Source organism: Suncus etruscus, chromosome 5, assembly GCF_024139225.1.
Source record: "Suncus etruscus isolate mSunEtr1 chromosome 5, mSunEtr1.pri.cur, whole genome shotgun sequence".
NCBI lineage: Eukaryota > Metazoa > Chordata > Mammalia > Eulipotyphla > Soricidae > Suncus > Suncus etruscus.
Genome location: NC_064852.1, coordinates 20,366,516 through 20,488,411, shown reverse-complemented (window position 1 = coordinate 20,488,411; position 121,896 = coordinate 20,366,516). Strand labels below are relative to the sequence as shown.

The 121,896-nt window shown below is 55.8% G+C and overlaps 4 protein-coding genes, 1 long non-coding RNA gene and 1 other non-coding gene across 7 annotated transcripts; 3 read left to right on the top strand and 3 right to left on the bottom strand.

The window, feature by feature from the left end:
• Nucleotides 1-3,299: 3,299 nt before the first annotated feature.
• On the bottom strand, nucleotides 3,300-55,485 carry VAV2 (vav guanine nucleotide exchange factor 2). 2 transcript variants are annotated; one of them, XM_049773751.1, is made up of 30 exons: nucleotides 55,171-55,484; nucleotides 42,224-42,340; nucleotides 30,152-30,210; nucleotides 25,219-25,287; nucleotides 24,722-24,824; nucleotides 23,563-23,577; nucleotides 22,999-23,097; nucleotides 21,183-21,251; nucleotides 20,734-20,834; nucleotides 20,024-20,123; nucleotides 19,540-19,635; nucleotides 18,852-18,920; nucleotides 18,698-18,784; nucleotides 17,629-17,714; nucleotides 17,243-17,375; nucleotides 16,472-16,486; nucleotides 15,656-15,765; nucleotides 15,260-15,361; nucleotides 15,088-15,176; nucleotides 13,500-13,516; nucleotides 13,097-13,118; nucleotides 12,429-12,556; nucleotides 11,828-11,902; nucleotides 11,303-11,355; nucleotides 10,558-10,674; nucleotides 9,066-9,153; nucleotides 8,517-8,640; nucleotides 7,751-7,837; nucleotides 7,132-7,286; nucleotides 3,300-4,522 (listed from the first exon to the last, which is right to left on the bottom strand). In XM_049773751.1, the coding sequence occupies exons 1-30, from the start codon at nucleotides 55,372-55,374 to the stop codon at nucleotides 4,475-4,477; spliced, it is 2,637 nt and encodes an 878-aa protein (XP_049629708.1). In that variant the 5' UTR covers nucleotides 55,375-55,484; the 3' UTR covers nucleotides 3,300-4,474. The 2 variants fall into 2 exon arrangements, with proteins under 2 accessions (XP_049629708.1, XP_049629710.1); XM_049773753.1 differs by lacking the exons at nucleotides 7,751-7,837; nucleotides 16,472-16,486; nucleotides 23,563-23,577 and having other exon boundaries at nucleotides 55,171-55,485.
• A 731-nt stretch (nucleotides 55,486-56,216) lies between these two features.
• LOC126009338 (uncharacterized) lies at nucleotides 56,217-58,286 on the top strand. Its single transcript, XR_007495893.1, has 2 exons — nucleotides 56,217-56,469; nucleotides 57,758-58,286. It is a non-coding gene; the product is annotated as an uncharacterized LOC126009338 (long non-coding RNA).
• Nucleotides 58,287-63,144: 4,858 nt separating this feature from the next.
• Nucleotides 63,145-63,864, top strand: BRD3OS (BRD3 opposite strand). Its single transcript, XM_049773743.1, has one exon. It carries the CDS (start codon nucleotides 63,605-63,607, stop codon nucleotides 63,854-63,856), a length of 252 nt encoding a protein of 83 aa, XP_049629700.1. The 5' UTR covers nucleotides 63,145-63,604; the 3' UTR covers nucleotides 63,857-63,864.
• Nucleotides 63,865-68,237: 4,373 nt separating this feature from the next.
• BRD3 (bromodomain containing 3) lies at nucleotides 68,238-85,656 on the bottom strand. The gene is made up of 12 exons (XM_049773636.1): nucleotides 85,618-85,656; nucleotides 78,597-78,930; nucleotides 77,895-78,032; nucleotides 77,407-77,581; nucleotides 76,580-76,794; nucleotides 74,961-75,332; nucleotides 74,204-74,332; nucleotides 73,006-73,197; nucleotides 72,294-72,529; nucleotides 70,488-70,780; nucleotides 70,125-70,247; nucleotides 68,238-69,326 (listed from the first exon to the last, which is right to left on the bottom strand). Exons 2-12 carry the CDS (start codon nucleotides 78,810-78,812, stop codon nucleotides 69,211-69,213), a joined length of 2,205 nt encoding a protein of 734 aa, XP_049629593.1. The 5' UTR covers nucleotides 78,813-78,930; nucleotides 85,618-85,656; the 3' UTR covers nucleotides 68,238-69,210.
• A 14,002-nt stretch (nucleotides 85,657-99,658) lies between these two features.
• Nucleotides 99,659-107,308, top strand: WDR5 (WD repeat domain 5). Its single transcript, XM_049774065.1, has 14 exons — nucleotides 99,659-99,737; nucleotides 101,060-101,200; nucleotides 101,656-101,764; nucleotides 101,872-101,945; nucleotides 102,374-102,463; nucleotides 102,564-102,653; nucleotides 102,998-103,081; nucleotides 104,236-104,291; nucleotides 104,830-104,876; nucleotides 105,918-105,993; nucleotides 106,137-106,170; nucleotides 106,276-106,350; nucleotides 106,655-106,742; nucleotides 107,045-107,308. The coding sequence occupies exons 2-14, from the start codon at nucleotides 101,120-101,122 to the stop codon at nucleotides 107,143-107,145; spliced, it is 1,005 nt and encodes a 334-aa protein (XP_049630022.1). The 5' UTR covers nucleotides 99,659-99,737; nucleotides 101,060-101,119; the 3' UTR covers nucleotides 107,146-107,308.
• Nucleotides 107,309-111,225: 3,917 nt separating this feature from the next.
• Nucleotides 111,226-111,348, bottom strand: LOC126010253 (U6atac minor spliceosomal RNA). Its single transcript, XR_007496355.1, has one exon. It is a non-coding gene; the product is annotated as a U6atac minor spliceosomal RNA (small nuclear RNA).
• Nucleotides 111,349-121,896: the final 10,548 nt, after the last annotated feature.

The following is a 121,896-nucleotide window of genomic DNA, read 5'->3' as shown; positions in this document are numbered from 1 at the left end:
TGAAACGGGGTTGGGAGCTGGAACTGAAGCCTCATTGAGGAAGTGCAGTAAATTTGGGGGTCAGTCAGGGACCAGAGGGGCCAGGCACCTGGCTCTGAGCTTAACGGGCCGTAGACCAGACAGCCCAGGGGGAATAGAGTGAGGGAACAGAGCTAGGTTTGCTTTGTTGAAGACTGCAGACATGAGTGTGATCTCATGCACCTTGTCCACTTCCTTCTCATCCTTCTGAGAGGCTGCAGCACTGAAAGCTGCTGGGCTGTCCACTCCCTGGCTCAACAGGATCCAGAGGTCTAGCCATCGCTGTTACAGAAACCTCCCCTCAGCACTGGACCCGGGCATCAATGGGCAGTGGACCCTGGCACACCAACCCAGCCAGTACTAAGACTCCTGCTGTGAAATGGCGGTGCCTGATGTGGGTGAGGACCACCCACTCACCAGGCCCCAGTCCAGCCAGGCCAGTGTCCCCTTCCGACTCCCCATAGGCCACAGGTGTGTGGAACTGTGAATGAGCCTCTGCCTAGTCAGCGGGTTCTTCCTGAAAATTTTTGTTTTGTTTTTGTGCCACACCAGGTGGTGTTCAGAGTTTACTACTGGCTCTGCACTCAGGGGTTATTCCTAGAGGTGCTTGGGGGATCCTATAGGATACTCAAGTAGCCACATGGAAGACAATTGCCCTTCCCGTTGTGCTATGGCCTCAGCTCTCTTCTGGAATCATTTCTTCCACTGGTATTCCCTGCCTCAGTGGGTAAAAAAGGGCACCCTTCATTGCCCCCCACCTATTCTGTGACCCTGCTTTTTGCTCCTGGGGTCTGTGCTGGTGGGCAGGAGTGTGTGTGGTCCTGAGATGATCTGCCTTTCTTTTTCTGGCAGGCAGCGTTAGCATGTGCCTGAGTGGACCTGCTCAGCACCAGCTTGCTGCTCCCCAGTCTCCTGTAAACTCCCCTCACTGTAAGAAATGTCAGGAGAAAGTCCTAGGGTCCCCTAGGAGCAAACCTCACACAATGGCCAAGTCTGTTCCAGGATGGGGATACAAGTGGGAACACAACTGCGTGGGGGGCAGCTGCAGGCAGCTCATCCAGGGCTCACAGAGGTGGAGGGCAGTGGTGCAGGCCAGCTTTGCTCCGTGGCCCCGTGGCATGCCCCATTCCAGGAGGGGAGCTTATACATTTCCCAGTTTCTGGGGTGTTTAGGTCTGGGCCAGTCTCTCCCTCACAGGGCAGATGCTACTCCTGTGTGGGGCCCTCCGAGGCCCTCTGCGGGGACAGGCTGGGGCACCCAGGAGGGACATTCCCCTGGCTTCTGCTCCATCTTGCACCTTAGGCCATTACCAGCTGGGCCTGGGGGTGAGCTGTGGCTGGGACCAGGCAGCTGGATCTTCTGGAAGAAGCTTCTGGAACAGGCTGGGAATCGCCAGCACAGCCCCTCTGGCACCCACCCCAAGCCTGTGCTGAAGTGGCAGCCCTTGGCCATTGCTCTCTCCAGAGAGGGCCACACTCTGGGCAGGGCTGTGGATGCTATGGACAGACGAAAGTAGCTGGGAGGGATCTCTTCATAAACTCATTAGCTCAGTGCCTCACTGTGCTTGAGGGTGCAAAAGTGACATCTTGGGTTCAGAACCTGGTTCCTGGTTTGGAACCTGAAGAAACTTGGGCCATACCCTCCCCAATGCCCTTTCCCCAGCTATCTGCTAACCCCCTGGCTGGGAAATGCAAATCTGGTCCCGCATGGTCCCTGGGACTCAGCTAACCAGAGACAACATGCACCCACACCCTTTGTGAGGGTCTCCTCAGGTTTGTAATGCCAGTTGGGTTCTGGGTTCTATTTATAAGGAGATGCAGGTCCAAGTGCTCCCATAAGGTTACACCTGTGTTCCCATAAATCCAGCCCGAGTGCTCCTATGGAACCAGGCCCGAGTAGTCTCAAAAGATTATACTTGAGTACTTCCATGGATCCCAGATCTGAGCACTCCCGTAAGATATCTGAAGATCTAGAGTGATAATAGTGGGAGGGCACTTGCCCTGAACATGGCCATCCGAAGTTTGATCCCTGGCATTCCATATGGCTCCTCGGTCTCACCAGGAGTGATTCCTGAGTGGAGTTAGGAGCCCTGAGCATTACTAGGTGTGACCCCAAAACATAGTATACTCGAAAGCTCTCATGGATCTGACCCTGAGTGCTCCCAAGGATTCAGGCCTGTGAGTGCTCACATGAGATTATACCCAAGTGGTCCCAGGCCGGAGTGCTCTCTGGGACCCTGGCCTATGATTGCCTCACAGCCCAGGCCTGTGAATGCTCCCTAGGACTGGGTTTCCCCATAATCCAGGGGCCCATGAACGATCCCCACAGCCCAGGGCCCATGAGTCCTCCCCACAACCCAAACCTGTGCTTATTGTTCTCCTGATGTCTTTTTTCGTTTGTTTGGGTTTTTTTGGCCACACCCATTTGATGCTCAGGGGTTACTCCTGGCTAAGCGCTCAGAAATCGCACCTGGCTTGGGGGGAATCATATGGGACGCTGGGGGATAGAACCACAGTCCTTCCTTGGCTAGCGCTTGCAAGGCAGACACCTTACCTCTAGTGCCACCTCACCGGCCCCTCCTGATGTCTTTTTTATTTGGAGTGGGGTAGTGGTTTGGGTCACACCTGGCAGCCCTCAGGGGTTACTCCTGGCTCTATGCTCAGAAATCGCCCCCGGCAGGCTCAGGGGACCATATGGGATGCCGGGACTTGAACCACTGTCCTTCTGCATGCAAGGCATGCCTTACCGCTGTGCTGTCTCTCAGGCCCTCTCCTGCTGTCTTAAATCTGGGATAGTGCTTCCCAGAGTGGGCAGGGCCACTACCAAAAGGGCATGCAGTGTCTTGGGTGCTTGGGGGGGGGGCTTCCTGTTTACCTCCAGAATAATATTCCAGGGCACTAGGGGCTTTTTGCCCCCCAAAAAATGTAACAAGCATGGGGCCCTCTGGTTGGGTGACTAAACATAAACCCTCGGCATCCACTTTCCATGTGGACTGGAGCAGATATTCTGACCTATTCAGTGTGACAGGCAACTTAAAAGCCCCAGTGCTCTGTAGGCCTCCACTTCAGCACACGTCTTGATGGCAGGAGCTCCAGCACCCACCTTGGGCCAGGAGATCCTTGACGAAGGCAGCGTATTGAAGGACGAGGGTAGAGCGGGGAGAGAGGGTTTGGAGGTTGCCTTAGATGGAGACCGGCCTAGACCATGACCCTCGCCAGAACCCAGCACCATCCAACCCCGCACCCAAGCTGGCCGTGACAGATACACACAGGACTATGCTCTCCCGGGCGGGCCGGCAGCGACTCCCGCGGTGCAGAACGCAGGTTTATTGGCAGTAAAAACCGGGGTCTGAAAAATCCCATTGGCAAAAGTACAGTTTTGTTCCTTTTGGGCTTGTGGGCCCCCGGATCCCTGACTCGCATGCATCAGGCTCCTGTGTTCACAGCGAATGTCCAGCCCAGGGCCCCCAACCCCCTTCCTAGGGCAGGGCAGGTCCCTCACTGCTCCCCCCACAGGCTTCCAGACAGCAGACATGGAACAGGCGTGCGTGATGTGGGTCCAGGCCCCGCAGACTCCCGGTCTGTTCTGAGAAAAATCTCATCCTTCGTACCCACAGACACATGAAGGGAGCTTTGGAGAGAATGATTCCAAACTTCCTTACCTTACAAAATGAACACGCCAAAGCCCCAGCAACAACAGAAACACAAAACAAAACTTGGCAGACACAGTGACATAGACAGGCTGGTTAGTGCTCAGCGTGTCCCCAACAGCAATGGAGCCTGCTTTCTCAAGGCCCCGAAAGCCCCGCATCATCTTCACAAGCCTCCTCCCACCTGTTCTGGGAGCTTGTGCCCGCCACCTCCCCACACAGGGGACCTCAGCATCTCATAGATGCTCTTGGCTGGGCCACAGACAGCATCACCAGACCCCCATGACACAGACCGAGGAGCAGCAGGATCTGGCTGAGTCAGTGGTCAGGAGGAGTCTGTTGGGAACACGGGTGTGCAGGGGGAGAGGCGCCCCAAGAGCACTTGTTTCCGGGGAGCCCTGAGCCAGCTCATGGTGCAGAAGCCGGCAAGGCCGGGAATGATGCCTCTGGCAGCAGGACAAGGACAGGCACAGGCATGTCCTGGGACTCAGGACAGAGAACAGTACCGTGGGGGGCGCAGTGCCCCAGAGTCTCTATAAGTGCTGGGCACCAAGGTCCCGGGAAGCTGAGGGATCCTGGAGCCGCAGGAAGTGGAGCCCGAGGGCCTGGGGATGGGCCCCACCACACACGAATGGCAGCGCTGGCTCAGGGTTCCAGTAGGGACAGTCCCCTACTATGTACATGTGGGCCCTGGGCAGGCGCTGGGCGAGTGTTCAGAGGCCGGGAAGACACGCAGCTGGTGGCCACCACCCTGAGTCCTGGTGCCAAGCGACACTGGAGAAGAGGCAGGAACTGTCCAGGCTCCCCTCACTGGACAGCGTCCTCTTCCACATATGTAGAAGGGAACCAGCCGATCTGAAACGACAGTGGAGCGAGGAAGATGTGTGTGGATGAGCATGCCTGCCTGTGTATGTCAACACAAGAGTGTGTGAGTGAGCATGCTTCCAGGTATATGTAAGTTGAGCATGCCTCTGTTTTCAGGCCACATCTGGTACTCACAAGTTATTCCCAGCTCTGTGCTCAGAAATTACTCCTGGCAAGCTCAGGGGACCCTATGGGATGCTGGAGATGGAACCTAGGTCAGCCACATGCAAGACAAACACCCTCCCTGCGGTATTCTTGCTCCAGTCCCATACCTCTCCATATGTGTATAGAGAGCAGACCTCCACATTTATGAGTATGCCTCTGTTGTGAATGTAAACATTTCCATGGGATTAATATGTTACTGGTCCTACCCTGATCGGTAATTCTGCCCTACCCTAGGGTGTGACCTGACATTCTGTTCTCACCTTAAGGTGGTACCTGATTCTGCTCCCACCCTAGGATGGTACCTGATTCTCATGTATAAAAGCAAGGGTCTGTGGAAGGTAGGGGCTTTTTCTCTGGCGCTGATTCTGGGGCTTTTGGCTTCAGCCTTATTGATGGAATAAAGCTGATATCTTCTGAAGCCTGACTGCCTGTTAGCTTTATTCCCGCCGCATTCACTTCAGAACCACCGGCTGAACAGGGTGACAGACTGGTTCGAGCTAGAGGAGAAAGACCTCATCCTCCATCCCTCCATCAGTCAACCCCATCAAAGGTTGTTCTGCAACATGCCTCCACATATGTGCGCAAAGATGAGCTCACTTCCAGGTGCACAAAAACATGTGTATATCGGTGAGCACATCTCCAAGAGCATCTTGACTCATATGCAAGTGCACATCCATATGTGCCCTTATGCCCTTATGCCTGCTTCAATATTCAGGGGTGTGGGGGCTGTATGCATCTCTACATCTTTGTACACATCAGCATGAGTTTGCATGTGTTTGTTCACATCTGTGTTCTCAGCGCACACATATAGGTGTAAGCACCGTACCTGTATGTGTGAGCACACGTGACTATAGGTGATCATGTCTGCATATTTAACATGTATATCGGTGTGTGCGCATCTATGTGAGTAGATGCATGTGGAGGCAATGGGAGGCATGGAAGGGAGAAATAAGGAGAGCTTCAGAAGTCTGGAGTTCAATACTTAGCCTCCCCATGGAGGCCAGGAACCATTTGCAAGGCCCTGAGTTACAGCAGCCCTGACAACTTTATGGGTAGGGAGCATACAAAACCCTCTCCGAGGAAGTCCCCCTTCTGCTTCATCAGCAAGTTGAGGCCACCCTCAGAACCAAGCAACAGCATCAGGTTCAACTGGGGCTTCCACAGAAAATGTGACTCAGTCTGTAGGCCTCAAAACAGATGTTCCAGTTAGAGAACAAAGGCAGGACCAGACACTCAACAAGTGGAAATAGGCCAGAGAGATAGCATGGAGGTAGGGTGTTTGTCATGCAAGCAGAAGGACAGTAGTTTGAATCCTGCCATCCCATATGGTCCCCCTGAGCCTGCCAGGAGCAATTTCTGTGTGTAGAACCAGGAATAACCCCTGAGCACAGCCAGGTGTGACCCAAAAAAACAAAAAATAAAAGTGGAAACAATAGTTAACTGCAATGAGGAGTCCAATAGAAGGGCTGACCACTGGGCTGGACACAGAAGGCAGGACAGATACACAGGAAATCAGGACACACAGAAAGATAGGAAATACAGGAGGACAGAACAGACACATAGAAAATCAGGACTTACACTCAGGAAGTCATGCAGGAAGACCGGACACACAAAGAAAGTCAGGGCTGATATACAGGAAGTCAGGGTTGACACACAGGATGTTGGGAATGATACATCGGAAGTCAACTGATAAATAGAAAATCAGGATTGACATGCAGGGAGACAAGATGAATATACAGGAAGTCAGGCTTGAAACACAGGGGCTGACAAAGAGGGCTGACAAAGTCGGGGCTGACAAAGAAGAAGTCAGGGCTGAAATACAGAAAATCGGATCCAAAACGCAGGAAGTCAGGCTGATACACAGGAAGTCAGGACTGATACACAGGAAGTTAGAGCTGATACATAGGAGTCAAGGCTGATAAATACACAGAAATTGGGAATGGGGGGCCAGGAGATAGCACAATCTAGGGCATTTGCCTTGTACACAGCTGATTCGAACAGACAGTGGTTCGAATCCCGGCATCTCATATGGTCCCCCATGACGCCAGGAGTAACCGAGTGCTGCCGAGTGTGACCCCACCCACACACACACAAAAAAAAAAGAAGTTGGGAATGATATACAGGAAGTTGGGACTTCTTGTCCTACATTACTGTATTATCCTAGCAGCAGTCCAGTAGCAGTCATAAAAGGGGTCCGCTCCTTTAGGAAATACCTTAATCAAATATTATTGGCTGGCTAGAGCTAGGAACACATACCCCCAACCCCGACCCCCACCAGTGAGGTTCAACCCTAGGAATGGGACGTGGACAGAACAGATGAGAAATGAGGAGAGAAGGGCCCAAGGAATAAAGGCCGAGAGAAACAAAGTGGGGCGACCAAGCTGGGATATTCACCAAACTCCAACACCACTTCCACCACCGCAGGACTCACTCACCCGTCCATTGGTCTCGCCCTTCCACCAGCCCTGGTCACCACCAACGCGGCTGTAGATCCTCACCAAGTCCCCCTCCCGCAGCGAGAGCTCTCGCATGTCCCGGGCAGCGAAGTTGTACCTGGCCACGGCGGTGCCAACGACGCGGGGCGTGAAAACTGTGGAAGATGGCAGCATTACTTGGAGCCATGCAGGGTGGGTCCCACCCGAGTCCTAAGACCAGGAGCCAGCATTGGGACACCCTGGATTGCTCTGACCCACTCTGCTCCGGGCTCACCTCTTATGAATGCATCTAGTGCCCTATCCCCACCCCATGTCCCCTTATTCTGGAGTTGGAAACCAGTGCAGGACTCCAGCTGGACCTAGACCCCGAGCACAACTGGACAGATGACAATGGCAGTGATAGATGAGGGCAGGGCTGCCGGGAGGGAACTCTGCAGTGGTGGGTGCTGTGCCCCTGTGGGCCGCAACAGGGCAGGGCTAGGGGGCTGGGAGTGCACGAGGGATGCAGGGGTGATTCAGGAGCCAAGACCCAGTGCTGAGTCCACCCCTCCTCCCCCAGGCTGTAGGCTGTGAAAAGGGGCAGGGCCAGCGCCCCCAGGCCGGACGACAGCATTGGTACCTGACCAGAAGGGAGCAGAGGAGCCCTGAGAAGCGAGGCCGAGGCCCTGAGGACTGAGAAAAGAAAAGTTGGAGGAGGCACAGGAAGCTGCAAAGAGGCGAGAGAGACCATGAAAGGGGGCGAGGGAGGGGCCCACAAGGCACAGCACAGCCAGGCCCTGCCCTGCTCCCGCATAGCCCTGTGCCTGTTTTCGCAACCAGAGCCAAGCCCTGTACCCACAACCGCACAAGTCCAGCCACCTGTACCTGCAACCGCACAACCAGGCCCTACTGGGCTCCCCACCTGCTTGCGTACAGCCCAGCCGCTTGTACCCACAAACCAGACAGGCCAGCCACCTATACCAACTCTCTCCTGCACAACCCAGCCACCTGTACCCAAAACTGCAAGACAGGCCTGGTACCCACAATTATACAGTCAAGGCTTCTTGTACCCACACCCTTCTATGCAGCCAGGGCACCTGTAACCCGCTCCCTTTTGCACAACCTGGCTGCCTGTACCGCCCCCCCTCCCACACAGCCAGGCACCCCGGAGTCTAGCCCTGTCCCTCTCCACCTGGCTCTTGGGGATGTTGGTCTCACAGGCCCCATGGATGGGTCACGGGTGCAGCTTGGAGAACAGGGTCACTGGGCTGGGAGCAGGGAACTGAGGAGTGTGTCCCAGGAACACAGAGGGCCAGGGAAAAGGGGGTTTCTGGGTGCTCACGTGGCCCCCACCAGCCTCCAAGCACTCAGCCACCTGTCCAGGCCTGGCATGGTGCAGAACTCACCTGGGGAGCGGCTGGAGGCCCTGGGGGCCGCACGCTCACAGGACTTGTAGGGGTGCTTGAGTGCTGTGTCCAGCTGCTTGAAACTCTCCTTGAGCGAGTGGCACTGGTAGTACTCCACCAGCTCCTACAAAGACGCATGCTGCCACCACTGCTAGGCAGCCCTCCGTTCCCCACCTGCCTTTTCCTGCCCCCCAATATCCGGTCCCAGGCAGCAGGTCAGAAAACCCTTCAAACTAGCTATTTCTCTTCAATCTCTCTATTTCTCAAGGAATCTTTCTGGCTGTGTTCATGAGAGGGTTTTGGGCCTGGATGGGTTCAGTGAGTTTGGCCAATGGCTGGACTTCAAACCCAGAGGAGGAAGCTTACCCTGGGTGACATGAAGAACTGTGGGTGTGGGAGAGACTCACCCCAAAAATTGAGCATTGATTTTAGGGGAGGGAGTCCCATGGCTCTCCTGAGCTCCAGGAGCACATGCCTGACCTGGGGCCCAGATGTGAGGGAGGATGGGGGAGCTGGCCTTCACAGGCAGGGGAGCCCATGGTCACCCACCAGGAGACTCTCAAACTTCTTAGCTTCGGTGATGTGGATCCAGCCGTCCTTCTCCACCACCTTGATGTGCTTCACCTCATCGTTGAACCTGTACATGCACTGCAGTCAGATACCTGCTGTGCACCTGGCATGAGGCCGCAGGCACCCCCAGTCCAGACCCAGGATCTGCTCCCAGACTACTTTTTTTTTTGGTTTGGGTGACACCCGGCGGCACTCAGGTGTTACTCCTGACTCTGTACTCAAAAATAGCTCCTGGCAGGGTTAGGGGACCATATGGGATGCCAGGATTCGAACCACCATCCATCCTGTATTGGCTGCATGCAAGGCAAATGCCCTACCACTATGCTATCTCTCCAGTCCCAACTCCCGGACCATTGATCACAGACCACCCACCTATCTCAGATTTGCCCACCACCTGGACCACCAACCCTACCCAGATCATCTAGCCACCCCCTGGACCATCCACCCACTGACCAGTCCCAAGACCATAATCCCAGACGACCCAGTCACTGACCCCCAGACCACCCTCTGGACCAACCCTGCAGACATCCAGCACTTTTTGAACCATCTACCTTCCCCCTCCTAAACCTCTCCACCCCCCCCCCATCATGCCCTTTTCCTACAGTGCCCCAGGAAAGATGCCAGGAAGTCTGGAGGGCCTAGAGGCCATCAGCCTCAGCTACTATCAGCAGCCTTTATATAGACCTGGCAACACCGCCCTGAAGGCCTAATACTGATTAAACCTCAAGCCCAGAGCAGCCAGACCCCTGGGGGATCCTGCCCAGCAACACCCCAATCACCACCATTAGAACCAGGAGCTCAGACCCAGCCTGTGGTGTGTGCCCGAGGCGGTCTCCTAGCTCTCCAGATCCCTTTCCACTCCCCCCCACCTCAGGTGCCATCAGCAACTACTCTACAGCCGGTGGGCCTGGGGATGTTCCTCTGCAGCATCCAAGCCTTAGCATGAAAAAAATGCACACTCACAAGCACACATGCTAGTACATGTGACACATTTCATACACAGAACACATTAGTGCATACATTCATGCATTCATTTGGGCACACACTGGTGTGCAGTTGTTACACACATTTATACACACACAGGCACACTTTTCCACAATTCCGGGTGCTGTGCCATCGGCCCCTCACTGGGAAAGGCACAGAGAGCTGGGACTAACCTGTCCTGTCCCCCACAGCCACCCTATTCTCCTCCATGAATTCTTGCCTCACACCCCTAATATGTAGGACCCCAGCTCAGGCCTGCCTTTCATGGCTCCAGTCATCTGCCCAGGTCACAGCACACCAGGTCCTCATATTTGGGTCTTGCAGGGGACAGCCCAGGAAAGGCCAGAAGTGGGCAAGCCAGGGCAGGCCAGTGTCTTTTCCAAGGCCACTTGGAGGGCTGTCTGACCCCAGGCATTCTCATCCTCTCACCCAGGGTCCCCTCTTGTGAACCCAGGATCAGGGGCTCCTGACTCCCAGGGGCACATACTTGACGCTGATGGCGAAGCGCTCGGCCTCGGCAGGCCGCTCACGGATGAGGTAGGTGCCGCTGGCCTGGGCCTTGAGTAGGTTGTCTGTCTGCTGCCGCTCCATGCTGCCTGCGAACCTGGGGGTAAAGGGACGTCAGGGCAACCAGCCTCCACCACACACCCTGCTGTGCGCGAACAGTGAGCAAGCCTCCAGGAAGGGGAGAATGGAAGCAAAGATTCCAGATTCGAGGAATTGTGGCACCGGCTTCCCCAGCTCGGCATGCAGATGGGAGGCCTTACTGCTGAAGGAAATTTCTGGCCACCACAGGGGAAACCCCACCTCAGGTGGAGGCGTGGGGCTGTCACTGCAGATCTGCAGCAAGGGGCCTATAACAGCCCCCCAATACTCCTTCAACCCCCTAACATTCCTACAGCTCCCAAAATCCTGCAGCCCCCTAAATTCCTACACCCCAACATTCCTGCAGCCCCCCAATGTTCCTCTAGACCATTGACATCCCTGCAGCCCCCAACATTCTTGCAGCCCTGATTCCCTGAGGTGCTAGCAGCACTTGCACCCTGAGTCTCACCATCCCTGGTGGCCCTCTCAATTCTACTCCCAAGTCAGACACTGATCTAAAGCCCCCCACACCCTGTACTGACTAGGGAAGTGGGGAGCCCCATTACAGGTCACAAACTAAAGGGTTTGACCCCCTGCATGATAGGCAATCTCGGAGAAGGGCACTACAGAGGGGCAGCTGCACTTACCAGGGGTACACAGTGTAGTCTAGCTCTCGAGACGGTGGCCGGTTGACTGGAGGCTGCAGAGACAATGGTGAGAGGGCTCATCACCCTAACTGGGATCCCACTCTGTCTCCTCCTCCCCTGACCCTCTCCATCAGCAAATGGGGGAACCAAGGCCCACACCCCCTTCTCTGCTGTGGGGTCTCTGTGATAGGGTAAAGCTGAGGGCCCCTTGGCTAAGATGGTCCCTGAACAGAAGCAACCCACTTCCTGCTGTGTCTATGGGGAGAACCAGGCTGGGCTTCCAATGCCCTGGAGGTGCCAGCCACCCTGCTAGAGTGCCATAGGGAGACACCACATAGGGACCCCAGACCTGTCTGGGGACAGATCAGAGATGGGAGTCCCCAGTGTAGAGAAAGGTACTGGATGGCCAAACATGTCCAGCAGGAGGCATTCACCTGGGGGACACCCCTGTCCCTACAACTTCACCCGCAGGATGTGGCTCGCCTGAGGGGCTGCTGTTTGAGAAGCTTCCTTGGAGGGACTTACCCGGCCGTCCACAGGGCATGGCTTCACAGATGCGCTGGGGAACCAGCCAGACTTTCGAGTCAGCACCAGGCGCCCCTGGGGGCAGAAAAGGGTCAGTGTGGGATCAGAGCAGGGGTCAGCATCGGGGTCAGGTCACCACAAGGGTCAGTGCAGGGACCAGTGCAGGATGGGGCTGTACTGCTATAGTGGTTACCTCATGGCTGGTGCCCACTGTCACCCCCCCCATGGCCAAGTGACCTTTAGGCAGGTGTTGGCTGTCATTAAGCAGAGGGTCCATGGACCTCATCCCTTGGCAGCTGCCACACCTGGAGATCATAGCAGGGCTACCCTAAACCTGCCAGCTCTGGTCCTGGGTCAGGCCTGATATCTGGGAACTCCAGAAACCATAGAATAAGGGTCCTGGGTAGAGCTGGTGAGCAGAGGGCCCCTCCCAGCAGATCCTGAATGTCAGGGTAGACACAAGTCCCCATAAGGTTGGGATGGGACAGGGTTTGGGGGACAAGAGAATGGGAGGTCTGCTGGACCCAACTGGGCCAGATGTTTGGGTGCTAGGACATCCCTGGCCCATCTCCACCCATGCACTTGGGATCCCTGAACCTACCTCCCACCATGAAGACTCAGGGTCACCCCGCAGTAGCTCGATGACGTCACCCGCCTGGAAGGTAAGCACTGGTTTCCCAGGGGGAGCGGGGCTACCATGGTAATTCTGCACAGCCACCATCCTTGGACCTGCAAAACATGCAGCTGCCTGGGGACCACCGCGGTAACACAACACAGGGGATGGCCAGGACCTGCCCAATAGAAGGATGGGGGAATTCCAGACCCACAGGGAGAGACCATCCACTATGGGAGCAGCAGATGTCCAAGGGTACATCTGGGTGGGGTCAGGACAGAGATGGGTCAGACAGAAATGGGATCCTAGCCAGCTCCCATGGCTACAGGCTTTTGGGGTCAGAGGCAGAGCCTCTGAGGGATCACTCCTCTGACCAGGAAGGCTAGTGTGTCCCAGGAGGACTCAGCACGGCCCAGTAGGGCCCAGGCCTGCCCAACAGAGAAGATCTGAGTGCCCTGTGCCAGCAGCTCTGCTTGCGGCTGTTAGGGCTGTGTCCATCCCAGGCTGTGGGCAGTGGGTCCTGCAGGAGGGAACCAGCCCAGCCTGTTCATGTCATCAGGAGCAGCAGAGGGGTCACAGGGCCTGAGTGGGCCAATCAGAAGGGCCCTGAGATGATTGGCTGGTGGTGACCAGGGCAGGCACCAGTGGAGGCTCACCTGGGCTGGCTCCCATGGCATCCTGTAGATGAGAATGGAGATGAGGGGAGAAGCAGGCACTTGGGACCCCTCAGCTCCGGGTAAGGGACCTGCTGAGGTTCCCCTAGGCTGCAGAACCCCAAAACTCAACACACCTTCCACCACAGGCTGCCATAAAACATGCATCCCCTCTCCCAGCCCCACCTCCAGGAAGCCTGCCCTGAAAAGTTCAGATCTGGCATGGCCTCCTCACTCTGGACTGGGTCTTGCCACCTGGCAACTAGGGGCTGTGCTCCCCACAGGCTTGGGGACCGGCCATTCAAAAGACGGACTCAAGTGCCACCTCAGTCAATTCTCAAAGCAGCAGCTGGAGCCCAGGGCCAGCAGAAGGGGCACCCTACGGGGATGACACCCAGGGACTCACCAGGTCTGCAGGGGAACCTGCAAAAGAAGGGTAGGAACTCAGGAAGGCAGAGCAGGTACACCCACCCTCCCCAACACTGCTGGCTAGGAGTGCTGATCACTGGAGACTGAGAAACTCGTGCAGTCTGCGGACCAAGCTGGCTGCCCTCTCACTTTCGTCCCTTCTCTGTCCTTTTCTCTCCCAGGATTCTTCCCCTGAGCCTCAGAGTCCAGGAACGCTCTTGCTCCTTATCTGTGTGAGGCCATACAAGTCCACCAGGGGGCAGTGTGGGCAAGCAAAGTGGATGAGGAGCCAGGAAGGCGGGGCTCTAGGGAATTGGGGAGGGTGGGGCCCAATGCTTCCATGGCTGCCTCAGGGTTGGGCCAGAGACCACAAAGCTGGGCAGGAAACAATAGACAGAAACACTGCAGCAGGAAGTGCAGAATGCCCAGAGCACTAAGCATTTACTGCAGACAGGCAGGTCTTTGGGGACAGGATCCCAGGACCACAGATTTCTGAATGAGGCCTGGGTCGGGCACCCCACCCCTACTGCAGCCCCTGCCTTTAGCAGCTCTGAAAACTTCCAGAACCAGGGCCAGAGACATAACATAGTGGGAGGGCACCTCCCATGCATACAGCCGGCACCCCATAGGATTCCCGTGCCCACCAAAAGTTACTACTGAGTGCAGAATCAGGAGTGAGCCCTTAGCACCACTGGCTGTGGCCAAAAAACTTTAATAAAATAAAATAGAATAACACCAGGGCCTGAGTGTTTGCCTTGCACCCGGTTGACTCAGGTTCAATCCCCAGCTTCCCATAGGGTCTCCCAAATCTGCTGGGATTGATTCCTGTGCAAAGAGTCAGGAGTAATCTGAGTGCCGCCGAGTGTGATGCAAAACCAAAAAATAATAATAAAATATGGGGCTGGTGAGGTGGCGCTAGAGGTAAGGTGTCTCTGCCTTGCAAGTGCTAGCCAAGGAAAGATCACAACCGCGGTTCGATCCCCGACATCCCATATAGCCCCCCCAAGCCAGGGGCAATTTCTGAGCGCTTAGTCAGGAATAACCCCTGAGCATCAAACGGGTGTGGCCCGAAAAACCAAAATAATAAAATAAAATAAAATAACCTTCTAGAACCTTCCTTAACTGTTCTATGCCTCTCTTTCACTTATCTGGGCAGGGTCCTGCCCATTTCCCCAACCCAGGCCCTGAATACAGGCCAGTCCTGCCTGGTTGGGACTTCCCACTTGCCAAATGAGCCCAAGAAAGGGGCCATCGAGTGCACACATTTGCATGTGCACGTATGTACATACAGGCATGCACCGATCTCTTCCTGACACACTAGAGCGGGGGGACCAGACATCTCAGGTGTTCCGGTCAAGAGTACCAGGGCCCTCCCAGGACAGGAATTCTAGGAGGAGCACCCAAGAGGCAGAAGAGGTGGGTCCTGAGAGCTGCTGTCAAAAATTAACCCACCCAAACGGGCCTGCTGAAACTGAGTGATGGCGCCACCACCCTACCCACTCTGAGTCTCAGTTTCACTTTCTGGATTGTTGGGGTCACTGAGGCGGAAAGGCCAGGGAGTGTCCAACTGAGTCCCAGGGACTTACCAGTCTTGCAAGGCGGAGTCACCTCCAGACACTCCTTGTGGGCCCCAACGCCACACCGGGCACACAGGTAGCCCTGGTAGAAAGTGCCCCTGTGCAGGGAGGTGGGTTGAGGGGGGCATATTACAGCCCAAGAAACACCCCCGCGAACTGTCCATCCCACGGCCCAGCCCACCTGAGCAGCATGCGGCAGGCGCGGCATGTGGTAGTCCTGGAGAACGTGAACATCTGGAAGCTGTGCTGGTTGGCACCCGCCTTGTCCGGCTTCACGTTCGACCTGTGGGCGGCCAGGCTCAGTGCTGAAGATGCACCAGGTGGTAAAACCCCATCCCCCGGAGTCCCATGGCACAGGGCCCCCCTGACCTGAGGCAGCCTCAGAGAAACTTCCAGACCCTACTCCCAGCTGGACACCCCCTACTCCAGCCCTAGATATCCCATAATCACAGACCATCTTGGTCCTGGACACCCCCATACCTCAGCACGCACATGGCCATCTCAGCCCTGGACACCCCAGCCCCCAGCACCAGACACCCCAGCCCCCAGTCCTGGACACCCGTCCCCCAACACGCACATGGCCATCTCAAATTGCTCCATCCATTTGCGCTTCATGTCCTCCGTCTTGCAGAAGAGCTGGAAGCCCTGCTTGCCTTGCAGGTGGATGAGGTAGAAGCCGTAGGACCACTGCGGGCAGGCACAAGGGGAGGCTGGCACAGGGCACGGGGCACCAGCAGACACACATGCTGACATACGTGTGCAGACAAGGACATATGCTGACACACTGACATGTGCACAAAGACACCGACACACACATGTGCACACATTGGCACACGTTAATGTGAACAAACTGACATACAAAAACTGCCATGAATCCACACATACACTGACACATGCATACATGTGACACCCATGTAGACACCATGTTCTGACAGGCTGACAGACCACAGATGTACTAACTACTTAGGCTGCACAGGGCATGCACAGGTGTACGCTTGTATCCTGGAGATACCTACATGGTTCTTGTGTGCTATACATATGTGTGTGGAACTTGTGACTACAGGCCTACACCAACAGACCCCCCCAAAGGACCACAGCCACCCGCCCAGTCCAACACCTGCACCAGAGACTGAGCCTTCATTGCAGTGAAACAGAGGCAGCAGAAGTGTTGTGAGGCTGCAGGCTTCTGACTCACACCCCACTACCCAGTGACTGCCAGAAAACACTGGAGGAGCTGACACAGGAGTGTGTGGGGGCATCACTGATCCCTCTAATGGGGACCCTATGCTGCACTGCACTGGCTGCCACAGGGGTGGAAGGCCGCTGAGGAGACCCCTAGTGGCCCGTGTCCTCAGAGGCCTGGGGGCCAGGCCAGGAAGGCACCGGTGCTTACCACTTTCCCATGAGACTGGGAAGCATGTGGGGAGGAAGAGGGACACAGATCAGTGAGGGTTAGGCAAGGCCTACTGGGAGGACAAGGTCCCCACTGCTTGTCTGGAACACGATTGGGGTTACGCAGACTGCTCTGCCAGGTCTCCAACTACACATTCTGGACTCCAGGACTGGAGTGTCTGCAAATAGGCTCTTGAGCCCCTGGTTGCACACAATGGCACTCAAGTAGAGATAGAGACCCCGGCAGAAGTGGCAGCCCAAGTTCAGAATCCAGGGGCCATGGCCCCGCCTCCAACAGCCAGAGCTCTGCTCCCAGCTGTCATTCCAACCCCCACCCAGAGACCATGCCATGCCCCCAGCAGCCATAAACAAGCCCTCAGAAGCCACAGCCCCACCCCAGCATCCATGGCTTCGCCCCCAGCGTCCATACCCTGCCTCCAGCAGCCATAAACCCACCCCCAGCAGCATGACCACCTCCTACCCCAGAAGTCACACCACACCCAGCAGCCATGCCCCGCCTCCAGAAGCCATGCCCTGCCCCAGCAGCCACAGGACTGTACCCAGTAACCATGGCCCCAACCAGCAGCCAAGGCCAGCCCCCTCCCCAGGATTCATGCCTATGCCCCACCTCCAGCAGCCAGGACCCCACCTCAGCAACCATAAACCCACTCCAAGCAGCCAGAACCCTGACCTCCAGCCCCACCCCTGCCCCAGGAGACTCCAGTCCTATGTCCTTGGTGGTCTCAGACAAGCCAGTTGCCCTAGGCCCCACCTTCTTGATGTCTTTGTTGTTGGTAGGGTCGTCCGTCATCTTGTGGGAAAGCAGCTCAATAATCTCCTTCAGCTCGTAGGTGTAGCCCCGCCGCTTGCACACGATCACCACCTTGTCAAACAGGAACAGGTACCTGGCCCCGTCATGGGGGCGGTCAGCGCCCTCCCTGCCAGGCAGCCCTGGACCCTTCAGTTGGGGTTCACAGCTGGAGACACTTCCTCGGGGAAGGCCTCCTGTCAGGGTTCAGCCACCTCCAAATTGCCTTCCTCTCACTACCTGTTCTGTTTGCCTGCCCACCCCCAGCCCCATCGGCAACCCAGGAAGCCAGACCCCAGCATGCACATAGGTGAGCGGAGGGAGGGTGTCATTGCTCGGCGATCGCCCACCTGTCCTGCTTGGTGTGGTGGACAATGGAGCGAACCTTGAGCTCCCCATCGATCTTCGGCCGCCCAAACTCCTCCAGCTTCACTTGCTGCAGAGCAAGAGTGAGAGTGAGTGAGTGAGTGAGTGAGTGAGTGAGTGAGGCTATGAGCATGAACCCCACCAAGCCCTTGCAGGTGGACTGCCCTGCCTGGGGGAGCAAAAAACAGCTGCATAGGCCACTCTTCCAGACCCCCTTCACCTTGGGGTCACACACAGGCTGCGTGTGCCAGGAGCCTGGCAGTGAGCAGACCCCCTCATCCATCAGACAGAGCACTGCTGGAGTTCCCCCAAACACAGTAGGAACCACAGTGTTTCCATCTGAGCTCCCTAAACCCTCCAGAAGCTGCCTGACCCTCTGGCTGAAGGGAAGGCACTGCCGGCTTGGAAGTGGGGTCACCCCAGCAGTGCCACTCTGGGCAGCCCTTGAGCTTCTCCTGGGCGTTCCTGACTGAGGATGGGGGATGGGAGAGGTGTAATGGCATGTGGGTACAAGGGGTTACCCCCAGTGTCTGTTTGGATATGATTGTAGCTCAGCAGGAGGAGAGTTCCCTGCAAGGCAAGCACCCCAAGAACTACAGATGCACCTGGTGGGGAGAGCAGAGTGACCAGGGTGTTTACAACAATCCCAACCAGCTCTTCATGTCTGAGGGGAACCCCCCTCCAGCCTCACTGCAGGACCTGGCTGAGGCTACCACCTGAGTGAAAGTGTAGGGAGTTGGGATACAGGATGCTAGGGTGTGGGGTCCTGAGATGTGGGGTACTGGGGTGTAGGTACAGGATATGAGGTGTTGGTGAACTGAGGTGGTTGGCTGTGGGGTGTGGGATGGAGGATGTGGTGCCAGATGCGGGATGCTGGGGTATGGGGTAGGGTTGTGGGGTATGGGATGTGGGGTGCAGGGTGCATGGTACTGAATCAGGTGGGAAGGTCTGGCCACAGGTTCTGGGGCGGCCACCACAGTGTGGGGACTAAGCTGCACCCTCTTGCCCCCCAGCTGGGCCCCATCCCCAGACACGCACCACCCAAGGCCTCACCAGGTTCTCAATGCAGCTCTGGAACTCGGCCACCTTCTTCAGCGTCTCCTTGTCTCTCTTCACCTCGTTTATGTACATGGCCAGGTCCTGAGGGAAGCAGGTCAGCGAGGGCTGGTCCCCCATCCCGCCGGTCCTGCCTCAGTTTCCCATCTACCTGCATAGCTTCCAGCGCTTCCTTCAGCTGCTGCTTCTCGGGCCGATCTGTGGAATGGCTCAGGAGTTCCTGGGGGTGCATAAAAGGGACTGTCTCCACTTGGGCTCTTGGCCTTGGCCACCCAAGCCCAAGCCCAATGGCCCCCTCTGGGAAGAGCATCCCCAGATCTGTGGAGGGGGATGTGGGGATAGCATGAGACGCGCTGAGGGATCTCAGTCAGAGAAGACCCCGGGGGAGCCTGCCCAGCCCTTCTGGCCTTGGCCTGTTTCCTTTCAAGGTTGCCAAAAAAACTGCCCCACTATGTTTATCCCACCTGATGGCCAGCTCTACCCACACCAGGGAGGAGCTGCTGTTGGGAATAAAGAATAGGGCTGGCTAGGGAAGGAGAGAGAGGCAGATGCAGGTAGGATGGATGGAGGGCAGCAGAAAGAAGCTGCTTAAAAAAGCTTGGCTTAGAAGCCATGTGGAGAAATGCACATGGCAGTTAGGGCCTTGAAATAAAGCTGAAACTTCAACTGACTGACTGTGGTTCCTTTCTCCACCATTACCCTGCAAACTACAGACCCACAGGCCGAAGGGGCTACAGGCATTGGGCCGAGCCAAGGGAGGCCTCACCCCCAACCCTAGGACTATATACTTTATATTTAGACAACACCCCACCATGGCCTCGCCCCACCTATCCACGCACCTTGAGGAGCAGGTGGTACTTGAGCACCCTCTGCATGGGCACCACCAGTAGGTCCTGGAGCTTGAACTTCCCATCCTGGACCCGCAGCGTGCACTCCTAGGCATGATGGGCAGCAGTGGGCACCTTGCCAGGGCTGCAGGGCCAGGCCTATTGTTCAGCTTGGCACCCACCGCTTCTCCTGGGCATGGGGCCCTCAACCCTCTAGCTCTGCCAGCTCCAGCTCCCACAGAACATGGCCTGACCATGAAATGGGGCCCCCTCAGGCAGCAGGAAAACAGGGGGTATCAGGCAAGGAAGGGGACAGGTCAGGGGGAGGGTGTCCAGGACGTCCACACAAACCAGTGTCAGGGCCCCACAGCCCCTGACTGAGCAGGATTGGTCATGAGTCCACATCTGGGGGCTGACCCAATCAGATGCTCCCACTAAGACAACCCACAAGCAAAGGGTCAGGACCTCACTTGGTGCAGGGCTGGAAGGGGCCTACCTCCACCTTCTGCCTCACGTCGTCCCGGCTGGCAAGGAGCTGGTTCAGCGTCTTCTGTGCATGCTCCATGCGGCTGCAGTAGTCCCCGTAGATCAGGAGCCTGGAACCCACGGCAGACACATGGATTGAGACAGGAACAGACACACACACACACACACACACACACACACACACACACACACACACACACACACACAAATAGCTTATGGGCTGGGCGTGACCCTGGGCTGTAGCTACAGGATCCCAGTTCAGAGGTCACAGCAGGCTACACAGAGGCTGATCCAAAGGTCTCCCAAGTTAGTATCTCTGATGAATTCCATTTCCCCAGAAGCCTTTCTTTTTCCCCTTTGCTAAACTGCCCCACAGAGGGGCCCAGGCTCCCTGCACTAGGGTTCAGTCCAGATCAGTACTGGGGGGGGAATGGGGAGGTCCAGCCTCAATCCCGTTCACCCTGGGAAGGTACAAGTGGACCCACATTCCTGACCATAGTTGTGCACTTCCTATTAGGGGCACCTGTGTGCACTACTGTGGGGTGCAAAGACCCTATGGCCAGACTCATGGTTTACAGTGGTCCTGCCTAAGCCCAGCACTCCATTGTCTGGGGGCCTGGTTCCAGGACACACACTAAACCTCCCTGCCCAGGGCCCAGTTCAGGGGCACAGGGAGGCCTCAGCCTCGGAGAGAAATATCCTGCGCCTGCCCCCACTCACCGCTCCTTGAAATCCAAGAAGACCTTGGCCAGGGAGCCACCGCCCGCCAACATGGCCAAGTCAATGGCCCGCAGGAAGCTCTGGTGCACCTTCATCAGGTCCTGGGGGGCACATAAGCAGCCAGGGGGCCCCATCTCAGCAGACAAATGGAAAGCAGCCCCTCGCTTCCCACTTCCCTCAGCCTGCCTGTGTCTATGGCGCCACTTGAGGAGAATGAAGTCAGGGTCTAGGTTAGACCCTCAAAAGACCAAGGAATACAGGGCAAGAGCTGGGTCGTCAAAACCTAAGAACTGTGGGCTGAGAATGAACTGACACTGAGTTCACCCCGGCTAGCCCGGTAGCCCTGCCAGACATACAGGGGCAGTGGGAGCGTGTGTACCCCCATAGGATATACCCAGCCGAGCAGTCCCGAGAGAAATGGGTAAGGGGTTCCAGCAAGCAAGGCTCACCTCCAAGTTGATGAAGATGGCGGCCATATCCGCCGGACCCAACAGGGACCGCAAGGGGCTCACGTAGCTCTGACGGGACAGAAGGCAATCAGCCGCTGCCCCCCAACAGGGCTCCCAAGGTGAGGTGCATGGGCTATCACAGGAGCCTCACACCAAGCAGGCTCAGGACTGGTCCAGCATCCCCCAAGATTTAGCAAAGCTGCCTAGCTCACCACAGGGAGGGACACAGGATGGAGAGGCATCCTGGGGGGTGACACCGTCCTCAAGGGCCCTCTTAGCTGGGCGGATCCGAGACAGAACCAGGCCCTGCCTTCCTTGAGAGTCACCCACAGTGGTCACCCTGAGTCCCAGCTTGAGTGACTTCCAGAGGTCACTGAAGGGAGGGCTGGTTCCCCAGATTTTCACATGGGTCAAGTCCATGGGGAGAGATGGGAACTCCTGCAGGGAACACCCTGGATGGGCCACCCAAAGGCTGGCACACACCCATGTGGCCAGGTGCTCCAGGACAGTGAGGCCTGAGGGCCCTGAAGCAGTGCCCCAGCCTTGGTCCTCTGTCCTCATGGGAACAGTTACCGTATTTTCCGGCGTATAAGAGGACTTTTGAAACAAAAAAAAGTTAACCGAAAATTGGGGGTCGTCTTATACACCGAGTATATCCCGAAAAATGTTTCAATATGCCGTTAAATGAAACAAAAAAAAAAATCAGGCTGTAGAGTTTCCAAATCTCTTTCTTGGGGGCTCCCAAACAGTACTCAGGAGATCTGGGGACCACATATGGCAAAACCAGCTAACCGTGTTGGTGGTTCAGTGCTAGGGTTCGAGGATGGGGTGTTGTTTGGTTCATGTAGTGGGGGAGATTAACTGACGCCACCAGGGAATTGCCAGAAAAGGTGCCTATGATAAGGGACCAATCACTGCAAGGCTGCTCGGACTGCCTCTCTAACTCAGCCAATCCAAGCAGGCTTTTGATGCACGCAAATTAGACAATGTTCTGGACCCGAATCTACACTGTCAAAAGCCTGCTCAGATTGGCCAGAGTCAGAGAGGAAGTCTATTACAGTATAACCTTTGAACCTTTGCTTGTTGTGATTGGCTCACTGTGGCACATACAGTTGCAGCACAGGAACATTCTGTCTGACACAGCGAATATAGGCCTAAACCTATGTTTTAACTGCAAAATTAGGGGGACGTCTTACATGCCGGCAAATATGGTACTCCCAGTGTAGCCAGGGCCCTGCCTTTGCAACTCCCTCTACCCTTGCCTCTTTACCCACCCCACTTTCTCATCTTGGGGTCTCTGTGTCCCTCTAGTCAGATCCCCTTCAGCTGAGAGTCCTGTGATGCCCTTTGACCTCCCTGACCCTCCGTGGCCTCCCTGCTGTGCTCTCAGTGTGCCCTCACTCTGCCCTCTCCAAAATTGTCCCCAAAGATGCTCTGGCCTGAGGCCCCCAACGGTCACCTCCTCTAATGCCTGCCCCCTAAGGAGCAAGCCTGGGGCACTGCGCACCCAGGAGAAACAAGGCCAAGGGGATAGGGGATGGGGCTGGAAGAGAGTGTGTTTGGGTCAGGCTGGCAAAGAACATGTGTGGTGAGACTGGCAGAATGGTGCCTGCTGTTAGCAGTGACTGATGAGGGGCAGAAGCAGCTGTAGGAATCGGGCTGCCAGCAGAGGGCAGCATTGTGGTGAGTCATGGCCTGCCAATGTGGCAGAATCCAGAGGCAGTGGACAGGCAGGGCGGCTGCAGAGGTCCAGATACAGGGAGGGAAGGAGCCCCCCAGTGCCCAGGATAGGCGGGTGAAGTTTCTTGGGCAGCACCTTCTCAATGTCCTCCAGCGTGCGGCAGTACTTGGCCTCAGTTTCCTGGATCTCCAGCAGGCAGCGACTTCTTTTGTCATCCTGGCTCATGCCCATTTTCTGCAGGACAGGTGTGAATGGTGAGTGGGAACCAGGAATCAAAAGGACACCTGCCTGACACAGAGGCACAGGGCGGGGATGCCGCCTCAGGTGATATGAGACAGGGAAAAGCCTGAGGGGCCCCTTGACATGCTGGGTAGGGGTGTGCCTACAGCCCAGGGGTTGCTGGCCTCTGCACCCGGGAGAAATAGCCAGCAACCCACACTTGCTGGACAAGCCGGACCCACATCTGTGGCAGTTCCTGGGAGAAGCATGAGCAGCTCTGGGGTGCTATTTTCACACTCTGCAGTCCTAGAAGCATCCCTGGGGTCAAGGCCCAGGCCAGGAGATCTTGGCCAAGCCCTTCCCTGGCCCCTCCACTGCAAAAGTGGCATCGGATGTCTCTATGGAGACGGTGTCCCAAGCCTGCTGCACACTGAGATCCCCAAAGTGGGAAGGAAGGCCGGATCCCCCCCCAGAACTTACCTGCAAGTACCTTATCTGAAAGCATGACAAGAAGTGAATAAGTGAGACACAAATGTCAGAGGTGTGGTTGTGCCATCCCGAGCCACATTTGAAGCACCAGCACCCTCAACAGCCCTAGGGCCTTGCCCTCTGCCCCAGCCTCGCTAGGACCCGCTCACCCTGGCTTGTTTCCTCTATGCCCTGCCCCTGTCCCCTTCTGTCCTCTGCCCCATCTCCATCTTTCTCCAGGATGGGGTACAGCAGGACAGAAGTAAAGGCTGGTGCTGGGTCTCACAGACCCAGTGTCTGAGTGGTGCTGGGTACCAGAGTCTTGAGAAGCAATCAAGACACAGCCTGGTCCAGTGGCCCTGGCAGGCAGTAGCCCTGTAGGCCGTGACAGCACCATGATGTTCAGGGCCAGGGATGGCAGCAGGCATGGGCAGGAGGCACAGACCTAAGCTGAAGAGGCATGGGCCCCACTTTACCCCCAGGTCACCCCATTTGCTGACTTGTGGCAGCTTAGGGGCACACACACAGGGTTCCCCAGCACCCATAGATGAAACATCCAAGGGGCTGCACTGCCCCTTCCGGGTCTGGAGTCATCCCACATCAGGGCCCCTGGTCATTAGGGAAAGAGCAGGGCTCCCCTCACTCTTCTGGGCCCAGAATAGAGATGAAGTGACAGCTCTCAGCACTGGCCTCTGGGCCACCCTGTCCCTGTCTGTTCCCCAGGTAGCACAGAGCTCCCAGGTAAGTACTCGAAGCACCCAGGATGGGTCCCCATATCCCCACCTGGCAAGCAGAAAACCCATTGTGTGGCTGGCTGCTGATGTCAAGGCATGTAAAGCATGAATCCACCAAGAGCAGCTGGATACAGCTGGGAAATTGGGGGCACCCCAACAGATGCCCAGGGGGTTGACAGGGCACCACAGCAGAGACCAGCACAGGCTACCTCAGGAGGGGTATGGATCTGCTCTGTCAGGGAATCTGGGGGATCCTGGGCTCAAAGACCCTCAGGCCCCGCAAGACCAGGGGTATCCTCTGTGTCACAAGAGTGATGCTGGGACAACATCAAGGGTCCAAAGGGGGCACAAACTGTGGGGGTTAGTGGGTCAGAGGCTCAGGAAATCAGAGGCTGAGGTCAGGGGTTAGGTCAGAGGTCAGATGGGTCGGGCCTCACCATGGGCTGCTGGACCTCCACCTTGATGATGTCCTCATACACATCGTCGCCCTCGTCCTCGCAGGGGACGCAGTCATAGATGTCCTCCCCCAGGTCATGCTCACTGTGTGAGGGGAGGAAGTTGGGGGGGTCAGGAGCATTTCTCAGGGTGTAGTCAGGGGTGGGTCCCTCGTGGGAACACTGGCCCACAGATATTCATATCACCCAGAGTGGAAGCCACCCCAGGGCAACCGAGGTCCCATTCCAGCCGTGGCCTGGGAAATACGGGCACAGGCCGAGCTCAGCTGCAAGCTCCAGACCTGTCCTGAAGCTGGCCATACAAGTCCTCAGCCCACCTCCAGGAGTGTGGCATCACCATAGAAGCCCCTAACTGCCTCCCAGTGCCACAAACTGGTGCCCTGGTCACACAGGGCCCCATTACTCAGACAGCTCCTCCAGGGGTGCAGGGTGACACCAATCCTGCAGACACCCTGCCCCCCTTCCTTGGCCCTCCTTACTCGGCCAGCTCCTCCAGGCTTCGGTAGATGTCATCGTCATTTTCCACCGTGTCCTCGGACGGGAAGGGCCTGCAGGGCACACAAACGGGGACAAGCTCAAGGGCTATGGCCTCCACACCAGGGCTAGGCTCTGACACTGTGAAATAGGATCTCATGATCTGGACATGCCCCAGAACCAGCCATCAGGCAGGGGAACAAAAGCAAAGGGGCCCCTGTTCAGACACTGAAGATCCAACACTTGGGGACAAAGAAGGCACAAGGGTGCTCACGTCCCACCTGAAACATTCAGGTGAGTCCCGGCACTCTTTTAGTCAAACATCCCCTACCCCAAGAGGGAGGACAGACACTCAGGGGTCCAACTGAACCAGCACATGGTTGGTGAGTAGAAGAATGGTGATGGATGGAAGGGGCAGAGGAGGACGGATCGGGGAATGGTGGGATGGTGAATGGATAGATGGATGGGTGGGTAGGTGCATAGATGGGTGGGTGGGTGGATGGATAAGTGGATGGATGGATGGGTGGATGGATGGATGAGTGGATGGATGGATGAATGGATGGGTGGATGGATGGATGGATGGATGGGTAGGTAGATGAACGGGTGGGTGGTTGGGTGGATGGATGGATGAATGGTGGATGGATGGTTGATAAATGATGGATGGATAAATGGGTAGATGATGGACAGATGGATGATTGGAAGAATCAGTGGACAGAATGACCGCACAGATGATGAAGTGATATCTATGAGGACACCTGAGAGTGACTGGCTTTGTGAGCTAAGGGACAGGTGATATGAGATGTGGATGCTGGAGGATGAGCAGTGGCCAAGGTAGGTAATGGGTAGGTAGACAGGTGTCCTCCAAAACCTCACATTACAGCTGAAACACTAGTGACATGGACGTGGCCCCGAGCAGAGTCACAGCAGTTGAGACCTCAGGAGACCCCAATGTACAGAGGGTGCTGCCTGTCCCTCAGCAAGGACTCTGCCCTTGCCCATGGCTCATGTGACTCCAGCATAGAGAATCTGAGCTCATCTGTGCCTCAGAGAGGGGGCGTGGAGCCATGGGGCAGGGCACACCAAGGATACATGAGGCCACACATGGCACCAACCCCACAAGGCACTCACCCACGTCCCTGCCCTCCCTCTCCCCTCCTTCACAGGCTTCTGGGAAATGGCTCTACAGTGCCCAGCCAAGAGAAATGGGGATGCCCAGGCAGGAAACAGAGGCTCTGTGTGCCTGGAAACCCCCATAGCCCTGTGCCAGACAGCTCCCATATAGCCACCCTCCTGGGAGACCCCTGAGAGCCACACCCCCAACAGACAGGCAGGACAGTGTGGAGCACCAGCCAGAATTCTGAAAACTGGGTCCTGCAGGGCATCAGCACAATCAGAAAGTGGCACAGTCGCACTACTTAGTTACCCCAAATGCCTCACTGGCCTGGGAAATACAGACAGGCCCTGGGGGAATGAGATCCCACAGCTGGTGCACAGGCTCAGCCCTCTGAGGATGCACATCTGAGGGGAACCAGGGTCAGGATGCCGGAATGAAAGGGAGGACTGGGGGCTCCAAGGGCAGGGACCCTATGCTCGTGGAAATGGGGGCTGGTGCTGGGCCCTGGGGAGGACAGGTCTGACTCAGATTCTAGGGCCTGGTCCTGCGTAGAGATAGTGCAAGGAAGGACCCTGTCTCAGTTTCCTGTTCTGAGCAGCCTCAGAGCATGGGGTGGGGCTCAGGAGAGCCTGGCATGGGATGGACAGCAAGGTGTTAGGTTCGTGCCCTAACACAGGTGGGTGGGACCCAGGGCAGGGGGGACTAGACCTCCCCCAACACAAGAGTCTGACACAGCCGCAGCAGCTTGGCAGGTCAGAAGTACCTCAAGAACTGACTGGGGTCCTCAGAGCAGTAGCACAGTGGTAGGGCATTTGCCTTGCACGAGGCTGACACAGGACAAATGCAGGTTCGATCCCCAGCATCCCATATGGTCCCCCGAGCCAGGAGCAATTTCTGAGTGCAGAGCCAGGAATAACCCTGAGCAATGCCGGTGTGGCCCCTCCCAAAAAACAAAACAAACAAAAAATTAACTGGCAGAGGCCAGAGCAATAGCACAGCAGTAGGGCGTTTGCCTTGCACGTGGCCACCAACTGGGACGGAGCTCAGTTCGATTCCCCGGCATCCCATATGGTTTCCCAAGCATGCCAGGAGCGATTTCTGAGCACAGAGCCAGGAGTGACCCCTGAGCACTGCCAGGTGTGACCCAAAAAACAAACAAGCAAACAAAAAAAGAACTGGCTGGGGGAAGGAACGCTGTCCAATCCAGCCCTTCTGAAAAACAATATGGGAATTCCTCAAAAAGCTGAACACTGAGCTTCCTTATGTTCCATCAATACCACTCCTAGGGATATACCAAGAACACAATACAAAAATGCCCTTTGCATGCCTATGTTCATTGCTGCTCTATTTACAATAGCCAGAATGTGGAAACAACCTAGATGCCTGACAACAGACGAGTGGCTAAAGAAACTGTGGTACATCTACACAATGGAATACTATGCAGCAGTCAGAAAAACAAGTCATAAAATTGTCCTATGCATGGATGGCATGAAAACTATTATGCTGAATGAAATGAGTCAGAGAGAGAGAGAGATAGACACAGAATAGTCTCACTCATCTGTGGGATTTAAGAAAAATAAAAGACAGTATGTTAACAATACCCAGAGACAATAGAGATGCGAGTCGGAAGGACCAGCCCATGATATTAAGCTTACCACAAAGAGTGGTAAGTGTAGTCAGAAAAATAACTACACTAACAACTATCATGACAATGACAGAGAGATAAATACAATACCTGGAAAAAAAAAAGAAAGAAAGAAATACAATACCTGTCTCTAAAACAGGTAGGGGCTGGGGGAGGAGGGAAATGGGGACAATGATGGCGGAAAAGTTGTACTGGTGAGGGGCGTGTGTGCATTTTATGGCTGAAACTCAATTAGGAACATATTTGTAACCATAGCTTTTAAATTTTTTTTTTTTTTTGGTTTTTTGGGCCACACCCGGAGGTGCTCAGGGGTTACTCCTGGCTGTCTGCTCAGAAATAGCTCCTGGCAGGCACGGGGGACCATATGGGACACCCGGATTCGAACCAACCACCTTTGGTCCTAGATCGGCTGCTTGCAAGGCAAACACCGCTGTGCTATCTCTCCGGGCCCCAGCTTTTAAATTTTAAAATTAGATGGAAAGAAGGAAGGAAGGAAGGAAGGGAGGGAGGGAGGGAGGGAGGGAGGGAGGGACGGAGGGAGGGAGGGAGGGACGGAGGGAGGGAGGGAGGGAGGGAGGGAGGGAGGGAGAGAGAGAGAGAGAGAGAGAGAGAGAGAGAGAAAGAGAGAAAGAAAGAAAGAAAGAAAGAAAGAAAGAAAGAAAGAAAGAAAGAAAGAAAAAAGAAAGAAAGAAAGAAGAAAGAAAGAAAAAGAAAGAAAGAAAGAAAGAAAGAAGAAAGAAAGAAAGAAAGAAAAGAAAGAAAGAAAGAAAGAAAGAAAGAAAGAAAGAAAGAAAGAAAGAAAGAAAGAAAGAAAGAAAGAAAGAAAGAAAGAAAAAGAAAGAAAAAGAAAGAACAGGCTGGGTCAGAGCAGGAACACAGCAGGGAGGGTGTTTGCCTTGCATGTAGCTAACCCAGGTTCAATCTCCAGCATCCTATATGGTCCCCTGAGGACTGCCAGAAGTGATTCCTGAGCACAGTGCCAGGAGTCAGCCCTTAAGGCCCAAAAAGCAAAACCAAAACAAAGGAGAAAGAACCAGGCCCAGGGATTCACAGGCTCCTGCAAAGACTTGGTCCCAAAGAGGCCCCATCAATCCTTGTCATTCTGTGATCGGGTTCTACCACCACCACCCTGCTCCACCACTCCCAGCCCACACCTGGTCAGCATCAGAACTGTGGATCCCACCTGTAAGAAAACACAGAATTGGGCCGGGTAGGTGGCGCTGGAGGTAAGGTGTCTGCCTTGCAAGCGCTAGCCAAGGAAGGACCGCGGTTCGATCCCCCGGCGTCCCATATGGTCCCCCCAAGCCAGGGGCGATTTCTGAGCACATAGCCAGGAGTAACCCCTGAGCGTCAAACGGGTGTGGCCCAAAAACCAAAAAAAAAAAAAAAAAAAAGAAAACACAGAACTGACCCCAACATGGCTGACCAGTGAAAGGGACAGAAGCCCCAGCAGTCTCAGGAGAGGGAAAAACGGGAGGACTTCTCACAAGAGGGGACAGGGATGTTGGCTAGGAAAGCAAGTGTAAAGAGGAACTAGAAGCTGAGACTCATGTCTGAGTGCCTGGAGGTGGGTGGGTAGATGGTGAGAGTAGAAGTCGATGTGCTCGTGTCAAGGATCAGGCAGGGGAGGGGCTGGGGACCTGCACAAAACTTAAGTGTGGGGTAAGGAGAGGGGAAGGCACCCATCAGGCTGCCTAAGGAGCCAGAGGGCACCTCTCAGCAGCATACAGAGAGCTCCAGGCCCTTTTAGGAGAGCTGCCAGGATAGGGGGTGGGAACTGTCCTGTTCTCTAAGGCCTCTTCCTAGGGTACTGGCCAGCAGGCCAGGAAGTTGCTTCATTGCAAGGCCCTGCCTGTACAGAGGCCCAGAACACAGCCTGGACTGGGAAGACAACCAGTAAAGGTCCCAAGGCCTGTGGCTGGAGCAAGGGGTTGTACACCATGGGGTGGAGTAAGTCTGGGGGATGGAAAGGACTGCAGGAGAAGAACCCAAGGCCGGGGCAGGGCTGAGGGGAAGGAGCCTGAAGGGGGGTGACTCTTCTGCAAGGGCCCTAAGGGGCTTAGAGGACAAAGGGTCTGTGGCCTTGCACTCACTGTCCAGCACTGGACACAGGAAACTACAGCTCAGGGCAGAGGGTAAAAGCAGGGACGGCCTCTTAGAGTGGGCGCAAAGGGCTCACCTGATGCCTTTGTTCTGGGCGATGCTGTGATGGGAAAGTCTGGACAGAGTGGAGATGACCTGAGGGAGGAAGAGAACATGACATGTCACTTCACGGAACCAGTAGCCAGCACGCCGGCAGGGCCTGTAGCTTCCTCTGCCTGGATGGCACTCAGTACAGACCCAGACCCTCTCCACGGTGACCCCCAGAGGTGGGGCTCACTCCCCCTCAGTCAGAGCCTTCCAGTGCCACTCCCCATCCAACTAGGGGACAGCTGCTCTGGAAGGCACCACAAAGCAGGTGGGATAACTGCTATTTGAGTGAGGGCCAGCCCCTTTCTCAGAGAAAAACTGAGGCCCCAAACATGTGCCATAACAGGGCTGCCCTCAAGCTCTTTCCTTTGAGGGCATCTAAACAGATCCTCTTTTCCAAAGAGTCCAGTACAACCCAGAAACATCACCAGAGAACCCTCCAGAGCACGGCCACTCCACACCCAGACCTGTCAATGGAAGAATGTACAGAGTCTCTGCATGTGAAGGACACACAGCTGCATGCCCACCAGAGTGTGTGCTGTGCTTGAGAGCAGGGGTATGTGCAGGCAGAGTGCACATGTAGTATTCATGGGGACATGTGAGGGACACATATGCAGTTGTGTGCCTGTAGTAAGACTGCACAATAACCATACATGCACATGACGTGTGCCCTGTGTGGTCTCCATGTTATGTGTGTCCATGTGAGACTGGGGACAAGAGTGCAACCATGATGACCATGTGCTTCCTTTCAGGAATGCTGAATGGCTTTCAGGAGGCTCCGTGTGGTGCCCCGCTTGCTCTCTCATGTGCGAGCACATGTACATGCAAGCACACACATAGCACATATACACAGGACATACAGCATAGCACATGCAGAAAATTGGGTGCTCCTGGGTCATGCAGAAATGAACCAAAGGGGCTGGAGCAATAGCACAGCGGTAGGACATTTGCCTTCCACGCGACAGACCCAGGACGGACCCAGGTTCAATCCCTGGCATCTCATATGGTCCTGTGCCTGCCAGGAACAATTTCTGAGCACAGAGCCAGGAGTAATCCCTGAGCACCTCTGGATGTGGCCCAAAAACTAAAATAATAATAATAATAATAAAGAAATGAATGAACCGGGCCCAGAGAGATAGCACAGCGGCGTTTGCCTTGCAAGCAGCCGATCCAGGACCTAAGGTGGTTGGTTCAAATCCCGGTGTCCCATATGGTCCCCCGTGCCTGCCAGGAGCTATTTCCGAGCAGACAGTCAGGAGTAACCCTTGAGCACCGCTGGGTGTGCCCCCCCCCCCAAAAAAAAAGAAAAGAAATGAATGAACCAAAGACAAAAGTGCACAAGGTACACTTCTGAGGAGACAACAGGGCCCAGTGGGGTCCATGCTGGTGCACACTAGAGCCAGGTGAGCCCCAGCTGTGATGTGCTGAACCCTGCAGGCACTGCAGGACCCCCTCTCCGTGGGTCCACAGACCTTCCTTATCAGCCCCAACCAGATGTGCAGACACAGCAGCCAGGCAATGAGATTAGCAAACTCATTTGCATGAGTCGCTGGAAACCCCCATCTACCAGGAACCCAGGGCCACAGCGAGCAGCGACGCCCCTCCCGGAAACTGCATCCTCCACTCCCAGCTGTGCCTGCTTTTCCCCACTTGGCATGGAGAACAAGGTCTGAGGATCTCGGCGCTGCAGTGACAGGCCGCTGGGAGTGATTCATCATGAAGTGTGTGCAGCTGGGAAACTCCACCGCTCCCCACAGAGGGACTGTCTTTAAGGGGGGAGGCAGACCCCAAGACAACAGAGTGGGACCCCAAGACAGCTGAGCGAGAAAATGAAAAATGCTCTGCTCTGAAGCCGACAATAGCAGCACCACTGGGTGGGCCCACTCGGGAGGAGGGAGCAGCCAGATGGGCAGGGCTGGAGGCCATTGGGAATGAGAAAAATGACAGAGAAGGCAAAGTCCAGGCTCAGCAAGGCAAGGGCCCTGCAACAGTCGCCCATGAGCCCAGGACCATCAACTTGACTACCGTGGGCTGGATCAATGATCAATGTTCGAGTCCCACACAAGATGGAGACGCCGTCTCAAGGGCCAGAGGAACAGCATCCCAAAGGGGTGCCCACAGTCTGTGGGTGCTGCAGTCTCTTACGGATGGGTGGACTGTGGGTGGGTTGGAAGGGATAGATGGTGGGTGGGTATGTGGATGAGTAAACAGAAGGGTAGATGGGGAAAAGGGGGATGGATGGACAGATGGAGGGTAAGTAGGTAGAGAGATGGGAGGTGGATGGATGGGTGGATAGATGAGTGGATGGTAGATGAATAGTGAATGGTGGATAGATGATGGATATATGGTGGATAGATAAGTGGTTGGTGAGTGGATAGTGGATTGTTGTATTAATTATTTATTATAAAGTCCTAGTAGTGAATGGATGAGATGGATGGCAAGGCCTTTCTCAGCCGGTCCGGCACCTGCAGCCCTTATGGCCTGGCGGGTCTGTAGGTTCAGGGTGATGGTGAAGAAATGATCCACAGACAGTCAGATGAAGTTTCAGGAGACATAAAGTTTTATTACAAGGCCCTAACTGCCATGTACATATTCCTCACGTGGCCTCTAAGCAAACCAGCCTATCGGCATCCAATTTGTATTTCTCCTCTATCTGCTGCATCTTCCTTCCTGCTGCTTCTGTCTCACCTCTCCCCCAGGCCACTCTAGTTACCAACCGCAGGCCCCTTCCATCTGTGGGAGGGTCTCCTTTTCCAGGTGAAATAGTCAGGAATTTGGGGAGGGGGTAACAGTGGATAGTGGATGGATGAATAGGTGGGTAGATAAATGGATGGTTGGACAGATGAAAAGGCAGATGGACAGATAACAAATCAAAGGGTCCTTCTGGTCACGCTCCCTGTTGAGTGTGAGAGCAGCTGCAACCCCTGCCTGTAGCCAGCCCCGGCTCAGAGCCCAGCATCCAACAACCCTGTTCTCCATTCACACAGGGTCCTTCTGGCCCTGGACTCCCAACGACCTGGTTGCGGAGAAAACTGAAGCTCAAAGGAACATGGAGAGGCCGGGGAAGGGGCAAGTTGGAAGGACACCAGGGAGCAGGACCAAGAGCATGTCCCAGCTGCCACCAGCACAGGGATGGTGCAGCCTCCCCCACAGCTCCCCGTGCTGGAGCATTTGCCCCAGATCTGTCTAGGGTCCAGGTCGGGAAGCCTGGAGTGGCGGAGCACGGGTTTCTCTCAGAGGTCCCCTCATGGAGGGACCCAGGCAGAAGCCCTAGACACTGCCCAGTGCCAGCACAAGGGTCCCTGAACAGGTTGCTTCCTTGAACCCAGACTCTCCCCAGGTTTGCATCTCCCAAGCTGTCCTGTTCAGTTGTCACTCCGAGAGATGGGAGAAGGGGGCTGAGCTGAAGTCCCTGGCACCTCCCACCACCACCAACACCCACTGTCCTCACCAAGCACCCCAGTCACATTGGAGAGGTCCAGCCTGACCTTCAGGAACCTGACACAGACCAAGGTATGACTATGAGACTTTGGGGTCCCCATCTGGGGGAGATGCTTGGCCGCTGTCCCCACTGGATGACAATCCAGGAAGGTTCAGAGGCATCTCCACAGATGAGAGGTTGGGGGTGGCCTTGTCCCCTGAGTGGAGGAAGCCCACAGGGCAGTGGTACAGTGCTGCGGGCAACAGCAGCTAACCCTACTGTGCCCACAGCAGGCTTCACCAGCTGATCCCAGAGCACATGCCTGGGGAGGGTCTCCTGGATCTGTCAGAAGCGTGACCACGGCTAACTGTGGACTGTGGCAGGATCCTCGGGTCCTGAGTACACAGGATGGGCCGGGACCAGGCAGGAACACAGTCTAGCTGCTCTGAACAGCCTGGCAGGCAGGAAGATGTTTATTTTTTGTTAGTTTGTTTTTTCTGTTTTTGTTTTTGGGCCACACCCTGTGGCACTGAGGGGCTACTCCTGGCTCTGCGCTCAAGAATTACTCCTGGCAAGCTTGGGGGACCATATGGGATGCGGTGATTGAATCCGGGTCTGGCCTAGGTTGTCCGCATACAAGGCAAATGCCCTATCACTGTGCTATCACTCTGGCCCCAGCAGGCAGGAAGATGTAAGGAGCAGTTCAAAAGTGCCAAGAACATCAAGTCCAAATTCTCCCATTTATGGCAGGGAAACTAAAGCCCATCGAGGAAGCCACGAGGGGACGGGCTCAGACCACCTAGCACTCCTGCAGAAGGTAGCTCAATGCCAGGGGGCCTGGGACACAGCTCCCTCACTCGACAGGGAACACTCAAAGACTGGTGCTAAATGCAGGCTAATGCAAGGCCCCAGTTCTGATCCCTTGCATTGCACAATGATAGGGTGACAGCTACATCCCAACAAAACTTTACCTGAGGAACCAGACACCCACAGCTGCCATTTTGGGCCAAAGCTCTGCCAGGTTGTCATCTAACTCCTTCCAGGCCTGGCATTCCTACCCCACGCCCAAATCCTCAAACCCCCACAACCCCTTCTTTTTTTTTTTGGTTTTTGGGTCACACCTGGCGGTGCTCAGGGGTTACTCCTGGCTGTCTGCTCAGAAATAGCTCCTGGCAGGCACGGGGGACCATATGGGACACCGGGATTCGAACCAACCACCTTTGGTTCTGGATAGGCTGCTTGCAAGGCAAACGCCGCTGTGCTATCTCTCCGGGCCTACCCACAACCCCTTCTAAGAACCGAGGTGTTGTACTGCAGATGTCTATACAGCCTATTCTCACCAAGGATTCCTATTCCGGCACTACAGATATCTACACAACTTGTTCCCTCCAAGCCCTGCAAGACAACTTCCTCTGTCCCTCCCTAACAGCTGAATGGAAGCCTGGAGGTCATGACCAAGGCAGGGCAGGGTCAGGCAGGGGCTGTCTGCCTGTGAGACTGCTCAGACAGGCGGGTTCAGTCCTGGGCTGGGCTCCCTCACAGCCCCCACAGGGCAGTTAGTTCTGAGGGCCTGGGGCCTGGGGAGGAGCATTGGGCCTACTCAGCGTCTGTGCATGCTCAGTGTCTGTGCATGCGGCCCACCAGACCCATGCAGGCTGCTCTCCCAGTGGGTAAGGTGTGTCCTGACCAAGGGTGATTTAGTGATTCATGGCCCCCAGGCATCCCAATCCCAGGAGTGGCAAAGCCAGGAGCCCCGCCCAGCCCTGCTGCACCACAGGGATCCACCACTGAGCCCTGAGAGACAGAAAAACACTCCAGGGCCCGGAGAGATAGCACAGCTGTGTTTGCCTTGCAAGCAGCCGATCCAGAACCTAAGGTGGTTGGTTCGAATCCCGGTGTCCCATATGGTCCCCGTGCCTGCCAGGAGATATTTCTGAGCAGACAGTCAGGAGTAACCCCTGAGCACCGCTGGGTGAGACCCAAAAACCAAAAAAAAGAAAGAAAGAAAGAAAAACACTCCAACAGAAGCCAACCTGGGAAACCCACCAGGCAGCACAGCCCAGAGTCCTGCCAGCTTCACGTCTGGTTCCCAGCAGGCCTAGCATTCCCACCACCTTCAGCAACTCCTCAAACCCTCCAGAGCCCCTTCAAAGAACCGTCTACACAGTCTTCTTCCCAGGACCCCTCTCCTGCAGAAGACCCCTGGTCTGCAGGGACCCCTGATTACTGAGGCCTGCCACTCCAACATGGGCCCAACTGAGCGTGACAGCCAGATCCTGGCCCCTGCCCCTCTCCAACTGCATCTCCCGAGATGTCCCTCCTGGTCAGGGGGTGCCCTAGACACTGGTCAGGCCCACCAGGGGGAATGGAGACAGTGAGGCTCTGCCCCCCCCCCACGTGACACTGGACCTCAGTCTTATCCCTGAGCCCCCATTTTTAGCTGGGACCCTGAAACCCAGTGGCTCCTATCCTCCACCCTCTCACCATCCCAGGCTCCATGTTCCCCCCAACCCATGGCGTTCTAACTCCTCAGGATAAGGAAGATCTACCCAGATCTGGGTATGGAAATGGGGGAGTTGGGTGTCTGGTGGGGGTCACACACATCATAGCTGGTGACCCCCTTGGCACCCAGGAAACTGGGAATATTCAAGGCACCTGTGGTGGACACAACAGTTCTGCTCCCTGCCTCATTTTCCCCAGCACTATGCTGAGCAAGAGGACAGAGCCAGCCCGCCCTCTCCCTCACTGTGTCTAATGAGTATACAGCTACCTCTCCCATTGGCACACCCAGAGGAATTATGTTCAATGGGCACATAACAACCTCCCGTGCACGATGCCCAATGAGCGTACAGATACTTCTCCTGCCTCCAAGATAAACAAATAGACTGGAGAGAAAGTACAGTGGGGAGGGTGCTTGCCTATCACACCAGGTTCAATCCCAGGCATCCTATACAGTCCCCAGTGCCCTGCCAGGAGTGATTCCTAAACTAGAGCCAGGCATACGCCCCAAAGCACCACCATGTGGGTCTGAAACAAAACACAAACAAGGAAAAACGATGAAGGCGTCGAGGGCAGAGCTGAGCCCCACTGGGATCTGGATGAGCGGCACAAAGTCTTGGCAAGAACCCTGTTGACCCCACTGACTGTGCTGACCTCCAACAGGCCTGTTTTTTCTAGAAACATAAGGAAGGAGGCAGGGCTTCCATAGCTGGGTGCATGAGGGAGCCCCACCACTGCCCACCAGCATGGCAGTATGCCAGCCCTTAAAGGGTCCATGGCTTCACTGGAAGATGTCCTCCAGCTTAGGTGCATGGTCTGTTTCTGCTCAGCTGGGGACCCCTGACCCGACCATGGTGTGGCTCCACTTTGTTCCAGATCACACAGCAACCATAGGTCTGCCATCTAGGTGGGTGACGGTGCAAAGGCAGAGTCCCAGTCACCAGCCCCATCCTTGCAGGTACCAGCCCCACAGGTTATACCCCAAAAGGGCTGCAAGGGGGGTTCAGGGAAGACCCAGGAGTATCCCAGGATGGGAGCAGCTCTGTGGTGTCCTCAGATGTGACCCAGAAGAAGCATCTTCCTCCCAGACATGGGCCCATATCCTCCATTCCTCCTCCAGGGCCTGATCACTAGGATGGGGATCCCATGTCGGGCCTGCTGCTCTGGGGTCCACACACGCACTGTGAGACTGTCATACACAGTGGCCTTGGGGATGGGCTGGGCCTGGAACCACCAAGAGTGTTATCAGTGTCCAGATAACATGCATTTCTGTCGCCCTCAGCCCTGAGCACCCCCAGAATGAAACATTCGGAAGCACTTTCTGGAACAGTCCTGATCACAAAGTAGGGGCTCCCTTAAACCCAGAATAGGTCTATCTGTCCTGAGGATGGAGATGGACTCCAGGGGCAGGCCCAGGCCTGGGCCCATTTCTCCCCACTTCAGTGTGGCCCTGGCAGCTCAATTCCTGTCTCCTTACCAGATTCTGCCTGGTGCCACACATAAATGCATAGGCACTAACACACAAGCACATGCAAGAATGTAGCATGCACATGCACTAACACATAAGCACACGCACTTACACACAGGCACACACTAATATAACTGCACTCATTCGCTAGTACATACACACAGGCTTACCACCCCACGCACATACATGTATGTGCAAGCATATATACACACCCCTTGGCCAGGGTCCCATAGACCATAACATAACTTGGGGCTTGCAAGGGGGCAACACCCTGTTGTCCCCCAGTCCTTCCAGGGCCTTGCAGTTGAGTTGGGGGTTTGAGTGGTCCTCACACCCAGCCCAGGTGCCATGCCAACCCAGGGCATTGGTTCTGCCATAAGGCGTCAGAGGCCACTGCACAGCCAGTGTCTGAGTCCCACCCGCCAGCCTCTCACAGGACAGAAGAAAAGGGGCTCACTTTGAGGGCTGGGCAATGCAGTCACTCTCAACCCCAAGAAGCCCAGGATTCTACCGGTGTGGAAGCTCAGATGGGAGCTGTTCTGGGAACTAATTAGACATGAGGGTACAACATGCCTTCGGTGTTCATCCCTGCACCCTGATTCAACCAGAGAGGGTCAGGTCACCCTTGACTCCAGTGGGCGTGCTCATGGATGGGAGAAGCAGCGCCACAAACCAGGCAAGACACCCCTGGCGTGAAGTTCACCCTAACATTCTCCCCCACCCCAGTTCCCCCCACGTTTTCTCTCTCCTCTGCATCCCACACTGCTGCCTTCCAGCTCTACGCAGACTGCATCCTAGGGCACTGGCAGGGACAATTAACCAATGAAAATTTAATTAACTGTGGGTGCAGACAGGAAAATGCAGTGCAGGGGAGGGGAAGGAGCCCCAGTGTGGGCACCAGCACACAGTCTGCACAGTATCCGTCCACAGAGGGACACAGTGGCTGGGTGTCATTATCCAGGGAAGCTCGGCTGGCCCTAAGCTCCCCCAGGCTGTTCTGGAAGCCTTCCAGACCGGTTGGAGCAGAAACCTAATATATCTTATTTGCAACCTTCGCCCTGGACCTAAGGGGAAATACCGGGGAGCAGTGGAAAAGGAAATCTCCACCCCACCCTCTCTCCCTGCACCTCCACCCCACCCTATTTCCCTGTCCCAGGGTGAGGGAACCTATGGGGAGAGCTAGCCAGGCCCCAGGGTGCCTGCAGTCCCCATAGACAGCTCGCTCAGGGGCCCATAGCACAGCAGAGCAGGACCTGTCCATAGGGCTGCTGCACATTAAAGACACCCCACTTACAGCTCAGCTGAGGTTTCTCAAGGGTTCCACGTGCCCCAGCAGAGACCCACCCATGGGAGATCACCGCCCAGCACTCTTCTTGGTCAGAAACACTTTCTTTTTTGGGGGGCTGTGTTGGGCCCCATCCAGACATTTTCAGGGCTTATTCCAAACTCTGTACTCAGGAATGCAGTTATCTCAACATTCTTCCTGTCCCCCATCCCAGTTCACCCCTGTTCTTCTGGGGGCACTCTGGGGACCCTATGAAATACTGGGGATCAAACCCAGAGTTGGCTTCATGCAAGGCAAATGCCTTTCCTGCTGTGCTAGCGTATGGAGCCCTGATTCAGGAAACACTGATAAGCAAACCCTCTCTCCTCCTCTCTGCACTGCCCAGGACAGAGCACAGGGCCCACTCAGATCTAGAAATAAATCCTAGCCTGGTAGGTCAACCCCAGAGGGAGAGGAGACCACCCCCAGGAACTCCAAAGGATGTGATCAGCTCCCTGCCAAAGTCTTAGGGAAGGTTCCTGACTCTTGGCTGAGGGGGGCTCCTGCCTGGCCTCCAGAGGAGAGTTCTGGGGCTTTCACTGCCTCACTCCCTTATCCTCCCACTGAGGTATCTATGGAGAAGTCAGGACATGGAAAGGCCATGGACAGATGGATGGATGATGGGGGGGGGGTGGAGGACAGAGGATGTGTGCACCATGCATGGGTGGATGGCTGGAGAGATGGATGAGTCAGTGCATGGACCATGGATGGAGAGACAGATAAGGGGAAAAGGGAGGACAGGTAGATGGATGGTGGGTGGATGGATGGATGGATATGCAGATGGGTGGATGGATGAATATGTAGATGAGTGGATGGATGGATGGATGATGAATGGATGAATGGATGAATGAATGTACAGATAGATGATAGATGGATTGGAAAGTGGATGGAAGATGGATGGCTGGTTGAGGAAATGGCTGGATAAATAAGGGATAATGCATTCACGGTGGCTCATTGATAGGTAAGTGGGTGGATACCCAAGAGGGAGAACAGAGAGATTTGCACTGCAAATCCCTGCCCAACACGGAGAATGGATCCTGGAAAGCACCAACACTACTCTGACCTGGCACAGTACTCCGTGGGCAGCAGAGCATGTACACTCGGGCAGGAAGCAGGCAGCTATCCCCATGGGAACCTTGGCACCCCTAGGCCTACATGCCAGACCTCAGCACTCAGATGGGATGGACAGGACAGTTCCAAAGCCCGCGGGACATGGTGCAAAGCTGCAGGGCTCTGCTGGGCTCCATCTGTCAGGGGTCTCCAGTCCCCGGGCATCAGAGTGGAGGATTAAACAGACTCCCCTATGGGAGCTCCCATGGAAAAAGTGAGAACAGTGTCCCAGCTGTGGCTGCAGAGCTGGCCTGGCACAAGGCAGGCTGGCACATGGCAGAGAGAAAGGCAGGAAGGAAGGAGATGATGCGATCAATGGGCTGGCGAGTGGCACCCACGTGCCCCAGTTTCCAAACTCGGGTACAGATTCTGGCCAGGGACATGAGTGAAACACTTGTGGGGGGCAAGATGACATGAGCCACATGTGCCAGAGGGTACCTGTGCCCCTCACTCTGGCCATGTGAGAAAGACCTGGTAGCCTGGCGTCATCCAGAGCCCAGCAGCCCGGGCACCGTGCCATCTGCTCATGGCCTCCAGCCATGTAGCCCTATCTACATTGCAGCCTCCAGCCCTTGCAGGCATTGCCGACAGCTGGCCCAGCCCAGGATGGGGCCTGAGGGGCTGGGACCTCAGGGGACCTCTGCGTTAGTACCCAGGCCTGACAGGTCCTGACATGCCACAGCTCCCACCCCTCACAGTGACAATGTTTACAGTGTAGATGGGGTCATGCCTGGCTGCCCATGAGACCAGTACACCCCAGAGCTGCTGGCACTGGCTGAGGGTGTGAAGAGCTGGGGTGGGGACGGGACACAGGAGAGTTCAACTCCAATCAAGTGCACCAGTCTTAGCAGACTGAGGGAAGCTATGGGTCTTGAGCCCACCTGCATCAGCCAGACCATGGGCATCAACTACCTGCGGACATTTCTGGGTGGCAAAGTGTGAGCTGTGGGGGCTGTATGAGACACGTGGATTTGCTTTGTGTGTCAGAGAATGAACGTGCGTGAGTAGGCAAGTCTGTGTATGTCTTGTACATGTCTGCGTGGCTGTGTGTGCAGAGTGTACATGAGGAGGTGAGTTTGTTTTTGTTTTTTTTTTGTTTTGGGGCCACACCCAATGTGTGTGTAACATTGTAACACTCACGGGTTACTCCTGGCTCTGCACTCAGAAATCACTCCTGGCAGGCTCGGGGGAACATATGGGATGCCGGAGATCGAACCCGAGTTCGCCCCAGATCAGCAGCATGCAAGGCAAATACTCTACCGCTGTGCTATAGCTCCAGTCCCTATGGGGGTAGGTTTGTGTGTTGAGCACATGTGGGTGTATGTGGGTGCATATATATGTGTGGGGTTGGGGGAGGAATACATGTATAAAAATGGGTGCACACATGTTTGTGTGGTCTATGCACGTCTGGGTGGAGATGTGCGTATACATGTGTGGGTGTGGGTTCCATCACATGATCCTGGAGCAATATAGGACCTCCTCCTGCTCCATGGAAGGTATAAGAGGTGCTTGGAGGGATCGAAGCAAGTAGTAGGGCTTTTGCCTTGCACACGCTAACCAAGGACAAACTATGGTTCGATCCCCCTGCGTCTTATATGGTCTCCCAAGCCAGGAATGATTTCTGAGCACATAGTCAGGAGTAACCCTTAAGCGTCACCAGGTGTGGTCCAAAAACAAAAACAAAAACAAAAAAACAGGTGCCTTGTAGGGAGGTCCCTGGTGCCTGGGAGAGCAGAAGGCCTGTGCTCCACCCAGGCCTGCTCAGGCCCTTGGCCAAGATCCTAGTATGGACACTACACAGCCACAGTGGGACGGAGCAGCCTCTCCCCATGGCCCATTCAGCAGGGGGCAGAGTGGGGGAACCTTGGCCCCAAGTTGCAATGGAGTGTGCAGGGACGGCAGGTGGTATCGTATCCCTGGAGTCAGTCATGTTCCTGGGTCAGGCTGTCCCTGGAGACAGCTCGTGGCAGCTCAGCTCTGGCCCAGCCTCTGTGTCACCAGCACAGCAGTAACCACAGGACACTTTCTGAGGCTATACACTTGCAGACACATCTGCCACACAGGATCCTTATCACCTAGAGTGACAGGGGGCGGCTTAATCCCTGCAACAACACTGCTGAGTACCTGGGGCCTGGCCAGGGACCCTTTCTGGAGGCAGAACAGCACCTCTGAGGGAGCACCCAGGGAGCACACAGAGACAGAGCAGGTCAGTGCTGGCCCAGCTGGGGACTTCACTCACCTTCCCAAAATCCCGGACATCGAAGAGGTCAAAGGGGTCGAAGAGGTCACAGCTACGGAGTCCAAAGACATCATGGCAGACTCGGAGGAACGTGCGGATATTCTTCAGACACAGGAACTGCAGACACAGGTTAGGGGGACAGGTCAGGGGGCAGCTCAGGGGGGCAACTCAGGGCTGCTACCAGCCTGCGCATCCCATGCACACCTAGATTTCACCCACAACCTCGCAGGGGACAAAGCAGGGGAGCTAGAATCAGCACATGTTAGAACATGCATGCATGTAGCACAGGCTCCCATGCAGAGCACCATGAGAGCACATATGCAAGTCTGTGCACATTACATGTGAGGACACATGTGTGCATGGTGCTGCATGTATGGGGGCCCTGAAGTCACGTGCACAGGCATACCTCTCCATAGGCACTTTGCACACGCACATACACTTTACCAGATACTATACAGGTAATGGGGTCCAAAGGACAGCCCACAGGGGCACAAGGGCTCCCTGTGTGACCCTGTCCCGTCCCGCCCCAGGAGAGGCAACTCCCCCATAAGCCCTATGGACTTTGTTCTGTACACGCCACCTTTCCAGCACACACCCAGCCCAGTAGCATGTGGGGTCAGGAAAGGGGATGGAGGGACAGGACTCGGACGGAGGCTGGTTGCTGGCTGAGGACTAGGGGCAACCAGGCCTGCTGCTAGCCTTGAATCAACCACAGTGATGCCCCCAAGCTCCCTGGAATGATATCAGGGTACAGGTGCGGGGGAGTCACATGCTCCTAAAACACTTCATTTCCAGGGCCAGAGTGATAGCGCACAGCAAGGAGGGATCTTTCCTTGCACACAGCCGATCTGAGTTTGATCCCCGGCATCTATAGGGTCCAGGATTCCCTAAGGAGTGATCCCTGAGTGCAGAGCCAGGAGTATCCCTTGAGTGCTACTGGGTGTAGCCCCCAAACCAAAAGCCAGAAACAACAACAACAAAAAAAGCCTTTTCTGATGGTTTCATTCCCTGGATGGACTGTGGTAGTCATGGGAGGCTCAGGAACAAGCCACAGCCCACGCTGGGCTCCCTGTCTAGGCTCCAGACCTCAGGGGCGAGCGTGGCCCAGGGCCAGGAAGGGCCGGGCCACAGTGAAGCCGCCTCAGTGGTTGGGCAGTGTGCTGTGGAGCACTTCAGGGGAGTAGACCAAAGGGGAGCTGGGGGGCAGGGGTGCCCCACCAAACATGGCCTGCAGCTGGAGGCAGGAGAGATTGAGGGACCTGTCAGGCCTCCTAAGCTGCTCAGGGCATATCCGGGTCATAGTCCAGGCGAGAGTTTCCCGTAGCCCACACCCCCTCCCCAGCGCCTCTATTTTCTGCACAACCCAGCTCGTCTCTAATTTCCACCCGCTTGTTTTCCTTCCTCCACCCATCTTAGAGCTAATTACATGGCTTGAAACCATCGTTGCTGGGCTGGGCCAGCCTCCTGCTACAGAGCAACAGCACCCGAGAGGAGGGGCCCTGGCCCTGCGTTGCCCCAAGGAACCCCTCTCTTGCCCCCCCCCCTCAATCTCCCTCTGGCCTCTGAAAATCAGCCACGGATGAGGCTGGGCTTGAGAAGGAGCTGGCATAAGGGGTCTGCTTGCGGCCCCAGGGACTCTCAGTTATGCCCGGCGGTCACTCTCCCTGCAGTTAAGAAAACTAAGACCTAGGAGCCAGAGTGGTGATGTAAGCGGTAGGGCGTTTGCCTTATACACGCTAACCTAGGACGGACCACAGTTTGATCCCCTGGCATCCCATGTGGTCCTCCAAGCCTAGAACGATTTCTGAGCACGTAGCCAGGAGTAACCCGAGTGTCACCGGGTGTGGCCTCCCCCCAAAAAAAAGAAAACTGAGGAAGGGTACAGGACCAAGGCAATCCTCAGCCCTGGCGGAGGTGGGGGGCTCTGGGAGTGAGCCCCAAGGCACGTCTCACCACAACTGAGTGCCTGTGGGCAGGGCCCAGCTCGAAGCTGATTGCATGTCCCATGGGTCTGGGCCAGTGGGCACCCAGCTGTGTCTACAATTCCCAACCAGGCCACACTAGTCTGTGCTGTGACACAGCCTGGCCCTGAGACCGTCCCAGACAGAGGGAGACCACTGAGGGCCCGGGTGTCCTGCCTAATACAGAGTAAAGGAGGCCCCAAGTTTCACAACAGTGGGGAGCATGCCTACAGCTGACTGTGAGGTAAAATCCAGCTAGAAGGGCTGTTCAGGAGTCAGCCCAGGGGCCCAGGAGTGGTATCTGTAAGGACTGAGTGGTCAGCACTCACAAAGGACTGAGTGACAGCATTCATGGAGCACTGAGAGAAAAGCACTCAGAGAACTGAGTGAGAGAGCACTCATGAGGGACTAAAAGACAAGCACTAATAGAAGACTGAGTGAGAAGCACTCAGGAAGCTAAGTGAGAAGCACTCATATGACCAATACTGAGTACTGAGTGATTAAAAACTCAAAGCGAGGGGCCAGAGCAATAAATAGTACAGTGGTAGTACAGTGCATTTGCCTTGCACACAGCCAACCCTGGACAGACTCAGGTTCGATTCCTGGCATCCCGCATGGTCCCCTGAAGGCCTACTAGGAACAACTTCTGAGTGCAGAATCAGGAGCGCCGCAGGCCCCCCCAAAAATCAAAGGGAAGTTCTTCCACCTGAGACAGATGGGAACACAGAGACTCAGAACTGTGCAGGGGAGGAACCACCTCCTGCCCCCATGCTAGGAGCCCCTAAAATCACCCTTTGCCAGCCCCTCACCATGTAGACCCCATAGGCCAATCCATGCCCTGGCCAGGCCAGATGCTATGGACCAGCTGGATAGTGTCCCCCCCCAGCCCAAACAGACCCCCAGGATCCCACAAGGCCCCTTGGCCCACACTCATGTCCCACCCCCACTGCAGTGGTCACTCCGCCTGGGGTAGCAGGACCCTGAAAGGCCCAGTATGGGCAGCCCAACCTGGTGACCCACCACCAGGGCTCCCTGCCTGCTGTCATGGGAGGGAGGAGCCTCATTCAGGGCCATGACAGGGTGGGAGATCAAACAGGAGAGGTACCTGCCTCCCTTCCTGTCACCCCACAGGGTCCCCATCATGAGCTTCCTACCCCAAAAGGAGTGATTCCTTGAGCACAGAGCCAGGACAGGAGGAAGCCCTGAGCACTGCCGGGTGTGGCCCAAATAGAAACAAAAAATTAAAAACACCCCTGAAATCTTTGGGTGAGGCAAGGGACCCCACCCAGGTGCTTTCTTGGGAATGCATAGCCTGCTGAGTCTGCAGCTCGGAATGAGCCTCCATCCACCCCCACCCACCCAGGGGCTGAGGGAATGAATTTCTTCTTCTCTTTATGCCTGTGCCTCCCAACTCGGTCCACAGGGGCCTCATTTCCATGTAAGAGACGCAGCTGCCGAGCTGCAAAGGGGGGCAAGCCTGCAGCCAACAGCTGACAGGAGGGTCGCGCACTCCCCCCCCCATTTCATTTCACAGAGCCTGGCTGAGTCTGGGGGCTGGGAGGTTTCTGTCCACCCCCCACCCTGCTTACCTACTGCAAGGCCACCAGCCAAACAGGCCACAGACCATAAGGGGACAGTTCAAGGGACACTAGGCCCAAGCTTCCTTTGCCTCTTCTCACAGGCACATGCTGGGCCCATTTCTACCCAGGAGAGGGACATGGGCAGACAGGGCGTGTCTCTGCTCTGTGAGAGGGGGTGCAGCTCCAACCACAAAGGCTCAGTGCCTTGTGCCACACTGGGTTGCCCCGAAGCAGTGGACTAGAAGCTGAGACTTCATGGTCTCTGGCCCTCGCTCTGGGGGGATGCAGGAGATGTGGATCCTTCCCCCTTCCCCAGAGGAGACACTGGTGCCATGGGCCATCACACAGACCAGTGACCAGCAGACACCGACATGCTGGACAGGCTCACTTGGCCGTGTACACGCATGCAGGCACATGCACTTAGGCACATGTATGCAGTAAGCAAAGCCTGACTGATAGGCACCGTCAGGCTGGCATCGCTGAGTCCACTACACACACTCACATATATACACATGCACACAGATGCATAGCCACACATGTATGTGTGGCTGCAAATATGTGCAAACAGACATAAACATGTGTGTAAACATGCATACACATGTATACAAGCACAGATTGAACAGAACATGCACACACATCAACAGGCACACACGCAAACCCTCTGACTAGTGCCATGAGGCAGCTAGCAGGAATCACAGTGCTCAGGGATCACACAAGTGGGAAGGCAGAGCCAGATCTGCCAATCAATGGCTGCTTCCCTCGGTTCCCTCTGACTTGGTGCTCACCCTCAGACATAGCCTGGCCCCCTGCTGGTTTATGGCAAATGTGGATTACTATAGTGCTTCCAGCCCAGGCCACATCCCATCCGCCACATCAACGGGGCTGGGTCCCCTCCATTCACAGCACAGGCTACACAGATCTGTCACCCTGGAAGCCCCGGGAGCCATGTCCATACAATGACCAAACTGAGGGTACTGATTGGTCCATTGCCACAGGCCTTCCAGAGGTTCGCCAGGCTATGTGGGCATCACAGTGACTATCTCCAGAGCACTGAGCCAGGAGTGGCCCAAAACTGCTTGCACGGGGCCGGCGAGGTGGCGCTAGAGGTAAGGTGTCTGTCTTGCAAGCACTAGCCATGGAAGGACCGTGGTTCGATCCCCCAGCATCCCATTTGGTCCCCCCAAACCAGGGGAGATTTCTGAACCCTTAGCCAAGATTAACTCCTGAGAATCAAACGGGTGTGGCCCAAAAAAACAAAACAAAAAAAAACAAAAAAAAAACTGTTTGCAGACTCTGGACAAAAACAGACAGAGCAAGGTTCAGGAAGCCCAGGACAGAGGTGGCGCTGGCAGCCCCACTGGGCCCAGGTGTGGGATCTCATGTACGTGAGGGACAACAGAGGAGGTGTGTGAAGGTGAAGTAGTGGTGATGTCTGTGGAGTGCAGGGATATAGGGATGCCATTCAAGACAGATGGTAGGGGAAATTGCCCTCCCCAGCACCCAGGAGCCGCTCCTTCCAGGGCCCACACAACCACCCTGTTGGAACCAGGCTGCTGTCCGACCAAGCCTCAGAGATGCGGAGGGTGTGACCTTCGAGGACCCTGATAACACGTCAGCCTAGGCTCTGGGGCTGAAAGCAGCAAGAACCAGGCTCAGTCCCACACACCATAGCCCAGGGGTCACGCCCCGTGTCCAGCAGTGCGTGAAGGAAAAACCAAATCAGAGGCCCCAGCCTACACCCCACTGGGGAGAAACTGGCCCCCAGAACCGGCTGCAGCTGCTTCACACGGCGCAGACTCGGGGGGAGCTGAACTGTGGGGTGTCAGCAGGATCAACACCCCAACAGGGAGCTCTCGATTTCCCAGAGCACTGACCCTCTGCCCTCTCTGCCCCTCTGCCTCTGACACCTCTCGGCTGTCGCCCGGGAAGTCCCGGGCAGGAAGTTGGACTCTGAGCCGATGCTGGGAATCTCCACACAGCAGTCGCTTCCTTGTTCCAGGGCAGCAGCTGTGCTGCCTAGCCCCCCCCCCAGACTGGGGTCAGGAATGTCCCCCACAGCTGCCGACGAATCCTGGGGTGGGGATGGGTGGGGCAGGACAGGGCAGCAAGGGGTCACAGGGAGCTGGGCGGTCCCCTTGCCCTCTGCCCAGCTCAGGGAGGGGCTGTGTCACCTCGGGCACAAAAACCAGGGGTGGGAACAGAGATGAGTGGACAGATGGGGGACAAAGATGGGGGGATGATAGCGCAGAGATGGGGACAGTATGGATCCTCCCCATCCTTCAACCTCATCTTCGACTACCCACTCCTGGACCCCACTAGGCAGCCCCTAAACTCCCAGAGACACCCCATCTGGTCCATTCCCTCGGGGAGTCGTTATTCCGGCTCCTGGCTGCGCAGAGGTGCTCGGTGCCGGGGTTATTTTGGGGAGTTGAGCAGGGCAGACACGGGAAGTGAGAGGGCAGTGGGGCGGATCCACGGGTCAGAAACCACCCCCTCCTCAGCCCAGCTGCACACGCAGCTTCAGGCCCCAGACCAGAGCAGAGCCCAAGGATGATCCAGAGAAGAGGAGAGAGATGCCTGAGCTCCAGTGAGCTCTTTTCTGGGGCTCTATGCCAGGCTGATACAGAGCGTCCCCCCCAAGACGGGTCAGCAGGAAAAGGAAGCAGAGGGCAGTTTTGGGGTCCCACCAGGGTGAGGAGACCCTAAGGGGTCCCACAGGTACCACAGTGGGAACTCCAGAAACACATGCCCTTGTGGGGTCCTGCCCAGCTGAAGGTTCAGATAGACACTCAGGGATGTGGGGGCCACAACTGTCCCACCAGGAGGGGCCCAAGGCCAGGTCACAGGCAGGACTAGAACCCAGAACCCAGAGACTATAACTTCCTCCCATAGGCACACGGCCGAGGGGGTGCAGACCCAGCACCTGAAGTACTCCCCAAGTGCTCCCTATACTGCATCTCACATGCTCCCATGCTCTATCCCATAGTGTTCCCTAAAGTGAACCTCACAATGCAACCCACAGTCCTCCCCCAAAGTGTCAATGGTGCTTCCCACAGTACTTCCCCACAGTGCACCTCAAAGTGCTCCCCACGCTGATCCAGGAGTCAAAGTGGAACGTGGTGGCATGTGACATGCATATGTCAGACCCCCAGCACATCTGGCAGGGCAGGCACCAGGTCCCACCCCCTGCCCAGCTCAGCAGCCACTAAGCTCAGAGAAACTCCCAAAACTAACAGGAGAGAACCCCAGGAGAAGCAGATAGGAACACCCATACAGGGGTGCTCCAGGTACACTATGTGGGAGAAGAGCCCCGTGAGCTTTCATCCAGGGGACCCCCAACCCAGTGCCAGCCTGATGTAGGTCCATGCAGGGTCAGGATGGGCAAGTCCCCAGCAGCTGTCCTGGGGACCTGAGACATCAAGAGTGTGGAGGGAGGGGAGAGCCCCCAGCACCCCTGGGACCACCATTTTAGGGCCTCTGGACCCTGGAAGCGGCCAGTGCAGTGGCTCTGAACCATCTGTGAGTGCCTCAGAGAAAGCCGGGTCCATCCTTGGGTTCCACACAAAGCTGACTCAGAACTCCAAGGCCCAAATGTGGCACCCCTCCCTATGCTTGCTGCCCACCAGGGCCTCCCCCTAAATCCACCTCTCCCTGCCCCCCATCCTCCATCCTCCACCAGCACACATCTGGGTCTCCCTAGACCCCTCCATGCCCCAGCACCTGGGCCAAGCTTACTGCTCCATCTAGTCTCCTCTTCAGCAAAGGCATCACCTCTGGGCTTACCCCATTTGCACCCCCCCAGAGAGACCCCAGTCTCCCCGAGGGTCAACCACTCCTGGGAAGCAGCTGCTTCATAAATGTTCTGAGAGCCTGCAGGCAGCAGAAAGATAGGAGGAATCCAGAAAGGCTCTCTGGAGGAGAGGGGCCTGAAGAAACTATAGAAAGGTCCTGGAAGCAAGTCAGTCAACAATACAGTGGGGGCCCTGAGGGTGTATGCGCAGGGATGCATTCATGTGTGGGGTGCGGGAATGAGGGGGATCATGGTGTGAACATCACTATCACCACCACCACCACAGCCCAGGTGGCAGGTGGGCTCTAAGGTCTGTGCTCTGCAACCAAGACTCGGGGACCTATTTCTGACCCACCAACATGAGCTGGGATCTGCTGTCCTCAGGGTCTGAGGAAAGGGGACAGAGGCTCCCTCACACCCACCCTAATGAGGACACTCTCCTCCCCACTGAGGGGGTGCGAGGAGGTAGGAGGCACCCCAGGGAAAAAGTAGAGCCCGTGGGGATGAGGGTAGTACTGGGGGGTACAAGGGTCCCCATGCATTGGGCGCAGAAGCCCCTTTCACACATTAGGTGAGAAGGGGTGGGTCTCGCACCTCCAGAATGGGAGGTCCCCCTCAATGTGGGGTCCTCTGGGCAGCCACTGGGAGGAGCAGCGGATATGAGGTCGCCATCCAGGAGGCACAGGGAGGATATCAGGACAGGACCACGGCATGGGACTTCCTGGTGCAGGCAGCCAGGGAGAGGGGCGTGGAAACTGCCAGACTGCTCTGAGCCAGCCCCACACACACATACACCCACTCCTTTCCCCTCAAAAACCCCTTTTGCAGCTCCAAGTGGGATAAGCCAAAGTCAAAGCTGGCTGCTGGCATCTGTCTCTGCCTCTGTCCCTGTCTCAACTGTCTCTTTCTCACTGTTTCTGTGCCTATCTGTCTCTCTGTCTCTGTTTACTGTCTCTGTTTCTTTTGCTCATCTCCATCAAGCACAACCACCCCTGGCCTGAACAGTAGCATGCAGGATGGGTGTTGGGAGCTGACTGTCCCCCAAGCCAGGTCCATGGTCCAGCACTCACCCCAGGAATCCAAACATGTACACAGCTGGGGTCCCTTGCCTCCCCACAACGCAGAGGCACCCTGTGTCCTCTATCCAGCTTCGGGGTGATGGGGCAGCGTCTGAGTCCCACAAGGCACCCATGATCCGCTGAGACAGGGAGGACTGGTTTGGGGCTCGGGGACCACCCCTGCATGCCTGAGTCCCAACACATGTGTCCTGGCTCTGGGGCAGGATGATGACACGCTGGGCAGGGTGGGCAGTGCCCAGCTGGGGTAGGGAGTGATGAGCCTAATTCTTCCCATAGCCCCCCAAGTCTTCCCGAAACCCACACAGGCCTCACCCCTATCAGGGGCCAAGAAAGCAGGGTGCAGGGCCTGGGAATCAACGGTCATCACAGACTGGAGCAACTCACAGCCCACATGCCCAAGGGGGGCCTGGACAGCACCATGGACACTTCTATGCACAGGAGGCAGCGAGAGCTCCAGAGGCAGCCAAGAGACGCCACCACTAGTCCCCCCAGACCTTGTTTCCCTATTCCCACATGAAGCCCAGGAGCTGCAGGTGCAGATGTGGTGTGGACACAGGAGGATGTGAGGGTCCTCTCTGAATGGGGGACATGGTCGGTCACCCAGATGGATAAGGGGTACAGGCGCCTTGATATGAGACACATCCAATATGAATTATTGGACCCCAGAGCAGACTGGGGATGGGGCCTCCAGCCACACACTAAGCTTGGGTGCCAGCCACACACCCATTTCTGTGCTGCTGGGAAGTACCCCTTTCTTATGGCCCTCCAGGGTATCCACCCCAAGAAGGAAATGTTCCCACCTCAGTGCCCACCTGAGCCTTCGCATGGAACCGAACCCTTGGGGTGGGCACCCTGGCACAGGATCCCCGAGTACCTGGCCTACCCGGGGCCAAACAGCAGGAGCAAGCAGCCAACTCTGCCCAGCCAGTGCCACATGGACCCCCACAGCCCAACCAACTGACCCCCATTCCCATCTCTGCCTTTGAACCACATCTGGGCCCCAGACTCCCTACCCAACACCCAAAACCAGAAGGGGCCGGAACATTCTGTGCAAAGAGGAGCCCCCCACTCCCGGTGCGTGGTAGCCCTGACAGTGAGAGGGGTAGCCCTTTACCCCTTACCTTTCACCGGGTTTAAGCTGAAATGATAGCACAGTGTTAAGGTGTTTGTCTAGGATGTGGGCGAACCGGTTTCAATCCTCAGCATCCCATATGGTCTCCCAAACCTGTCAGGAATGATTCCTAAGCACAGACCCAGGAGTAACCCCTGAGCACCGCCAGGTGACCCAAAACAAAAACAAAACTTTTCACCTGGGCCCTGAGAGATAGCACAGCGGCGTTTGCCTTGCAAGCAGCCGATCCAGGATCAAAGGTGGTTGGTTCGAATCCCAGCGTCCCATATGGTCCCCATGCCTGCCAGGAGCTATTTCTGAGCAGACAGCCAGGAGTAACCCCTGAGCACCTCGGTGTGACCCAAAAACAAAAACAAAAAAACTTTTCACCTATGTGTGACAGGAAGCCAGAGACAGAATGTAGGGGACAGAAGAGGGACAAGGGAAGAGGGTGTGTGTCCATATCAGGGTAGATTGTCCAGCTACTATGCTTAGGGCTCAAGGGGTTTAGGGGTGCTGGGGAACAGACCCAGGCAGGCCAAGTATAGGCAGATATTGTCTCTCCAGCCCCCCCAGGGTATTCTGGACACACCTGTGATTCCCTTCATTGGGGGCTGATTCCACCCCTCACCTCTGAACAGGGTGGTAGAGACACTTCCCTGGCCCCCATGTGCCACAATAATGGAGATGGGGGGGGGGGGCAACTCCCACCAATACCATGAGGTGAAGCCATGATTCCCAAGTGATGGAAAGGGATGCAGCTGGGGACCCCAATTCTAGGAAGACTGACAGTACTGGAGGACTGGTTAGAAGGGCCCCAAATCCATCACCCCGAACAGACAAGAAAAGGTCTCAGCCATAACCACATCTGAGTCATCCCAGGAGCAGAGAGAAGCATCTGGGGACAGGTCCAGGACCCAGACAGCTCCCCAATCTGGCTCACCAGACCTAAGGCACCCTGCCTCCCTGCTGTCCCTGCTGAACCCAAAATGAAAGATGCGGAAGGCCCAGGGAACACAGATGCGGGCAAGGGGAATGGGAGGATGCAGGGTGGCTTCCTGGGAGAGGAGACCCCAGACTGCAAAGGGAAGCCCCAGGCTAAAGGTTGTGACTGAAGAGAGGCTGGAGGCGAGTGCATAACCTGCACACAGATGCCCCAGTTTCATTCCCAGCACCCCATCTGGGGCCTGGAGCACTGCCAGGAGGATACCTGAACAAAGAGGAAGTCAGGAGGAAGTCCTGGTCATAGAACCAGAAGTGATCCCTAAGAACAGAGCCAGGAGTAAGCTCTTTGCACAAGGCCAGGAAGAAGTCCTGAGCACAGAGTCAGGATTAAGCCATGAGCACTGCTAGGGGTGATCCCTGAGCACAGAGCCAGGAGTAAATCCTAAGCACCCCCAGGAATGACCCTTGAGCACAGAGCCAGAAGTAAATCCTGAGCATCTGCAGATATGGTCTCAAAAAACAAAAAAAAAACAAGGGTATGTATGGGGGCGGGCGGGTCTTTCCATCTTGGTGCAGACAAGGTATATCCAACCAGCCAAAGTGGGATGGAGACAGGGGACAGTCACTCTGAGGTTTCTTCAGGTGGTGAGGAACAGGGAGGGAGGGAGCAAGCACCCTGAAGGCAGAGCCGACAGCAGGCAGCCAGGCAGTGCCCAGGGATGCCCTGGCTTGGAGCTCCAGGCAGACACACCTCATTAGCATGATGCAGCCCAGGGCATCTCCTGCACTTCCGACAAACAAATCAACGAGCTGCATCCTGGCAGGCCTGGAGAGCCCAACAGGCGCCCCTCGGTCATTAGTGGCAGGTGCCTGGAACCAGGCTGGACTGGCACAGCTAGGAAGGTCCCACAAACGAGTGCCCAGGCCACTATCCCACAGTCCCTGGAAACACCCATCTCCAGGCATAAGGGGCTGCAACTGAGCCCCAGTTTACCCTCTGAGTCTGGGAACCCCACAAGCACCAGGTGTCCCTACCCTCTATGAACTGGGGTGCAGACCTCTCCAGTAGGTGTAGAGAAAGGGGGACTGAGCACGTGGACAAGAAGCTCCCCACATAGTCCTGACAGACTCAGAGATGCTCCCCGGAGCCCCAAGTCTCAAACAGCCAAACCCCTTCCACAGAGCTTCCCAGCGGCACATGGCAGACTACTCCTATTCCCCTACCGAATCCCCCCACAAGCCCTGCATCGACACAGAACAGGGTACTGGGAGGCCGCCCCACCCCCCTGAACCTCACCCACATGGCCAGGAGCCCCTCTGCCCCCTCCTCAACCCCCAACTGGGGGGGAGGGGGCTCATGATGTTAACAAACAGGGAGTCATTGGCCCAGAAGCCCACTCCACCAGACTCCAAACACCCCCGGGGCCAGCACACAGCCCTCTGCCCCCCAACACGTGGCTCCAAGGACCCTGGAAAAGGTTAGTTGGTGTAGGGGCCACGCAGCCACACCTGCCCTCCAACCCACAGCCGGGGAGTGGGGGGCTGGGTCAAGGAGAGGGGGGAGTCACTCTGGTGGTCCTGCTGGATGGGGAGGGCCCAGGGCGCTGTCCCTGGCTGAACCCCCAAATCCTGGGCTGCCGGCACTGCAAAGCCAGGCGGCGCCCCCTCTGCAGGGTAGGCCTTTGTCAGAGACCAGTCCCCCTCGGGGAGGGGGTTGCGCGTCTCCATGGAAACGCAGCAGCAAAGTCAGAGGGCAGAGGCCAGAATGGCAGTGACTCACCAGGCCTCCCCCCATCTGGTTCTGCCCCACACAGAGAATAGCCCTGACCACGCGGACCAGACCGCAGGGGGCCACGGAGAGGGGGTGCGGAGAGATCTAGGCGGACGCGGTGGTGCAGCCTCCCAAGGACAGGGGAGGGGGAATGGGTTGGCTTTTAGGGACCTGAAAGGTCAGTCCACCCCCCCCACCCGCCCCAAAGCGCCTTGCGCAGGACAAAGGCCACACTTGAGGGTCTGAGGGGGCTCTTGAAGTGGGGGGGTCCTGCTGGCATCAACTTGCAAAATCCTGGGGCCCAGCCCGAGCCCTGGAAATGGTGAGACCCCGTCCCCGAGAGCCCCAGATGCTCCTCTATTCCCCCCTCCCTCTAGACACCGAACCGGCGGCCACATGGTCCGGGTGCGCAGGAGTGAGTCAGGGGCGCATGGAACAGGGGGGCGCAGGCAACGGAGTATAAGGGCGACAGCGCGGGGTGCGCTGTGGCACAGCGGCCTAGGGGCGCTCGGGGTCCGGTCAGAACTGGCACCAGCGGCCTAGAGCTCCAGGTTGGGGAGCACTTCGGGCAACTTTGAGCCACCCCCAGAAGTCTCCAATCCTCTCTCCGGCTCAGGCTGTCCCCGCGGTGCGTAATCCGGGAACCCAATCCGGTTGGGTTGCAAGACTCCGGGACACCCCCCCCCCGCCGTGCTCCCCCAAAACCTCACCTGGGACATCTGCGGCCGGAAGTTGATGTCCTTGAGGTCCACGGAGCCCGGGCAGAGCTGGTGCAGCAGCTGGCACAGCAGGACCCCATCGCGCAGCGCCTGCGCCAGGTCGAAGGCCACGGCCGAGGGCCAGACCACACGGTGGTCGTGGGGCAGCACCTGGCACAGGATGAGCCAGCGGCCGCACTGTCTCCATTGCTCCATGGCGCTCAGGGCACGGCGCGGGCCAAAGTGCGGCAGCCGCGGGGCATCCCGCCCGCCCGTCCGCCCGTCCGCGCAGCAGCAGCAGCAGCAGCAGCGCGCGCGGGGCTCGGCACGGCACGGCCGGCCGGGGCGGGGCTTTGTGCGGACGGGCGGGCGGCCCCGGGCTTGGGTCACCCCTCGCCGGCCGCCCTGCGCGTCCCCTCCGGCCCTCCTCCGTCCGGGGCTGCTGCTGCTGCTGCTGCTGCCGCTCCTCCTCCGCCTCAAGCGGCCCCGGCCTCGCTCAGTCGCTCGCGCGCCCCCGGGCCACCACGGGCCGCGCACCCCGGGGTTCCCGCGCGCCTTCCCTGCCGCTGCTGCGCCCCTGCACCCGCCCCGCCGGGCCCCGCATGCTGCGTCCTCCCCGGCGGCTGGGCCCGAGACAAAGGCCCGGCGGGTCCGGGCCCGTCGCTTTGTTCGCCCCAGCCGCGGGCTCCGCGCACCGCGCACCGCGCACCGCGTCCGGGTTCGGCAGCTTTTGCGCGCGAGGGGGCGCGGGGGGCGCGGCCGGGGGCGGGGTCTCCCCGCGCCCCCCCCCAAGCGCCGCCCCGCACCCCCCACTTCCTGCCCCCGCAGCCCCGTAGGCGAAAGTTGCGGCTGGAAGGAGTCCGGGTGCGGTGTGTGTGTGTGTGTGTGTGTGTGTGTGCGCGGGGCCTGCCTTGGGCTCGTGGGCCTGGACCTAGGGCGCACACCCCATGTGCTGGGACTCTGAGGTTCTTTGGGAAAGACGCCCCCCCTCATGCCCCACCCCAGAGGATGAGGCTCCAGGGTTGGAGACACCCACACTCCACACTCCACACCCCACACTCCACACTCGGCCCTTTCCGGTGCTCCCCGCCCGGGTTTCCCCCCGCAGGAAACACCATCAGAGTCACTGGCTCCGGCCTGGACGAGGACGCGCCTCTCTCTTCTCGCGGCCCGCAGCCCTAAGAGTCTAGGTCCTAGGAGAAGCCAACGCACAGCGTGGAGACGGTAGACGCGGGGTCCCTGGCTTCCCCCACATGCTGCCCAGAGCCCCTTTCGGACACTCCAGGACTGCACGCAGGAGGGTACCTCCAGGTAAGGACACCCCCGTGCGCATCCAGGTTCAGGATCTCCCAAGCTCACCACCCTGGCACCCGCGAGATGGGGTCGTTCCAGGAGGCAGAGGGGGTGAATCTGGGAATGGGGTGCTGGACGCGGGTCTGTACTGGCCTCCCGGCAAAGTCCCATCTTCTCCTCTGGCATGGAGAGGTGTTACACTGAGTTGGGCGCACGGGGCTACTCCAGGCTCACTGCTGACCCAGACTCGGCTTCCTTCTTCCCCAAAGTGCGCCCATGGAAGGGGCAAGGAATAGTGACTCCTCAGGATGAGGAGTGGGGAGGGTCAGCCTCTGTGGACATGGGGGTGGGTGCAGGCTCGCGTGCACTCTGGGCACCTTCCCAGGCAGGATTGAACCTACCTTGTTGGTAGAAGAGAACCCTCAGTGGGCTCCCTTAGGCCAGCACTGACCCCCTCCAGAGACCCTCTCTCTGAGTCTCAGTGGATGGACCAGCCGCCCGACCTGGTCTGGACGGGTGTGCACTTGCCTTGAGCAGTGTCTGCAGAAGATTGGGGCTCCCTGCTCGTGGAACCCCCAAGAGGCCTGTGTCTCTGCACAAGGATTCTTCTGTCTGTCCTGCCCTTCCTGCCTGGGCCCAGGACATAATAGTCCCGCTAGTGGTGACCACGCTCGTCTGCTGCCCCCTACTGGGTGAAGGAGACACTGGCGCCCACCATTGGGTGCTGCCCCTCAGCCAGTCACCCACATATGTCCAGAGCTCCAGGCAGCCTGACCAGGATAGAGCAGATATCCTGCAAACCCCCAGACGGTGTGGGTGCATGCAGCAGGGAGAGGGTATTCCAAGCCCTCCCTTCCCTCTCAGATCTGGCTATATGCCGGTTTAGCCCCTTGGGCAAAACACCTTGGGCCCCTAAGTGCGAAGAAAAGGGTTGATGGCAGCTGGAGAAGGAACTCTGGGAAGGGACCCCAGGTTCAACATCTGCCCAAATCCCTAGAGGGGTGGGCTGGGCCACTGGCCCCCACAAGAGGACAGATGGAACTCTGGGCACCAGGAGTGCAGTACCAACTCCGTACCCCCAAAGTCAGGCGGTCACAGCCAACATCTGCTGACCCTGGAGAGCGGATCTGCCCTTCCCAGCCAGCAAGGCTCTATTGAACTGTGGGCTCTGGTCTCCTGCTAGGAGAGCCAAGATCCCCCCCAAAGCCAGGTCTACTCTGCAGTAGACCCAGAAGTTCTCCCTTCCGCTCCTTGATGCTTGGGGCCACCTGCTCCCAGCCTTGTTTTGTTTTTGGGCCACACACAGTGATGCTCAGGGGTTACCCTCTGGATCTGTGCTCAGGAATCATTTCTGGTGGTGTAGTGGGACCCTATGAAATGCAGAGATTGAGCCCAGGTGGGCAGCTTGCAAGGTAAGCGCCCTCCCTGCTGTACTATCTCTCCAGCCCCTATCCCACCTTTTACTTGCCCACGCAAAGTGCAAGCCCAGGTTCTCCATGTACTCCCTCCTTTCACTTCCCACTCCTGTCTACACTGCCAACTCTGTGTTCACAAGGTTCATTGTCCTGACCTCAGCCTATGCCCAGGCACCTTCATGCTGAAGCCTCCATTGGCATGTGAAGGTGCCAGTGAGGCTGCCTGGCCACACAGCCTCCCTCCACCCCATTCTTCTCTCAAGCACCCGAAGTGCCCAATCCCTGCTTGGGCCAGGGGTTCACTTGCAGGCCCTAGGCCTGGTTTACCTAAGGTGGGACCTCGGGGCTGGAGAGATAGTCCTATGTGGAGGGAACTTCCCTTGCACATGGCTGACTTGGATTTGATCGTCGGCATCCCATTTGGTTCCCCCGAGCCTGCTAGGAGTGATTCCTGAGTACAACCAGGAGTAACCCCTGAGCATTGCTGGGTGTGGCCCAGAAAACAAAAAACAAACAAAACCAAGGTGGGGCCCCCAACAGGAACAGAACAACTGCTCCTTGGATGCAGCCCTTCCCCAGGACTGGGCCAACCCCAGTGACTGTCCCCAAGTGACTGTCTCCAGGGCCTGCTGTGCGTCACCAGGCCCCTGATGGCCACCCATTATAGGCCCCACTGCCACCTGTGCGGCCCAAGTTGGAAACCAGCTGAATGAGCTCAGCGAGCCCTGGGAAGAGCACCACCCAAGGGTGATGTGACTTCGGAGTCCTGAACCTCCCAGGCTCACCCATCAGGACACGGGGGACCCCAAAAGGAGGCCCAGGAGAGGTTGTCCAGATCACCTGGAACCAGATGATCCTCTGAGCTTGGCTCTTTCTGCACAAGAATTGGATTCACTGCTGCCAATAAGAAATTGGAGGCTCAGGGAGCTCATGTCACACACACCTACAGCTGAAGTCGGGGTCCACCAGGCAACGCTGTCAGCTGCAAGAACCAGGGCTCACAACTCTGCAGGGGGCCTTCCTGCTGTTCTGGCACCACAAGGACCATGGTGGGGGAAATCTGGCCCTTATCATTCATTTCCAAACAACCCGTGCTCCACATGCCCTCCAGGGCCAAGACCACTAGATCACTCCAGGCAGAGATCCCCTTGCTGCTTCAGAAGTGACCAGCAGGTCATAAATTGGGGTTCAACCTCTGGACTCGGGCATTTGATTTAATTTGTTTGTTTTTGGGACACACTTGGTGGCACTCAGGGGTTACTCCTGGCTCTGTATTCAGAAATCAATCCTGGCAGAAGACCCTGTGGGATGCCTGGATCAAACCCATGTCAGCCACGTGCAAGGCAAGCATTCTACTCATTGTGCTATCGCTCTGGTCCCAAATCTAATTTTAAAAACTGAAGTAGCCACGTTGTATACAGGAGCCCCAGGATTGCAGTTTGGTTCCCAGAATCGCATGGTCCCCTGAGCACCTCTGAGCATAAACCTGGAGTATAGTCAGGGGGAGTCCCTGAGCATGAACACAAGGACCCCAAAACCAAGCATACTCATGGCCTTTCCACTGATGCCTACAACCCAAACACATCTTGTTTGCATTAGGTTTGGGGGTTACCCACTGCTGGTGATCTGTTCCACCAGAGGCCAATCCCAGACGCTTTGAACAATCCCCCATCCCTCCTCTTTGAGACCCTCTGACTCCCCCCATACTAACTTCTCCTTACTCAGGCCCATGATGGGCAGCGCGTGCTCCCCGTGCTCACCTGTCTCACTGAGGTACAGACTCACACCCTGCTACTAAGTCCACCACAATGAAAATAGTCCTCCTACTACAGGTCTGAGGGTTATTGGTTCTGAAAATGGTTGCTGTGCCCAGAAGCAGTTGGTAATGGTGTTTGTCTTGGGGAAGGGGCATAGAAGATTTTAGATGGGCGAGTGCTAGCCACAGTTATGTCTGCAGCTAGTGGTCACACCTTCCTCTATCCATTGTTGCTGCCGTGACCAGCAGTGGCCTGGCCAGCATCCGGTCTGCACTGAGCTAGTGGGGTTGCTGCTAATTTCTGGGTCCTACTCTGCCGCATCACAGTTCTCACTGAGTTTTGGGGTGCATCAGAATCACGGGCACTGAGATTGTAGACAGGAGTGTCCAGGCCAGATTCTTCTTGTGGCCTGAAACACACCCCTAGAAGCTCCCCTTAAATGGGGGGTTGGCAAACTGAAAATCCTGAGCAGAGGTAAGGCACTTTCACACAGCCCACCTGGTTCAATCCTCCTGGCACCGCCAGCTTGGCCCATTTGAACCCTAACACTATGAAATCCGTGCAATTCTGCATCCTTGGGGACTCCAAGAATTGGCCCTGCTGTCCTGGGCCAGTGCTCTGAGCCTCCTGGGAGGCCCCAAAATAATCAAAGGAATAAATGATGACTTCCAACCAGTGAATGTTAAAGTCCAGGCTGTGTCAATGGGTAAAGGGGGAGCTTTTGGTGCCCACAGTACCTGGGAGCCCCTGCCAGGCCCTGCACCCCATTCTCAAGTACCACCTTCACTCCCAGAAACTGCAAGGGAGCCTCCAAGTCAAAGCCCTGAACCCACTACTGCCCCATGCACCCAACGGAGCTTTGGAGGAAGGAGGGACATGACAAGGGCTGTGTGCACTACTGAGTAGGAAGGAGGGTCACAGTGAGAATGGGGGGAGAGGGACCCACCCCCGGGAAAAGGCCAGGGGTGGTTAGGTTAGGATGCAGCAGTAAAGTATAAGGAATTATGTCCACCTGCTACCCCAAAAAAGCAAGGTGCCACCTCAAGGCTCAGAGCCACAGGATGGGACAGGGCACTGGCCTTGTCCAGCTGACCTCGGTTCAAACCCCTGCACCACTGTAAATAACCCTGGTTATGGAGCTAGGAAGAATTAAGCTCTGAGGACCACAGGGTGTGGTGACCACTTCTTGGCCTTCCAGAACCTTCCAACAGGCTTCCCCAGAGAATTTGTGACCTCCCGCACATCTATATCTTCACTACCCATGACCAGGGCATGGTCAGGTGATAAGTTAGAGCATCATACAGTTTCCCTATAGGATGCCCAGGGTGCTGATTGGAGGCCCAGAGCCAGGTGGCCTGAAGCCAGGTCACATGGCCTTGGGAGAAGGCATAGACAGCTGTGGGCACCTAGCTGGGCTCTGACCTGGGTCTGACCAGAGACAACAGTGGCCTGGAGAAGACACTGGCCAGGCCTGCCCTGCCCACAGTGGGGCAGTGGTGTCCCTAGCTCCACCCACAGATGCTCAGACACCAGCCAGCACTACTGATTCCTGCACCCCTGATTCCAGCACCCTGGCCAGAAGCCCATGTCCCCTCTGGGGGTCCCTCCTCTTGTTCCACCCTTTCCTGATCTAGCCCCTTCTCTGAAGTGCCCAGCTGTTTCATCCTGAAGTTACCCCCTGAGGCCCTGGTGGACCCCAGCACAACCTCACCCCAGGCCCACAGGGTTCTGCTGGGGGCATGGATAGCAGACAACCCATACCTGGCCCACCTGCCTGGGGGAGATCCTGGGCCCCTCCTGTCTCAGGATTCTTCAGGGATGAGGTGGCACCCAAAGATGGATTGTTGGGGTGCTGCTAACACACCCAGAAGTGCACACATGCGCTTACCCCACACACACAGCAGGGCACACACGTGCTGACCCTGTACATACAGCAGGACACACACATGCTGATCCAGATTCCCCTTGGGCTTTTCTGAACATGGGTGGGCGCTCACAGACATTCCTGCTCCCTAGCTGTGAAATCAAGCACAGACACCGAGACACAGCTCCACTCCCCATACTGAAGTCAAGGGACTTCCCAAGGCTCTCCTCTGAGTCTAAAAGGTTCAGTTTCTGGGCACCCTGACACTGCCCTTAACCACATGGGAGGGAGGGGGGGTCCTGCAGTGGGAGGGAGAGGGGACCTGCAATGAGCACTGTCTTCCCCCATCCTGTGTGCATTTTATTTTTGGATGGGGGGCCACACCTGTCTGTGCTCAGGGGTTACTCCTGGCTCTGTACTCAGGAATCACTCCTGGTGGTGCTCAGGAGACCTTATGGGATAGAGAGAGGGGAAAAAAGGAAGAGTAATGTGCTCAAGAAAGAGCAGAGATTCCCCCCAAAGGCAGAGAGAGAGAGAGAGAGAGAGAGAGAGAGAGAGAGAGAGAGAGGGAGGGAGAGAGAGAGAGAGAGAGAGAGAGAGAGAGAGAGAGAGAGAGAGAGAGAGAGAGAGAGAGAGAGAGAGAACTCCTGGATTTAGGCACATTTGCTTTCCTCTGATGGGCACTTAAATCCCTAAGTTTCCTATGAAACCCAGTTTTCTTCCGTTTTGTTTTGGAGCCAACCCGGGTGGTGCTCCGGCTCTGTGCTCAGGGGTCGCTCCCAAAGATGCTCAGGATCAGACGCTGAGCAGGGGTTGTCTGCTACCCGTGCCCCCAGCGGAACCCCATGGGCTTGGGAAGAGGTTGTGCTGGGGTCCACCATAGCGTCAGGGGCAAACTTCAGGATAAACCAACCAGATGGACACTCCTACTTCAGAGAAGGGGCAGGCTCTCTGGAAAGGGAGGAACCAGTGGAGGACCCCCCACCCCCAGAGGGGACATGGGCTTCTGGCAAGGGTGCTGGAATCCGAGGGTGCAGAAACCAGTGGTGCTTGGCTGGTGTTTAAGCATCTGTGGGTGGAGCTAGGAACCGTCCCCATGTGGGCAGGGCAGGCTGGCCTGTGTCTGCTCCAGGCCACTGCGTCTCCGACCAGACCCAGATGGGAGTCCAGGACGGCTAAAGACACCCGTGCTGACTCTTGGCACCCTTAACGCACCCAACCAGGGTGCGGTGCCCGCAGCAGCAGGAGGCCCCGCATCCCGCAGCTTCACGCTCCGAAAGTGACCCCTCAACCTGTCGGGAGTGTGTGTGTGGGTGTGTGTAGGGATTGTCCGTGTCCAGCGGCTGCAGGCAGGACCTATCGATGACTCGGTTTGGGTGACCCGGCATCGATGCCTCGGCACTCAGCCGTCACCCTGCGCTGCCATGGCGACCCGGCTCCGCCCCGTGTGCTCGTCTCCAAAGCCCCAGCGCAGGGCCGACCTGCGGGGCCCGGGGCTGCGGGTCTGGATGCGGGAGACTGAGACGCAGCTGGTGCAGGTAACGGAACCAGCAGGGATGGAGCGGGCGGGCCCGGGTTAAAGATGGATGAAGAAAGCGGGGAGGCCAGCTAGGGTCCTGGGGGGACGCTGGCCGGAGATGGGGGCCCTCCGAAGTGCTTCCCCCGCTGACCTGTTTCTTTGCTTCTTTGCAGTCTCGGGAGACCCCTGCTTGGACAGGAAGCTCCCAGCTCTCAGCACAGAGCCCGGAGAGGGACTCCAGCTAGAGTGATCAGCCGGAGAGGCTGCCTAGATAAGCCCCACACTGCTACCAGCTTGGCGTAAGGTCCACCCCAACCGCGGGCATCGATGGAGGCTCTTGGCCACCGGCCCTGGACGCACATCTGCTGTGCGCTGCCAGGGCCTCTGGGCCAGGACCGTGGGCATCTCGCCCAGGTGCCCTCGTGGGCCCAGGACCCAGAGTGAAGCGCTGCCCTCTGGTTGCACGCCTTTCTTCCATGTCGCCTGACGTTTCCCAGCGGCCAGGCAGACACCGAAAGGCTGCAGCCCCCGCGGTCTCCACCTAAACGATCCCTCCCGGGGTCGTGGCCTGGTGAAAAGGGGGTGCCCTACAGCTGGCATGAGCGGCCGCGCGCCTCTGGCCCAGCTCGCTTTGTCCGAAGGCCACGCGCGACTCCGCTACAGGGACACGTCCCTGCTAGTATGGCAACAGCAGCAGCGACAGCTGGAGTCGGGGCCACCCGGGACCTACCTGAGCCGCAGCCGCAGCATGTGGTACTCACAGTTCGGCAACGATGCTGTCTTGGTTCGCGACCGTGAACGGAGCAGAGTGCGCGACACCGGCCGGTCCAAGTTCTGCACCGTGATGTGACTCCTGGGGATCACAACCTGGCCCAGTCTTTCAGCGTCTCTGAGTCGCTCAGACCTGGGTGCCCTGCAGTCTTCGGGCACAGCCGACACAACCCAGCCAACTGAGTTCTTGTCTTTTCCTCCATGAGCATACCTCACCCACTCAGCGGGTAAAAGGGGCCATCAGCAGGTGCCTGGCGCTATGCTCCCAGGGCCTGGAGGGACTACCGAGGTCTCTGAACACAGTGATTCAAACGAAGGTGGTGTCAGCTGCTCCAACACCCCTGCCTTGCTTGGGGTGTCCTTGGTGGCTTCCATGTCTAGGGATCAAGAAACACTTAGCCCTGCACACGGGGAAGGTGTCCGGCCCTGGCTGGTCTGCGCCGTAGCACCACCGGGTAGGATCAGATCCGAGTCTGAGACTTTGCAGGTGCATCTCTGGTTAAACCTCGTTTCTCTTTTCTAAATAAACACCTTCTGGGGTTCCTTCCTCACCAGCTTCTCTTTGCTCCCAGGAGCTAGATCACAAAAGGTTTCCTTTGGCAGCCAAACCCACAGTCCCAGAGTGCTCAAGCCCCAGCCTGCCCCTGAGAGTGTAGGAAGGGGGTTGGGGGAACCTGTCAGCATCATGTATCTAGTGGGCATCGGCCCTCCGAAACCTGACTCCAGAAGCTACATTCCAGCAGGACTCCTAAGATGGGTGCTGCTTCTCAGACTAGGATGCTCTGTGCCTCTGCACCAAGTATTAAAGACATCAGTCTAGGGGCTGGAGCTACAAGCACAGCAGGGAGGGCATTTGCCTTGCACATGGCCAAACCAGGTTCGATCCCTGGCATCCCATAAGGTCCCTCGAGCACTGCCAGGAGTAACCCCTGAGCACTTCCAGATGTAGCCACAAAACAAAAATGACCCCAGTCCAGGGGCCAGAGAGATAGCACAGTGGTAGGGTGTTTGCCTTACACACAGCCAACATGGACAGACCTGGTTTGATTCCCGGCATCCCATATGGACCCCCAAGCCTGCCAAGAGCGATTTTTTGGGGGGGGCTCACCTGGTGACACTCAGGGGTTACCCCTGGCTATGCACTCAGAAATCGCTCCTGGCTTGGGGGACCATATGGGACGCCGGGGGATCAAACTGCCATCCATCCTAGGTTAGCACATGCAAGGCAAACGCCCTACTGCTTGTGCCACCACTCCAGCCCTGTCCAGGAGCAATTTCTGAACGTAGAGACAGGAGTAACCCCTGAGAGCTGCCTGGTATGACCCCAAAACAAAAGACACCAGCTTGGCTGTCCAGGAGCACCTAGCAGGGGGATACTGAGGGTGACACAGCTCAGTTCCTCACTCAGGGGAGCTGGTCACAGGAGCCAGGGGTTTGCCTGTGATGTCTCACTTGGCTGGGGGTCTAGCTGTTCCCAGAGCACCCTCAGACACTTTGGGAGCTGGTCAGCTTTCAGGTAGGATAGCACCAGCTGGTTGATACATAGCTTTGGGGGCCCTCCATGTGCCTCCCTGGAAAAACGACTTTGGACAGCGGGGTTAGAGGGCCGCCTGTGGCTTGGACTCTCAGCACAAATGCTGGGGACAGAGTGTCCAAAGCTTCTACCGAGGAAACCCTGGCCCTGTCCCAAGGGCACATGGCTGAAGAGAACTGAAGCTCCAATTTCCTTAGGCAAAAACATGGGTTCTCAGAACCAGACACAAAACAAGCACTCAGTCCAGGCTGTACCAGTGACTGACAAGCCCCAGTAGCACCGTGTCATTGGGTCACGCTGGCCTGAATGACTCCTGCTTAGGGGGGCCTGGAGGACCCCCAAATGAGGGTTCCTAAGTCACAGAGTCGCCTTATAGACTGAGGGTCACAGCCACGAGGTAGCATGTGGGGTTCTTTAGGGGATCCTCAGCAAATGAGGGGAGGTGTCCCCCCCTCCTCCACATACATTCCACAGGGAAACTGGGGTCTCCACATACCACAGAAAGCCACACAAACACCTCCTTTTTATTTTTTGCATTTTTAGAGAACAGTTGCCCGAGGAGCAGAAACCTCTGTCCCCAACTTTTGTGCTGCTGAAGTTTCCAGACAAGTTGATGGTGCAGGAATATACTATAAACAGCACCAAGAGGGAGGATGGCTTGTGGGGAGCAATGTCGGGGCTAGGAAATAACTGTTACGAAGCAGTAGACCCACTGGTGGGAGGGCCCTCAACTCAGTACAGTCCAACAAAATCCTAAAGAGAAATGGTCTCACAAAGGTAAAGGAGCCCCACAGACCCTCCAGAAGAGGCCAGGGACAGGCCCAGAACTTGGGAAAAGCCGCTTCATATCTGGCTGCAGCCTCCCCAATGTCATAAACTGGTAACATGCATGTGTGAACCCCCAAACTCACAGCACCAGAGCTCAGCTGGGCTAGTATGACCAAACCTCAGCCCTCCAAAGCGAGCAGGTGAGCGTGAGCGGTAGCTCTGCATCCCTTCCCATGGCTCTGGGGTCCCCACTGGTTATCAAGCCTGCTTCAGGCTACCAGGGTCTGCCTTGGTTGCTTTGAGTTGGAGGGGAACATTTTGGAAAGATCATTTTAGAAAACACCTTGAAAAAGAGGGTCACTTAAAAAAAGTTACTTAAGGGGGGACCGGAGCGGTGGCACAGGGTGTAAGATGTCTGCCTTGCACGGGCTAGCCTAGGAAGGACCAGTTTGATTCCCCGGCGTCCCATATGGTCCCCCAAGCCAGAAGCGATTTCCGAGAGCATATCAGGAGTGATCCCTGAGCATCACTAGGTGCAGCCCAAAAACCAAAATAAAATAAAATAAAAGTTACTTAAGAGGCCAGAACAGGGCCCGGAGAGATAGCACAGCGGCGTTTGCCTTGCAAGCAGCCGATCCAGGACCAAAGGTGGTTGGTTCGAATCCCGGTGTCCCATATGGTCCCCTGTGCCTGCCAGGAGCTATTTCTGAGCAGACAGCCAGGAGTAACCCTTGAGCACCGCCGGGTGTGGCCCAAAAAAAAAAAAGAGGCCAGAACAATTGTGCAGTGGTAGGGCATTTGTCTTGCACGCAGCTGACCCGGAACAGACGTGGGTTTGAACTCCCGGCGTCCCATATGGTCCCCCAAGCCAGAAGAAATTTCTGAGTACATAGCCAGGAGTAACCCCTGGGTGTCAATGGGTGTGGCCCAAAATTAAAAAAGAAAAAGTTACTGGGCAGCGGTGATTGGGTGCATGCGTGGGGGACCCTCCCCCCCAAGATTAAGTTTTTTAAACTGTTGGGAGTTTTTTTGTTTGTTTGTTTTTAATTTTGGGTCATACCCAGTGAAGGGGTTATTCCTTTTTTTTTTTTTTTTTTTTGTGGTTTTTGGGTCACACCCGGCAGTGCTCAGGGGTTTTTCCTGGCTCTGTGCTCAGAAATTGCTCCTGGCATGCACAGGGGACCATATGGGACAACGGGATTCGAACTGATGACCTTCTGCATGAAAGGTAAATGCCTTACCTCCATGCTATCTCTCCGGCCCCATGAAGGGGTTATTCCTAGCTCTTCACTCAGGAATCAGCCCAGGCAGGCTCAGGGGTGGGGAGCATATGGGATGCCAAGAATTGAGCCTGGTGTCATCTGTGTGCAAGGCAAACACCTTCCTCAATGTGCTATTACTGTCCTCATACACAAACTTGGGCTTTTAGCTTTTTGTTTGTGTTTTTTTTTTTTTTTTTTTTTTTTTGGTTTTTGGGCCCCACCCTGTGACGCTCAGGGGTTACTCCTGGCTATGCGCTCAGAAGTTGCTCCTGGCTTCTTGGGGGACCATATGGGACGCCAGGGGATCGAACCGCGGTCCGCCCTAGGCTAGCGCAGGCAAGGCAGGCACCTTACCTCCAGCGCCACCGCCCGGCCCCTGTTTGTGTTTTTTGTTTTTGTTTTTTGCTTGTTTGTTTTTGGGCCAAATCTGGTGATGCTCAGGGGTTATTCCTGGCTATGCACTCAGATATCGCTCCCAGCTTGGGGGACCATATGGGACGCCAGGGCATTGAACCGAGGTCTGTCCTAGGTCAGCCGTGTGCAAGGCAAACACCCTACCGCTGCGCCACCGCTCCAGCCCCACGCTTTTAGCTTTGTACATTGGCACTGGGGTACCAACATGAGACCTGGCAGGCAGGAGCTGGGGAATCCTAAGAGCAACACAAGTATGGCTACATAGCAGTGAGGTGGTAGGTGGTGTCTGCTCTCTACCCCAGCACACAGCAGGAAGGAGAGGTCAGCCTCCCTCCCAGGAGGGGTGGGGAATATTCGGCGGTGAGGAGAAAACACACACCTGGGGTCTAGGGTTAGGGTTAGGGTTAGGGCGAGATAAGACACCCCTCATGGTGAGGCTTGGGGCAACCTAGAGATCAAACAAGTGAAGCAAACAGCCTTAATTCGTGGTCAAGTCTGTGTTATTAGGTTTCATTTGTTTTTACAATAGAAAGTTAGAAGCCGCAGCTTCAAATTCTGTACAGTTTTTCCTCTCAGAATACAAAGTTGATACCATAGAACAGGAGTGGGATGGGGTGGGGATGGAAGGGGTCCCTTACACGGGTTTCCAGAAAACAATCCTAAACACCAAGAGTTAAGTAAGAAAGAACAAAATAAAAGCAACGCAGGGCAGCAACCGCCATGTGCACGCACGCACACACATACACACACACCCACTCACGGACACACACCCACTCACGCATGCACACAGAACAGGCAGCGGGGCCCCAGCCAGGTGGGACACAGCGCAGGCTGCAGGGAAGTAGCACCAGCCGGCCAGGACGCCCACTTCAGCCACCGCCTCAATGCATTTCTTTTGTGGGGTTTTTTTTTTGTTTGTTTTTTCTTTTTTAAAAAAATGACCAATGCTGATAATAAATAAAGGCTCCTATGTACAGGATGTCAGGAGGCGGCTCCAGAGCATGGGGTTGTGCGTAGAAAAGTTGTGAACCTTACAAAAAAAAGTCTTTATTTTTTGAATCTTCTTTTTTCTTTTTAAGTTGAGGTAAGAGTTTCAGTGTCTGGAAACCTGTGTGCGACCCTTCCACAAGTGAGAGGGAAGCAGCCCAGGGCTGCCACCCTTGGGTGCCCCTGGACTCCTGCCCAGAGGCCAGCACCTGTCTTTAACCCCACAGGGAGCACTGGGGTGGAGGAGGCCCCTGGGAGGGGTCAAGCCAGTCGTTGGGCCTCTATGCATCGTGCTGCCACCTAGCCGAGTTGAGTGAATTGGGGTCTGAGGGAAAGTAGGGATACAGGGCCCCCACCTTCCATGCAGTCCAGGCACACCAGCAACTGTGGATCTAGCCAGGCGACCCACAGGCAGTGTCACCCGAAGAAAGAGCCTGGCGCCTCCCCCTCCGTGCTGTCTGCCCAGCATCACTCGGAATCGCTGCTGTCGGAGCTGGAGCCACTGGATGTGCTACTGCCGGACTCGGAAGAGCTGCTGCTGCTGAGGCGGGATGGACCACCTGGGGCCCCGGAGCCCGGTTTGTCTGTGGGGATGAGGGCACAGTGAGGGAATGCCTGGGCTCCATCCCCAGGGATGCAGGTACGAGGGGCACAGTGAAGGGCCCAGCGTGGGCCTAATGCCCTTCTGGGGGCCCACAGAAAGGAGGTGGAGGCCAGGGGGACATGGGGAACCCTGCACCCCGACTCTGGGAGAGGCCAGCACTGGGTAGCCCTGAATTCCCAAACTTAGGTGTCAGGGGAGTTCCCATTGAGGTGAATGTAGGAGACAAGTTGGTCCCTATTTATTTGACAGGTGGAGGCACAGAGCTGATGCCAGGCATCATCAGGTCAGAGGAAATCCTGGGTGTGGGTGTGGCGGGGATGTGTTGTGGACCCTGGGCAGCAGCAGGGGATTCATACTGGTAATTGTCTGGCGCATCATAGCCACAGGATAGCACAGGAGTGTAGGGTCCACATTCCTCCCATAACCATGGTCACACACCTCCAACACCTGTCCCTCACACCCACACCTACACCCACCCTCACTTCCATGTTCAGGCTACCCTCTTCATCATGCCTGTCCTGCCCATCACAAGCCCACCTGCAAAGCCCCCATTCACCATTCAGTACCACCTTCAACACTCCCCAGCTGCCCACAGACCCCACCTCACAAAACTACCTAAATGTGGGGTCAAAGGGATAGCACAGGGAGGGTGTTTGCCTTGCATGCAGCCAACCGGGGACCCAGGAGGCAGCAGCCCAAGTGCTCTCTCTGGCCCCCAGCCCTCTGGCCCCAACAGCATCTTCCTAAAAGCAAACCCAGACTCCTCCTCCTTGGGTACCTTTCTTGGGGGTCTTCCTGTTGAGCTGCCCGCTCATGTCCTGTAGCCGCTTCTCCAGCTCCTCCTTCTTGGCCTGGGCCATCTCCTCCTTGGACCGTGCCGCCTGCTTCTTCCCACTTGTGGCTGCGGGAACACAGGCAGCCTGAGTCCTGGGAGTAGGGGGGTGACGTTCCCCTCCATGGACATGGTTCTCAAGGGCCTTTAGTGCCTAGAGCCTGACCCACACAACTAGCCCACATGCCTAGGCAGTGACTCCAGCACCCAGGGATCCACCAGGGGTTGGGGGGCTTTGATGTCCACTTGGACCTCCCATGGCAGTTTTCGGGGGTTTCCTCACACTTCCACCCCCAGCCCAGCACCCACAAGGTGGCCGCCGCTGCTTCCGCTGCAGGCAGGACTTGACATAGCGCTCCAGCTCACGCAGCGTGGTGGGTTTGAGCGTCTCAAAGTCGATCTCGATCTCGTCGGGGTTGGAGTCACGCAGCGAGGGCTCGCGCGCCTGGATGATATGCACCACACGGCCCAGCTTCTCGCCTGGCAGCCGGTTGATATCCAGACTCAGCTGTCGCTTCTCGTCATAGCTCATGGGTAGGTCCTCCTCCTCCTCCGAGGCGGCATATGAGCCAGGAGCCTGCTTGCCGCCTTTCTTAGGCTGCCTAAGGACCGGGCACCACCGTGGCGTGATGGGGCCGCCCACGGCACCTCCACATTCCACACCCCCCACCGCTCATCTCCAACAGTGCATTTGTGGGAATGGGGATTTCCCAAAACCCACTCAACAACGGCAGCAACAGGTGAGGGAGGCTATTCCGTACAAGATCCCAAGCTGGAGTGACAGGCTTCAATCTCCAACATCCCTAAGATACCTTGAGCACCATCAGAAATGATCCCTGAGCCCAAAGCCAGAAATAACCCCTGAACAACACTGGGTGTGTCCCCCAAATAAAAGATCCCAGAAGATCCCAGGAGAGTCCTGAGGAGCAGCAAGTATCAGGCCACAGTCCCCCGCTGCCACATGGCTACTGCCTAGCTGGACAACATGGGTAAAGGAGAAAGTGCAGACTCAGACACAGGGCCCAGCCTGCTCTCTAGGTACTCTCCAAGATGGAGAAGACCCCAAACCTGGGGCCCAGCTTCCTGATCCCATTCCTACCTCCCCAGGTACCTATGGAACAAGAAGAGCCACAGTCTTCCCTCAAGTGAGTCAGCTATGCTCAACCCAAACCAAGCAGTGAAACTCTAACAAGCCAGAGGGGCCTGAGTGACAGGAAGGCAGGCAGGAGGGGTGGGGGGTTGCAGCTGTCTGACCTGGGTTCGATCTCTGAATGCAGAGAAAGGGGGAGCCTCCTGAAGATTTGCTGAGAATGTTTCCAGAATGTTCCCCTCTCACTCAGAGCACCCAAGGGCAGACTGGGGCAGGCTGAAGCAGCCTCAAGGGACAAGGTGCCTTTGGACAGTGAAGACTCCAGAATCACAGGAGGGGCTATGATACAGCTTGCCACTGGGTTTGGGGGAGGCCTGGGGTGTTGTCTAAGAACTGAGGGTCAGGGCCGGAGAGATAGCATGGAGGAAAGGTGTTTGCCTTTCATGCAGAAGGGCAATGCCAGACCCACATGTCCCTGGAAGGTTCTAAAAGAACCTGGATTCCATCACTGCAGCACAGAGACTCAGTCCCACATGGACCCTTTGGCCAGCTTCCAGCCACATGTCATTCCCACACCCCATTCTTTTTTGTTGTTTGTTTTTGTTTATTGGGTCACACCCAGCAGCACTCAGGGGTTACTTCTTGCTCTATGCTCAGAAACCAGCCCTGGCAGGCTCGGGGGACCATATGGGATGCTGGGATTCGAACCACCGTTCTTCTGCATGCAAGGTAAATGCCCTACCTCCATTCTATCTCTCTAGCTTCCCACACCCCATTCTTTACCATTCCTGAAACCTCCTTGGGGACCTCCACACTGGTGTTGTGCTTGGGGTGCTGACAGGGAATGTGCCACACCCCAACAATTTTGTCATGCTGATGTCTCTACTGACTGCTCTCAGTCCAGTTCCGGCCTGAAAGACCCAAACCTATGACCACCAGGAGCCCTGAGCTCGGCCACATCCAGTCAGACTTAAGAGTAACACCAGCAAGAGGCACCTGCTGGCAACTGTGATCCCAGGACTCACCTGCCAGCTGCTGTGGAACTGCTGGCCTTCTTGGCCGGAGCCTTCTTCTGGGGGGCCGGGCGGGCAGGCGGCACGGGCCGGGCCTTCCTGTCCTCCTCGCTCTTGGCCTTGTGCCGCTCCTTGTCCTTGTCTTTATCCTTCCGCTTCTTCTCCTTCTCCTTCTTCTCCTTCTTCCTCTTTGGCTTGTTCACAGGGGCTTGGGACAGTGCAGCTAGCTGCTCATGCACGGCCTTCAGCTGCGGAGACAGGAGACAGGCTACTCAGCCCACGTGGTCTGGACCCCTGAGTCTTAGTTTCCCCTTACAGGCTCCCGAGGGCAGGGCAAACCCCAAAGAAAAATCAACAAAGCACCAAGGCAGGTGGGTATTACATGGGATCTGTAGCTGGACCCCGCTGCCCTGACCCCACTGCAGACAGCACTAGGACCCCGAGGCAGGGAGGCAGCAGGGGGCACCACAGAACAAGGCCATCTATGGTGGGGTCTCTGGGGGTGCTGGCTTCCTACAGGTTTTCTCACCTGCCTGCCCAGCCTCACCTAGGGTCAAACCTTGGGACCCCCAATAAATATCCACAGCCAATAAATATCCTGTCTAACCACAGCCAGGCCTGGTCTTGCCTGCACATGCTGGTGGGAGGGAGGTGGCCCAGCCGAGTATAGGGAGCCCAACCATAAGGATCTCAGCCATTATGGGGCCCCACCCCAACCTGTCACCTGCTCCTGCAGCTCTGCCAGCCGAGTGGCCCGTTCTTCCTCCGAGTCGGAACTGCCCGAGTCCGATGAGCTCTCCTCGCTGCTATGGCTGCTAGGGGCAGCTTTGTTGCCAGCTGGGGCTGTGGGCGCGGGTATCGTGGGCACCTCCGCAGGCTCATCAGGCATCTTGGCAAAGCGCATCTCAAACACGTCCTGGGGACAGGAAACACCTGAGTGCTGCCTGGCCCTTCCCTGCCTGGCTCCTGGGCACCTGGGGAAGTGGGGAACAGCCCCACCCTGCAGCCGTGATGCCCTTTGTGGGCATGTCAGCATGAGACCTAGCTGCAAACAAGGCCCCAGGTTCAATTCCCAGCCCCACAAAGATCAAGACCAGAGATGGAAGAAACTGGGCACCAGGGGCCGACGGACTGGCCCCACCAGGGCCTGCGTGGGGTAGGGCACCAGGGATCCTAGCAGGAGGACAACGAGTGTGAGTATCCCCTTCCCTTGGTTCCAGCAGTTGGCAATGTTCCCACAGCCCAGCCAGAGGAAGGTGTTACCCAGGATATTCTAGGCTAAGAAGGAAGCAGGGCACTGGTTTGCAGCGGGACTATCCTCTGAAAGCAAAGCCTGAGCGAGAACAGAACGTCCGTGTCTGAACAAGAAGCACCAAGACAAATTCAGGAAGGTTCTCTCTCTAAGGCCCTGAGAGCGTCCAAGGGACACAGTAAAGACAGACATAGATATAGACAAACACACACACACACACACTCTTATTATATTCTTACACACAGACACATTCACATGGACACAAACACTCTTACGGACACACAGATACACAGACACTGACACATGGGCAGACATACAAACACAAGCACATGTGTGTGCATGTATACACCAGGTCCCAAACACATGCCTAAAGCTCTGGAGTACATGTTGGTCTACTCTAAAGCATCTCCAGGATCACCTTGAGGGCCCACATTGCCCACAGCACCTATAGTGCCCAGCACCCAGAGGTCAGCTACATGTCTGTAATCAGCCCTGCGGTTGGCACATCCCCACCAGCCACCATGTCCCAAGGAAGTAGCTCAGGCATGTGAACGTTGAGAGACCCCAGGTGCCTGCCATCTCCCACCCCACCATGTCCCACCAGGCTGGATATACCCACACTCTTCCCTCACCACCTGCCTCCCTGCACCATGCCCCGAAAGCCTGTTACCTGTAGTTTCCTGGCCATGGCCACGACCTCATGGTCAGGGGGATTGTACTTGTAGCAGTTAGAGAACATGAGCCGGATATCGGCTGCAAAGCCCTGGGCATCAGGGTACTCGCGGCCATCCATCTTCTTCTGCAACACAGGGCACAGCCTGGTGAGGGTCACAGCTGCAGGCAGGAGCCCAGGTGGAGGAGCCAGACCAGCCATGCTTCAGCTCCAGCTGGAGGGGGCAGCTCCCAGAGTGGGCTGTGCCTAACTCAAACCTGATGTCCTAACCAAGCTGGCCTGGGGCCCTCAGGGTTTCAAGAAAGGAAGCCAGCTAGGCTAAGACCTTAAACCCCTCCCTGTGGGACATGTGCCAACCTAGCCAATGATTTTTGTGGTGGTTGTTTGTTTTTGGTTTGGGGCCAACCAGGTGGTGCTCAGGGGTTACTCCCTTTTTATTATGGTTTTTGGGCCACTGGGCTGTGCTCAGGGATTACTCCTGGCTCTGCTTTCAGGGGTCATTCCTAGCAGGTTCAGAGATCCATATGGGATGTCAGAAATATATCTCAGGTCAGCCACATGCAAGAAATGCATCCCCACTGTGCTAATACTCCTGGCTCTGTGCTCAGGAATCACTCCTGTAGTGCTCGGGGGACTCTATGGGACGCCAGGCATCAAACTAGAATCAACGGCATGCAAGGCCAGCACCCTTCCTACTGTGCTATGGCTCCAAACCCTCTGCACAGAGCCCAAGAGCTCCACCCCGACCACGTACCTTGACAGTGCTGAGGTCCATTGGGTGCTTGATGATGTCATGGTAGTCGTGGAGCTCGAGTGCAGCAGCATCCACAGGCTTGTAGAAGGGCCAGGCGTAGGCTGCGTGCTTCTTGGACAGCAGCTCCCGGAGGATGTGGTCGCAGTGGCGCAGCTGCTCGGGCAGCTTCCCCTTCTTGCCCGCATGTTGCGGCACCTCACCCTCCTCCAGGTCCTTGCGGGGTGGCTTGATGGGGCGGCCGCCACTCTCCCGCCGGGCCACCACCTTGGCCTGCTTGGGGTCTGACAGCGGTGGGGGCGACTCGCTGCGGCTGGCCGTGATGGCAGCCGTGGTGGGTGTGGTGGTGTCTGCTTTCCGCTTAACACCCTTTTTCTGTAAGCAAGAGAGCGAGTAAGAGTGAGTGAGTGAGCAATAACATCTCATCACCACCTGCCAGGCGCCCAACAGGGGAGGGCAATGCAGGTGGCCACACCCTGAAGTCATAGGGGGATGGGGGGTGCAGGCGGGAAGCCAGGACTACCAATTAGTGGCTCTGCTCTCACTATAGGTGAACAGCATGAGGCACACGTGTAGTCCCCAGCACAGGCCAACACCCCACTAGAAGGCGTCTCCCTAGGGCAGGGGGCCCTGAATACCAAGCAGGACACTGGCTGGCTGGAAGGTGGGTTCCTAGCTCTCACAGTCAGAGCAGAGCTCTCACCCAGCCCTTCCAGCTTGTTGCAGGCATGGGGGATTCCTGAGTCCAACAGTGTAGAGGGACAAAGTGCTGGAGGATGGACAGGAAGGACCTGACTTGCCACAGAGTAGGTCCCAAGAGTCACAGGGCCTTGTGTGCTGTGTTCCCCGATAAGGACAGCTGCACAGGAGTGGATGGCCTCTGGGATCCCGAAGTAGTCAGAGTTTGGCTCTGTCCTACTACCAGCTCAGGCACCACTGGGAGAACTGGACATGCCAAGCCAAAGCTCCGGTGCCCACACACAGTGACAGGGGCATAGCTGAGCCTAGATGCTCACAGAGGGTCGGGGCAGCAGACAGGGCATGTTGGGAACAATGCAGCAGCGTCTCCCAGGGCGAGAACACAGATGTGGCTGATCATCTCGGAGAAATCACTTAACCCTCAGACTGCCTGCTTCCTCCTCTCTAAAGGGGCAAACACTGAGCCCCTGAGGGATGCTTGCTGTGAGGATCAAACTGGAGAAATTATCATAGCCAGCTTGGGGGTAGGGGGACAGCCTCAGCCGGGTCCCAGGAGGGACTCAGGAGGACCCAGGCCCGGCCAGGACAGTCCTGCCCTGAGCATGGAAGGTAGGCAAACCAGTACTCACATAACAGGATGCAGGCCCGGCTCCTCACCACAGCCTACTGCCCACTAATGAAGTTGAGGTGCCCCAGTTTCCCCTGAAGGCTGAACGGTAGCCAGTGCCCACTCCCACCTTGTGCCCAGAAATGCTCACCATTTTTTTTTGTTTGTTTTGGGGGGAGCCACACCTGGCAGTGCTCAGGGGTTACTCCTGGCAGCTTGGAGGATCATATAGGATGCTGGGAATCAAAATCAAATTAGCTGCGTGCAAGGCAAATACATTCCCTGCTGTGCTATTGTTCCGTGCCCCCTAACTCACCTTGATGACGGGTGGTGTGGGCGGGACCACAGGGATGACAGGCGTGGTAGGGGGTGGTGGGGCTGCAGTGGCAGGTGCTGGCACCGGCGTGGCAGTGGCAGTGATGGTTGGCACAGGTGTGGCAGCGATGACAGGTGTCTGGGAGACCGTGGGGGGCACATTCTGAAAGGGTGTCGCTGGGGACACGGAGGGCACAGCGGCCACTTGCTGCGGACCTTGGAAAGAACGTGAGGAATAAACGAACTTTCAGACCACTCCTGCCTGACGCCACAACCTGAGAACAGCCGGGCAGGACCAATCCAGGCAAGGTAGCTCCTGGCAACAAGGCCCCCTTGGGGAACCCAGATGGACCCCAAGCTCTGCCAACTTTCCCTCAGGAAGTGCTTCTACCCTGGCTGGCCCTCTCCCACCCCAATACCCACTCAAGCAAGTCTGAGTTAGGTTCTGGAAGCAGGGTATGTGTTTGTCTAAACACATTAGTGAGAAACATTCTCAAAGCAGGGTATGAATGTGTGTGAAAGCAAGCCAATGAGGAAGGTTCTAGAAACAAGTGTGCGTACATATGCATACACACACATGTGAACCTCTGAGAAATGTTCTAGATGGAGGGTGTGTGTGTGTGCGCTGAGGAAGGTTCTGCAAACAAGGATGTGTGTGTGCCATGAAGGAGGTTCTGGAAACCTGTGTGAGCATATCTGTTGGCAGACTGGCAGGACCATGTGCTCCTCCCTGGAACAGTCATAAAGACCACCATATCCCTGGGGCACCCAGCCCCAACATTGCTACGCAGAAGGGACAGGGCAGGAGGCAGTGGGTGGGCCCATTACCTGTGCTCTGGGGTCCTGCTGCCGCTGCTGCCGCCACCGTCACAGCTGCTGGTTTCCGGCCTTTGCCCTTGGGAGCCGGGGGCAGCAGCTCCACTTCCTCCTGAGGCATTTGGGCCACCTTCTGCAGGAAGATCTTCTCCAGGGCCTGGGCCATCAGCACGATGTCATCTGCGGGCTGAGCTCGGAGAGTGACCGTGATGTTGGGGAGGGAAGTGGGGAGCAGGGTCCACATGGGCACCGAGGGACAGACCCCCAAAGCCACACAATTCCAGTTTCCAGTGGGCCTGAGGGCATGTGCCCCTTCCCACCCCGTAGCGCACCTCCGGGCGCCTCTTCATTCTGCACTGAAACCCCCCACCTCACTCAAGGGGACACGCCGGGTTCTGCCCAGTTGGTGCAAACTGTTCTGTGTCTGTAGTTTGGGGGCCACGTGATGCTGCATTTGGCAGCCCCGAGTCCTCACGCACTGGGCGTAGGCAGCCACTCACCTTGTTATAAATGTAACAGTTGGTGAACATGGTGTTGAAGTCCTGCATGCACTCGCTGGCACTCCAGTAGTAGCTGTTCTCCAGCCTCTTCTTGATGGTGCCCATGTCCATGGGGTTCTTGATTATCTTGTGATAATCCTGGGAGGGCAAAGGTGAGGGTCTGAGCCCGGGTTTCTCTGTGGGAGCCCAAGTTACAGGGGCCAGAGCCCACCAGGCCAAAGCCAACTTTTCTGTTCCCAATGCTGGGGCTCGAACCTGGGGTTTTCACATGTGCCAGGCAGCTGAACTGCTTCTCAGACCTGGGGTACCCGTAGGTGACTGGGGTGGAAGGGTTACTAGGTAAAACACTGCCCTATGGTGGGCTGGAGCAATAGCAAGGTGGATAGAGCATTTGTCTTGCACACGGCTGACCCGGGTTCAATCCCCAGCATCCCATATACCCGAACCCCACCAGGAGTGATTTCTGAGCACAGAGCCAGGAGTAACCCGAGTGCTGCCGGGGTGTAGTCCAAAATAAATAAATTGCCCTGTTAGTCTCCTGGCCCAGCTCTACGTAAAGAAAACACATCAGCCGCATCAGGGAATGCCCCCTCGACCTGCTTCCAGGGGCAGCTGGGTCCCCCTGCTCCTGTCTCCCCAACTGCTCTAGGGCCAGAACCTGGCATTTCTGCCAGGATTCAGGGCCCAGGCACATGCACGCACCGGCAAGTTGAGCTTGACAGCGTCCACGGGCTGGTAGAAGGGCCAGGCAAACTGGTGCTTCCACAGCGTCTTCACCACCACATTCTGCATGTACTGCAGCTGGTTGGTCTTGCGGCCGGGCTTACCGGCGCTACACACCTCAGGTGGTGGTGGGTTGGCAGGGCTGGGGGCGGCCGGCAGGCCCGCTGGGGCAGCCACGGTGGTGGCGGCGGACATTGTCCGGCTGCTCCCTCCTCACTGGCCGTCACGGCAGCAGCTGCTTGGGGGGTGTGGAGCCTTCTCTGAGCTCCCCTCGAACAGGCGGCATCCCATGTCGGGGTTCAACGAGCGGCACCTAGGCAAAGCGGGCAGGCAGGTGGCTGGTACAGTCAGTGGGTCCCTCCCAGGCTGCTGGCTCCAGTGTCTGGGACCAGCACATGTCCACTAGCTATGGCGACTCTGGGGGAATTGTTCCACAAGGCAGATAACTTGGGGCTGCCCCCACCCTTGAGAACAAGCTCCGGTGTATGATGGGGAGGGGAGTTAATTGAGTGGGATGATGGCCACAAGATCCCATTCCCCAACCATTCCTTGCTTAGAGCAGGCTCCAGGCAGCCTGAGAACAGCCTGTGTGTTCTCCACGCACCCACTGAGAGAGCTGAGAGCCTGGGGCGCCTGTCCCAGAGCAACAGAGCATCTGGGTCCCATTTACCAATGGTGACTCAACCCTGGCCCAATGGGTCTCCTCCATCTGCCCAAACACCCACGCAGTCCCACAGCTCCCCTGAACACGAGGACTTAGCTCTGTTAATACCAAAGGCTAACCTAGGGACTCTGGGAGCACTGAGACCGCAAAGGCAGAGATGGGAGCTGGGGGCTGCCCTCAGCCCCCTCTTGCTGGTCCCTGTCCCAAACAACAGTCATACCAGGAAGGGAGCACCACGCCCCTTCCAGCCTTCATGTCAGGACCCACATCAGGGAAGGGCCCAGGGCTAAGTAGATGCTGGCAGGATCAATCTCCTGAATGGACACTCCATGGCTGCAGAGGGGCTCCCAGGAGAGGAAGGACTGAGAGGGTACCTAGCCATCAAGCCCCAAAGCCACCCCAAGTTCTGTCCAAAGGGCACAGTCTGAAGCAATGGTTCCATAAAGGGGGCACCAAACTCAGCTGGAACCCTGACCCAGTTTTCTCAAGGGCCTCCCAGAGGGGCAGAACGTCTACACTGATATATACGGCAGGCTTTCAGATAGGGCTTCTACACTAATACGGTAGCGGTAGCGAATTCCCAGGCAGGAGGCCTCTACACTAGTAAATACGGCTCTTCTACACTGATAAATGCGGGAGTTCTGGACTTTCAGAGCTAGAACAGTCAATGCTCTGGACCCACCCCATGTGCTCACTGGCACAGTCCCCATTCCTGTCTTCACCAGCAGAGGGAAGAAGTGAAAGTGAATCCCTTTCTGGGCACCCAGGATCCTGCACCCAACCCCATCTGACTTCTTCGGGGGACTCCCCTCACCAGGTAGAAAGAAGGACCCAGCATCTGGCAGGGATTCTGGGGGTTCTAGGTGGGGCAAAGTGGGTACCGGGGCTGAAGGGGATGGCAGGAACCCTACATCCAGGGTAGACTCAAAACTGAGGGGCCGGACAGACAAGACAGTGGGGAGGGTGTTTGCCTCGCAAAGGACTCCTGGGGTTCATCTCCCATGCTACATATGAGGGTTCCCCAACACCACCAGAAGTAACCCCTGAGCACTGTGCCCACGTAGGGCCCAACAACCAAAGGAAATAAACAGACTCAAAACAGAGACGACGGGGGTGGGGAGGTGAAAGTGGGGCAAAGTGCAGAGGTCAGAGCAGCACCAGGCTCACTTTCCAGGAGCCCTGCCACAGGGTCTCCCCAACACTCAGGGGAAGTGGAGGGGTGAGAAAGGAGGGTGAGAAGGGGAGGGATGAGAGGAGAGGAGAGAGGAGGGCAGGGGAGGAGAAAGGAGAGAACAGGAGGGGAAAGAAGGGAAGAGAAGTGAGATCTCGCCAGTGGCCACAGCCTGACACAAGTCCCTGGAACTGTCCAGAAACTCTCCGGGGCCAGGGGCACAGGGTCCCCAGCTGCAGTTCCCCCAAAGGGGGCCTCAGCAGAAGTGTCAGAGCTCAGATTCCTGAAGTTTCCAGGCAGAGAAACACTTCCAGGTGGGGCCACCCCTTCCACCTGGTGGTCACCAGGTAGAAAGCCCCCAACACATGCCCACCAGAGAGATTTGGGCCTCAGGGAGATTGCAGGGAGCAGGCACACACTTGCACACACGCACAACACACACGAAGCTCACAAATAGAGCACATGTAAGGATCACATGCAGAGGCACACACAGGGCACATATGTGGAACACACGCTAAGGAAAAAGGAAAAAGAGTGTTTCCAGGCTGGCCCAGCTCCATCAGGCCCCTAATGAGTCGGGGAGGAAACGGGTTTCTGGGCCCCCTTGAGGAGTGACAGGAAGCCTGTCACAACTGCAGGACCTTAGGTCCTATCTAGGAAGGCCCTGGGGGACACAGGCTGAGTGTGTGGTGGGGTATGAGTGAAAGGGTGGGGTGGCTGAAGGAGGAAGAAAGTAAAAGTGGAGACCCCATCAGCACTGAAGGGGCCAGGACCTGGGGGCCACCTCATCCCCTCCCACACTGCTCAGACTGTCCCACTGCAACAGTCTCAGTTCTCAACCAGTGGAGGAGGGAAGGCTGTACCCTGGGGGACCCCACTACAAGGCCCAGCCTGCCCTGGGCTCCAGCCCCATTGGCACATGCAGATAGGTTCAGGGTTGACCAGGCCAAAAGGTAGAGCCGAGGAGCCCGGAGCAAGCAAAGCACAGGGGACCAAGGTTTGATCCCCAGCGACCCAACGGTCCCAGAGCCCCGCCAGGTGACCCCTGAGCACACTGTGTGTGGAACAAAAGCTAAAACCCACCACCAGCAAGACTGGCAGAGCGCAGGCCTGGCACCCCACGGGCAAGGCAGGGTTAAGCCTGCGGTCTGGACCCGCTGACCTACAGGCCCGGAAACCGGATCAGGAGGGCAGAGCAGTGCCAGCTGCTCCCACAGGGCAGAGCAGGGAGGGGCCAGGCCTGCCCCACCCCCACCTCAACTCCACAGCAGCTGCCCCCCAGATCCGCAGCACACCTGCCCTGCCAGCGTCCAGGGAGCAGCTGGGCGCAAACCCACCCCCATCCCTGCACCATCCTGGGCCCAATCTCCCCAGGAAGCCCCCCGAAAGTTCCCACACTGCCCAAATGGATCTCCAGCCAGATCTCAAAAAAACCAACAAAGTGGTCAGACAAATGGACACCAGCAACTGTGAATGGGTAACCTCCACCCCAGTCACTGGGGTCACACACACCCCACAAACACGCACCCTGGACACAACACAAACACGCAAACCAGAAACACCATATACCACAAACACACACACCAGAAACACAAACCACATATACCACAGATACACAAACACACCACAGGTACTTTTTTTTTTTTTTTTTTTTGGTTTTGGGCCACACCCGGCAGTGCTCAGGGGTTACTCCTGGCTGTCTGCTCAGAAATAATAGCTCCTGGCAGGCACGGGGGACCATATGGGACAACGGGATTCGAACCAACCACCTTTGGTCCTGGATCGGCTGCTTGCAAGGCAAACGCCGCTGTGCTATCTCTCCGGGCCCGCACCACAGGTACTTAAACACAAACATGCACAAATGTACACCACAAACACCCTGCATATGCATATGCACCATGAATACACACCCCACACATACAAACATGCACTCTCACTCACACACACACACACACACACACCACATGCATATAGCAGCGCTAGTCCAGCACCTGTAGGCCAGACCCTGGCAGGGCATGAATACCCTGGTGACCCACAGCTCACAGGAGACTGGAAGAATACAGGTCCTGGACTGGTCAATGGTCACTGTCCTCCCCCAAACACTTATGGGCGCCCTCACTTCTCTGGCCTGGTGAGGGGTACCAAGGACCACACCTGTCGTTATCTTCCTCCTCAGGAGCCAGTGTCTACCTGATGCCTACTGGGAACTTCAACTGGGCCAACACCCTCCCATCCCCACCACCCCACAAAAGTAGCTGAGATTGAGGAGTAAGAGCAGGGTCAGGGGCTCCCACGCTGTCCCAGGCCTTTACTAAGCCCCAACACCAGGCAATTGGGGGCTCCTCACTACAAGCGTGACACTCCCTGAGCCCAGCCCACCCACAAGCCCATGGCTGAGCACCCCGCAAACACCCCCAACCTTTACAGGCCCTTCGAGGGCCCCGCACCCAGCCTTGGCAGTCTGGGGAGAGCCCAGAGGGCAGGTCCGGGAGCAGCGCCCAGGACTGGGGCCCAGCTCAAGACTCAGCTGGGCAGAGACAGCCCCAGGACAAAAGGGGACTAGAACATGGCACCCACCCTGCATGGAGTCAACCCCAGGGCCTCCCACCCCCACCCCATTGCACTCCCTGAAATCTCAGGAGGGAGGTGTCCAGGAGCACTGAGTCCTTAAAGATCACTGGCTCCTTGCAGGAAGGAAAAGTCAGCTGTGGCCACATAGAGATTTGGGATTTAGGCATCCTAGTCTGGGGTCATCCTAGTCTCCCAGCACTAACCCTGCAAACACCAATAGCCACCACTTCCCTGGGGGAGTCTAGGGAACTGACCCAGGGGACAGGTGGGTACAGCAAACCAGCACTCCCCAGAGGGACCCACCCCCAGGCAGACAGCATGGCCCTGATGGACACCACTCAAGTCTTCTGCGCAAACTCCAAGTTCTGGGGCTGGAGGGGTCGGTGTTTGTCTGCTCTGTAGCCAACCCAGGTTTGGTACCCCATATAGCCCCCTATCAAACAGTCCAGGACTGATCCCTGAGTCCAAAACCAGGAGCAATCCCTGAACACAGCTGGGCGTGCCCCTCCAAAAGGGAAAAAAAAAAAGCTCAGGGCTCATAGAGTCTGGCAGGAGTGAGGAGGTTCCTAGGACCCCACAGGCTAGCTTCTAGAAGCAAAATGGCTCCAGGTGCCAGCCCCAATCCAGCAGTTTAGAGAGGGGCAAGGAGGCAGGTTTAGGAGTGTGGGGGCCCCCAGGCTGCAAATCCCAGGAAGTGTCCACCACTGCCAGCAGGTCACATCCAAGGCAGTACCCTGTCAGAGCGTGTCCCCAGACCTTTCGACCTCTCCAGACCCTCACCTAGGCTACCTAGAGAATGGGGAAGGGGGAGCGAAGAGAAAACAGCTATGCGGGCACCTTTGGAGAGCACATGGGTCTCTGAGGGGTCATTGTCCAACCTGGAAGGACACAGGGGGCCAGGACAAAGAAAGGGGGAACACAGAGGGGACAGGGCATGAGGGGGGCGCCGCTCCCCATTTACACACACACACACACACACACACACACACACACACACACACACACACACCCATTTTCACTTTCCATACTCCTGGGAAGGCGGGAGCAGTGTTTACTGACGCTGACTTGGCCAGCCCTCCAGCTTCCCACGACGCACGCACGGGTGGAGCAGAGCAGAACTGCTCCGGAGAGGACCACAGACGCCGCCGCGAGGGACTCGGGACCCCCATTTCCACTCCCCCAATCCCTCTCTCAGCACACAGGAGGCAGGAAAGGGCAAACTCACAGCTTTATTTGCAAACCAGACGCCCCCCTGGAGGGAAAGAAGGTCCCTAAGCCGCCCGGGGCACCCAAAACTGTCCAGGCCGGGACTATAGATCCACCCAAAAACCCCACAGAAGCTGCTGGATCCCCCCTCGGCCTGCAACTCGGGGGGCCCTGGGGGCGGAGGGAGGAGGGGGCGGCCTGCACAACTGCAAGAAGCAAAGGCAAACTTTAGCGGCGCGGGGGGGAGGGGTGCGCGCTTTGGCGGACGCGCTGGCCGCGGCGGGGCCCCAGGAATGCGGAGCCCGCGCGCCCCTCCCGCCCTCACCCCTGCGCCAAGACCCGAGAGGCGCCCGCCCGGGGACCCCAGCCACACACCACCGGGGGGCCAGCCAGGGGTGGGGGACGCTCAGGCAGAGCAGAAGCTTGCAAGAGAACTGGGGTCCCTCATCCTTCGCTGCCCCCCCCATTTAATCGCCCCCAAACTGCCCAGCCTGCAAGGCAAAGGAGGGCCCCAACCAAGGCCTGCTTGGCCACCCCAATTGGTCCGGTGGGAAGGGAATAAGGCCGAGCCCTACTGCGCGCGCAGATGGTGGACGTCCATCTGTCCACCACGGTCAGGAGGGCGCACAGAAGATCGATCCTGGGACTCCGAGGAGAGAAGTGGGACGTGTGGGGGGGTGTCGTGCCAATGCCCACCCCGAGTGGGCACGGGCAAAAGGAGGGACGTACCCGCTTCTTTCTTTCGGGGCTCGTTCCTCAATGGGAGGAAGTCTGGGGCTGCAACGCAACGACCCAGCGGAGTCCAAGGGGGTGCTCCGAGTGCGCTCGAGGACCCCCATACACACCCCTAAATCGAAGTGAAGAGGGGGGGAACTGCCCCCCCACGACCCCCAAGGCCTCCACCTCCACGTCGCAGGGTGCTGATGGGGGGGGTGGCCAAGCCCAGCAGGGCCCTGGCACACCCCTTTCCCTCCCTTTCTGCAAGCGCACTAGAGGCCCTCGAAGCCCCCCACCCAGCACGAGCCTCGCGGGGTGGACACGGGGAACCCCGAGCCGGGGAGCCCCCGCGCAACCGTCCCCTCTCCAAGCCCAACCCTGGCCCGCTCGCCCCCCTTTTGGGGAAGGAAGATGGCGGGCCGGGGTAAAAGGGGAGAGAGGAAGGAAGGAAGGAAGGAAAGAAGGCGGGAAGCCGTGCCAAGTCGGGGCGCGCGGCGACGCCCCCCCCCAAAGCTTGGGGCGCGGGCCCCGGGGCAACCGCCGCGCTTTTGTTGGCATCGTGGCCGCGCACAAAGGCGGTGGCGGTGGCTCCCTGGGGCTCCCCCCAAGAACGCGCTCCCCAGCCCGCCCCGGAGGTCCACCCGGCCCCGAAGCAAGAGAAAAGGGCGTACTTGGCCTCGGCGGCTCCGGCGCCGGCGCCCGAACCCTCCCGGCCCGCGCGGCCCAGGCGCCTCCTTTTGGGCTCGCCGAGGCCCCGGCAGCAGAGTCGACGCGCCCGAGCCGAGCAGGAGCGGGAGGGCTCTTGCGCCGCGCACGGGGCGTGTCGGGAGTTGTAGTCCGGAGCCGGGCGCGCGCCGTGGCCACCCAAGGGGAGACGCGGGTGCCCTGCGGACTACAAATCCCAGCCTCGCTCGCGCCGCGCCCCGCCCCTATCCTCGCCCCGCGCGCTCCTCGGACCTCCCCATGGCGAGCTGGCCCGGCCCCGGAGGGCGCGCGCGCGAGGGGGAACCCCTGAGATCCTCCCCGGCCTTTGCTCGCCCCCCACCCTGGGAACCTGGTGGGTTCCCTTCCTGGTGGGGTTCCCCTCAAATCGGACTTGCTCACACTCGCCTGCACCCAGGGGGCGGGCGGCGCGCACCTGCCCCGCGTGCCGTGTTTGTAAACAAACGTTTGCGCGGCTACTGAGGCCCGGTGGAGGCGCGCGCGCTCGCTCGCCTAAGGGGGCCCGCCCGAGCCGGGGAGGAGCCAGCCGCTCAAGGCCGCGCCCCCCCAATCTTACCCCACCACATCCCACCCCCCAAGACTACCCCGCCTCCCGCCTCTGGTTTCCCCCCCCCCCCACTTCTAGACACATCCCAACACCCCCACATGCCACCGCCCGCCTGGCGCTCGGGTCCCCCCACTGGGCTCTCCCCTAAAGAGGAACCCCCTTGTGTCCCCAGAATTGGATAGTAACGGGGACAACTCAGGCTTTGCTCCCCCCACCCAAATTCAGTCTTCAGTCGTTCCCCCATTCCACTCGCTCCCGATAGAGGACCTCTCCCAGTGTCCCCAGAATTGGGTAGTGACTGGCACTCCTTAGCTCTGCCTCCCCCCAAATTTAGTCTTCAGTCGTTCCCCCCACTCCCCTCGCTCCCCTTCAGAGGACTCCCTCCTGTGTCCCCAGAATTGGACAGTGATTGGTACTCCTCGGTTCTGCTCCCCCCAAATTCAGTCTTCAATCGTCCCCTCGCTGGTCAGAGAACTCTTGGAAAGGATCCCAACGGCCCCCCTGGATTTGGCCAGTAGCCAGGCTGAGCGCATCTTATACCGAGTGGCAGTTCCTCGGGTGGCAGTTCCTCGGGGGGCACGACTTTCCCGTTCTGTCCAAGATGCTGGATGTGTGAGACTCCGAGAATAACGTCAAAGACAAAAGTTTTCCTCAAATCAGAAGCAGCTGGGGATGGATAGAGAGACAAGGCTGTACAGTGGTTAGGCGCTTGCCTGCACACAGCTGATTTCCATAGGATCTCTGGCACCCCATAGTGTCCCCCAAGCACTGCCAGGAGCGATCCCTGATTGCAGAGGCTGGAGTAAGTCCTGAGCACGTCAGGCTGTGGCCAAAATAGATATTTTTTATTTTCTTCAGTTCCTGTAAGGTGGTGTTCCCATGTGGAGGACTAAGATTAATTTCTGCTTGAGGAAGGCACCTTCCTGCAGTCTGCATGTCCTTATATAGTTCATTCGCTCTGTAGCTCCGGACTAGGACCTCACAAATGCTGAACAACCAATTGCTCAGACACTGTGCTCATGGTCTTATTTGTAGGACAGTGTCCACATCCAGGGTTGTGTTCAGAGATCCTCCTGGCTCTTCTCGAGATTAACTCTTGGTTCTGTGCTCAGGGCTCGCTCCTGGCTCTGCACTCAGGATTATTCCTGTCAGGGTTCAGGGATCACTGCTAGCTTTGTGCTCAGAGCTTATTCCTGGTTCTGCACTCAGGTCTCACTCCTCGCTCTGCTCAGGGACCATTCCTGGTTTTGCTCAGGGATAACTCCAGGCTCTACTCAGGACTCACTCCTGGCTCTGCTCAGGGATTATTCCTGGCTTTGCACTCAGGGGTGGTCACTGGAGGCTCAGTGTTCAGGGATCATTCCCAGTTCTGTGCTTAGAAATCACTCCAAGCTCTGCACTCAGGGATTACTCCTGGCTCTGCACTCAGGGATCAGCCCTGACCATTTTCTGGGACCATACATGGTACCCAAAATACAAGCAAGGTTAGCTACACCATCCCAAGCACCGGAATCCCTATCTTTCTCTGGGTCATGACTTAATAATTTTCAGGGGCCCATATCTGGCTGTGTTCAGGGTTTACTCCTGGCCTGCACTCAGATATCATTCCTGGCAGGCTTGGGGAACCAAGTAGAATATTGGGGATCGGGCCCGGAGAGATAGCACAGCGGCAATTGCCTTGCAAGCAGCCGATACAGGACCAAAGGTGGTTGGTTTGAATCCAGGTGTCCCATAGGGTTCCCCGTGCCTGCCAGGAGCTATTTCTGAGCAGACAGCCAGGAGTAACCCCTGGGCACCACCGGGTGTGGCCCAAAAACCAAAAACAAACAAACAAACAAAAAAACAAAAAAGAAAAGAAAGAATATTGGGGATCGGGCCCGGAGAGATAGCACAGTGGCATTTGCCTTGCAAGCTGCCGATCCAAGACCAAAGGTGGTTGGTTCGAATCCCGGTGTCCCATATGGTCCCCGTGCCTGCCAGGAGCGATTTCTGAGCAGACAGCCAGGAGTAACCCCTGAGCAATGCCGGGTGTGGCCCAAAAACCAAAAAAAAAAAAAAAAAGAATATTGGGGATCAGTGCCAGAGCGATAGCACAGTGGTAAGGCATTTGCCTTGCACGTGGCCAACACAGGGTGGACCAAGGTTCAAATCCTGGCACCCCATATGGTCCCCTGAGTTTGCCAGGAGCAACTTCTGAGCGCAAAGCCAGGAGTAACCCCTGAACACTGCCGGGTGTGACTCAAAAACAAAAACAAAAAAATATTGGGAGATCAGGGCCAGAGTGATAGCACAGTGATAGGGCATTTGCTCCTGCTGTTGTTGACCATGTGGTCCCAGGTCCCGAAGCTGTCAGATCGTGCTGTTTCACCTTTCTGATTTGTAGGGCAGATCCCAGGTTCGCAGCTTTGGGTGGATTAGGCACTTTTTTGCTGCTTTTCTGCTACAGGGCCGGAATTTCTTGGCTGATTGCAGCTGCCTTTTCTCCCCTCCGGGCGGCACTTTGCAAGCAGGTTCCTCTCGGCCACAGCTTTTTTGCAAGGGGCTTTTGGATGTTCAGAGTTCTAAAAGTCCAGTCCAAAATTTTCAAAGTCGAAATCCAAATTTAAGCCGAAGGTCATTCTCAGAAAATCAGTCCACTTGTAGAAGCTTTTACTTTCTGAACCTTTTCCAATTAAGGCCCTCCATCAGTATCTGAGGAGGCTGAGGTTTTTGGAAAAAGGATTTTCGGCAACAACGTTTCAGTCCTGAGTCTTGGATGGGAGTGATACAAGTTTTCAACTCCCCTGTTTCACTGATATTTTTGCCCCTAGAAGGGGTCGCGGCCATCTTTGAACATGGCTTCACGTGGCCAAACACTTTGGGCTGACTCCATCTGAAAAGAGCCAAAATGAAGCAGAAAAGCAGAAATCTCACCATATTCGCTGTTTTCTTGGGTCCAGGATTCAAATCACAGTTCGAGCGCCAGTTGTAGAATCAAATAATTAAGGATGGATCTGGATGTCCCACATCCCTTCCTAGGCTTGGTTAAAGCAGCCTTTGGCATGGCGGAGGGCTGCCAAATGCCATGCTGGCAGGAACCTCCCGGCTCGGCTCCCAGGAAGGAAAGAGATCAGGAAGGAATTTTTGTATTGTATTTTTATATACAAAATGGAATACTATGCAGCTGTCAGGAGAGATGAAGTCATAAAATTTTCCTATACATGGATGTACATGGAACCTATTATGCTGAGTGAAGTAAGTCAGAGGGAGAGAGAAAGATGCAGAATGGTTTTACTCATCTATGGGTTTTAAGAAAAATGAAACATTTTTAAGAGTATCTCAGAGACAAGAGAGATGAGGGTAGGTAGGTGCAGCTCATGACATGAAGCTCATCACATAGAGTGATGAGTGCAGTTGGAGAGATGACTACACTGAAAATTATCATAACAATGTGAGTGAATGAGGGAAGTAGAAAACCTGTCTCGAGTATAGGTGGGGGGGGTGGGGAGGAGGGAGATCTGGGAAATTGGTGGTGGGAACGTTGTACTGGTGAAGGGGGGTGTTCTTTACATGACTGTAATCATACAACTATAATCATATTTGTAATCACGGTGTTTAAATAAAGATAATTATAAAAAAAATAAAATAAAGACCTCAGATAGAAAATAGAAAAAAAAAAAAAGAAGTTTCCAGAACTGGGCTGGAGTGATAGTACATTGGGGAGGGTGTTTCCTTGTAACAGCTGACCCGGTTTTACTGACCTGGGTCTAATCCCCGGTACCTCTGAATCCACCAGGAGTAACCCTTGAGTGCAGAGCCTGAGCACTGTCTGGTGCTGGTCCCAAAACAAAACATTAAAAAAAAAAAAAAAAAAAAAGAATCTTCCAGAACCAACACCCTCCTCTGCCTCTCCTTTGCTCCCAGACACAATCAAAGGGCCCTCCATTTCCTCTGTGCCACCCACTTCCACAAATAGGCTGGGCATGGAGGAGGTATGCTGATTCCTGAAGGGCTCAAGGTTGTCTCTCAGGAAGATAGCTGCAGGCCAACCTCTGCTGGGGCAGACATAGATGTCATGAAGAGCATGGGAATCTTCAGCAGGTTGCAGACTGGGGTACAGTTTCCAATGCTGTGCCTCCAACCAGACCCCCTCCCCAGCCCTGATTGGGAGGCCAGGGCTTGCACCCCCTGAATTAGTTTATCACCCACCAAAGCCTCCTTTCTACTCCCAGACACTGGTCCCTGGGAGAAAATTCTTAGAATGTGTGTGTTGGGGTGGGGGCTGACTCGTACACCCAGACCCCCACAATCACGAAACTCAGGTGGAAGCTTGTATGGCCTCAGGGCCCCCACACAGTCCTGAGTGGGTCTGTGGGGCTCCAGGGCTGCAGGAGAGAGGAGGCGCAGCTCAATTACAGGCTGGCCAGACCTCCTGCAGCTCTGGGGCCCTGTTTTCCTCACCGGTGAACATCAGCCTTTACACACAAGCTGGTGATGGATGAATGATTCCAAGGCCTTTTTGCAGAGGACAGAGGGAGACAGAGACAGAGACACAGGAGCTATGATATTTGCCTTTTGGGCCTGAAGCGATAACACAGCTGGGGGAGGGTGTTTGCCTTGCTGGCCCCGGGCATCTCATATGGTCCCCCAGCCTGCCAGGAGTAATTTCTGAGTGCAGAGCCAGGAATAAACCCTGGGCACTGCTGAGTGTGGCCCACAAACAAAAAAAGGCATTTGCCTTTTATACAACTGGTGTAGTTCAACCCCCCAGCCCCAGGAGCAAATGATCCTTGAGAGCGAGCGGAGTGAGGCGTAAACCTTGAGCACACCTGGGTGTGATGGTCCTAAATCTATTCTCACTGGCCCAGCTTCATCCTCAGCTGTTTCTCTGCCCCACAGAGGTCTTAGAATTACTTAGCAGGAGGGGTCAGACATGGCCTTCTATACGTTATTATTATTATTATTGTTATTATTATTGGGGTGCAGAGCAATAGCCCAGCGGGAAGGACACTTGCCTTGCATGCTACTGATCTGGGGTTCTATCCCCACCATTCCATAAGGTCCTCCAGCACTGCCTCGCTGGCTCCAAAACAAGCAAATAAAAAGAAGTTATTATTATAACTAATTATTATGTTGATGTTTAGACTACACCCAGTGGTGCTCCGGGCTCTGCACTCAGGGATCCTGCCTGGAGGGGTTGGGGGATCCTATTCAGTGATGGGGATTGAAAACCCAAGTTGCCTTGTGCAAGACCAGTGCCCTCCCGCTGAGTGGTTTTTTTTTTTTTTTTTTTTTTTTTTTTTTTTGTTTTTGGGCCACAGCCAGTTGTGCTCAGGGTGTGGCCTGTGCTATCTCTCCGGCTCCAGAGGCTCCAGAGTGATTTCTAAAGCCCCCCATATTCTTGCCACTCTGGTTGTGCTGCAGGGCACGGGATCCCTCACCAATGTTCCTCTGAGTCCCAGAAGGCACTACACCACCTTTCCGCTCTGATCTATCCCTTCCTGGGATGCTCTCACAGCACCCAAGGGAGCTTCTGGGCAGCAAAGGAGAAAATCAAAGCGAGTCAGAGAAACACAGGAAGGACTGACAGGCTGGGCTGCAGGGAGAACAGGGGGCAGACCTGGAACAGTCTCATTCCTGGGCAGGGCAGGCTGCTGGTGATGCCCCGGGGTTACCCCAGAGTTGGAGGTGGCAACCCAAAACTCCAGGGGGCCTATATGGAAAGGAGGTAAATGAGCCAGGGAAGGAATCTTTGCTTTGTTTCAGAGGAAAAAGAGGGTGATTCTCTGGGGTGGAGAAGTTCTAACCATCTTTAGGCATTTCCTGCCATTGCCATAGCGACTGTAACCTGATGGTGGGTGTGGATTTCTATGCAAATTTATGATAATGAAACTATCTGGAAGCTGGGAGGCCTCAACTGTCACTGGTTCCTACAGGAAAAAGCTTGAATTTGCTTGGCTTCCACTGATCCACTGACTTTTGACCTTATCGTTTTCACCTGTTTTAGGTGCTCAGCAGCCTTAACCCATCAACCTTAACCTTTGGCCAAAGTATAGTAAAGGCTCTAGCATTAGGGGTCAGAACAACAGCATAGCACAGTGGGGAAGGCATTTGCTTGCACACGGCTGACCCGGGTTCAATATCTGGGCAACTCATAGGGTTCCCCAAGCATGCCAGGAATAATTCCTGAGTGCAGAGCCAGGAGTAACCCCTGAGGATCACTGGGTGGCCCCCAAAATTATATAAAAATAAACAAGGTTATTTATTGTACAGGGCTGTGATAATATAAAAAAATGGGGCACTAGTGCTTTCCGCCTTTGATTTTTCCTGAAGGGAGCTCTGGGTCCTACCTGATGGTGCTAAAGGCTTACTCCTGGCTCTGTACTCTGTTCTGGGGGAGGAGAATATGGAGACACCATGGGGGGCCAGGGAGCAAACCTAAGTTGGCCATGTGCAAGGCAAGTGCCTTCCCTACTCTACTTTCTTCCTGGGCCCTCTCCTAGGAAGAATGATGTTTATTTAAGAAAATAATGGGGCCCGGAGAGATAGCACAGCAGCGTTTGCCTTGCAAGCAGCTGATCCAGGACCAAAGTGGTTGGTTCGAATCCCGGGTGTCCCGTATGGTTTCTCGTGCCTGCCAGGAGCTATTTCTGAGCAGACAGCCAGGAGTAACCCCTGAGCACAGCCGGGTGTGACCCAAAAACCAAAAAAAAAAAAAAAAAAAATGGAAATTTCCAGCAGTTAAACTTGGCTAGGGCTAGGTTGGGACCTAGCACAGCAGGAAGGACTCTCACCTTGCATGCAGCTGACTGAGGTTCGATCACCAGCACCACAAAAGGTACACTTAGCCCCACAGGAGTGATTCTTTTTTTTTTTTTTTTGTTTTTGGGCCACACCCATTTGACGCTCAGGGGTTACTCCTGGCTATGTGCTCAGAAATCGCCCCTGGCTTGGGGGGACCATATGGGACGCCGGGGGATCGAACCAGGTGCCAGGCCAGCTCCCTTCCCTTGTCCTAACTTGTAGGCCCCTCTATCAAGTTTTGCCTTTCACCTCCTGGTGAACAAGAGTGTGTTCTTACCACTATGACTTTTTTTTTTTTTTTTTTTTTGATTTTTGGGCCACACCCGGTAACACTCAGGGGTTACTCCTGGCTATGTGCTCAGAAGTTGCTCCTGGCTTGGGGGACCATATGGGACACCGGGGGATCGAACCGCGGTCCGTCCAAGGCTAGCGCAGGCAAGGCAGGCACCTTACCTTTAGCGCCACCGCCCGGCCCCACCACTATGACTTTTCAGAGAAACTTTCATGGTTTCATTGCTCTCATTAGTGGAGCGGAGATACCGCGCCCCCTTCAGGTCCCAGAGAGACCAGCAGGTTAGGGTGCTGTGGAGTCTTAGTACAGGGGAGAGGGCATTTGCCTTGCATGCGGCCTATTTGAGTTCTATTCTCGGCATCCCATATGGTTCCCCCAAGCCTGCCAGGAATGATTCCAGAGTGCAGAACCAGGAGTAACCACTGAGTGCTTCCAAGTGTGGCCCTAGAACAAAACAAAACAAAACAAAAACACAAAATATGCAGGAGCCAGAGTGATAGCACAGTGGAGAGCGCTTGCCTTGTACACAGCTGACTCAAGACCAGTCCCTGGCACCACTAAAGGTCCCCTCAAGCCTTTCCAGGAGAAATCCCTGAGCACAGTTGAATGTGTCCCAAAAAGAAACAAAAAGTAAAAGGTTTTGGGACTGGAGCAATAGTACAAAAAAAGTTAAAAAAGGAAAAAAAGTTAAAGGTGCCTAAGCCACCATCGAAAGAAGCCCAGACACTTAGTCCCCCAGTACACACCTGAGGGAGGAGGCTGGGCTTGTCTTGGCAGGGGTCTGGCCTTCTGCCTCTGGCCTTAGGGGTGCTCCCCTGCATCATAGCCACACAGCACCCAACAGCTCAAAACCAAAACTAATGCATAAAACGCTCAGGAAAGACTGGACAGGGCTAAACTGTGAGCTTCAGAAACCAGCAGGTGGGCCAGAGTGGGAATAGCAGGTAGGAAGGAGCCCACCTTGCATTCAGCCCATCAGATCTAATCCCCAGCACCACATAGGATCCCCTGAGTGCTTCTACAAGAGCAGAGCCAGGAATAAGCCAGAACACTGGTGGGGGTGGACTCCAATCAACAGAAGTCACAAGTACAAACACACACACACACACACACACACACACACACACACACACACACACACACGGGCTTGGTGGGAGCGATAGCACAGTAAGAAGGGCTTTTGCCTTGCAAGCCACCAATCTGGGTTCAATCCACAGCATCCCATATAGTCTCCCAGCAGCCTGGCAGGAGTGATTCCTGAGCATAGAGCCAGAAGTAACCCCTAAGTACTGCCAGGTATGACCCAAAAACCTAAAACAAATAAGCAAATAAAAAAAATCCAGTTATTCTTTTTTTTTTTTTTTTTTTGGTTTTTGGGCCACACCCAGCGTTGCTCAGGGGTTACTCCTGGCTGTCTGCTCAGAAATAGCTCCTGGCAGGCACGGGGGACCATATGGGACATCGGGATTTGAACCAACCACCTTTGGTCCTGGATCGGCTACTTGCAAGGCAAACGCCGCTGTGCTATCTCTCCGGGCCCCCAGTTATTCTTAAGGCATTAGAAGGAGGTACCTTGTCTTGTCCCCAAAGATTAGCTTGAATGTTCTGCAGAACCTGAATGTAGATTTGGGGGTGTGGAGGCTTGAATGTGGGTGAGTGGCTCTAGAAGTCCATCCCAAGCTCCCCGCAGATCCATTTTCCCAGAGGACAGCCCGGCTGTGTTCAGGGACTATTTATCAGGACTTGGGGGTCGTTCCTGGTAGTATTGGGGGACCAGATGTTGGACCCTGGGCCAAACATTGGGGCCTTTTACTTGCTCTGCCAGGAAACCCGAGTTCCACTCCTGTTCTCCCTGAAACCCCTACCCCTTGTCATTATGTAGCAAGATGGCTACATGAACACAGGAGTTTCCCATTTTCTAGCTTGTTAGCTTGATGCCAGTTAAGCAATAAAGGTCTTTCTCAGTCTCTGTCAGTTTCTTCTAGAGGAGCAGTGGAATTAGAATTTTGAGGTTACATGTTTTCCCTCCATCTACTCATTCCCACATTTCTTCACTTATCTACCATCTAACCCTCCCTTGCTCTAGTCATCCATCCACCCACTATATCTATCAACCACTGTCCACCATTCATTCCCATCAGTTCATCCACATTGACTCTTCATCATCTATTATTTATCCATTCATAAATTTCTCCATCTGCCCAATCCATGATCCTTCATTACTCCCACCCTCATGATATATCCATATATTTATCTGTTCATCCATCCACCCATCATCCATCTACCCCAATCCATGACCTTCCATCACCCCTGCATCTATGGTTCATCCATATACTGTCTATCCGTACATCCATTCAGGATTCATTCATCTATCCAGCATCAAGTCATTCATACATGCATTCACCATTCATTCATTCACTACCCATTCACCCATCCACCATTCGTCCACTCATCCATCTACTCAAATCCATGAGCCTCCATAACCCCATACCCATACCCATAATACGTCCATATACCCACCTATCCATCCATCCATCAATCCATTCATCATCCATCATTCATCTATCCTTCCACCTCCATCTATCCACCCATCATCCATCCACCCACCATCAATCCATGCATCCATTCATCTATCCATCCATTCATCCCTCCACCATTCACCCATCCACCCATCTATTCTAACCCATGACCTTCCATCACTTCTTCACCCATGGTATACTCATTTTCTTATCTATTTATCTATCTATCTATCTTTTTATCTATCCATCGATCCATGATCCATCCATCTATCCATCCATTCATCCATCCACCGTTCACCCATCCAACCATCTATTCTAACCCATGACCTTCCATCACTTTTCCACCCATGATATATTCATTTTCTTATCATCTATCTATCTATCTATCTATCTATCTATCTATCTATCTATCTATCTATCTATCTATCTATCTACCCATCCATCCATCCATCCATCATCTACCCATCCATCTACCCATTTATTCATCATCTATCATCCATCCATCCATCCATCCATCCATCCATCCATCCATCCATCCAGCATTCATCATTCATCCATCCAACATCCATCTGTTCATCTACTCCAATCCATGATCCTCTATCATCCCCACATCCATGATATATTTATATACCCATCTATCCATCCATTCACTATCCATGCAATCATCAATCAATCCATTCATCCATCTATCCACCATCCATTATCTATCATCCATATATCCATCCTTCCATCCACCATTCATCCACCTGTTCATCTACTCTAATCCATGACCATCCATCACTCCACACCCATGATACACACATACTCATCTATCCATCCATCCACCCATCCATCCATCCATCCACTCCAATCCATGACCCTCCATCATGCCAATATCCATGATATATCCATGATATATTCCCACCACTGTAGGAATGCCAACCCATTCAGCCCTTTGGGAAAACAAGGCCATTAAATTCCAAAAATTAGAGAACCCACCTCAGGCCCCATACCTCACAGCTTCACAACTAATTTCAATAGATGCTGGGCCAGAGCCAAAGCACAGCAGGGCTCTGTTGCAGCCTACCTGGGTTCAATTCCTTGAATCCCAAGGAACCTTTGAGCACCATCAGGAGTGACTCACTGTCAGCAACAGAACCCAGAGTAACCTCTAAGCATCACTAGGCATGACCCCCCCAACGAATCATCCCACTTCTACAGCTCCTGGAGTATTCAAATTCCTCAAGACTGCTAGCCTGGTGGGAGCAAATTAGATGGGAAAGTAGAATCGCAGCCCATTAAGCTCAATGAGTTAAAAAAGGTGGGTGGGCTGGAGCAATAGGACAGTGGGGAGGGCACCTAGCTCACAGATGGCTGACCTGGGTTCTATCTCTGGCATCCCATATTGTCCCCTAGATACCTCAGGAGTGAGTGATACCTGAGGACTGAGGGTAGGCTTCTCCCCCTCCCCAAAAAAAAAGCAAAAACAATAACAGAAGGCTCAACTAGTACCCAACAGCTTAGTAAAAATCCTCTGGCCTTAATTAACACCATTGTGAGATATAACAATTTTCACGTTTTTCTCTTACTGAACCATTTTTGATCATTCCATTTGCTCTTTTTTGTTTGTTTGTTTGTTTGTTTTTTGGGTCACACCCAGCAGTGCTCAGGGGTTATTCCTAGCTCCAGGCTCAGAAATTGCTCCTGGCAGGCACAGGGGACCATATGGGGTGCCAGGATTCAAACCGATGCATGAAAGACAAACGCCTTACCTCCATGCTATCTCTCCGGCCCCTCCATTTGCTCTTTTATCATAATAAGGAATTTAAAATAAATAAATTATTCTTGAGCACTGCCAGTTATGGCTCCCCCACAAATTATTGTGTCTTTTTTTTTTTTTTTTGGTTTTTGGGCCACACCTGTCGGTGCTCAGGGGTCACTCCTGGCTGTCTGCTCAGAAATAGCTCCTGGCAGGCACGGGGGACCATATGGGACACCGGGATTCGAACCAACCACCTTTGGTCCTGGATTGGCTAGCTTGCAAGGCAAACACTGCTGTGCTATCTCTCTGGGTTATTGTGTCTTCTAAGGGGGACAGGTTTAAGTGTGGGTGGGAAACTGAGGACAAAGGTGGAGGGAAGGTCATACTGGTAGTGGGATTGGTGCTAGAATATTGGATGTCCGAAACAACCATCTTATAAACAATTTTGCAAACTACAGTGTTTAAATAAAGTTAGGGAAAAGAATCTTCCAGAATTGAGCTTCCATAAAACCCGCTCCTTGGAATATACCCCTAAGGATCCCAAAGCATAATGCAGACAAGATCTCTGCGTTCCTATTTGTAGCAGCACTATTTACAAGAACCCAAATCTGGAAACACCCCAAGTGCCTGAGAATAGATGAATGAGTGAAGAAGAAAGTGTGGTATGTCTATACAATGGAATACTATATATCTGTAAGAAAAGATGACATCATGCACTTTTACAGTTTCACGGACGGGTCAGAAGAACAACATGCTGAATGGAATTGGAGGGACAAACAGAACGATCTCTTTCATTTGCAGGGTACAAAGATATGTACTAGGGCAATAACTAATGTTCAAAAGCAAAAGGAAAGAATGCCAGGAGAGCTGGTATCAGTAGGAAGCCCACCACTGGGGTGGAGCTAGGTCAGGGAGGGGAAGACTCAGACCATGGTGCTCTTGAGCACTAGAGACAGGCTGGGGGAAAGCCAGAAGTGGAACTGGGCATGTTGGTGTGGGAAGGAGACACAGGTGAGGGTCTGGGTTTGGAACATTATACACCTGGAACTTAATCATGAATACCTTTGTAGTTTGATAATCCCGGAGATTCAATTATTTAAAAAAAAGATACATCTGGGCAGGGCCAGTATCTTATACCCAGCTAGGATCCCAAAGCAAAGCAGTGGGTTCTGCATTCATAGGATTTGGGAGTCACTACATTGTCCACATATTATTATTTTTTTCATTTTGGGGATACACTCAGAGGTGCTTAGGGGACCAAGAGGTGCTGGGGATTCCTCCTCCAGGGCATGCATAATTTGTGCGCCCGCGTGTGCATCCTCCCAGGGCTGTGGGTTCCAGATTTTGGCACAGGGCAGAAACTCATTCCCTGCCCGGTGCCCAGTGCTGTGCAGCCAGGAAGGCAGGTGCAGGACACAAAACACATATGGGGACACTTACACTCTAATGTGGGTGCTAGGAGGTGCCTCAGGTGTGTGTGTGTGTGTGTGTGTGTGTGTGTGTGAGAGAGAGAGAGAGAGAGAGAGAGAGAGAGAGAGAGAGAGAGAGAGAGAGAGAGAGAGAGAGAGAGAGAGAGAGAGAGAGAGAGAGAGAGAGAGAGAGAGAAGGCACTGGAGAAGGCGTTTGTCTGCCTTGCACCACCAAGAGTGATTCCTGAGTGCAGAGCCAGGAGTAGTAACCCCAGAGCACCCCAAGAGTGATTCCTGAATGCAGAATCAGGAGGAGTAACCAATCTCAGAGCACCCGCCAAGAGTGATTCCTGAGTGCAGAGCTAGGAGGAGGAACCCCAGAGCAACCCCCAAGAGTGATTCCTGAGTGCAGAGCTACGAGGAGTAACTCCAGAACACCCTCGGGTGTAGCCTAAAAAAAAAAAAAAAAAAAAAAACAAAAAGAAAAAGACAGGAAAAGCAGAGCCGGAATCAATCCATTGAAACCTGGCCTGAACGCAGTGAATCCGGGAGCCCGGCACGGTCCCTTTAAGAGTTAGGCGTTCCCGTCCTTTTAGTCCCTCGACTCTCGCCGTAGACGCTGCCAGAGGGGGGCGCGGCAAGCTCTCGCTCCACCCCCGGGACCGCCCGGCTCTCGCGCACGCGCACTGGCGCCACCCCCCCACGCCGCCTCGTCGCGCCTGTCCGGCTCCCGCCCTGGAGGCGGCTCCACCCGGCGCCCCCGCTTTCCACTGCCAGGTAAAGGGGTCCGGGGGTCGGGGCTGGGCCGGCCTCATGCTGCAAGCCTCCAGGGGCGATCCTAGATTCGCTCTCCGCCTTTCGGGGCTGCTGCAGCCGTGCAGAGGCGCCCAGCAGGTCGACCCCAGCAGGGACCCCCCCCAATTTCCCACTCCTCCTGGGAGGGTCCCCGGGGTGGGGCGTCGCACACCTAAGCGGGGACCCCCCCCCGTCTGATCTGCGAAGGCCATTTGGCCCCCGCGTGTGTCCCCCAACCCAAGAACACGCCTAGGCCCCTCGATCCCTCCCCAGGCCTGGGCTCCACGACTCCCAACCCTGGGGAGCTGGCTGCACCCCCCTTTGTCTGCTCCCCGCTTTCCCACCTTGGCTGCGTGCAGGGTAAAGGGGGGCGCCCCGGGCTGACAAGTCGGGCCCCTGTAGGGGGGTCTTATGGCCACCCCGGAAATGCTTGGGGTGGAGCAGGGCCTAGGAGCCCCAGGTTAAATTGTTCTGCAGAATCACCTGGGGTGGGGGGCGAGCATGGCTTCCTCTCTAGCCCCCCCTCCTCTCTGGGTTTGGGTTGTATCTCACCTTTGTGCCTGCACCTTTGGTATAGGTGGCAAGGCTCCGCCCCTTGCCCCAGCTCGAGGGCCCCAGAACCACCCCCAGTTGCATCTCCTGAGCCCCCACATCTCCATCCTGTGTGCAGGATGGAGCTCCATTAGGCGCCCTCCCCACCCCAGACTACGCCGAAGGTGTGTTTGGCGGTTTGCATCCATCATGCTTACTGGCCAGTAATGGAGCCTGTGGCTCTGAGTTTGGATTTCTGAACCCATCATGGGCTGTTGCCTCCTCATGCATACATATATATGCCCCCACTCACCCTCCCAGGCTGGAATTTCAGAGTCCAGGCTCAGGGGGCTAGCCTTGGAACCTAGTGGGGCTGCCATCTTGCGGTGGGCCCATCTTTTTTGGCTCCCCTGCTTGCTTTGCAACAGGCCTTGGCTTGGGTGCCACCTGGGTACTTTGGAAGATTTGACACCAACTGTGGTGTCCTGGAGCTCTGTCTCAGGCGTTTGATGTCCGTCCCCCACCTTTCTCTCTCGTTTCTAGGGTGGAGGGGAACTCCGGGAAAGTGGGGTCTCATGCCCAGATTCCACTGCCCTTCCTTTAGGGTGGGAGAATCCTCTGGAGGGTCCTTGGCTCTGAAAGGACAGAAGATGTTGGGGTTTTGCTCTAGCGGGGGCTGAGTTCTGGGACTCTTGGAGGCTGAGCCAGCAGCCACCTCTGCTGGGAAATGGAGGGGTAGTCCTGTCCTCAGATGTGCTGTGCCTCATATGCAGACCTGCAGGCTCAGTTAGCTGTCAGGCGACTGGCTGTGACACTCCCTACGTGCCCCAGACATGGCGACAGAGGAGAAGAAGCCAGAGACAGAGGCTGCCCGGGCGCAGCCCACTCCTTCGTCCTCTGCCACGCAGAGCAAGGTGGGGTACCGGGACACATGAGTGGAGGTCCTATCAAGCACCCTGCTGCCATGGGGGTCTTCAGCAGGAAGGGGAGGCTGGTGGTGCCTCTATATGGGGGCTGTTTACATCTGTGTGGGGCTGGGTGGACCCCACGGTGGGAGAGTTCTTAGTGCTCAGTATCCCATAGGGACACTGCCCTCAAGTTCCGGCAGCCCAGAAATGCAAGGGAAAGACCCAAAGCAGGGTCCAGAGAGATAGTACACTGCAGAAGGCATTGTCATTGCACACAGCAAACCCGGGTTTGATCTCCAGCAGCTCAATATTGTCTTCTGAGCCTGCCAGGGGTGATTCCTGAGGACAGAGCCAGGAGTAACCCCTGACCGCTGCTGGGTGTTGCCCAGAAAACAAAAAGCCCCAAAGCAGAAGCAAAGCTCTGGACATCCAGGTGACACCCTCCCCCCACTTTCCAACAGCCGACCCCTGTCAAGCCGAACTACGCACTCAAATTCACGTTGGCCGGGCACACGAAGGCTGTGTCATCTGTGAAGTTTAGCCCCAATGGGGAGTGGCTGGCCAGCTCATGTAGGTCCTTGTGGGATCCCTGTGTCTATCCTTGCTGGTGGGGCTCGAAGGATGCTTCCGGGGCATGGGTAGCACCACTCCACTTCTCCTTCCTTCCTTCCTTCCAGCTGCCGACAAACTCATCAAGATCTGGGGCGCCTATGATGGCAAGTTCGAGAAGACCATATCTGGACACAAGCTGGTATGTTCCTCCAGAGTGTCTCTGACTCCCGAGTACTGGGGTGTTCACCTGCCTTGGGCTGTCATGGAAAACATACAGGGTGGCTGGAGCGATAGCACAGCAGGGTGGGCGTTTGCCTTGCAAGTGACTGATCTGGGTTTGATCCCTGACAACTCATATGGCCCCTTAAGTTTATCAGGAGTGATTCCTGAATGCAGAGCCAGGAGTAACCCACTGAGCGCTGCCAGGTGTGGCCCCAAAATCAAAACCAACCAAAAAAAAAAAAAACGAACAACAAAAACACCTGTATGTTTCCCGCTTCTGCCCCCTCAATCCCTTCAATCTGGGCTCCTGTGATAGTGCCTGCCCAGGTGTTTCTTGGAAAGCAGGTGTTGGGGCCACATTGTGACCCTGAGTGCAGTGACTCTGCTTTCTTCCACACCCTGCAGGGAATATCAGACGTGGCCTGGTCCTCGGACTCCAACCTGCTGGTTTCGGCCTCTGACGACAAGACACTGAAGATCTGGGATGTGAGCTCGGTGAGTTGGGGCAGGGGATGCAGGCAGGTATAGAGCACGATCAGCCTGGTATCCTTTGATCGACTCCAGGGCTCAACTGCTGCCCCTGGTGATTTTGCAGGGCAAGTGCCTGAAGACACTGAAGGGTCACAGCAACTATGTCTTCTGCTGTAACTTTAATCCACAGTCCAACCTCATTGTGTCGGGCTCGGTGAGTGTGGGGTGCAGGGCCAGCTGTGGAGGGGGGCCCGATTGGTGGAGATCCAGGTTGGTCATGGCCTTTACCTTCTGTTACCAGGCCAGGGTGGGGGTGGATTCTGGTGAGGCCTTGATGGGTAGAGAACTGGGGCCGACAAGATTAGGATGGAGGGATCTTGGTGGGGGTTCCTGTGAGTGGGCACGGTGGAAGGTCCCGGTGGGGGTTTTGTGTGAGTAGGCTCAGTCGAGAGTCCTAGTATATTTCCTGTGAGCAGGTCCAGTGCGGGGTGGGGGGTGCTCATGAGTAAGACTGGCCCAGCGCTATAGCCCCCCTGGACTCTGGGCTCTTGTGTACAGTTCGACGAGAGTGTGCGGATCTGGGATGTGAAGACAGGGAAGTGCCTGAAGACTCTGCCTGCTCACTCGGACCCTGTCTCAGCTGTGAGTTGGGGTTGAGGGCATGGGTGGGGGCTGGGAGGTGGCTGAGTCGGATGCTGTCACCTGGAGGAGGGAAGGACTGAGCTAGTGTGAACTGAGTGTGTGCCTGACTGAGTACACCTGGAGAGTTCTTACTCCTCATCTAGGGCTGGTGGAAGATAGTTCAGAGGTCCCAGATCTCGTCCCCCAAGTGCTGCAGTAATAATTCATCTTGGGAGGTCACCTTCCTGCAGGGCTTTAAAATTTGTTGTGTTTGGCTGTGGGGAGGGATTTCAGGCCTGGTAGCCGACACCTGGACTCCTCCTAGACTGCCTCTGATGGGTGGCTTAGTGGTCACAGTTGTAGGATGGCCATCCTCCTTACTTAGCAACCCCCTTTGGGGCAGAGAAGCCTTGCTGGCCTTTCCTGGCCCTTGTTTGCAATTGCTGGGGTTCTTGGCAAGGACAGGGGCATCTGGGGTTGGGGGTGGCAGCCTTTCCTGACTGCCCTGAAGATGTGGGATTCAGGGCCCAGGTAGTCATCAGTCTGTCTGGCCTGGTTTCTGCTTCCTTTGTGGCCTTCTCTTTTTGTTCCTGCTGCCAGGGATGGTACCAGGGACCTTATGTGCCAGCCAGGCTGTGCTGCTGCCTCTGGCCTTTTTGGTGCTTGCGTTTTTCCTTTGGGGGGGGGGGTGGCATACCTAATGCTGCTCAGGGCTTACTCTTGGCTCTGCGCTCAGGGATCCCTCCTGGCAGTGCTTTTGAGACCTTGTGAGATGAGGGAATGAAACCTATGTCAGCCATACGCAGATCGAGTGCCCTCCCTACTGTGCTGTCTCCTTTGCCCTGGATGTTAGTTTCTGATTTGACCTCCTGAGAGGTTTCCCGTGGGCCTCTTCTGGTGGCCTGGGATGGCTGCATGGAGCCAGCAGCTGGGGCGCTCCACAGCCTCTGATGCCATCTTGTTGGGGGGCATAACATTCTGGTGACCATGGGCAGCAAGAAGGACCTGCAGAGCTGGGCCTGGCCGTTTTTGTTCTGGGTCTCCTTTCCTGGCCTCCGGATGGGCCATCAGGGCTTGGGCTGGGTGGGTCCTCTGATGCATGTAGCGGTGCAGATGGGTGCACAGACTGCTGGGTGTTCCAGTGCTGCTGCTCACAGTCCCTTCTGCTTCCTCAGGTCCACTTCAACCGTGACGGCTCCTTGATCGTGTCTAGCAGCTACGATGGACTTTGGTTAGTGACCTTCAGTCCTGTCCAACAGACACTGTCCCAGCAAAAGGCCCCTGGAGCACTGCATCAGGCCCATACCTGTTGCCCATGCCATGGGGGAGAGGCTCCTCAGACACTGATGAGGTGGTGCAGGGAGGACACCGACTAGTTGGGGTGCAGAGCAAGACCAGCCTCTGTCAGTGCTGATTTGTGGGGGAGGAGACACCCTTAGACCTGGGTGGGTATGGGAAAGGGAACATCTTTTCCTGAGTCAGGCACAGCCAGGGACAGGCTGACCGCTCCTCTGAGGGTCATGTGGTTGGCACTGTGGGACTGGGTGGTGGATTGTCTCCCTCTCGGGGATGGACCATTGCAGGTGGTTTGGGGGTGTTCGATAAGGGTGAGTGTTGGGTGTGGATGCTGGCGGGTCCCCAAGGCTGTAAAGGAAGGAGGCCCTGAGGAAGGTACCAAGCTGAACCTGGGAGACTCAGGTGTGGGGTCCTCTGGGAAAAAAGCTGGGCTGAACCAGGAGAGACTCAGTCCCAGGTTCTATTCTCTGCAGCCGCATCTGGGACACAGCTTCTGGCCAGTGCCTGAAGACGCTGATTGGTGAGTGGGGTCTGCTGTATTTGTGGGGGAACCTGTAGGATCCAAGGCTCTCTGTCCTATTAGTGGGGTTCCTTACCAGTCCCATCTCCTGCCTGGTCAGGGTACCTCCCCTTCCTCTGGGTACAGTACTGCACGGGTCCTCCTGGACAACTAGGCCACTGCTGGTCCTTGGGGTGGACCTGGACCAGGAACAGCAGGTGGGTCACCTGCATCCTTCAGGGCTCTGGCCTTCAGGAAAGTGAGGGGTGCCCAGAGGGCTGGAGGTGCTGCTGTTGAAGGCCTGGAGGAGGCCTGTAACGGGACCGGCTGAGGCACAGCAGCCAGTGGTAGGAGGGGACTTGGGCTTTGGAATTGGACCTGTCATTCCATCTGGGACTGGGTCTTTGGGGGCTGCAGAGCTGCCCTGAGATCCCACAGGGCTGGCTGGAGTGAGTGGGAGGAGCTGTGTGTCCCAGCTCAGAACTGCCAGTCCTGCCTCATTACTATTTCAATCCACCTCAGCCACACCACATTACTGCTGTCCCATCCCCATTACCTCCCAGACCCGTCATTGCCCCGCACACCCAGCGCTGTCCCGCCCACTCACATCTATGCCCCTCCCAATCCTGCAACCTCCCCTCACCCATTTCCTGCCCTTTTAGTGTTTTCAAGCGTGTACATGATGGCGAGGCCTCAGGGGCTGGCTCTACCGCTGAGAGGTGGTAATAAAGGGTGGCCAGGCCCACCTGGACTCCACGCTCCCTGTTTCCCCTCACTGGGTTGTGGGAGCATGGCCCGATAGAGCTTTCCTAGGTGTGAGCCCCTCCTTCTGTCCTCTTGACTATCACTGATGTGTCCCCCAGAGGAAGGTGTTGGGGCTTTAGAGGGGGGCCAGGACGGGATAGGCTTTCCTGGTCACTGGTCCCAAAGGTGTCTTCCTTTGTCAAGGAGACTAAGCACCCCCTTGCAAACAGGTCAGTCTTCTCCAGCCCTCACACATCCTCTGGCAGGTGGAGGGACCCCTATGGCCATGGTTTTCCTTCAACACTCTTTTCCCCCCAGATGATGACAACCCACCTGTGTCCTTTGTAAAATTCTCTCCCAACGGCAAGTACATCCTGGCCGCCACCTTGGACAAGTAAGTCTCATGGCCATCAGGGGTTTGGGGTGGCCTCTCCCCCACTGGGACTGTTCCAGGCAACTTTCCCAGTCCCACAGGGAGTGTTGCCTACCCTGGGGTGTCAGCCTGGCCCTGTCCTGACCCTTGTCCCTGCCTTCTAGCACACTCAAGCTTTGGGACTACAGCAAAGGCAAGGTGAGTTTGGGGTATGTTTGGGGCGTGTCTGCCCTGTGATCATCTCCTGGGCTTGGGGCTCCATGCAGGGCCGGATGACATGTCTACTGTGCTCTTGCCTTGCAGTGCCTGAAAACGTACACGGGCCACAAGAACGAAAAGTACTGCATTTTCGCCAACTTCTCCGTCACCGGAGGCAAGGTTTGTCTTCCACACAGCCTACGGGCCTCTGACCCCTGGCCCCTGCTCTGCTCCCATCCCCAGCCTTGGGGCATTTGACCCTGAGACCCTCCAGGTGGGATCAACAAGGAGGGAGGGATAGCAGTCACCTAACATTGGTCAGCAGCAGCAGTGGCATGACTGCCCCGGAGGTCTCTGCCACCTTCATCCTGGGTACCTACAGGAGTCTAGGTCTGAGCTATGGGATTTGGGGAGGTTCATCACGGTGGGTGTAGGGATGAGGTGTGGGAGTTGGGGCTACCTGACACCTACTTGCCCTGTGCAGTGGATTGTATCAGGCTCGGAGGACAACCTGGTTTACATCTGGAACCTGCAGACCAAGGAGATCGTGCAGAAGCTGCAGGGCCACACGGGTGAGCACTGAGAAAACGGGGGCACACAGGGTGGTGCTCAGGGAACTCTGGGATATTGGAGATCTGCTATGTACAAAGGAAGTGCCCTACATAGAGTGGGAACTGTATGCTCAGAGCTTCTGAGATGGGCAGTGGGGCTGGATATACAACCCTGAGGGAGACCTGGGACCCCAAATATATGCAGAGCTGTGTGGGTGCCTCCTGGTCCCAGCAGTGCCAGGGCTATTGGGGCTCCCCTGAGCAGCTCTGCAGGACTAGGTGAGTGAGTGGCCTGCTGCAGGGAACCTTCTGGACTATTGCAGACGTGGTGATCTCCACGGCCTGCCACCCAACCGAGAACATCATCGCGTCAGCCGCACTAGAAAATGACAAGACCATCAAACTGTGGAAGAGCGACTGCTAGGCCGGCCAAGATGTGAGGCAAAGCCTGCTGCCCCAGTGCCCACAGTGGCCAGGACTCCTGGGGCACTGCCCGTGCCTCTGCCCTGTCCGGGACATTTCCTGCTCTGGGCCATTGAGGTCGCAGAGATTTATAATTTTTTATTACAGAGGGTGAGTTCACTTGATCGAGTTGTGTGTTTGTCCCGTGGTACTGTCCTGCCCACCCTCTGCTGAGCCCCAGGGACTTTTTGGAAAGTTCTCTGGAAACCTCTAGGAAAATAACCAGGGTGGCCAGTCCAGAAGGGCCTCCTGAGCAAGGGGAAGAGCTGGGGAGCTTTACTCTCTGTCCCTGAATCCTGTGATAGGCTAGGGCTGGCCCCGGACCCCGGGCTCCTGGCATTCATATGGGGGGTGCAGGTTCTCTGCTCAAGGGGCCCCATCCTGGGGCCTGCTGGCATTGTACCAAGGCCTGCCAGCCCCCCACCATGGTCAGAGCCCAGTGCCAGAACCCCCAGGAAAGGTGGAAGGGGGGGCACTTGAGGTTCTACACAGAGGGGGGAAGGGTGGATGGGGGGGCTCCTGGCCCTAAAGGAAGGGGTTGGTGTGGCTGTCCTGGGGTTCGCCTCAGCATAAGAGGCTTCTGGACTCGTCCCCATGTCTCTGGCAGTGCTGGGTGCTGGGTACTGGGAAAGGCCAGTTGACAGGGTTGGGACTTGCCTAGTATGGCATGGTCTGAGGGAGCCCAGGGGAAGGCTGTGGGGTTCCTGGCTTAGCTGAGCCTGTTTGCCTGTGTCAAGTTCCAGAACCTTCAATAGAGTTTATTTTTTCTACATAGGAACTCTCTGTTGTAGATTTCTGTAAAATTGCATTCTTTTGGAAAATAAAGATTTTCAAGCCTTGTAGTTTTGTCCTGGAGCTGCTTCCTCCATCCCTGCAGGATAAAGTGGATTTGCATTTTTCTCTTTTTTTTTTTTTTTTTTGGGGGGGGGGGGCGGGTCACACCTAGTGGTGCCTGGGTTACTTCTGGCTCTGCGTTCAGGAGTCATCATTCCTGGTGGTGGTCAGGGTACCAATATGGAATGCCAGGTATCAAATCAGGTCAGCTACGTGCTCTGACATCACTCTGGCCCTATATGTGTATATGCAGGCATGTACCAGCTTGTCCATTTACACACGAATGTACAACTCTGCACACATGTGTGACTTGCCTGAGGCTATGTGATGTGAATTGGGCCCAGATGGCTATCCCTGCACAAGGCTGTTCTCAGTGCTTCCTGCTCCTGGTCCACCCTCTTACCCCCATAATCTACTGGTTTCAGGGTGACTGTACGACACATAAAACCCTTGCTGCCTTGCCCATCTTTCACTGGAATGGGATTCAGCAAATGACTATCCTGAGTCTGCCTGGCACTGGGAACTGCACAGTGGCTGGAGCCGCCTCTGCTGGGTGCTGAAGGCTGCGGGAGCTCCCTGAGGATCTGGGCCTGGCTCTTAAGGGCCCTTGAGCACTCCTTCTTACAAGCCTGCACCACCATAAAAACACGATGAAAGGGGCTGGAGCAATAGCACAGCAAGTAGGGCATTTGCCGTGCATGCAGCTGACCCAGGTTTGATCCTGAGCCTGCCAGGTGTGACTCCAAAACAATAAAAGATGAACATTTAGAAAAGAAACAAGGGGGCCCGGAGAGATAGCACAGCGGCGTTTGCCTTGCAAGCAGCCGATCCAGGACCAAAGGTGGTTGGTTCGAATCCCGGTGTCCCATATGGTCCCCCGTGCCTGCCAGGAGCTATTTCTGAGCAGACAGCCAGGAGTAACCCCTGAGCACCGCCGGGTGTGACCCAAAAACCAAAAAAAAAAAAAAAAAGAAAAGAAACAAGGGGAGGGGCCGGGAAGGTGGCGCTAGAGGTACGGTACGCTAGCTACCACAGTTTGATACCCCAGCGTCCCATATGGTCCCCCCAAGCCAGGAGCGATTTCTGAGCGTATAGCCAGGTGTAACCCCTGAGCGTCAAACAGATGTGGCCCAAAAACCAAAAAAAAAAAGAAACGAGGGGCCTGAGTGATAGCACAGCAATAGGTAGTTTGCCTTGCATGTGGCCCAGCCGGGACTGACCTGGGTTTGATCCCTAGCATTCCATATGGTCCCCTGATCCTTCCAGGAATGATTTCTGAGCGCAGAGCCAGGAGTAATAACCCCTGAATGCCACCGGGTGTGACCCCAAAACAAAGCAAAATAAAGTGAGCTGGGTGAGGTAGAATCAGCAAAGTGGGAAGGGCCTTTGCCTTATACGTGGCTGACCCAAGGTCATCTCCAGCAGCCCATATGGTGCCCCTTGAGTGCTACTGCCAGGAATAATTCTTGTGTGTGGCCCAAAAACAACAAACTAAAGAAAATTTCCCTATGATTTTTTTTTTTTTTTTTTTTGGTTTTTGGGCCACACCCGGTGACGCTCAGGGGTTACTCCTGGCTATGCGCTCAGAAGTTGCTCCTGGCTTCTTGGGGGACCATATGGGACGCCGGGGGATCGAACCGCGGTCCGTCCTAGGCTAGCGCAGGCAAGGCAGGCACCTTACCTCCAGCGCCACCGCCCGGCCCCGATTTATTATTTTTTTATTATTTCTTTATTTATTTTTGGTTTTTGGGCCACACCCGGCAGTGCTCAGGGATCACTCCTGGCTGTCTGCTCAGAAATAGCTCCTGGCAGGCACGGGGGACCATATGGGACACCGGGATCCGAACCAACCACCTTTGGTCCTGGATCGGCTGCTTGCAAGGCAAACGCCGCTGTGCTATCTCTCTGGGCCCCTATGATTTATTCTTTACCTATAGAGAAAGGCCTTTGACCCTTTTGGCCTGTGGCCTTACCTGTGTGTGGAGGGGATGCCTTGGTTAGCATTGCTTTTAGGGTAAGGGCATGGTCCAGGCTGGTAGGGCACCTGTTGGTGTGGAGGAAGCACTTGTGGCCCTTAGTACTGCCAGGTGTGGCTTCCAAACACCTTGAGCTGAGGCTTTTTCTGGGCTAGAGTCTAGCTGCAGCTACTCTCTGGGTACTCCAGCTACTTTGCTGGAGGGAGTGGGGAGGCCTCAGTAAGGCCGTGGGGGATGTAAAGCTTGCAGTTGGCTTGGGGCGCAGTGGAAGGACTGCCCAGCTGCTCCAGGACTTTCCTCTAACTGCCCTCCAGCCCAGAGCCTAGTTCTTTTACTACCCTCAGACCGGTTCTTCCCTGTGACCTTGGATTCTGCCAGAATGACCCTGATTACTTGTATGAGCCAGAGGGATATGGAACTGTTTGCTGAGTGCCTGAGACCACCAGGCTGTCCCCTCACTTGGTCCCATCTCCACACAGTAGCACTGTGTCATGCCTTCCCTGCCATCGGGATCTCTGGCCTTGTCACGCGGAGACCAGGCCCTGCTTCTGCACCTCAGACCTGAGAGAGGGAAAAGCATGGAAGAGACTCAGGATTTTTGGTTTGAAACTGAAAGGGAAAGTAGATTAAGACTGGTTCCTAAGGCTGCAGGCTTGGGGATGATGGGATGTTCCAGTGCCAACCCTGGCACCTGGTCTCATGCCCTCCCTCCCTGGTCTCCTGGGGGACAGCTCCACCGCAGCAGGGCCCTATAACTGAGTAATTAGGGGACACCTGCCCTACGGTGGAAAATCACTCCCCACGATAAAATGTCTGGCTGCAAAGAAGGTGGGGACAAAGTAACACAGGCCTAACACTCTCAAGGCACACTCAAGCCCTCACAGTTGTCTCTTGACTATTGTCATTTCTGCCCGAGAGACTGAGAGGAACACTATTGTCATTTCCATCTGCCTAGACCTTGATTAATTCCAAAATACTCTTACAGAATAGGTAAGTTAGGGGCTGGAGAGATCTAGCACAGCAGTAAGGTGTTTATTAACTTTGCATGTGGCTGACCTGGGTTAGGACTCAGGTTTGATTTCGGCATCCCATATGGTTTCCCCACCTACTCTCCCAGCCTGCCAGGAGCGATTTCTGAGCACAGAACCAGGAGTAACCAACCCCTGTGCTTTTCCGGGTGTGGCCCAAAAACCATTAAAGAAGAAAGAAATCAGAATTTTCTGTATCTAGCAGAAAAACATTGGTTAGATGCCACAAAGTAGGTGGCAGTGCCTTAACCGTATGCGTGTTGCAGGCCAAAGCCTCTTCCATCCTTGTCAAGGGGAGTGCTAACCTTCTCTCCTTTCATACAACACAGTGCAACTGCCTCTCCTTCTACTATTTAAGGACCATTGCTTTGCACACTTCACACTTATGGTAATTGATGGAAATATGTCTCAGACACACTAAGCTATCAAACACACTAGGATGATATCAACCGGGCAGCAAATGCCTTCCTTTGTCAATTCCTTTTACCAAAGAGTGTGAATTTAATCGGGAAAATAATCACTCCTGGGTGGGTGGGTCATGTTTTAATATATTCAACAAAGCAGCCAATGAGAGGCCGAGAGGAACACCGGAAGTTACCCCGCCCCGACCACCCACCCCGGAAACAAAACAGGGAGCGCACTTCCGGCAGCGACACGCCTCAAGCTCCAGGGCGGGCGCTTGGGGCCACTTTAGAAACCTACTCCGGAAATAAAGCCACTCTCACCAATCAGAGGGCAAGACGTCAGAGCCGCTGCGACACCGGAGTGGGGCTGAGAGCACGGTGTGCGCATGCTCCGTACTAGGCGGTCCGCGTTCACGCATGCTCCATGTGGGCACTCTGCGTTTGCGCATGCTCTGTTCCGCTGTCATGGCGGCTGGTTGTGTTTCTGGCCTCCCTGTGCCCTTGCGGGGCGGCGCTTCCTACCTCGATGCGGGTCGAGTCTTAGTGGTTCTTCCTTTGGCTTCTCCCTCCCGTCTGCTTCTCTTGAATTCGGATATTTGGATTCTGATCGCCTTGCTGTGTTGACGTTCTTCCCGCCGCCTCCCCTGCTCCTGCCCCACTGGGAGCCGGGCCTAGGAGATCCTCGAAGGCCCCAGGCTCTGTGCACCTTGGAAATCGACTGCACCTCTGCCTTGTGCATTGGTGTATTATTGAGCACGGCGGTTTGCACGTGTTTCTGTACACCGTATTGGTGCTTGTGTGCTTGCGTGCCTATTCATGTAGTGTGCTAGTGTCTGTGCATGCCTGGTCTGGGCATGTCTCCTGTTCAATACGCGTGGACGCCTGGTTATTGTGTCTCCGGTGACCTCCACAGTTCGTGCCCGCACCTACACGTTCACACGGGCCTCCAGAAACACGCACACCTAGGAAGACCGCGAGCAGCGCCGTGCGGACCCTGGCAGGCTGTAGCTGTCAGTGGCCCTGCGGCTTCCTCTGCAATGGTTGTGCTGTGAAAAATGCAGTGATTTAATTTTTTTTTCATTTAATTCTACATTAAAGATAAAAAAAAAAAAAACAGGGATTTAAATTTTTCTAGTTAACTCTCCCCCCACCACAATCCAAGAAGGTTAAGAAGGCCACATCGGGCGGTACTCAGGGATTACTCCTGGTGGGTTCTGGGGGATCCTATGGAATGCCGGGTATCGAATCCGGGTTGGCCACGCACAAGGGAAACTTTACCTGATGTGCTATCGCTTCTGCCCGAGAAGAGATGGGTGGGCAGAAAAGCAAATGCTCACCTTGGCAGAGCACCTACATGAGAGGCAGGGGTGGGTAGTATCGTGGAGGGGGCGAGCAGGCTTGACTGCCTGGAGGAGGTGAAGTTTGGGTTTCACGGGGGCTGGACGTGGCTGGGTCTGCCGGTGTCCTTGGCGAGATCCTTTTCTGCCCGGTCCACTGTCCCCAGGCACAATATGAGGCTTGTTGTCCAGCCGGCCTCTGAGCCCCAACCATCTTACATGTGGGGGCGCTGCTTCCTCCCAAAGAAGTATCTCTGGGCCCGGAGAGATAGCACAGCAGTGTTTGCCTTGCTAGCAGCCGATCCAGGATCAAAAGTGGTTGGTTCGAATCCAGGTGTCCCATATGGTCCCCCGTGCCTGCCAGGAGCTATTTCTGAGCAGACAGCCAGGAGTAACCCCTGAGCAATGCCGGGTGTGGCCCAAAAACCAAAAAAAAAAAAAACAAAAAAAAAAAACAAAAAAACTTCTTAGATATCTTTCCTTGGGCTCGGAGAGATAGCACAGCGGGCGTTTGCCTTGCAAGCAGCCAATCCAGGACCAAAGGTGGTTGGTTCGAATCCCGGAGTCTCATATGGTCCCCCGTGCCTACCAGGAGCTATTTCTGAGCAGACAGCCAGGAGTAACCCCTGAGCACCGCCGGGTGTGACCCAAAAAACAAAAACAAAAAAAGAAGTGTCTCGTCCAAATGTGACCCCAACCCTCTGGAGCTCTGTTCTCTTTTACCTGAGAGTCTGGTGCTCCATCTTCCACTTGAGTGTTTTCCCCTCACAGTGGCCTTAAGTCTCATCTCTGTGGGTGCCTCTTGCTACCCTGGCTGGTAGGCCCCCTCAGAGTGGGTGCAGGGTGGGGCTGTGCATCTTCTTCCCATTACCTTCCTTTTCGGGTCTGCAAGTTCCTGTGCCAAGATAGAGAGTTCCCCAGGAGGTCCAGCTCTAGTTGCTCTGCTTTGCACGAAATGGACCACCCATAGCACCCTAGGCTGCCCTGTACTCCGGCCGGGATGCTGCCCTGCAGGGTTACCATGGCCTCTGGGCAGAGCTTGGTGACCTTCCTTTCCAATTCATGCCAGATACTGGCTGAAGTGACTGACTGACCATTACAGGGTGATGGGATTGGTGATATGTGTCCCAGGATGGGGGAGGTCTAGAAACTGAGGATTTGAGTGTCTACCTGTTCTTGGATGTCCTGGAACCAGAACCATAACCATAATGAACTCCTGGTCCTCATGAGGAACCTGCCTCCAGCCCTGGCTCTGGTTCTCAAGCATGGTCCCCAGACATCATGGGGCTGACTCCTATCATGCAGATGCTCACAGTGCATATACAATGCATGATCATAACACACCTACGCGTGCGCACATGCATACATGCCAAAGTGGTTCCACCAGGCCTGGTACCTGCCCTCACCTTGCCAGGAATGAGCTTTTCAGGACTTCACATCTCCCTTCCTGGAAGCTTCCTGAAGGCCTGTGCCTGAAATTGGTGGGCAGTTTGCAACTAGAGAAAGTTTCAGAAAAGAGGGATCTGGAGAGATAGCATGGAGGCAGGGCGTTTGTCTTGCATGCAGAAGGACGGTGGTTTGAATCCTGACGTTCCATATGGGCCCCCAAGCCTGCCAGGAGCGATTTCTGTGCATAGAGCCAGGAGGGGTCCTAAGAGACTGGAGTGGTGGAGTGAAGATGATTCCCCTAGAGGTAGGATATGGGTGGGCTCCTTTCAGCAGCCACTCTGAGAGGGCACTCCTGGGAAGCAATGAAGCAGGAACTGGACTTATGTTATAGCTGGGAGTGCTGTGTCAGACCAACCCCCTAGACCACCCCCCTTCCTGTCCCATTGAGGAAGAGACTGAAACCGTCAACTTGTGATTCTCCAAAGCAGTGCTCAGAAGGCTGGGACCCCTCTGGTCAACTGAGCAGGTGATTTGTCAGGATGACAGAGGCTGTGGGTTGCTGAGTCACCTGGCCCTGGCAGTGCTGTGGGGGCCTCCAGGGCTGCACTTGAAGTGCTGAGGACTGTGAAGTATAGAGAGGTCTCTATAATATTTTGTATCTGTTCTCTTTGCCTGCTTCCCCCCCACCCCCTTTTAGGGGTGCTGTGTGGATCTGAATAAATAGAGGCGAGGCTTAGAGGAGGGGCCTTTTGCAGTAGGTTGACTAACTCTGGATTTGAGCAGCTGGCTGACTGGTAAACAGCTTGTGTTTGAATTTCTTGTCTCTTTTACCCTCATGTCTGTGTAGATTGTTTACTGCAGATCTATACGACTGGAATTGCTCCCCCTGTCCTTGCTGGATAGGGGAATGGGAATTCCCTTTTCCTTCTGGGAACTAAGGAATAACCAAACCTCAACCCAACTCCCAGGAAATGACTCTTTACAGAGGACCAAGCCGGGGTGGGCAGCCACGTGCCAGGCCAGGGCCTCAACCTCTCTGATCTCTCCTGCTCCCAACGGTGAATTATTTATTTATTTATTTATTTTGTTTTTTTTTGGGTCACACCCGGCAGTGCTCAGGGGTTACTCCTGGCTGTCTGCTCAGAAATAGCTCCTTGCAGGCACGGGGGACCATATGGGACACCGGGATTCGAACCAACCAACCACCTTTGGTCCTGGATCGGCTGCTTGCAAGGCAAACGCCGCTGTGCTATCTCTCCGGGCCACCAACAGTGAATTAATGGTCCCTTAGCACTAAGACTGTAACCCACCCTTCTGAAAAAGTGCTTCCCCCATGCAAAGGCACATGGCTTTTAGGACATTGAGTCCCAGCCCTAAGAAAATCTGTTTCTCATGCATAGGGCAGAAGTGTGGCTCAGGTGTTGATGCAATTCTATGCAGCCTGCATCTGTCTTGGCATGGCTTAGCATCTGAGTGACTTGCTTTAACAAAGGGGCTTCTTCTTGACTCTTATTCCTGTGCTCCTGGTTGTTGCAGTGTCCTCTGGCCATTGGCCTTGAAGGAAGCTTTTTCCAGAAGCTCAGCCACTGTGGTTTCTCGAAGAAGCCCCTCAGAGGTATGAAGGGCTTCGATGGTCAGGTCCATGGAGTACAATTATGGGGTTCTTGGGGATGGAGAGATAGCATGGAGGTAGGGTGCTTGTCTTGCATTCAGAAGGAACGGTGGTTCAAATCCCGGCATCCCATATGGTCCCCCTCACCCCTGAGCCTGCCAGGAGCGATTTCTGAGAATACAGCCAGGAGTAACCCATGAGCCCTGCTGGGTGTGACCCAAAAACCCAAAAACCAAAAATAACAACAACAACAACAAAGCATTATGGGGTTCTCCTGAGAAGAACTGCCTGGGTGATAGAGCTTGTGTAGACAAGCTGGGGTTGAGGTAGGAATGGACAGACATCTATTTTGGATAAAGATGAGGGGGTAAGAGCTAGAACTGTGTTCTAGAGAGGAAATGAGTCTAGAAAGGAAGGGGACCTGGGGAGGGGAGAGAATGGGAGGGTGGGGATGGGAAGAGTACTTTGGGTCCCACACGTCACCCTTCTGGTGGCAGCCCCTGGCCAGAGTTCTGAGAAGTGGTTTCCCCACTAGCTAGGTTCACTTTTTCTCCTCCTCTTTCTCTTCCTCCTCCTCACACTGCAGCCCCTTGCTTGCTGCCAGGTGCTGTTCGGGCACAACACTGGTTTCTGCCCAGTAACAAATCTCTGTGCTCTGGTGACACGAGAGATCTTGGACTGTCCCCATTTCAGGTGGAATGTCCTCTTTGGGCCCTAGAAATGTCCCTGTCCAGAGTCAGGAAGCAGGGCCCAGAGCCCAGTGGCATGGAGGGGCCATGGGAGAGCTAGAAGCTGAGGACCCGTGGACTGGGCCCCTCACCTTCACCACCTGCAGAATGGGGGTGGGGTTTTCTGGAAACATGCAGTAGTGCCTCCCCAAACCCAGATCGTCAAAGCCTGAGGCCTAATTAGCCCCAAAGGCTCTTGGAGCTGCCCCAAGCAGCCCACTGGGAGGCAGGGAGGAGTCACATTCTCAGGAAGAACCAGAGGCTCCAAGGACCCAGGGTCTTTTGGAGCGGAAGACTGGGGTCACACAGGCCCAGAGGGTCAGCTACGGCTACTGCCAAGGTCACACAGGATGGGCCCCCCCCACCCCATGCTGTGTTCTGGCCTTGAGGACCCTCCCACGGGTCCTGCCCTGGGCAGCGCTGCCATTTTCAGAGGCTCCAGCAGGGGGCAAGCTGGTCCCTCTGGGCGCAAGCATTTGGCCAGGCAGTGCTGTCTGGGCAGAGCCACTTTCTTCTCTGTGTGGGGGTAAGGGAGGGGGGCAGGGAGGTTCCCCTCTGTGCTCAGTGCTAGTGGCGCCTCAGAGCCACCTGGATGGTGCTCAGGGGCCATGTGGTGACCGGGATTGAGTCGGGGCCTCAGATAGGTGCCCAGGCAGTCTCCATGTTCTTAGCTTCACTGACCCCTTGAACCACATCCCAGCCTAAGCCCACTCTGTTCACTCTTTTTCGCTCATGCTCTATTTCTTGGGGGTCTGGGGGAACCTGGCACTGTCTTTCCTCCCACTGGGAATCTGGTGCTCAGGCCCAGTGGGTCGGGGTACATAGGCAGCTCCACTACCCCAGCTCTGAAAGGGAGCTCGGTGCCTTTACAGACATGCCAGAGAGACAACCCCATAGCAGTGTCTGGAGCCAGGGCTCTGTGTGTGTGGGGCACTGCAGAGAACCCCCCCCCCCAGATATGCAGTATGTGTGTATGTGTGTGTGTGTGTGCGCTTGTGAGAGAGACTTGTGTGCAGATGCATGCACAGTATCTGAGATGTGCATGTGGCACACGGCAGGCATGTATATGTGAGGCGTGCATGCAGCATGCATGAACATGCATGTGACATGTGCAGCATGTGTGTGAGGCGTGTGTGTGGCCTCTTTGAGGCATGCATGCAGTGTGGGTGGTGGTTGTGCTCCCGGGAGTGGCAGGAAGTGTCCCAAGAGCAAAGTTCTGATCTGTGCATGGGACACCCTTGCTGAGCCCTCTCTGAGCACGCATCTTCTCTGGTGCTCAGAGATCCTCTGTGGGTCTTGCGGGTGAGCAGTACTGTTCTTATGTGTGTCCATGGGTGATGGTCACCGTGGCAGCTGGTGTCCACAGCCTCACTGGCCCATTCTGATGGTCTTGGAGGCCCAGTGCCCAGGGAGGGCCCGGAAGCACCAGCCCTGAGGTCCCTCCCTGGGTCCTCCTCGTGTCCCTTGAGGGGCGCGCTTGGTCACCAGGCCCAGCCTCAGCAAGGGGATGATGTGGGGGCAGGCCTCTATTAATAAAGTGACTGCTGACCCCGGGCCATGAGCAGGCTGGGAGGGGACAGCGTTCCCAGGGCTGGGGATTCTCTGGGGCTAGGGACCCCCCCCCCTTTTGTCCTGTCTCCGGAAGCATTGCCTAGCCTTTGTTCTGGCTGCTGACACTGGGTATCACAGTCAGAGTGCAGGCATGTAGGCCCACCCTGCTGCTTGCCTTCCAGAACCTGTAGCTGCTTTCTGGCTCCCCCTTCAGCCTGGCACAGATGTGGTTTGGGACAGAGATTTGATCCTCTAGCCTTCCTGGCTGGGCACCATGCAGAACTTCTCCAGTTGACTCTGGGCCTGTGTGTGGTGATTGGTGCCCAGGACAAGGGACAAATGCTCACAGGATCAGCCAGGCCACATGGGAACCCCAACATTGGCCGCACCTGGGAGGCTGGGCTTGGAGCTGGTTGTAACCCTGGAGAGGTAGCATGGAAGGAGGGAGTGGGGGGCAAGGCTGGCCATGCCCGGCTGTACCCAACCACCACTGTGCTGATCCTGTGATTGTCTGACTCCCCCACTTTGTTCTCATGGGTAGGGGTACCCTCCTTTGGTGGCTACGAGGGTGGTTCCCAGAGGAACCCATGAGCTCCCTGCGTAGACACAACTGTGCCCAGAAGGAGGCACAGTGTGGGGGTCAAATCTGCTCACCTGTCCCAGCTTTGTGGGCTCAGTGACACCACCCTAGGGCGGGGTGGGTGGGAGCTGGGGTACTCCCGAGCACTCCCATCTCCTTCCTGCAATGCTTATTTCCAGTGCTGGCCTCCTCACATCTTCCTTCCTGCAGGCCCTCCAGCATGCTCTAGGGGTTTCTGAGCCCCCTCAAGCTCTGGGAGCCTGCAGTTGAGTAGGTAAATGAGGAGGTCTATTTTGAGGGGCCAGAGCTTCTTGAGGGGGTGTTGTTTGGGGGGGTCCCATCCATGGGACATATTCTTATTTGTTTGGGGGGCTTGGGGGTGTGAGTAGAGCCCCTTACTCCCTTCCTGTCTCAGCCCCCAGCTCTGCTCCTGGGGCCAGTGGGGGATGCCTAGTGATGCCCCTTCCTGGCCACCATTCCTGGGGCTTGACATGTTCCAGCACCTAGCTCCCTTTTGGCCCCCCATTCTTGGGTTCCAATCAGGGCCATCTCAAGCCCTTTGCAGAGGCCTTTCTCATGGCTCACCCACTCCTGGACAGGGGCTCTAACATGACCCTCACTTCCCACACTCCCATTATTGGAGTGGACCTGAGCATATAGCTGGGTCTCCCTGACCCATACCAGGTTGTGTCCCCGATGGACAGCCTGGTTTGTTGCCCTGGGCTGGGGCACCCCAGAACCCCTTCTGCTCCCCCTCCTCTCCCAGGGAAAGTATCTAGAAGGTTCAGGGAGAGACAGAAAAGCCCCAATTGGATGTTCCAGAAGCATCCTTTGTCCTTCATGCAAACACTCCAGGTCCCCCCCCCCTTTTTTTTTTTTTACCAAGAATCCAGGTTCATCTGGGGTTTAAAATCAGCCATGAGCATCTCAACAGGCCCAGAATGAGATCTGGAGGTGCCATAGCCCCCCTCAGGGACTCTCTTTCCACATCCTCTCTGGGTCCTGGCACTCCATACCTGCACTTGCTGGCTCCCCACAGCCCGCTTTCTCCTCTCAGACCCCCCACTGCCCTCTCCCTCTCCCCAGAGACCCAGCTGGATGGTGTGCAGCTACCACACCATCACCCCCTCCTCCCAGTTCTCCCTCAGACTCCCCCTAAGGACTGATCTTCCTGGCCTTTGCCCTCCCAGAGCCCTTTTGTCCTCTCTGGCCCTGCTTCCGCTGGGAGATTCTCTTTCATTCTAGGCCATTTGCTGTGGGTTGCCAGGACTCATGGACAAGCCTGGTTCCCTCAACTCTTGGAAGATAGGGTTATAGACCTATGGGACTGTCAGCCCTCCCAGGGAAAAATGCTGGTTTTACCTGCTCAGACCTGCCCACATCTGGGAAGGGAAGGGTCTATGGAAGGGAACAAAAGGGTTGCCTCAGGGGTGTAAGGGATTGAGAGGAAGCAAGAAATGGCTGGAGGAATAGGCAGCATGGACAGATGAGAGAAACAGGTTTAAATTCAGGGTGGCTTATGGAGCCTGTTTAAAAGGTTAGCTTAATTATGAATAAAGCTAAAAAAATAATAAATAAAGCTGATGTCTCCTGAACCTGATTGCCTGCGGATCATTTCCTCGCTGCTACCCTGAACATCGCCGACTGGAAGGGGTTGCAGGCACCTGGCCCAGGCTGGCCGAGAAAGGCCTCGCCATCCATCTACCTTCATCCAGCACCATCCAGGTCTCTATAATTAATATGTATTTCTACATGGGACCAGCAGGTGATTTTTGGGGAGATGCCTGGGCTCCTGGGACAGTGGGACACAATGGAACCAGGGGCACTGGAAAAGGGATGGCAGGGGAAGAAGGTTCAGGTTGGTGGGTCCTTTTAGAAGGAGTAGATGGACAATGACAGCAACAGGGCCTGGGTTGGTGGAGTCATTGTGGGGGGGCTCATCAAGTGTGGGGCTCTGTTATGAATCAGGGCTCTGTCAGTGCCCCTGAGCAGACATAGCAACTGCCAGATGATTGAGTGCAGGCAGGACAGCCAATGCCCTCTGCTCACCCCATCTTACTCGGGCACTGGGGATTCTCCCTGTCTATACAGTCTCCCTGTCTACATGGCTATCCATCTACATGGCCCTCCCTGTCTATACACCTCTCTCACATCTACACAGCTCACTTTGGTGCTTGCCTATACTTTTCCTCATGTGGTAACATTGCTGCTGCGGATCCTGGGAAGACTCTGGTGATGCTAAGATCCTCCCTGGCTGGAGCAGTTGGCACATTGTGTTGAGGCCTCCTGGCAAGTAGAACCCCAGGCAATATGTATGCACACTTGTGTGGTGCTGTGTGCATTTGTGTGTACATGAGTGTGTGTGTGTGCTGGTGTGTGCCCGAGTGGATGTGTGTGTGGGCAGGGGAGTAGGGACATTGGTATGGGGTTTGAGGCGCCAGCTGTGCCCAAGGTGCTGGTCCCTTCCCCTTCTCCCTCATTCCGGGCTGACCAAAGTGCTCATCCGCTCCCAGGATAGCTTGTGAGGAACACTGTATATGATGGTGCCCATTAGGTGTGCTCCTGGCTGTGTTACACCTGGGGAGGACGCCCCCTCCTGCCCCCTCCTCCCTCCCCTGCATGCCTTCGGGCGCCCACATTCCTCAGAGGCCACTGAGCTTGTCTGGAATCTGCTTCTTGTCTTGCTGTTCTAGAGTCAAGTTGTTTTCTCTGGGGGGGGGGGTGATGGTGGTGGTCTGTCTGTGTGTATGGAGGGGCAGCCCCAGTCCCATGTGTGGCCAGGCGGGGTCCTTCCGGTCGAGGCGACCGACCCCACGTTGCCATCAGAGTCTTCCTGGAAATCGCCTTGTGGGGGGACACCGGGGTCGCTCCTTCTCTAAACAGGACGTGGTGTGCTAGGGGCCCGTGGCGTCTGGCGGCCACAGTGCTGGGAGCAAGCGTGCGAGCAAGTGTGGGAAAGGGGGTGGGGTGGCACACCCAATTAGCAGTTAAAAAAAGTTGTTGTCTCTCCTCAAAAAAAAAAAACAAAACAAAACCACATTTCCTTTCAGGCCAGAGCCCTGGGGAGGCCATGTTCTCCCCTCCACACACACTCAACTCAGTTCCTTCACTGTCCCTCTTGACAGACGGATGGGGTATACTAGCCCCAGGATAGTGGACTTGGGGCCCTTATTGTGTGAGTACTTGGCCCAGAGTCCTCCCTCTGCAGCTCTGAGCTCCCTATAGGATGGGAAGATGAAGGAAGATCCCGGAACATTCTGGAACATCATTGGTG

Coding starts and splice junctions, on each gene's coding strand:
- VAV2 (XM_049773751.1), bottom strand. CDS start 55,374: ATGGAGCAATGGAGACAGTGCGGCCGCTGGCTCATCCTGTGCCAGGTG. Junction 15,362..15,655: donor GAGCAATTTGAGATGGCCAT/GTGCGTGTTGGG, acceptor GGCCGCCCACAG/GTCGAACGTGAAGCCGGACA. Junction 4,523..7,131: donor AGGGCGAGACCAATGGACGG/GTGAGTGAGTCC, acceptor CTGTCGTTTCAG/ATCGGCTGGTTCCCTTCTAC.
- BRD3OS (XM_049773743.1), top strand. CDS start 63,605: ATGAGCGGCCGCGCGCCTCTGGCCCAGCTCGCTTTGTCCGAAGGCCAC.
- BRD3 (XM_049773636.1), bottom strand. CDS start 78,812: ATGTCCGCCGCCACCACCGTGGCTGCCCCAGCGGGCCTGCCGGCCGCC. Junction 74,333..74,960: donor TGGACCTCAGCACTGTCAAG/GTACGTGGTCGG, acceptor CCTGTGTTGCAG/AAGAAGATGGATGGCCGCGA. Junction 70,248..70,487: donor GAAGCAGCGGCGGCCACCTT/GTGGGTGCTGGG, acceptor GTGTTCCCGCAG/CCACAAGTGGGAAGAAGCAG.
- WDR5 (XM_049774065.1), top strand. CDS start 101,120: ATGGCGACAGAGGAGAAGAAGCCAGAGACAGAGGCTGCCCGGGCGCAG. Junction 103,082..104,235: donor ACTCGGACCCTGTCTCAGCT/GTGAGTTGGGGT, acceptor CTGCTTCCTCAG/GTCCACTTCAACCGTGACGG. Junction 105,994..106,136: donor CTGGCCGCCACCTTGGACAA/GTAAGTCTCATG, acceptor CCTGCCTTCTAG/CACACTCAAGCTTTGGGACT.